Source organism: Pinus tabuliformis, chromosome 9 (genome assembly GCF_031772625.1).
Source record: "Pinus tabuliformis cultivar Carrire ecotype Pingquan chromosome 9, CPIR1, whole genome shotgun sequence".
Taxonomy (NCBI): Eukaryota; Viridiplantae; Streptophyta; class Pinopsida; order Pinales; family Pinaceae; genus Pinus; species Pinus tabuliformis.
Window position 1 is genome coordinate 1,928,387,228 of NC_142307.1, and position 144,179 is coordinate 1,928,531,406.

The 144,179-nt window shown below is 40.1% G+C and overlaps 1 protein-coding gene across 1 annotated transcript; it reads right to left on the minus strand.

Moving 5' to 3' along the window:
• Window positions 1–17,011: 17,011 nt before the first annotated feature.
• Window positions 17,012–95,372, minus strand: LOC149156667 (uncharacterized). Its single transcript, XM_089444829.1, has 3 exons — window positions 93,381–95,372; window positions 17,598–17,751; window positions 17,012–17,301 (listed from the first exon to the last, which is right to left on the minus strand). The coding sequence occupies exons 1-3, from the start codon at window positions 95,370–95,372 to the stop codon at window positions 17,012–17,014; spliced, it is 2,436 nt and encodes an 811-aa protein (XP_089300955.1).
• Window positions 95,373–144,179: the final 48,807 nt, after the last annotated feature.

Sequence of the window (144,179 nt, forward strand, 5' to 3'; positions counted from 1 at the left end):
AAAGTGACCACCCTTATTCATTCAAATAACATAAACATACTCAAAAACATGCATAATATATGAAAAATGGTGGATTGATCAAGGACAATTAGGCAAAATGAGCCCAATAAGTTACCCAATTCGGGGCTCATCATCACCCCCTGCTAAATGGGTTGCTCATCCTTTGAGCAACTAGTCTAGCTCATCATCCTTTATAGCTTTGACCGCCTCCCTCACGTCCCAGGCCTCCGCGGTGATATCTTCTTCCCGGTCGTGGAATCCTGCTTTCCTTTCCACTTCCTCCCACTGTCTATCTTCCTCCTCTTCCTTAACTCCTTCTAGAAATCCCAAAAGCAAAGGAGGACTGAATTTCAGGCCAATCCAATTGGCCTGCAGATTTTGCATCAACTGTTTGTAGAGAGGTACCCTTGCCAAGGCCTCCCTCATCCTGGTGGGAGAGTGGTATTCCCTTATCTTCAAGCTGTGAGGCAGTGTGTTCCACCGCCTTGTGTAGGCATGCAGGCAGTTTTCTCCCAACAGTCTCTCCATGTCCTCAAAGTGGGCAATAGCTTGAGCTTGTTGCTCAATGTATTCCAGGAAATCCTGAGGGCTGTTGGCCAAGTGTTGGTGAGCACTTATCACTGTTGAGGGGTCATCCGACTCTGCTCTGATCATTAGTGGCTCACTGAGTTCTCTGCCTATGATACTGTGGACCTCTGCTGCTCTCTTTTCCTCATGATTCATCCAAGAGGCCATGGCCATAAGTTGGACATCTCCTATCACAGTGTTGGGATCCCATGCATTCATGTTTGGAAGGGCTAAGTTGTGCAAGTAAAGCTCTGACAATTTGGCCCTGTCCTCTGATGAACTATTGCCACATAGAGCTGCAAATTGATGATAATTTTGGAATGGAGTGATGCCCCTTTGGGCCAAGGTGTTGATCTGAAACTATAACCACTGATCCTTAAGGTATAGGGCGTATGATTTGGCAGGCTGCCTACACTGCAGAGCTTCTATCGCCCAGCTGGCCATGTAGGCCAGTTGGGCCTCCTTTTCTTGTACCTGCTATTTCAGAGACTGTATCTCTTGGCCTGCTTGCAATTCCTTCTCCTATAGCTATCTATTCAATGTCTCAATTTCAGCCTGCAACCCATCTCTCTTCTGCTGTTCATCATGGGTTTCTTTGTCTATTGTGGGCTCCTCTTGTTGCTGTTGTTCTCCCAAGATGTGAGGTCTGTCTTCCTTTTTCTGTCCTTGTAACTGTAGCTGCTGTTTAAGCATCTCATTTTCTTCCTATAGCTTGACCCGCTGGCTGCTCTCCACATGCCGTACCATAGCCAATTCCCTTCTCGCCTCTTTGAGTTGCTCCTCCAGGGGACCTATATCTGCCACACCCTTGGACTTAGCGATCTTCATCCAAGTGTGGGTCCTCACTCTCTCTTCTTCTAGTGCAAGGAAAAGTGGCACTGTGAATTTTTGGGGAATGATCTTTCCAGCCTCTAAGAAGTTATAGTAGGAGCCCAAGCTGGGCTGGGGGCTAGGTTCAACAATTTTCTCCACCTTTTCTTCCTCCTATGGTGATTTAGCTGCCTCTCCTTCCATTTCTTCAGTCTCCTTTAGACTAGTCAGTGTTTCCTATAGAACAGTCTCAGCATCCTGTAGAGAGGCCTTTGTGTCCAACATTTTCATTCTTTCTCTCCAGGTGGATGTCTTCGGGCTTCCCCATTCATAAGTGATGGATTCCTTGGAGGGAGACCTCTCCTTTTGTGTAGCTGGGGTGTCTACAATCGTGATTGGCTCTTTTGATGGTGGCTGGGGTCTGTCAGTCTTTATCCTCATGCTCCTTCTTGCCTTAAAATACATGGAAGGCTCCCTCTTTCGCTTCCCTTCTTGCTTTGGAGATGTGCTTAGGGTGGCCAGCACAACTGCTGCCTCCCTGGCTAAAATCTCAGGCGATTTTTCTTTCTGTTTCGCTATTTCTAGACTTCCTGTAGGAAGTCATGTGCTGACTATTTTCTGGCTTCCTGTAGAAGCTGTTTTCACTGTTTTGGTTTGCTTAGCTGGGGGTGCCTTCCCTTTTAATTTTGCTGTGGTTGTCTTGGTTGTGTCCTCACTTTCTTGGACTTTTTCAGTCCTCTCTGCCCTGCTCTGCAATCGTTTCTCCCTTGGTGTTTGTGCCTGTGTTCCACCCACAGTTTTGGGCTTAGCAGCTTGGCCTTTCTCTTGTTTCTCTTCTTGTTCTTTCTGTGGTGGTCTGTCCTGGGTTTTCTTACCCTTGGCTTTCTCTTCTACCTCAATGTGCTCCCTTTCCTCACTACTGGATGAAGTGAGTTCCTCGGCCAGAATTCGAATATCATCATCCTTGGACATGTTGTGGAAAATCTCCCAGGAGAGAGGGACAGTGTAGGTCTGGAGGGCATCTTCCTCTAGAAGCTTGATAAGCCCATGATGGGCTAGCTGATCCAGTGTCCCTTCCTTCAATTTTGTGCCACACTCAATTAATGATTGTAGGAGGAAATAGGGGATGCTTAACTTTTGTTCTGGGGGTAAATCCATCCTATGTCTGAGTTCACTTAGCAACCGGAAGTGATAACCATAAAAAATACTGAACCGCCCCTCACAGGTAATGTATTTCATCATCTGAAGGCTGACCTCGCTCCAAAAAGGGTGTAGGCTGGCTCTCCGGACCCCATTCTTATCTTTTGAAAATTGTTCCTCTGGTAGGAAGAATTCTTTCTTGGCCTTTTGGCCCAATGCCCTCTCCTCTTTGCTCCAGGGTATCCCTAATGGCAGATCAGTAACCCGACTAATGAGTTGTGGGGTAAGCTTTAGGGTCAACCCTCTGAAATTCACAGTGGCCAGTGTCTTTGATTTAGGTTGCAGGGACATTAAGAATTCTTCTGTCACCTCATTGTCATGACCTTGAATTCTGTCACAAAAGGTCATCCAATTGGCATGGGTGAATAGGTTCACCACCTCGGGAGTTTCATGCAATTTTCTGGAATCCGAGGGTTCCTTCCTAATAAACCCTCCTGGCATGGTGAGAGTGCTCTGTTTCAATGCTTTGAGTAGAAAGGGACTGCTGTTTTATGGTTTCCTCTTTTGATCCTCAGGACAGGATTTCTCAGGTGTTTGTATTTCAACTTTGCACCAATTCCCTGGTTATAATGCTTTTGCTGCCCAAAACTCGACTGTCAAAAGGGAATTAGGCTCCCACAGACAGAGTGTAGAGCTTAATTTTCATCCCCAGCATGCATACAACCACATAAAATTCACATTCTTCATGCACAGGTTAGCCCTCACAGTGGTTTATCATTTCTAGAGGAGGAATTTCTTAACAGGAACTGTGGAGGAGAATTTGACGCAGAACCAACTGAAAAATTCCGTGTATCACACAGGCAAACTACTATTCTTGACCCACAGGCAAACTTGTCTCTAATTCTCCTACTCCAGATAGTTCAATTCACCACCTTTCGAAATATCATGCATGGGAATGGTGTTTTCGAGCCTACCTCTCTTCGAAACTCCAATTTCGACGCAGAAAGTCCAGGCTTCTCTGCTCTGAGAGGTTATGCCGTGTTTCATGTAGAGCTCCTTCTTGTAGAACGCTTTGCCGGCTTCTGGAGGATGTCACAGCGCTTCTAAACGAGCCTGGGACGCGGGAGGATTTTGAAACAGGCCGAGAAGCTCGGGCTAACAAACTGCGGAGGAGGAGGACGTGTACTTTGCTGAGAACGGTTGCAAGTGTAAATGACAGCGGTTAACGTGAGTTCTTCGGCTGAGCATTTTTGAATTACGGCGCAATTCATGGCGAGGGGGGTGAGGTGGCCAGGCCGATCTGTTAGCCAACGTCATGGCCATCATTCCTCTGCGTGTCTCTAACCGCCGTTACCTTCCCTCTGCCATTAACCGTTGCCCCCACTGCTAATCCCGCCGATTCTCCCCGACTGGACACTTCCCATGTGTCAGCTGCACGTCTCTTTGGTGAATTCGAACGTAACCGAGCTCGTTTTGATCCCATGAGGCCATTCGATTGACTGTGGGTGGCCAGTTGACTGGCCACCGAATTTGTTCAATCCTAACCATTTCACAGATATGCAGTTTTCGGAATATGGTCCATGCAATTTGACGAATAAGGTTAGACACTTACCTGTGTGGTCGTGGACGTGTTCTGCAGGCTTCGGGACTTGGAACGACGTCTTTGCTAGCTGCTGCTTCGTGCACAGGTGCTGGATTCCTTCTTTCATTGGTTGATGCTGTGTGCATGGCTTTGGGACCCGATCCTCTGGTTGTAAAGGTTGCATGCACAGGCTCTGTCTGATTTCAACTGTCGAGGAGGTGTTCACGTCCAAGCAGAATTTTTTCATGCCCCCGGTGTCGATTTCAGCTGCTACTGACTCCAGAGTATGTGCTCCAGACGGATCAACTGCTACAGGATTCCTGTAGGACATCCTGTAGCTACTTCTCCTCCTGGGATGCATGCTGAAACAAGCAAGGTTATATTCGTGGATGAAGGGTCTTGATGGAGCTTTGACAGGTAGAGTGTGCGAGCCTTCGTGTGCTTGATTTGTCACTTGGAAAAAAAAATTTCAATCTGAGGAGAACAAGACTCTTTGTATGACTGTGCAGGAATACATAACCAGATTGTTGCAATGGCGGTGGAAAAAGATGAAACCAGTGATGGATGGAAGAGAGGGGTGGCTGCAGGCCTAATCAACAAACTTCAAGCTTTAAATCCCTTTCCAAAATCAAATTTGGCCTGCCCGAAGGCTCTACATGATGTTTCCTGTAGAAATGCAGAACTTCCTGTAGAAAGCCCCAAAACTTCCTGTAGAAAGCTCAGAACTTCCTATAGGAGGTTGAATCTGGACCCGAATGTGTTCAAATCTTGGAAAAAGTGAGTGGCTATGGAGGGAGTGTCTGTAGGGATGCCTTGTAGCCTGGTATGGACCCATGTCCTCGTTTTGCACGACCTTCTTTATCTACACTGTATTCCCTGCAACCTGCAATAATTCCAGAGATTAGACCTGTTTCTTTTTCTCCTTCTCTTTTTTCTTTTTTCTTTTACTTTTTTTTTTTTTGAGAGATAGCAGGGGCACCCTCATGAGGTTTTCACCCCCACTATCTGCCCTGGGTGCCTCAGAGAGGTTTTCACCCAAGGATATTTTTTATTCCATTTCTTTATTTTTTGAGAGACAACTGGGGTGCCTCCATGAGGTTTTCACCCTCACTGTCTGCCCTGGGTGCCTCAGAGAGGTTTTCACCCAAGGATCTTTTTTTATTCCTTTTTTTTTTTTTTTGATGTTCAAGGTGTGGGCGGAATAGAGGCAGAACCCTGCTCCACTACCAGCACTAATTTTTCCAAAGTTTCAATGAACTCCTGTCTTGAAAGGGGTTTCTTGTAGATTTTCAATCGATGCCCATTGAAAAGCATGGGGATGGCTTATTCATCAATGGTCCTGATAAGGACTAAACCATTGTCATTGCATTTCTCCACTGTATATGGTCCTAACCATCTTGTCCTCAGCTTTCCTTTGAAATCCTTGTATCTTGAGTCATACAGCAGCGCCCAATCTCCCGGCTGGAATTGATTTTCATTAAGGTGACGGTCATGCCATCTCTTCCTCTAGAGTTGAACTACTTTTGAGTGGAGGAGGGCCTGCATTCGCTGTTCATCTAATCCATTCAGCTGCAGTAATCTTTCACGTTGAGCATGGCTAAGATATAAGTCCAGCTGACCTGCCATCCTCAATGTATTGTACTCGAACTATATGGACAACAAAGCTTTCTTCTTGTAGACCAGCTCATAAGGTGTGAAACCTATTGTAGTCTTCCAAGTGGTGTTGTAGGCCCAAGTGGCCTCAACCAGGCGATTTGCCCAATCCTTTCTGCTGCTTCTCACCACCTTAGTCAAAATCCCTTCCAATGCTCTATTAGTGACTTCCACCTGCCCATTTTCTTGTGGATGATATGGGATGGAAGTCCTGTGCTTGATCTTGTGATGAGCGAGCAAGTCTTCGATCAGGTTGGAGGTGAACTGGCTTCCTTGATCGGTGACTAACTCTCTTGGGTAGCCAAACTTGTAGAAGATATTTTCCCTTAAAAACTCAGCCACCTTTTCTTCTGTCGCTGCTTTGATTGCCTTTGTTTCTGCCCACTTTGTCAGATAGTCAGTGCACACAATGATGTAAGACCTTTGCTTTGAAGGAGGGTTGATAGGACCCACAAAATCCATGCCCCACTTCTCAAATGGCTCGAAGGTCACTTGAGGTTGGAGAGGCATTTCATCCCTTGGAGTTGGTTTCCCCATCCTCTGACATCGGTCACACTGGCTGATGTATCTTTTGACATCTTGGTGAAGAGTAGGCCAATAGTAGCTTGCCTGTAGAATTTTGAAGGCAGTCCTTTTGCTGCAAATTGGCCTCCACAAGGTCCGTCATGACAGGTTAGGAGGATGTCAAAGAATTCCTCCTCCCTAACACAACACCTCAAGATCTGATCTGGGCCAAGTTTGAACAGGTTGCCCCCGATCCAAGTGAATGGGGCACTCTTCCTTACAATTTTTCTCTTCTCCTTTGAGGATAGATGCGGAGGAAATTGTTCTGAGACCAAGTAATTTGCTATATCAACAAACCATGGAGAGAGTATTGAGATAGCAAACAGGTGTTCATCTGGCATCTAATCATCCACTGTCCCTTCTTCACCTGCAGGAAAATCCAATCTAGACAAGAAGTCAGCAACAACATTTTCTTTACCTGGCTTGTCGACAATAGTCAAATCAAATTGCTGCAACAAAAGTAACCATCTAAAGATACGAGCATTTACATCAGGCTTATTCATTAAATATCTAATCGTAGCATGATAAGTGTGTACAAATGTTTGATAACCAGTGATGTAGTGTCTGAACTTGTTTAGGGAATGGACTAAAGCCAGGAACTCTTTCTCGGTTACAGTATAGTTCATTTCTGCCTTGGACAGGTTTTTGCTGACGAAGTATATGGCATATGGCAGTTTCCCCTCAACTTGTCCTAAGGCTGCCCCTATGGCTTTGTTCGATGCATCAGTGTGGATGTGGAAAGGTAGGGCCCAGTTTGGACCTCTTAAGATCGGGGCGGACACCAGCTTATCTTTCAACTCATCCAGAGCCCCTTGACAGTCGTCAGTCCATTTAAACTCAACATATTTCCCTAAGAGGCCAAACAATGGTGAGGCTAGCTTACTGAAATCTTTAATGAATCTTCTATAATATCCTGCTAAGCCTAGGAAACTCCAAACATCTCTCACCTTTTGATGAGGTGGGACCTTATGGATGATAGCAATCTTGTTAGGATCCACCTGTAATCCTTGCCGAGAAATGGTATGACCTAACACGGTCCCTTCAGTCATTAGGAATTCACACTTTTTGGGACTGAGGGACAGGTCCATCTCAATGCACTTAGTTAGAACTTTTCCCAGATTAGTCAATGCTTCTTGGAAGTTGGACCCATAAGGAGTAAAGTCATCCATATAGATTTCTACCGAATCATGGACCAACTCAGAAAATATGCTCAATACTGCTCTCTGGAAAGTGGCAGGAGTGTTGCATAGCCCAAAGGGAAGGACTCGGTAGGCAAAGGTGCCCCATGGACAAGTGAAGGTGGTTTTATCTTGGTCCTCCGAGCTTATTTGGATCTGGTTATACCCGTTGAACCCATCTAGAAAAGAGAAGAACTTCTTCCCTGCCAGTCGATCCAACACTTGATCTATGAACGTCAAAGGGAAATGGTCTTTCTTGGTGGCCTTGTTAAGTTCTCGGTAATCTACACAGATTCTCCACTTCCCGTTCTTCTTGGGCATGAGCACTAGAGGTGAGACCCACTCACTATCGGAGATAGGGTAGATGAATCCTGCATCCAACAATTTTTTCAATTCTTCTTTGACAATGTCTTTAAGAGCTGGATTCATTCTCCTCTGAGGCTGCCTGACTGGTTTACAATCTTCTTTAATGTAAATGTGATAGGTATAGACCGAAGGGTGGACTCCTTTCATCTCCTTATAGCTCCAAGTGAAAGCATCCAGGTGATTGTTCAGTAAGCTACACAACTCCTTCTCCTGGGAGGGAGATAGGGAGGACCTGATCTTTAAAGTCCTTTCAGGGCCAAACTCCACATTCTTAGCTCTAGGAGAGGTCGGATCAGTCACACAGAGGTCCACTAAAGTGCTGACTTGGGTATCTTCCACCAATTCCTCTAAGGACAGTGCACTGGGAGGTGGATTTTGAATCAAAGTCTCAATCAAATCATCCTCGGTTTGAGGGCCTCCCTCAGTGGTTTCTACTGTGCACAATGGTGCAGAGTAGACCTCATCCTCATCTCCCTCTTCCAACTAGAGCGGTAAATCATGTTCTAGCAAAGGTTGGGCAGGAGGGTATAGGACTAGTTGCTTGGACATAGGCCCATTCTTGATGGTCATGCTTCCAGCTCGACAACTGATGTAAGCATCCGTAGTGGCTAACCACGACCTTCCCAAAATGAGGGGGTATCTGGTGAGCTTTGCCTTTGGCTGAAGGACCAAGAAGTCTGCAGGGTACTCCCAAGAGTCAACAGAGACCAAGACATCTTCCACAATCCCTTCGGGAGTCACGGTGGAGCGATCTGCTAACTGCAGGACTGTCGAGGTCTTCCTTAAGGAACTCTGAAGGTTGAATTTAAGCATGGTGTCCCTGGTCATCACATTAATGGTAGCCCCTAGATCAATCAAGGTATGGGGGATTATGGTGCCATTGATGTGGACATCAACTACAGGACTCCCAAGGTCCAAATACTTTGGATAGATGACTTGCCCCAACATTAGATCGGACAGTTGTCCTATGACATTGATAGTCGGGCATCTCTCTTTCGCCTACCCGGGTGCCTGAAACACTTCTCCTTGATCAATTTGTTGTATATTGGTACATCTTTTATGGCCAGGAGGAAGTGGTATTTTCACACACAACTGTTTAAGTTCTCCTAGAAGTTCAGTCTCCTCTGGGTTTGGTTGCGTGGTTACTGTTAGTCTCTCAGGGAAGGGTGGAATGGCTTTGGGTTCACTTTCCTGTTTCTCTTCCTCGTCCTCTGGTGGAGGAGGTTGGCGATCTGGAAGGGTCTTCCCAGATCGCAGGTTGATCTCCTGGATCTCCACAGCATAGGTAGGGCATGTTGTCTCCCCAGTGTATACCTGCTGGGCCTGTCGGTTGTTGGGGTTCGGGTTCGGTTGGGCAGGCATCTGGGGTTGTCTTGGGGGAGCAGGAGGTAATGGTTGTGGCTGAGCTGGTGGGGGAGGCAGAATGGCGGGAGGAGAGTTGTATTGGGGCCTCCACCCCGGTTGAGGTGCATTCCACTGAGGCTGTGGCTGGACATGTGAGTGAAACGAATGAGCAGTGGGTTGACTATGGTATTGAGGTGGATAAGACCACGGAGGAGGTGCGGACCAGGAAGGATGAGCAGGGGGACCCTAAGAAGGTATGTGAGTAGATTGGTTGGGGCTATAATAAGCTTGGGATGTCCCTTGCATCCCCTGCTGGTAAGGTCTGGGCCCATGCGGCCTCCTTTGGTTGAGGAAGTAGAGAGGTTCAGTGGTTGCCTCAGTCCCTTGGTACATGGCTTTAAATCCAGGTAAGGTTGGGCATTGGTTTGTGTGGTGGTTTTCCTCCCAAACGAAACATACCTCTACTGAGTGCAATGGACACTCGTTCTTAGGGTGCTTCCTTGTACATCTAGGACAAAAAATGGCCAAAGCCCTCTCAGCTTCCTCTTTCTTTTGTTGGATTCGGAAAGTATCAAGTTGCATGGCAATGGTCTGTCTCATCTCACTTTTGAGGTCTTCCATCTGATTGGAAAACTCATGCTTGGAGAAGGTGGTATTAGCTGAAAGTGGATTCCCCCTACCTCTTTGCTGGGCTACCCTAGAGTGGTTTCTAAACACAGTCTTTATGTCCTCATAAGGTAGTTGGTAGATGTCTCCTCCAGCTAGCATGTGAAGGGTATCTAGAAGGTCTTCAGGGACTCCTCGAAGTAGAACCAACTTCAGAGATTTAGGGTCAAGTGTGCACCTGGCCCGTTTATAACTTAGTTGGAACCTTTCCTCGTAGTCTTCTAAAGATTCGTCATTTCCCATGGTCATCGGGAAGATCTCTCCCTTTTTTTCCTTTGACCTACAGTAGTCCCGGTATTTGTTGTTAAAGGCTTGCTGCATCTGAGCCCAAGTGGTGATACTGTTTCTAGGTAACCCCATGAACCAGCGTAATGCTGCATCCTTGAGGGTAGAGGGAAAGAGTTTCAACTTTTGCTCGTCTTCTGCATAGTCATAAGTTCGACAAAGGACAGCAAACTCAAACAGGAAGGTATCAGGGTCTTCAGTGGTCAATCCATGGAAATGAGGTAAGGCTGAGGGACTTATGTTCTTCATCTTCATGTCCCCGTTGGTCTCTCGGATAGGGAAGGTACCTTCAATTCTCTCATCATCTTCTCTACCGTTTCTGTTTTCAGCCATGGTCTCAAAAGGAATGTTTTCTTGCTCTTCTTCTGTTATAGGATCTTCGTATATCTCAGGAGGTTCACCTATAGGTTCTTCTGGGTCACTGCCACCAAAGAAGAGAGAAGGGTGACTCAGTGAAGTGGTGGGGGTGTTGGGTAGGAATTTTCCAGTATTATCTCTGTTCCTACGAGGCATGAAAAGATTTTTGGTTGCTTTTGCTTTTTTTCTACTTGTACCTGCAAAACTGAAACAGATGGAATTGCAACTAAACGAAATCTATCTTGCGGAAATGAAAATGCGGAATTGAAATGAAAGCAGGAAAGGACTAATCTATTTTGCTGAAATCAAATTGCGAGAATGAAATGCTAGACTACACTTACATAATTGAAATTCTATTCTACGCTTGCAGAATTGAAATTGTGGAATTGAAAGGCTAATCTATGAAAGCAGGAAATGTCTAATTTACTTTTGCAGAAATGAAATTGCAGAATGGAACTGAAATAAACTACTTAGCAGAAGGTTAGAGTAGGAAAATAGAAGAAAAGCAGCAATCACAAATACTCTGACGCTTCTTCGACAACACTGCCAAAAAGAATGGTGGGCTCCAGTATTCCAACAAAAATGCTGCAACTCCTGGGACTCCCTTCTTTACTTTTATCAACCCGGTAGTTCGTAACAAACTTGGAAGTGACGGTGCTGTATGCACAAGTACTAGCTCTTGCCGCAGCTGTCACTTGGTCAGCTGGCACAAGTCCGCTAGGAGCTTAAGCCAAATTCTATGAGCTCTGAGAAGAAGATTTTTAACTGATGGATGAAAGCTAACTCAAAGAAGGCTGATCTACTTGCAGAAAGAAACTGGAAAGCTGAAAGGAAACGTAAACCCTAGCAAACCCTAATTTTACCAGCTAGCCCTACTGATGCAAGAAAGAGGATGCAAGCTACTGAAAGAGATGCCATTGACTTCTAGGAAGGTAAAATACATGTGTCTAAGCTACTTCTACAGTAACATCTGAAAAAAAACATCTTTTTGTATTTTTGAATAAGTTGCTAGAATTATCATGCATGCGATTTAACTGTTTTTGACTTTGCAGAGGTGGATTGGCGAGAGGAAATGCTTGGAGGAGGTCGGTAAGGTTCAGAGAGGGCCTAAGGGGTCCCTAACACCCTTCCAGAGAGTTTCACAGAGTTTGGCTATCAAGAAACCTCATTCATGAGCTTCTACAGGAAGTATACAAGGGTTCTACAGGATGTTCTGGAATTTCTACAGGATGTCTGTAATTTTCTACAGGATGCTCAGAAATGGGATTTTGGAGGATGTATTGAGAGAGAAAGATGAAGGAGTGAGTATGGAGGTAGGACAGGGTTGTGAGGAGGTCCAGGACTTGGTGGATGGAGCTGAGGAGAGATGAAGATGGCTGGATTTGTTCAAAGAGGAGTGAAGCAATGTTGCACAAAAATTAGGGTTATGTAAGAAAATGTGGAAAACGTGAGGCAAGAATCCGAGTTAGGGGATGGAGCAGATGGGATTGATGGAGTATGGGCAGATAGAGAAGTGGTACGGGTGCTCTGCAAGTTGTTTTTCCAACTGAACCAACGAAGACTTGTAAAATCAGAGACCTAGTCACTTTGACCTAATCTAATCTAGCTAACAGTAAAGAGAATGAACAGAAGTTTATTTGCATTGAAACCATGTATACTAACTATGCAACGAAGAAATCAAGAATCTGAACATGTAACCAACTTCTGCAAATAAAAATCGAACGCTAATGGTTGCATGGCGAAGCAAAGATAGTGTTTTTGGTGGTAGCAAGGTCACCTTGATCCCAGCTCTTGATCCCACTGAGGGAGAGGTGAAATCAGAGGTGCTTGATGGCCTTTTTCTGAAGCTTGTCCCTATTAATAACCTATCAACTCAATCTGAACATCAAAAATCTTTCTAATCATCAACAATGACCTAGATAAACAACAAGATTTTAATCTACTTAATAGAAATTATTTTGCAAAGACATAAAAAGCAAATAACAATACATAAGGAAGCCTTGGCACTTGGGTTGGGCCCAACTCCAAGAGCTACAGGCTCCTATAAAGAACTTAGAGCTGATGCCAAATAGAGCTGCCTTTCATTACCCAAAAATAATCATGTCACAAGAAAGTTATACAACAATAGCTACAAAAACGAGCTGAGATAATGATAGCACTATAGTGCAAAACCCAACAGTTCCAAAAGTAAACTATGAAGGCTGAGGCCTTTCTATTTATACACTACGAGGGGCCTAGTAGCCGTCCTTAATTCAAGGGACTCGGCTGTTCAAACTGCCAGTAAACAGTCACTCTTCCCAAAGCTGCTCGGCTGCCTTTAGGATTCATTTTGGTGGCCTGTTGAGCTCAGAGTTGAGGGTGGAGATTTCGAGGAAGGGCCATTTAATGCAAGAGACAACCTCCCTACGAATCCTCCCCTCAAGCTTGGCTGTCGCCTGGCTCATAATTGCTTGGCTTTGCTCCAAAATTTGTCCAAAATACCTGAAATAACCATGTATTAGCCTCCTTGGTAAGGTGACCACCCTTATTCATTCAAATAACATAAACATACTCAAAAACATGCATAATCTATGAAAAATGGTGGAATGATCAAGGACAATTAGGCAAAATGAGCCCAATAAGTTACCCAATTTGGGGCTCATCATCTACCTGCAGAAGGCTACAACCTTCTTAGCTCTTGTACTAGCCGATCCATTTAATAGTACGTAGGCTTCGACCTACTAAAGGCTCCAACCTTCACTCATTTTCTAGCTGCTCCTGGAAGGGAGCTACAACCCCTTGGCTCTTGTACTAGCCGATATGTTTACCAGTACGTAGGCACGACCTACTGAACTCTACTATCTTCTAGGGACCATGTTTCATACATTTTCATACTAGATCCATAAATACAAAACAATCACCACAATCATCAACTTATACCTGCATCATCAATCTCTGAATCACCCAATACTGAACCACTAAAACCAGAACACAGAACAGACAACAGAACTCTGCAACAATAACCAGATCCAACTGCAACTTCAAATATCATATCTCATAATGTATACGCTACTATGAAGAATCAAACCAGCGTACATACGTGCTTTTACCAAAGCCAACCCGCGTACAGATCTGCAAATACTTACTCATAACTTTGCAGCTGTTCCAGACATCAGTCATACCCAGATCATAATATTCATACAATAAAACATGCGTCAATAATTTAGATCTAGTCTATCCATGATCAAACCACATAATGATAATACATTCCAAGCCTTATGATCCTAATCCATCATCCATCATCAATAGCATAGGTGCATCCTTGATTTAGATCAAGCACAACATCACAAACCCATAACCAGCATACTAGATCTCACACTTCATCAGATATTCATCACTTGCACCCTTACTTCCTTGGCCTAATGATCTTCTCTTTATATAGGTTTAGGCATCTCTCAATACCATGGTCCAAAACCATGTTGAACCAATACCTTGGACCCAATACCTGGGGTCAACACTTCAGACCAAATACCATGGACCAAAACTTAGTTTTACGACATGTACACGCCTTTCATTCAGTGAACTTGCGTGTGTACGTATACGTGCCTTTTGTTCTTCTCACCCGCGTGTATATGCAATTTCATCAAGGTTAACCTGCATATATCTCTCTCTTGATCTGCTATACTACGATCTGTTCTCTGATTGAGTTACCATCACTTGTATCATACCTCTGAGTGAGTTGCCATCAAGGACAACACTTGTATCATAATGCCAACACAAATCTAGTCCCAATTTTTTTTTTTTCTTGGATTCCTCGTTAAGCGTGCTTAATTTGCTGATAGTCGCGCCGATCAGCGAGATATGCTGAGAAATAGTCGCGTTGACCTCCTTCTGGCGCTTGTTGTCAGTTAGGAAGTCACACCAATGCCTGTAAGTGAAGATTAGGGTTTGTCCCAAATCTTGACTAGTGTGTTTTTCTCTCATGATTTCGACCCCATAAGGTTTTTACACTGTTTTCTCCCTGACTAGAAAGTTGCTTTTCATTTGGTTTGTTTGCTTGTTGATATGTCATCTTTCCTTTTGATTTCTTGGGTCATTGGATGGTCAGTGGCACTAGGTCATCTAGATTGTCATCCATTCAGCTGATTGTGAACTTAGTGAGTCGAGTTGTTGGTGCATTTACTCATTGCATTTCATTTAAATCCTTCTATGACTTTGACCTCCATTACACAAGTTTGAAAAGTTTTCGTTTTCTTGTCTAAACGTTTCTATCCGACATGGATCACATTGCTTGTCTTGTTTTTGGTATAGTTGGTGTTTCATTAGTCTGAATGAGTTTCTCTTTTTGTGTTTTAATTTGCTTGAAGAGCTAATTGTCTCAAAAACTTTTTCATCGAAGTGTTGTATGCGAAAAATTCATTTCGTCGTTTCATGGAAAGTATGAAATTCTAGTTTGTTGCATTAGTATGCTATGGTAGTCAGCATCATTGAAGACTAGGATTGCATTGGCATTTGAAAAGAAAAAGAACTCTTTTTGCTTTTGGAAGGACTGTTAGAAATGTACTTTTCAGGAAATTAGGAATTGGAATGTATTTTTCATTAGTTTATTTTCTCGAAAAGTGAAGTAGTGAAAAATCATTTTTCTTTCAATTGCTTGGTTGTTTGCATTTGATTGTGTGTTTTCTACCCTCTCTAGTGTAGACAATTCATCGAATTAAAAGGGTCTTGTCTCATTTAGTTGCATTTAGGGTTTTTCGAGTCACATCGCTAAGGCTTGAAAATTGAGACATAACTCAAGATAAACTTTAAAATGAACTCAATTAACCTAAGGCGCACTTGAACTATAATGATCACATATAGAAGGTCTAGGCTAGAGACATGTTCCGGCATCTTTAAACCTAGTAGCTGTCGTTAGCTTCGACACTAAACAGAACTAATACGGATTTGTGCTCCCTGTATTGTCGAGTATATAATGGGAGACCCCTCTAGGCTGCAATCCTTTATCCATAGGAAGCCGAGTCAGCTGCCTTGCAAACATGATACACTGAACAAAACATTCAGGGAGATTGCTTGCCAGTATTTCTCGGTTCGTCGGGAGGCAATTTGCAGTTCATGGTTTCATGGTAATCCTTTTTACCTAGACCATCCAGAGTAGTCATTTGATATTTTTGACTCATTAAACTTAAAAGATCATTCGAGTGTTTGTCCTTTCAAGCTTGTTTCCAATTGAAAGTGATAGAGTCATCTTTGTTTCTTTCTTGACTCGTTAAACATGAAATAGCACCAGTCTATTTATGTGTCTTAATAAATTGATTGCCCATGATATTGTAACATCTTGTTAGTATTTATGGACCAAATCGTGAGTTCCCCTTAAAGAATTTTTTAAATCCTTGAAGTTTATCTCTCTCTTTTCCTATTAGCTAAGACAAGGTCATCGTGGTTGAACCATCTGGTTCACCTAGTTCCTCTTCCTCTCCTTCGTTTGAAAGATATCCTGAGGAGCCATTTCTTGAATTACCAGAGTAACTCGAGGACCAAGGTGTTGAAATTGGAATCATTCTAAGCATTCAACCTTTGTCATCACGTCCTCTACCTAGTTTAGATACTGGGTCACCTGCTGATTTTGGCCCGAAATTTCTGGACAATCCTGTTCAAACTCCTGAGAGTTCGTTGACCACTAACAGTCAGCTTGGACTAGTTATCTATCCTTCGAATCCTTTTTTTGACCCTATTGTGATATCACCGCAGCATCCGTATAGTCCGTACGATCAGCTGGGTGTTCCTTTGGAATTATCCCCTCGTACTTCTTCAGTCGTTCGTCGTCATTTGTTCCCAAATATGGAACCCGAAGGTGATGCTCCAGTCACCTCTCTAGATGAGTTATTAGTTTCTACTCCACACACTCTCGAGGAGGAAGATCATCCTTTTCTTCCTGAAGGTTTCCGTGATACAAGAAGCATTACCGTCAATGTGCATTGGGAATTTCCACCTAATTATGTATCCTTGGCACAATTGGTTTCAGGTACACCTAGTGCCTCATCACTTTACCATAACCTTGTTTGGGCATCCGGTGCCATGCCTACTAGAGGTCCATTCATTATGAACTAGACCTCCGAATAGGCTGTTACCTTAGTCCCGATACAACCCACCGTTCTGAACCCTCTTGTATCGTCCGTCCCTGTTACTCGTCTAGTCCAACTAGTGGTCTCTGTCAGTTCCTCAATCCCTCCGGTCAGTGGCCAAGCTGTGCCACCACCTGGGGGGCAGAATCTGAATGTTTCTATGGTGTCAGGCACCACCAATGTGAGTGGCTCACAGGCTCACATGCTTGGTATGAACCAACCTTCTTTTGGTGTTATTCAAAACCCTGTTGGTCCTGCTGGATCAAGCAATGTCCAGTACCAATAGGTTCAAAATCTCATTGGTCTATTTGGGTCAAGCAATGTTTAGTATCAATAGCCTTATGAGGCTCAGGTCCAATACCAAACTCCTTACGTTCCATATGGTTCTCAAGGAATGGTTAATCCAACTTATGCCCTTCAGTCTGGGCAGTACGTTTAACCTGGCTCATCCACTTTCTAGGGTGGCTATGGTCAGATTCAGTTCGGAAATTTTTTTGGCCCTGTTCAAATACCCTTGCAACATCAAAGACAACCTCTACAATAACAAGGACAACCTTTGTTATAGCAAGGGCAACCTTTGTTGCAGAAAGGACAACCTTTGTTGCGGTAAGGGATATCCGGGCAACAACAAGGGCAAATGATCTTGCAGCAAGGTCAATTGCAACAACCACAGGGGCAACCCTTGCAACTGTTGTAGCAAACCATGCAGTAGCAGATGCAATATGCTCCACAAACCTCCCAGCCTATATCCTCGCAGGGCCAACCTTTGCAGCCCCAGGGACATCTTTTGCAGCACCAAAACCAACTCGGGCAGTAGCAACCCTTATATACATATCAGCAGGGTCAACCTTTTTAAGGGCAAGGCCAGGGTCAAGTCTTGCAGCAGTGGGCCCAAATCCTAATGTCCTAGGTCAACAGGTCCAAAATCCTTTTGGCCAAGGGAAGCATGTACAAAATCCCTATGTCCAAGGGCAACAGGTGTACAATCCTTATGGCCAAGGGCAGCAGGTCCAAAATCCTCTTGTTCAGGGGAAACAGGTTTACCACCCGTATGTTCAGGGACAGCAGGTACAATACCCATATGTCCAAGGTCAACAGGCTCAACAACCTCTGAACCCATACATTGCTTATCAACAACCTATGCTTTCACAGTTCCAAGGCATTCAAGGTCAAAATCCTCTCTATGGCCAAGGTAACCCATAATGGGGGTAGAACCAAATGCCATATGGCCAAAATCCCCCGACGTCCAAAATCCTTACTAGTAGGGATGGGGTCCTCCGGTTGGACTTGCTTACCGACCTCCAATGCCTTTTAATACTCAATTTCCATTCTTGGCCACACTAGAGTTGCTAGATGTGTCTCGCCTTACGAATGATCCAATTCTTCATTTGCCATACTGGCCTCTAGTTCCATCCAAGATCCCGAGCAATTGTTTGAAATTCGATGGGAAAGCAAAAGAAGATCCTCAAGCCCACGTGATGACATATCACCTCTGGTGCTCTTCGAATTCTTACATTAATGATTCCATTCGTCTCCGTCTTTTCCAACAAACCCTCACAAGTGCTGCAGCCAAGTGGTACATCGAGCTTCCTCGAAGTACTTACCATGACTTTAACTCTTTAGCCATGGCTTTCCTCACGCATTTCCAACTGCCGGTTCACTATGAAACTAGCACCTATTTTCTCACATCGCTTAAGCAAGATACTATGACACACATTTCCGATCACATCCATGAATGGTGACATAGACGTCGCCTGATCAAATTCGAGATTGCTGATTAGTTGCTCACCGAATGGTTCACTAAGTCATTTGTGGCACCAATTGCTTGCGATATAGCTATGGGTGGGTGCATTACTGAAGAACAAGCCATTTCTTGTGCCCAATACTTAGATCTAGTTTATTCTCAGTTTGGCACTTTGTATGAGTTATTACTTGATGCTCTACGACCATCCTCCGATCCTATGACATCGAAGTCGTAGGCTACACCCCTTGTTGATGGAGTCATTAGTTAAGTGTCCTAGACCCCTACTAAATCTTCTTCCAAACAGAAGTTGGTCTCAAAAACTATTTCCAGTAGTTCTTCCTAGAATCCACTAGGCCCTGGTAAAACCTTAGAGGTCCACGCTGTCCTGTCTACCGCAGCGGACAAATCCTTGAAAAGTAAGAAGAAAGGCAAAGGCAAGGGTAAAGCTGATGCCCCAAAATAGGGTCCTCTTAAATCGTCTGCTGGTGAGTCTTCACAACGGAAACCTAAGTATCCCTGCCTCATTGGCAAGGAGGATCACTATACCAAGGATTATCCCTGACAATTCGAAGTTAGTCGTTTTCTCAAAGGGACCCCAGCTATCCTAAAAGAGCCATTTTCATCTCAACAGACCCAAATGGTAGACCAACCTCAATATTCTCCTTCCTCGGGATCTCAAGTGTTCATGATGAGTACGTCTATTAATGTGGCTACTAGATCATAAGATTTCCAAACTCCTACCCTGACAACTGGGAAAGAGAAAGAAGCCACCCCTTCTTCTTCTGCTCCGAGTTCTGGCCCTCTTCATATCGAGTGCCCTAACCCTGATTCCGTTGTATGGCCACCCTCTCGAGGTGTGCTAAGGAAATCCTCGTACGATCCCAACACTCGAGTCGCTTAGCACTATAATATTATTGAGGATTTGGCTCAGGCACCGTTAGCTATGTCGGCTCTCAAGGTGCTCCAAAACTGCACATTGCAGCGGAAATATTTGCTGTCGGCGATCAGGGGTATTGATCCCATCGATTCCAATTTGAAATGTTTTGATCTAGAGAACCATGTTCTGCGCCTGCCTCATCAGATTGCCTTTCTCATTTAGGTAATCATCAATGAGAAGACCATCCATAGGACTTTCATCGATGAAGGTGCTTCCACCTGCATCATGTCAATCGCATGCTGGAAGGCCATTGATTCTCCTTCTTTGAACCAATCCACAAACACTTTGGAAGCTTTCGATGGGCACACGACCCTTCAACGTCTTACCTAACCTTGCCATTACTTAGGAGGGAAAGATAGTACAAGTCGAGGTAGAGATTGTTGATGTTAATCTCAATTATAATCTTCTACTTGGCCGAAGCTCGACCCATGTCATGCATGTTGTAGCCTCCTCCCTATTCCGCGTGATTCGTTTTCCCCATCAAGGGAAGATTGTCACTGTTGACTAGCTGTCCTTCTTTGCCTATTCCTCCTCGGATGGTAATGTTCCATATGTCAAGCACACTGGTGCTCCCTATGAGAGTGTGGGGGTAGGTCTTTGTAAATGTTATGCCTTAATGGGATTTTTTCTACTCCCACCTCCTCATGTTGCCTATGTCAACATGATCTCGATCAAATTTGACCCTTGGGTCATACCTTCACAAGATCTTATTGATACCTGGGGTGAGGTTATGCCACTTAGTCCTGCCGAAATCAATTATGTGGAAATTGTTTCGGCCTTAAGTTCCGCATCCTCTGATTCTTCTGTTGCGAAGACCTCTCTCGATACGTATGCTCAATCCCCATGGCTTGGCGCTTAGGAAACTCTTGATCCCTTAGCCGAGACTTTTCTTGCTGATGAAGGTATCATGGAAGTAATGTCTCTCGAGGAACCACCTTTGACTGATGCTCATCATCGTTCCTCGTTCCTACCTTTCCCGACGGTCACGTCTACCAATCTCAAAGAGTTCTCCTCTTCGTTTCTTTCCCTCCTACTTCCGCTACCGATCATGACTCATGAAGTATGGTCGGAAGGAAATTTGGGTAATATTACCCAAACGATGCTGATTGATATTTCTCTCAAGCCTGGTATCGTTGAACATGTCCATATCGGGTTAACTTGTTCTTCAGATGAGATCAAGACCTATACTCGTCTATTTCAAGAATTTCGTGATGTGTTTGCGTGGTCCTATGAAGAAATGCCTGGCATTGGTCCTAGCATTGTTGTGCATGAAATACCAACTTATCCTCACGCGAAGCTCGTTCGCCAACGGCTTTGCCCAGTGCACCTTAGGAAGGTCGCCACTATCAAGGGTGAAGTTGAAAAACTTATCAAATTTGGATTCATCTATCCCATCCCTCTTACATATTGGGTGTCAAATATTATCTCGATGATGAGAAAACAAGGCACGATCAACATTTGCGTTGATTATTGTGATCTCAATCGTGCCTGTCCTAAGGATAACTACCCTACTCCCTTCAATGATCAGATCATTGACGAATGTGTTGGGAGTGAAAATTTTCCCTTTATGGATGGGTTTTCTGGTTACAACCAGATTAACATTGCACCAACTGATCAAGAAAATACAACTTGTATCTGTCCATGGGGTACGTTCGCGTACAAAATGCTCCCTTTCAGCCTAAAAAATGTTGGGGCTACATTTCAGTGGGCAATGTCCTATGCATTTCACGATATTCACAACATCGTCCAGCCTTACTTGGATGACCTTCTTGCTCATTCTCATAAGCGCCGAGATCACCCTGACCGTCTTCGGCAAATTTTTCTTCACTATAGATACTACAACATTCGGTTAAACCCACACAAATGTGTTTTCTGCATAGAATCCAGACGAATCCTTGGCTTTATCGTTTCCAAGGATAGTATTCACCTTGATCCTCTTAAAGTCGAGGCCAGTGTAAATTTATCCCCTCCATCTTCATTCCACCAACTCTAGAGCCTACAAGGAAAGGAAAATTTGCTCTTTCGTTTTATACCCAATTATGCTGGGCTAGCTACAGGATTTACCCAGTTGCTCAAACAAGGAACACCCTTTGCCTGGGATGAGGTTGCCCAAAAATATTTCGATGATCTCAAGGCTGTCCTCGTAAATGCTCCTTTGCTGCATCCCCCATGTTAGAGCCTAGATTTGTCTCAGGCTGAAAAGACAAGGTTCTAGGTCCACATCAAACCACGCTCAACCTTGCAGTTAGCCCTACGAGGACAGGAGAGGGCTCTCTCCGGGTCGATCTCGGCAAAAGGTAATCAATGGGGCTCGAGATGACTGAAATAAAAGCTAATTTTAGGCTAGGTATGAAGTATAAGGGATTTGATTTGAGTTTTTGAGAGTTTTGTGTTGGAAACAGGGAAAGGCAATTTGGGCTCGGGGATGAGGCACAGTTTCTGCAGAGTTCCGATTGGGGCAAGGAAGGCAATCATTTTGATGCTTTAAAGTGAGTGAAATGGATAGATCAGACTGGTGGGGAGCTAAGGAGAGCAAGAGAGTCTCAAGAATTCTCCTTAAATAGATGAAAACATGAAAATTTAAACAAATTCAAAGGTAGAGCATAACAGTTAATGGATTCCACCTTAATCACTCATTTGTTCAAATTCAGAAGAAAAGAGAGGAAAATGATACACATAACACTAATAAACTTACAATTACTTAGAGAAGAACACCATCAAACCATAAAGCCACATGGATCCCAAACAATGCTGCAAAACCCTGGTCTTTCCTTAGCCAAAAATGCAGAAGTGAATGTACAATAGAGTGCCAAACTTTTCCCAAGAGTCCAACCCTGAAAATGACTTAGAAATTACATGATATAGATTAGCCCAACCCATTCCCTTGCCTCTAGGGGTTGAGCTCATAATTCTAGGAGTTGTTTCAACCAATTCTAAACAAAGCACTAAAATCTAGGCAATCAAAACAACTTGCCTCTATAAGGTAGGAAACTGATTCATTCATTAAATTTTCACTTTTTGGTGAATGAATCCTCTAGAACAAGTAAATAAGTGCCAAAATTAAATCATGTTTATCCAATTACATCAAGATAGATCAAGAATTACATCACAAAGCAAAACTAGTGAAACTGGCCAAATTTCTGAGCTGGAAGGTGAAAAATTGGGCAAAAAACCTCTGTGCGCCGCGCCAATTTCTGTATGCGTCACACCACTTTGATGCTGATTTTTAGGCACTTGATAAAGTAAAAATTGAGCCCAAGTGTGCTTGTTGGAAATCCCTACCTGTCTACTTTCCAACCCAAGTGGAATTTCTGAATTTGGTGCCCATTTGCCCCTCCAAAACCTCAATCTCCCAAGACTACTTCATGTGTGTGAAATTAGGGGCATAGAAGTCATTTTTAGGGTGTTTTTGACCACCTGAGGACTCAAAACTTGCCCAAACTTCTTGGCCATGCACCAAAAGTTATGATTTTTCATGAAAAATCCAAAAATATAAAGTTTTTTTCATTTGGAGCCTCCTATCATAAGCGCGCGCCATGTGGCGCGGCGCACAGGGAGAAAAACCCTGTTTTTTGTACAAAAATACCAAAAATGCCCCAAATTTCTTGAAATTTGGGTTGGAGCTTCTTCATTAAGTGTTATGCTGGGCTAAAGAGGCTTCGACCAATATCTGAAGACGATTGAGCTCCCTTTGCCTCTTTTGCTTCCTTATTGCCTTCCTCAATTTGGCCTTCAAATTCCTGATTCGGGCCTTGCACACCTTGTTTCGTGCCATATAGTGGAAAGCCATGTGTCTCAGCAAAGCATGGTCCTTGTTGGCCTTGTCCAACAGCCTCTCTAAGTGCATGTTAACTCTCTCGAGATTGGCCTCCCGATCCTCATTAATCTCTTGCTCCAACGACGTGAGCTCAACTCTTCTCCTTTGTGCAGCTTGGCGATGCTCACGAATGTTTTGTAACTCCATGATTGCTTGCTGATCCTCAAGCTATTTGTTCCTCTACTCCAAGTACTTCATGGTCCACTTAGCCCTCTCCAAGTCAAGGGATAAGGCTTCGATCTCTGTTTGCTGCTCCTGGATGATCTCTCTAAGTTTGGCGCTTTGTGGACCTGTATCTGTATCATCATCATGAAGGAGAATGAAGTCGGTCTCTCGTTCACCTGATGGCCCCTCATCCTGCATTGGCCTCTTGCCTTTTTCCTGTACCTGTGGTGCTGATGTCGGAAATGAGGCCCCTTCCACCCCGGGTGGAGATAACACTCGTTTTGCTGCTGCAAACAAATGTCTGGTGCCTCTCTGATATGTGATGAATACCGGCACACTAGTGGTCTCATGACGCTCATACTGATGAGAAGGTCCACCTTCATGCTTAACCTCTGATAATCCTCGTGAAGCTCTGAAAAAGTCACAAGAGATGAAATCATCCCAAGTGATGCCCTGCAATCCAAGCTGATGAACCACCAAAATCTTAATAAGAGCAAAATGATAGACACTGTTAAGTTGCTGCTGAGGGGTTTTATGCTGCATAAAGGTGGTCATCCTCTCTATGTTCTGACAAATGAAATACGAAATTTTCATCATCCGTACCCTGGTGAAACTCATGAGCAACCTGATGTGATAAGCATAAAGACGAGAGAACCGTCCCTCACAGCTGAAATATTTCATGATCAATCTCATTAGTGGAGCATATTCATCTTTCATATATCGGAATGGGAACACTCTCTTGAGCTTCCTCAAGAAACTGGTTTTAATGTATGGCTCATAATGCTGCCGGTCAATCTTCTATTTCTTGTGCCATGGTTCAACAATTTTCGGTATACCGGTTGCTAATGAGACAGTTTCTAGTGTAAGCATGAAGGTGACACCGGCTAAGGTAGCTTGATCTCCATGTAAGTGTAGCACGAACATACGAGCTAGCTCATGATGAAATTGGACACTAGCCACCTTTTGACAAAACTCATAGCATGATTGATGCTGAAAACACTGCATAGCAAGAAGGCAGGCCTGCAATTCTGTAAGGGTGGTCAGTTCTTCCCTAACATGTCTGCCACCTTTATGAGGCCTCCGGGGTGCCTGTTCTTCCAAGGGTGAGTCACTTTGGGTTTCCACTTCATAGTCTGATGAATGCTCAGATGCCATGACTGCTATACAAAATACCTTGAAGAAAAGATGCTGATGTATATGAAATGTGCTTGGACTGCTCTTTATTGATGTATGAAACTGCTGTGTTGTAATGCAATATGGTTGGATTCTGCCACTAAGGGGAAAAAACATATGCAACCAGGGAATGTTAGGAAGGGGAAAACAGTAGGGGATTATGGAATATTGAAATAAATTTTATTAGGGAGAGGAGGGGGATTTTATGTATGGGAATAGTGTTTAGGGTTTGGGATTATTGTATAGGGTTGGGAAATTTTTATAAGGGCTAGGGTGTTGGGGTTTGAATGTAGGAAAGAAAATGTAGGATTGATGAGCTTAGTGGGGGGGGTAGGAAATGATGAAACAAGGGAGAAATGGGGAAGGAGGAGAATCCTTGGTGACAAATCAAACATTTAGGAACCCACAGCAAACTTCCTTTGAAGGCACTTTAGATGTAGGGTTTGGATCTTTGTTTCAACCTTTATCACCCATAAACCACCAACACTTATCACAAAATTTGATGCAACATCAAGAAGAACGCCCTACCTGGTAAATTCACGCAAGGAATGAGCAACTTGGAGAAGTTTCAAGCAATTTCGAGCTTTGGACTATATGCACCGTGCCAAGAACCCAGTGCGCTGCGCCCATTCAGAATAACACTGGGCAAAAACTCCCAGTGCGCCGCACGCTTCCAGTGCACTGTGCCACCCATTCTGTGCGCCGCGCCGGCTAGCTGCAAGCTATTTCGCCCCAAAACACACACTTGCTCATCCAATTCAGTTTGAAATGATTTTCTTTGACCTTGGCATGCAAAATGACATTGATCTTCATGGCAAAAGCTTATAAAGACATTGATTTGATTTTTGTTTCTTCAAAACCCATTTTTGTGATGTTTTGAAATTGGAACTTTTTCACAATTAATGCAACTCTGTCTTTTTGTTTCCTCCTTGATTTTTTGGTTGAAATGATATAATTCTTGGGAAATTTTTGCAGGAATAGTTGACATGGGATTTGGCAAAGGAGACCAGGGCTGCACCTGAAGAATTCAAGAACTGAAAATTTTGGAAAATTATTACAAAAAACGAAATGTCGACTTGTCTTCAAAATAGAGTTTTGAAGAAAAGTCATAATCCATCCATATGACGATAAAAATCTTTGAAATAACAACTTATCAAGAAACTCCCTCTGGCCTGCTGGCTTTATTAGACCTTGTTGAAGACCAAATTGACTAACCCTAGTCCTAATGACTAAAATGACTGTTATGATCTAGAAACTGAAACAGGATTGCAAATAACTTTTAAAACTTGATTTTGATGGATAGACCTGAGCCAGCAGTGCAAAGCATGAGGGGTAGTGAATGACAAAGTCCTTTCGTCAGATTTATGGCATGCTCCTAATGGAATGCAACTGATCGAGCGAGATGGGACACCTAAAAATGAAATGCAAAAATAGTTTTGATCTCTGACGGAGGGATGACCAAACCGACTCTAACACCCCAAATTATCATCCACATTACTTCCTTTACCTAGCTACAACCCCTAGCACCATTGCTATGGTCTTGGTCCAAGATGACGATGAAGGCAATGGGCATGTTATCTACTAACTTAGTCATAATCTCCTTGACACTTAAACGCGTTATGCCCATGTTGAGAAGTTGGCTTTGGCTGTCGTCTAGGCTGTTCAACACTTTCGACACTACATCCTCTTACACACTACTACTGTGATTTCTGAATGCAACCCCATGACCTACATCCTGAATTGTCAGTTGTTGGGAGGCAAGTATTCTAAATGGATTGTCATCCTGCAATACTTCGATTTAGTATTTACCACTGCCAAATATAAGAAGTCACTTGTTTTCGCCGAGTTGATTTGTTCCCTTCCTTCTACGTCTCTCCCTACTGGTGTAGATGAACAACTTCTGGATGGGACTATTTTCCTGATCAACACCCTTGATCCATGGTATGGTGATAACATCGTGTATCTCCATACGTCCATGTTTCGGTCCACATTGACAAAGGATTATCGCCAATAGATTCGACATCACTCCCAACCCTACCATATTATTGGCGATACTTTATACCGTGTCAGTGTCGATTCAGTTCTTCGCCAATGCCTTACTCTCGAGGAGGCTGAGAGAGTTCTCAATGATTGTCACTCCAAGGCATGTGGTGGTCATATGTCTGGCTATGCTACTACTCAAAAAATCCTTTGTGCTGGTTATTTCTAGCTGTACATTTTTAAGGATTGCATCCTTTTTGTTCGTAAATGCCATGAATGCCAAATTTAGCAACGGAAGATGTGCGCCCCACCCGCTCACCTACAACCCATCATTATGGTTGGTCCTTTTGCCAAATGGGGCATCGACTATATGGCATGTAACCCTCGTTCGGCCGAGGGGCATGGCTATATCGTCATTGATGTGGATTATTTCACCAAATGAGCCGAAGCGATGCCTACATACTCTACAGACGGTAAAATGACAGCTCAATTCCTTTTCAATCATGTTATTTCCAGGTTCAACATACCTCAAGCCATTGTCACAGACCATGGCTCCCATTTCAGAGATTACATGATGGCTGAGCTGACATCCGCATTGGGTTTGCACCACGATGGTTCAACCCCGTATTACCCTCAGGCCAATGGCCAAGTTGAAGTTGTGAACAAGGTTTTGGTTAGAATGCTTCAGCGTACTATTGGGATGCACAAGTCAAATTGGCATCTCATGCTCTTTTAATCTCTGTGGGCTTACTGAACCTCGACCAAAGACACAACTAGTTTCACACCATTCCAGCTCGTCTATGGTCTGGAAGCAACATTGCCGATTGAATGCGAGATTCCTTCACTCAAACTAGCTGTCGAACATTTCCCTGAAACATCACCTCAGGAGGAGAACCTCTTATATTTAGAACGACTAGATGAGACTCGTCGTCTCACTACTTTGGTTATTGAGGCACAAAAGAAATGAGTCAAGTCCCATTTCGATCAGCCGGTCTCCCCTTGCGCGTTCTCTAAGGGTGATTTGGTTTTACTATATGACCAAGCTAATGATAAGCTGGGTGTAGGAAAGTTTGAGCCCATGTGGCATGGGCCCTACATTGTGAAACATGTTTTTCAAAAAGGGGCCTATGAGCTTATTGATTATGAAGGCAATCCTCTGGACAAGCCTCGAAATGGGATTTACCTCAAGAAGTACTATGCATAGGTCATCTTGCATGGTTACGTGTGTACATTAGTGTGTCATTCATTTTTGTGCAGTGTAGTTTGGTGTATTAGTTTTCAAACAACTTTCCTGTTTACTATGTTTTCCTTGCTCTGCAGATGTCTGTGACTCCCCACATCAGTTTCGCTGATTGTGCTTGCCGTAGTACCTAGAACCTATCATCCACGGCGTAGGCTATTTATGACCCTCACGGTGAGTTGATTGATCTTCAAGGTATATGTTTAGGTCGCACAACTAACAACATTGCTAAATACAGCGTGGTCGTCAAATTGTTGTTAGAATCCATTTCTCTTAACATTCGAGGTTTGGTTGTTAACCTAGATTCACAACTTGTTGTCCTTCAACTCAATGGGAAATATTCCGTCAGAAACCCTCAGATATTGAGAATGTATCTCTATATTCGTCTATTGGAAAGGAATTTTGATTACATTACATATCATCATATTCCTAGATGCATGAATACATTGACAGATGCATTAGCTAATTATGTGTTGGATAGACAAGTATGAAACATGTGAAAAACCAAAAAAAATCATTTGTACCATAGTAAGCAAGAAAATATAGCATATATCTATATATATATATATATATATATATATATATATATATGGTGATAATGTTTGATACATCAAAACCCCAAAAAAATAATGTGTTTCCAAAATAACATCAGCGGCTCACAAGCCTCAAAAATGTAAATGCTGGACCTAAGAACTAATCAACATGGTGATTGTGGTAGCATGACACGGCTCGTGCAACACGAATCAGCAATCGGCGAATTTGATCCGATATTCCCACCGAGTGTCTCTGGTATTGGCAAGGAATGTCTCTCACCCAAGCATACTCTGGGAACCACGAGTCAACCCCTCAAGGTTCCTCGTGATCTCCTCCTTGTTGTCACTCCCCTCCTAATAAGGAGCGACGACATCAAACTGGTGGGCGATGTGCCTGGCTATTGGGGACATCCCCGTAGGATTCTCTAGTCCAACATTTGCATTAATGAAGAGAAATTTTATAAACACACACACACACACACACACAGATATATATAGATTGAAAAATAACAAAACAAAAAAATTGATTTTTTACCTTCATTGTCAAAATCGTCTCCATCTGGTATTGGCATGTTCGGATCTCCACGAAAGTCGGTGCCACTATATGTCTAGTCCTCCATGACGATCAGCTATCATTGTAGCCATAAAAAGAAGGTAGGCAAGTACGACATGTCCTGGCCCCCAATGATCCTGGGCATCAAACGACTCCAACGGACCATCTGTGGGTCGCGTGGCATAGGAGTATCTACCTTAGTCAACCGGTACTGGAACAATGACACCTGTTCCAAGAAAAAGGTCACTAGTATGGATCCGAAGCAAAATTGCTTTAGATTCCTCGCCTTAGCTTTGGTTAGTTGGTGTTTTATTTTGATCTTCATGGCTTCCTCCTAATTGAAGATCGTTGGTGCTGTGCAGTCAATGGCATATAGGAATTTCGACTTGTTAGTCTCATGCACTGCCTGGGACCCCACCACTCTGTTGACAGTCAACAATAGCACTCTCAGTGTCAGGTCTTAGACAGTGGCAAACTCAATCTTGCCACTCTTGGATTTGAGGGTTTCAGGACAATATTCAGCAAGAAACATGGATATGCTTGCCCCATTTGGCCGTGGCCCATATAAGTTGACTGGTTCCCCTTTCCAGAACCAGTCACTGATGACGAATATTTCTTGATTAATGTCCCAGAGACTAATTAGGTACTGAAGCAACTCAGGTTGGGCCCACATCCCTGGCATGAGAAAGAATTTGAGGAGCCCACAGTTCCTCAAAGCATTCAGGCAATTTGGATCATTCAGTGCTTGGGTGTCCACATCCTCATGCTCACGTTCTTTCCAATCTACCATTTTCGGCGATTCTTTCCTATAAAAACCATAGATTTAAGTTAATAATCATTTTTGACCCATAAATTTCAAATTCCAACGGTGGTTTTGAGGGGAAATTAGTTTTTTCCATATTCACGGTGCAGATGCACTTGTTTTAAAAACTGTTGAGCCGATGGTGCGATAGGCCATTTTAATTACCCTCGGTCGGCATGATTCCATGCCCGGAAGTTGCGCTGACCGAGGGCGAAAAATATTTTACAAATCCTCCCTCAAAAATCCCAAAAATGGTTAAAAAAAAGAATAAATGGCATGAAAATGAAGCTTAGGGCTTTGACTCTTACCTGTATTTGGCGGCTCAGCGAATGACCCCCAGGATCTCCTGCTATCTGCTCTAGAACAATTAGGGAAAAAGTGAGTAAAACTTCCTTCACAACAAGGTAAAATAGTAAATGGTAAAAAATATTTACTTTTCCTCCCTTTTATTCAATTTTTTATGAAATATTAGGTTTTGTAAATGTTTTGACCTGTTTTGCCTCAAGAATTGGATAATGCACTTTACCTTTTTGTGTAGCGACAGGTCATGGATGTTCGACGATGATGTCGAGTCATGTTTCAACTCTTTTCTCGACTTGTAAAAATCATATGAAAATATTGCCGAGTATTTTTCCCTTTTGACTCGTAAAAAAGAATAAAATGGAGGGTCTACTTTCAAGCTCTTTTCCGACCTTTTAAAAGCGAAAAGATAGTTGATCCCTTGTTGTTTTGAACTCGTTAACGGATGCGAAACATCATGCGCCTAGTATAAGTTTACCCCTTTTTCGGGTTGGGATGCACTATTTACAAAAAAGGTACTCCTTGACTGAAATGGTCAAGCGGTTCTCTCGAGTATCATTTTCTACCTTTTTGGGCTCAAGAGACACAAATGTACGAAAAGGGACCATGTGGAGTTTTCTTTTCCATGTCTTTTTCAAACTCTCTAAACATGAAAAAGATATCGAGTTACACCTTTGTCGGACTTGTTAAAATATCAAATGACATCAGATTCATCACGATGACGAATATGAGCTTCTCCTTCCTAGGGCTCATTAAACTTACTAAGTCAGATTTGTCCGAAGGATGAACTTACAGTGCAAGCATATGCTATCCCCTTCAAGTTTGGAATTAAAAAATAATCGGGGTACCTACTAGAAATGGTGGGGGGAAATTTGGAAATCTAATCAGTTGTGTTGACAACTCACTCTTGAACATGACACTCTCTGCTTTGTGTCGGGTTGGGATATCCTCCTTTGTATCATTGACCTTCCTGGGTTGGGCTATTCATTTTTTCCTTCCATTTGATCTCTGCCATGTCGTCATGACCACCGATCCTATGGATCCAAAAGCTTCCAAACTTCTAGTTGTGTCACCGATATGTTGAAGAGTTGTCCTTCTACAGTTACACTTACCTATGATTCTCTGTATCATCCAAAATCATATTGCATCCTTTTGTCTCATGTCGATGATGTGGGATACATTATGGCCCTCCTTCAAAATGGTCGCTTCATGTCGACTTCAACTCATTATCTGGGAAGTTGGACGAGAGACTCCCTTTCACTACCTTAGAGCTTGCATGCCCTAATGGCAAGTTCTTCGCACTCGACGACAAGTTCACCTCATTGGCTTTCGATCGAGCGATTTCACAGGTTTTCAACTTCAGTTCCTCTATTCACATTCCATGGATTGTGTTGATAATACCTTGAGGACCATTTTCATTATTGGTGGTTTCTCTCGCACTTGTTAACAATTTACATCATTGACTGGTAATCAAGTGACTTTCTAGCATGTTCGACGTCAAGACATCTATTCACATGTTAGACTTTGTACTTTGATCAGGTCGTGTTGGAGCGCAAGACCTTGGGATCAGATTACCAAAGTCTAGGTTGCAAAGTGGTGTGACATGATTATGTTTATATACATGTATCACTCAGACGGATGGCTATGACCATACCATGAGTTATCATATGTGATCCTTCTCATTTTTGGATGGCTTCGACCATAGCTTGGTTTCGATATGATCCCTTTTATAGGATGGCTACACCCATACCTGGATCCATTTACATGATCATTATATGGGTGGCTGTGTCCATACCATGATTCATGTATCATTTGACAGAGTTTTCAGTTATGTATATGTATCTGTACTTGCTTGCAGGTTTTCTGACGATAAACTCCGGTTCCTCGCACTGATTCATAAAGAATTTCATCCCTCACACTAGTTCGGCCTTCACGCTTTAGGGGGCATTTGTTACACAAAATTTTGTCACTGTCCCTGTACTCCCCATTCCTCGATCCTGGAGGATCTCTACAGTGAACCCTACATGGTCTCCCTTCATGAAGAAACTCCCATTGTGTCCCTCTTCATGAGCAGAACAATTCCCTTTTGCACCATTTCCCCAAAATCTTCTGTTTTCCCCAGTTTACAAGACTAGCGCTAATGATCCTTGTCCTCCTCGCACCGATATGCAGGGATTAACATTGTCCCTAGCACCGACCGGAGCTACTGATCTTTGTTCCAGTCACGCCGATCCTCTTATGGAATTTTTTTTAAATAAGGAGCTGAAGCTTTCAGCTCTAGAAGCTTCGTAATGGAAGTCTGGTAAATGGTTTGGCCAGTTGGGGTCGAGGATGTCAGTTTGGGCTCCTTTCCCCTATAAGGATGGAATTACCTCAAGAGATAAGACCTTCTCCCATGAGAAGAGGATCCATCTCCCATCCATTCATGCTATATAAACCCCCCTTTTTCCCAAGCACAAGCTAGTGTTAATATTGGTGTGCTAGTGCTAATTAAGTTTGGAGTAGACAATAAGCTATTCATAGTTGTAGCTATCTAGTTGTGTGAGGGAGAAGTGTGAATTTGGTTTAGTGTGAAGCCTAAAGGGAAGAGCCTTAAAACTATCACTGTTGACACCATCATGGAATGCTAACGGAAGTTTGTGGGAACCTAGTTTTGTCGGAGGAGAATGGCAACGTCAAGACAATGGTTGTAATCTCTTCTTGATTCAAAATATATGCAACTATCGATTGATTTCCTACATAATGTGTCATCTTACATGTTTATAGATTTATTTTTCTTGACTTGTTAAGTAGGTTGAATTACAATTTGTCTATTATCACAGTTTTTGTTTGCTGTTGTTTACTTGTTTTAGGTGTTTGAAGAAGGAAATGAGAGATAGTTGGAGCAAGCAAGCAAGGTCATCACCAACATAGATAAGCGTACTAAGAGGTACACCCTGTTAATTGGTTCTAACCTAAGGAAATCTTCCATAGAATGTATCGATTGTGGCTAGACCCATTATCGGGCTAGAGGAATTGTTTGTGTCCACACTCATAATTTTACTTCACCACAAACGTTCAACAAAGTCATTTGCTAGATTAAGTTGATGGGCATCAACCCAACCCAGGCCCAGATAAATGAACGAGGATTATCAACCATATGTTTCAATGTTTTCCTACTATTAGTGTTTAATAAATTTACTAGCTCAAGAGGCAATTATAACACCCTCATCCCACATCTACCCAAGTAACCAACCAACCGAGGTAAATATGTGACGAAAGGCCACTATAACGCGATTCAACCCCCTAGGTGAGCTTAAGGAAGTGGAATTGATGAAAACACACTACACAAAGCTTCCACATCAACAACAGAACTCCCAGGGGCCATCCTAACCACTCAGGTAACTAGCCCTTGAGACCAACTGAAGTTTTAGCCCATTAAATCCCTGGACGCTCCCTTGATATGGAGATGCATGCATCCAAGAGGCTCCACACACTCCCACAACATGGGTATGCATGTGTCTAGGGACGTTTCTCCGAAGACCAGTGCCTGTGACTCTGAGATTTGTGCCACTTTTTTAGGCCCAGAGCTTGGGTCATTGCCCATAAATCAATGAAACTTTCAAAAATAAAAGATAACAATGGAATAATGATACAAGTGAAATTTATTAAACAAGGACTTGACTGGACCCCTACTAGCCATCATAGGAATTTTGTCAAACATGTCACACATATGTAATCTATAGGTTTAAACAACAAATCTGAGCATAGGGGTGTCATACTTATCTAAGAATCGCTAAGAAGCATTGTTCCCTTATATCATTAGCTGCATTATCATCTATTAGGTCATATATACATTGTTCATTCATTTACAAATCAAAACATGAGGATAGCCATACATCATCACTGCCATAATACATTCTTATAACCAGCATAATAACAACAAAAATATCAAGGATACCTCAGCCATAGAATCCACATATAAAACAATACAATTACACATAAGATATCAAGGAAGGAACCTCTTATTAATGAATGCAAAAGCCAACTTGGGATGAGACTACCACATTCCACCCGACCATAGAATGGATGAGCTAATTCTTCCTTCAACCATTCACCCCCATTCCATATTCCAAGCATGAATGTGGGACTCAAACCAAAAGAACCAACCATGGCATCTCGAGGCTAAACCACCTCACCCTCATCAATAAAAACTAGGCTTTACTGCAATCCACACCAGATCAATAGGCCAACAAAATAAATATGTAGTAATAGGATTTACCATGATCTCCACCAGATCACTAGGCCAAAACAAGCATGAATGCCACTAGATTTCTCCACCTACAATGTGAGGAATTTTCTTGCCTCTTAGGCTTTACCGCAATCCACAATCTGATTCAGGGATCACTAGGCCCTAAAACGACACTCCACCCTCTAGGCTTTAGCGTATACTCCACCACTCACCGACAAGGATTCCTAGAACTAATTAAGGGCAACCACCTCTAGTATTTATTGTATATCCCACCATTAACTGGTCAAGTATTCCTAGGCTCACCCAGGCACACAATACCTGGATTTATCGCAACCCACAGTCCGATTCAGGGGTCATTAGGCCAGTTGCTTTACCGCAATCCACAGTCCGGTTCAGGGATCACTAGGCCATGTGTTCTTTCTTTCAGATATCCACCTCACTTAGTTTCAAATCCATTTGGAAATCCAGCTCAACCAAAACACGAGAACCCCATCACACCATGACTATCTGGAAATGGCAAGGTTAGGCTGAGAACACTATCACACCTGGAAAAACCTATGCCATAACAATAAAGAACCACATGCAATACCATGCATGCCAAATCTAGCAAAGCAAACACACATGAAAATCGATACCTGCAAAGAATCTTGCTGTAGCTGCTTGATCCAACTCTTCCTTGCTTGCTCCTTCCTTCCTCTTTCCTTCTTTGCCTTTCTTGATCCAATGCCAAAGTGCTCCAAGAAAAATCTAAGTGTCCAAGAGTGACAGAGAGAGAATAATGAGAGAGCTCCAAAAATGAACTCATAAAAAGGTACCAACCGATCCTCAAAAGCCTTTTTATCAATGAGGCATATATTTTCTTCATTTTCCATTATTTTCCTTCATTTTCCTCCTCACATGTAACATGTGACCTTTCACCTTCCTTTTTTCCTAATTTCCATTATTTTCATAAATAATTGTGCCAAAAATTTCATTTTTCCTTTCCAAATACGTTTCCATTACCTTTTGCAATTTCCTTAGCCATAATAAACCAATGAACACCCACTAGGATGTATTTCCCAACATTCATCTTGGAATAAGTGTCCCATCAACCGTGGTTATTATTTTTGCCTTTATTAACTTTTATTACATGGAATTTTCACTAGGGTTGTTACAAAACCCTCCCCCTTAGGGGACACTGTCCTCAGTGTTCAACCACACCTATACCTCAGCAAAACCGCTGAAAAGAAAACATGCTTCCCATAGAGCTTTATAACATATCTCGATGCAGTATTTACAATGATCAACCTACTGAAAACAAAACCAACATGACAACATAACACCATGACAACTATAATGACATGAAAACCATACCACTTACTGGAGCTTTATAATTTAACTCATGTAAGTATTTACATCCATATAGATATGTACATATACCTAAACATCACACCAAAACATATGCCAAACATCATGCCAAAACTACTTTTTCTCAACTGACAAACAATGAAGGATACATCTCCCATGTAGCTTCATCAGGTCCAAAGTGATTCCACTGCACTTTAACCTACTCGATTGCTCAGTTCTAGAGCATGAGCACTTTTCTTTGCAATATACATTGAGGCTCCACCTGGAATTCTCCATCTAGCTCCACTTGCAATAAAAACCAGTCAAGCACATGATCAACATATTTAACATACTTCTTAAGTAATGACACATCGAAAACATCATGGACTTTTACTGTTGGAGGAAGTGAAAGTTGATAGGCTACTGGCCCAGTCCTCTCAATAATCCTAAAAGGTCCACAAAAACATGGTGCTAGCTTGGGACATGATCCAATCTGCAAGGAAATCTTCTTTGGTTTGATGCACAAGTACACCTACTCCCCAACTTGGTACTCCTTGAATAACCTATTGCGATATTCATAACTCTTCTTCCTATCCCACGATGCTTTCAAATTCTTCTTGATTACCTGCATTTCTTGCTCCATGTTTGCAAGCATGTCTGGTCCAATCAACACCTTGTTAACTAGATCACTCCAACAGATGGGAGTATTACAACTCTGCCCATACAATGCTTCAAAAAGACTCATCTTCAAAGATTCCTGATACCCATTTTTGTAACCGAACTCTACCACTGGAAGATACTCTTCCCAGTTTCATTGTTGATGCATCACATACATCCTCAACATGTCCTCCAATACCCTATTAAGCATCTCAGTTTGTCCATCTATCTGGGATGATAAGCTGTTCTGAAGGCAAATTTTATGCCCAAACCTAAAAATAACTCCTTCCAAAACTTGGAAGTGAAATTTGCATCCATGTCTAACACAATCTTCTTTGGAACACTATGCAACCTAACCACATCTCGAATGAATACCTATGCTACATTGCTAGTTGAGAATGTAGACTTTATTAGAATGAAGTGTGCAACCTTTGTCAACCCGTCCACCACAACCATGATGAAATCATGCTATCTCATTGTCCTCGAAAAACCTATGATAAATTCCATGGAAATGGCCTTCCATTTCCATTCTGGAATCGCAATTGGCTGTAGCAGTCCACATGGATGCTTACACTTTGCCTTTACATGCTAACAATCTAAACACCTAGCCACAAACTCTGCTACATCTCTCTTCAAATTCAGCCAATAATATAATTTCTTCACTGCTGTCAGCATCTTCTGATAACTTGGGTGACTTGAATATGGTTTCGCATGAAACTCCCTCAAGATTACCTTCATGAGGTCACTGCTATCTGGCACATATATCCTATCTCTAAACGTGATCAATCCATCTTATGTGAGGCAATAGTCCACATCCTGTACACCTGTACATGTACCACTACCTATACCTATACCTATGCTCTATTGTAACCTATGCACAATCTCCATATACCTGTCATCTTGCTGACCTACTTGCAAGATCCTATCCCGTAGGTTTGTCCCATAGGAACTCATAACTACTATATGATTCACTTGTATCCACCTACTAAGAGAATCTGCGACCTTTTTCACCTTTCCTTTGATGTATCTGATCTCAAAATCAAACTCACTGATTTTGGCCAACCATCTAGCTTGCCTGGCGTTCATATTCGACTGGTCAAATAGATACCTCAATCCACTATGGTCACTCATCAACACAAACCTCCTTCCAAGAAGATAGTGACTCCACATCTTCAATGCATGTATGATTGCTGCTAGCTCAAGATCATGCATTAGATAGTTCTACTCATGCTCATTCAACTTCTGTGACTCATAACATACCACCTATCCATCCCGCATAAGGAATACACCAAGTCCTCTCTTGCAAGCATCTATACATACTACAAATTCTTTATCTGGATCTATAATCTTTAACACTAGTGCACACATCAACAACTGCTTGAGATGCTCAAAACTGGTCTCAAACTCCTTTGTCCATTCAAACTTCTTACCTTTCTGTTGGAGAGGTAAATCCCCTCTACGGATAGAGGCGATCCCTACTAGCCCAGCAGGGGTCTAGCAACAATCAATCAATGCTACTCTGCAAGCTCCTAATTGCAATTAAACAAAGTAGGTAAAAGACACCTACTTGGATTCCAACGCTCTTGTTTGACGAAGAGATGCCACACTCGCTCCTTTGCTCTGGCCGGTCACGATCCTCCACTATCCTCGTGGTTGGACACCTGCACATACAAAGAGAAGACAAACACACGCGTGAAATCTAATAAAAGCAACCATACATCAGTCAGAAAGGATGTAATTCACATTTAACCATTGCATAGACAAATTAGAATGGAACTATAACAGTAGTCATCTATTATTAATCAATAATAAGAGAAAGATACAACCATTGTTCTGACGCTGAGTCCTTCTCGAGAGGGTCCAGCCAGCAAGTCTCATAAGCATTCACCCAAGAAGTGGATCTCCCAAATCAAGTAACTCTCTCTCACACAAAGCTCTAAGACTTCATAACCTTTCTCTAGCTCTCTAGCAATCCACACTCTAGCACACCATACTATCTACTAGCAGCACACAAAACTATGAATTCCTTAGTGTCAAAGTCTATTCCCCCAAAGTGAGAACTAGCTGCTGATAGTAATGGTGGAAGAATATATAGGAGAAGGAGTCTCCATGGAGGGTGGAAGGATAAGCTCATCTCCAAGAAAGGTGGCCCATAAGACGAACAGACATGCCATAGAAGGGAGGGCGACACTCACAAGGCCAACAACCAGGTCTGGAGTCATCTGGAAGGTTGGCTGTTAGAACAAATTCGCCCAAACAGGATCAGCGCGGATTATAAAGGAACTGGCGCGCTGGCGTCGCGCCTCAATGACTAGGAAAGTCATGTCAGCGCGACCCAATACAAAGGCAAGATGCGCTGGCTCATGAAATTCGATCAGCGCGGAAAATAGGTGTACTTCCGCGCTGGCAGCGCATTTGGTCTGTTATGGAGCGCCCATCAGCGCGGTTATTTGGACAAAAGTCGCGCTGATAGCAAAAACTTTGGCAAAGTGGGTTATTTGGCCAGTTTAGAGAGCATGAGCATGATAAATTTGATTTCATGACACAGTAGGGATACTGACTGGATGACAGTGACAAATTGCTGTGTAACAGATGCCCCCTAAAGCATGAAGCCCGAGAGAGTGGGAGGGGTGAAATGCTTTACAAAACTGCCGAACTGGAACACCACCAGGAAGGACCTGCACGTATGTACAACTGATAGCTTGATTACATGTAGTCTAGGCATGGGCGCAGCCATCCAAAAGACATATGAAGAAAGGTCTGTGGTATGGACGTAGCCACCCAGCTGAAGAGACCATGATGATAACAAGGTATGGTCGCAGCCATCCTAAAAGACTCAAGTATGGTCGCAGCCATCCATCAACGAGTCATGTAATGATCATCCACAAATCGCAACCTGGACCATAACAGACAAGGATTCAGGGTCTTGCGCTCCATCTCGACCCAAATAAAGTACAAGTCCAGACATGCGAATACATGAGTTGAAGTCGAACATGTGTGGACATCGTCTGATTACCAGTCAATGATGAAAACTGTTAACAGACGCGAGAGGTACCACCAATAATGACAATGGCCCTCAAGGTACTAGAGGTACAATCCGTGGCGTGTGAATCAATGAGCTGGTGTCGAACACCCACGAAATCATTCGATCGGAGGCCAATGATGTAAACCTCGCGTCGAACACGAAGAACCTGCCATTGAGGCATGCAGGCTCTAAGGCACCTGAAGGGAGTCTCTAAGTCACCTTCCCGGATAATGGGCTGAAGTCGACAGGAAGGGACCTTGAGTGAAGGTGGGCCATAATGCTTCCCACATCATCGACGCGAGACAGAGGAAAAATGATTTGTGTGAGATAGCAGATGAGGTTGTATTATTGCAGAGGTCAACTTCTCTTGAACATATCGGCGGCACTGTAACGGATTTGGCAGTATTTGACATCAAATGAGCAGAGGTCATGGTGACAGGGCAATGAGCAGATGAGAGGTCAAAACAGGGTAACCCAAACCCATGGAGGCTAATGTGAAACGAGATGAGATATCCCCACCCAGACACGAATGCAGACTAGTTCCATGTTCAAGAGCGACATACTGCCGACACGACAATTATTACAGTTCCATTTTCCCCACCATTTCTGGTAGGTACCCCGGTTATTTTTGGATGACAAGCTTGACGGGGATAGCATATGCTTGAAGAGTGTCATTTCGACAATGTCCGATGTCATCAAGTGTTTAACGAGCCTGACAAAGGAAAAACTCGGCGTCTTTTCTTGTTTAGAGAGTCTGAAAAGACAGCGGAAAAGGAGACTCCAAGGGGGTCCTTTTTCGTACAGTTGTGTCTCTCGAGCCCGAAAAAGTATAAAACAATGCTCGAAAGAACCGCCCGACCATTATGATCGAGGAGTACTTTTCGTAAGTAGTGCCTTCGACCCGAAAAAGTAAAAAAGCGGTCGGAAGTACGTCGTTTTGGAGCCAATAACGAGTTCGAAACGACAAAAACCCGGCAATCTTTTTGAGTTTAAACGGTCGAAAAAGGAGCTTTAAAGGCGACCGCCTCTCTTTCCTTTTAACGAGCTGAGAGGGGGACTCGGCAATCTTTTCGTCTTTTAAACGGTCAGAAAAGAGCTGAAAGCAGACCTCCATTTTTATTCTCTTTAACGAGTCAAAAAGGGAAAAATACTCGGCAATCTTTTCATATTTTACGAGTCAGAAAAGAGCTTAAAGGCGACTCGTCCTAGAGGAACGAGTGGTATAAAAGGTAGCAACTGGTTCCGGCAATGGTGGAACTGCTCAAAACATGTAATGGTCAAGAGGCTGGCTAATAAAACCACTCATCGCTGCGGTTCCTCAGGAAAGGATAAACAACTAAGTGAGAGCATATGATCGGCCAAAGAGATGGTAGCAATGGAATGAAACAACCAAGGCTCATCTGGCAGAATTCAGCAGATAAAAATGGCAATCACGAGATGTAAATCGGGTATGGGTTCATTTTTACACAAGCTTGAACCATTGAGAACGTTGCTTGGATTCGGTTTCATGTTTACACAAGCTTGAAACGACAAACTATGCTTGTTATAAGTTCGCATGCCCCCAGCATAATGACGCAAATCGAGGTACATGCCCCCCAAGCTTCATTGCATTCCACAAAGTGGATGGAATGAAGGTTCACTTTCGAGATCTGGGAAAGACTCGACTGGGATTTTATGAGATCTTAATCAAAGACTCGATCTGAAAAGGGAGTTGTTTCATTTTTTAATGAGGTTGACACAGTAAAAGAACGATCCTCATAACCCTTGTTTCATGTTTTAACGAGCTTGACACAAGATCAGGAACTATGCTCGACCAGACCCAGTTTCATTTTTTAAGGAGCTTGACACCGGAAAAGAACTGTGCTCCATCCAGACTTCATCATAATGAACGGGAAGTGGAGGCCCCCAAGAAAGTGGCTCCGGAGGGAAGGCCGACATCTTGGAAATCAGGACCTAATGCCCCCAGGACACTATGCACGATGGTGTCATCACTGGGTACGGGCACGGGGTAGGTGGCCACATAGTTGATTTGCGGCGAGGCAGATGCAACTTGTGGATGAAAACCAGGAGGGAAGGACGAGTGCGCCGGAGGGGCTTGTGGACGAACGAACGATAATTGATCGAACGTCACGATTCTTCCATCGTGTGGAAAACAAACCACACGGAAAAGTGAAGAAACAAGGGCTCCCATGGCATACACATAATCACGACCAAGGAGAAGACTGAAGTCTAGAGAACCTTGGGTAACCGAGACGTCTATATAGACTGTCTTGCCTCCCAAAGTGATAGGAAACTGTGGAAGGATCCCTAATGGTTGACTCGTTCCTCCATCAAAAGCGGTGAGATTCGGAGCGACGGCTCCTAATTGCAATTAAACAAAGTAGGTAAAAGACACCTACTTGGATTCCAACGCTCTTGTTTGACGAAGAGATGCCACACTCGCTCCTTTGCTCTGGCCGGTCACGATCCTCCACTATCCTCGTGGTTGGACACCTGCACATACAAAGAGAAGACAAACACAAGCGTGAAATCTAATAAAAGCAACCATACATCAGTCAGAAAGGATGTAATTCACATTTAACCATTGCATAGACAAATGAGAATGGAACTATAACAGTAGTCATCTATTATTAATCAATAATCAGAGAAAGATACAACCATTGTTCTGACGCTGAGTCCTTCTCGAGAGGGTCCAGCCAGCAAGTCTCATAAGCATTCACCCAAGAAGTGGATCTCCCAAATCAAGTAACTCTCTCTCACACAAAGCTCTAAGACTTCATAACCTTTCTCTAGCTCTCTAGCAATCCACACTCTAGCACACCATACTATCTACTAGCAGCACACAAAACTATGAATTCCTTAGTGTCAAAGTCTATTCCCCCAAAGTGAGAACTAGCTGCTGATAGTAATGGTGGAAGAATATATAGGAGAAGGAGTCTCCATGGAGGGTGGAAGGATAAGCTCATCTCCAAGAAAGGTGGCCCATAAGACGAACAGACATGCCATAGAAGGGAGGGCGACACTCACAAGGCCAACAACCAGGTCTGGAGTCATCTGGAAGGTTGGCTGTTGGAACAAATTCGCCCAAACAGGATCAGCGCGGATTATAAGGCAACTGGCGCGCTGGCGTCGCGCCTCAATGACTAGGAAAGTCATGTCAGCGCGACCCAATACAAAGGCAAGACGCGCTGGCTCATGAAATTCGATCAGCGCGGAAAACAGGTGTACTTCCGCGCTGGCAGCGCATTTGGTCTGTTATGGAGCGCCCATCAGCGCGGTTATTTGGACAAAAGTCGCGCTGATAGCAAAAACTTTGGCAAAGTGGGTTATTTGGCCAGTTTAGAGAGCATGAGCATGATAAATTTGATTTCATGACACAGTAGGGATACTGACTGGATGACAGTGACAAATTGCTGTGTAACACTTTCCTCTGCAATTATGCAATAGGATAAGAAGGATGTGAGAAGTTCCTGATGAACCTCTTGTAATAACTTGCCAATCCCATGAAGGATCTCACGTCATCCACATTTCTAGGAGCTTCCCACTCCATGATAGCTCTTACCTTTTATGGATCCACTACTATACCCTCCTTGGAGACAACATGTCCCAAGTAATGTACCTTAGCCTGAAAGAAACTGCACTTGCTGAGCTTACCATACAACTAATGCTCTCTTAGAAATCTCAACACTACTTCCAAATGCTCGACACGCTCTTCCCCATTTTTAGAATATACCAATATGTCATCAATTAACACAATAACAAACTTATCCAAATAGGCATGCAACACACTATTCATCAAGAATATAAAAGTAGCTGGAGCATTAGTCAAACTGAATGGAACTAAAACAAACTCATAATGCCCATACTTGGTCCTGAAAGTTGTCTTGTACATGTCCTCCTCTTTAATGTGTACTTGATGATATCCAAATCTCATATCAATCTTAGAGAACACTGCCGCTCCATTTAGCTGATCAAACAAGTCATCAATCCTCGTCAACGGATACCTGTTCTTGATGGTAACTTTATTCAATTGCCTGTCGTCAATGCACAATCTGAGAGTACCATCCTTCTTCTTATGAAGTAGGAAAGTGTTCCCTTGCGGACAGAGGCAACCCCTCTAGCCCTAGAGTGGGTCTAGTCACAACAAAGACAAAACAACAATTGATTCCCTTAAATAGTCATCGTTGGATGCCAACCTCAAACTGGTGGTTTATGAAGTTCCATTGCATTGCTCCAACTTCCGTTTCCTTCTCCTCAATGAGCAATCAACCTAAAACACCACAAGAAAAAAACAGAGTACATAACCAAGAATAACAATGATATATTTACTTATAAAGTCAAGAAATCATAAGCTATCAAGTAAACTGTACACAAGATATAGAAAATCATCATTGATTGTATTAAAATGAATCAAGAGCAAAGCTTACAACCAAGTCTTGACATCACAAGCCTTCTCGGAGGGTCCAACCAATATGTTTCTTCAAGCATTCACTCTCAAGAATAGGTCTCCCAAAGAGATGGTATCTCTCTCTCACTCATAAGCTCTAATACAAGGTTAAGGCATTCCACAACCTCTCATCAAACTATTAGCAATCCCACATTTGTCACACTCACACCAAAGCTATCTATAAAATCAAAAGAACTAGCCAGCACTGCCCAACTAAAGAACTAGCAGATCATAGCAATGGTGAGTGATTTTATAGGAGAAGGAGTCTCCATGAAATGAGGGAGAGGAAGCTTATCCTCAAGGGAGGTTGCACAAGAGATGGAACCACCATCCCAGAGGAGGAAGGGTGACCTAAACTGACCCAACAACCAGCTCTAGAGACATCCAGAAGGTTGATTGTTTGAACAAATTCACCAAATTTGGATTGTCGCTAGTCATGAACTAAGTCTCAGTGACAGCATCACAAGGAGGTAATGCATTCAGAACCATCGTCGCAACAAATATCTTGAGGACTCGTGTTGGGCCCTAAAATTCGATCGTCACAGGAAACAGGTGTACACCTACGACGATGTCGCGATGAGACTGTCCAAGACAAGGGATCGTCGCGTATATTAATGGTTTACTCATGACGAGGCAGAAACTTAAGGAAAAAGGGTCAGTCTTCAACATCAGAGAGTAATGTTTAATCTTCTTGCATGAGTTGGAAGATATGAACATGTTTATTTGATACATGACACAGTAGAAGGACTGAGATGAGGAAAGTGACAAATTCTTGTGTAACAGATGCCCCCTAAAGCATGAAGCCCGAGAGAGTGGGAGGGGTGAAATGCTTTACAAAACCATGAACGAACTGGAACACCACCTTGAAGAACCTACAAGCGCAAGTACAATTGATATCTCTGATAGTGAAATACATGTAGTCTAGGCATGGGCGCAGCCATCCAAAAGACATATGAAACTTGGTCTGTGGTATGGATGCAGCCACCCAACTGATAAGACCATATAGAATGATAAAGGCATGGTCGTAGCCATCCATGAAGACTTAGGTATGGTCGCAGCCATCCAATCAAAGAGTCATGTATGTAATCACGAACCAATCCACGTAGCCCGAACATATGTAAGCTTAGTCCGGGGTCTTGAAAACCTAACCGATCTTAGTACAAATTCTAGCATGCGAACAAATGTGCTGAAGTTGAGAATGATAGAAAGTCACTTGATTACCGTTCAAAAACCGTTAACAAGCATGAGAGAAACCATCAATAATACCAATGGTTCTCAAGGTACTACCAGTACAATCCACTAAGTGTGAAAAATGGGCTGAAGTCGAACACTCGTGGAATCACCCAATCGAAGACCAATGATGAAAATCTGTTGTCAAGCGCGAAGAACTTGCCATTGAGGCATGCAAGCTCCAAGGTACCGAAAAGGATCTCTAGATCAATATCCTGGATAATGAGCTGGTGTCGACAGGAGACGATTTGTTGCAGGAGGGCCATAATGTTTCCCTCATCAACGACACGAGATAAGGAACAAGTGGTAGATGGTGAAACAGAGCATGAGAGGAGGAGGTAAGGGTGTGAATTGCCGAAGGATTATACTCTTGAACATATCGGCGACACGACTTCGGAATGTGGCAGCATTTTGGTACCAAGGGATTGGAGGTTTGACGGAAATAACATGGATCAGATGGAATGAGGCAAAATGGCAACCCAAAACCCCGGAAGGCCAATGACGATGTGAGGATATCCCAACCCGACGAGAAGCAAAAGTGTCAATGTTCAAGAGTGACTAGCTGCCGTAGGTAACCAATGATGACTTCCAAATTTTCCCCCACCATTGCTAGCGAGTACCCCAATTATTTTTGAAAAACAAGATTGAAGGGGATAGCATATGCTTGTGATATAATTTCGACCTTCGGACGAATCCAACCTAGTAATAGTTTAACGAGCCCTAGGGAGGAGAAGCTCGAGTCTCGTCATGGTGATGAGTCCAATATCGTTAGGGTTTAACGAGTCCGATATAGGGAAAACTCGGAGTCTTTTTCATGTTTAGAGAGTTTGAAAAAGACATGGAAAGGAAAACTCTAGGGGGGTCCCTTTTCATAAATTTGTGTCCCTCGAGCTTGAAAAAGTATAAAATAATACTCGAGAGAACCTCTTGACCATTACGATCAAGGAGTAATTTTCGTAATTAGTGGTCTCGATCCGAAAAAGTAAAAAAGCGATTGAAGACACGTCATTTCATAACCAGTATCGAACTCGAAAAGACAAAATTCCGATGATCTTTTCATGTTTATACAGCTAGAAAAGAGCTGAAAGTGGATCACCTTTTATTCCACTTAACAAGTTAAAAGGGAAAAACTCGGCAATCTTTTCGTCTTTTGTAAGTCAGAAAAGGGCTGAAAGAAGACTTTTAGAAAATATGGACCAAGCATATATGACTCATTAAATGTACTTGCTGTCCCTGGTTCTGCACAAAAGAAACCACATCATAAGACCCATTCAAAACAAATGCATTATATACATGGAAATTAGGTTAAAAACTCAAAACCCTAAAAAACTTAAAATAAATGGCGAAACCCTAAACCCTATAGTGCAAAACCTTAAAATTTTGGAAAAATCACTATAAAAAGGGTCCATGGTAATTCATTTTTTACATTTACACTTTGAGTTTTTACCTTTGGTGATTTTGAGTGCAAACCTGCGCGAAGTTCAGAGCTTGATTCTAGCATCAGTGATCGACCATCTTACCTGGGACTCCCACCAGGTAAGTTAACCATATTTTGCACTACATTTCCATTGCTTTCACGGTCAATTTCATGTTTCATACGTGGTTTTCAGTAGATTTTTTGTTTCAAATCCGTTTCTTGGTCGTCGCGGAAACCTAGCACGAGTTAGTGATGACCAAGTATGCTAACACACACCACCATCGGGGTCGTCGCTAGAGACAAGTGTACTGTCGTGACGATCGAGGAAAAAATGAACTCTGATTTTGAGCCATCGCTACTGTTTGAAAAACAGTTGCGATGACACTGTAAAGATTGAATTTTTTATAAATTACGCATTTAAGCTCACGGAAAAGATTCTAATTATTTTTTCCTTCAATGCAGAGCAATAATGGCATTCGTATGGCAAGAGAGAACCCATGATGACAATGATGAATAGTCATTTAACAACCCCAAGTGCAGAAGAGCCCTACAAGATTGTGGATTATTGAAATTTTTCCTTACACCACACCTTCGGGTGCAACCAAACTTGCTCAAGCCGCTGATCCGCTCTTGGAACCTGACAGAGGGGAAGTTCGTCATCCATGGTAAAGACATTGATTTTGACGTGACGAACATATATTTCTTGACTGGTTTGTCTCGTCGTGATGAGAGACCAATCATGGAGGGTGTACGGGCTTCCGATGAGACTCTTGATATGCTGATAGCACAGGTGTGCCCAGGGGCACGCAAATCATCCACTAGCGGGAAACTACAGATCCCAACAGTGGGGGATTTGACCCTTCGCTCAGTACTATTTATGGTTACGAGAGTCGTGGGCTCTCAAGCACAGCATGAGGCAACAAAGACCCATCTACGGTTGGCCCTTGATTGCCTCACTCCGACCATGTACAACTGGGTTGACGCAGTGTCCGTTAACATGAAGAGGCAACTTACTAAGTGCCAACGAGGGGAGACCAAACAATTTGGATATGGATCCATTCTGATACCACTCATGCTGGAGTGGGTGCCATCACTTTAGCTATAGGATATGGACCTGTATGTGCTTGGACCGTGAGAGACTCGCATCACCTGATGGGCACATGTGATGCCATGAGGAGGTGGTGGTCGGCCAGTATCATGGGGAGTACTATTTTGGGAGTGTTTGGATCGTCAGAATATTGTCATCGAGGATTGGCTGTATGCAGGCACAGATTTCCGAGGAGATCCTGACATGCTGCTCCCACCTGGCGAGTAGTGGGATGAGGGAGGTAAAACACTTGGTCAAACACCACACTATTTATGTGTTTTGTTTTTTATGATGTTTTTGGATTTTCACATGCATATGTCTTAATTGTTGTTTCTATGTTACTTGCAGATGTGGGACCAGAGAGACCCATGGGACTGGCTCCTGAGGCATGGAGGGAGGGCAATAGAGAGCTGGCTCTGGTTCGCCCGGGCAGTAATGCAGAGGAGGAGATTGCCTGTAACCTTGAGGGCTTGACTGATGGGATCCCAAATTATAGGGGGATCGAGGAGGTCCCAGTGGAGTATCAGAGACATATTGTCAGCATGACACCTAGGATACACAGGCTCTTGAGATGAGTAGCACAGGCGGTGGTCTGCTATAGGGAGCAGAACCCACCACTGTAGACACCTAGGCTTTATTTTCTGCTATTTTTGAGAGACAAGTGTCTAAATGTATTGTGAACACAGACTCAATTTTTGACATACACACTTATTTTTGAGCGCCTCAGTGCGCCACACGATATATATATTTATATATGCCATCTATGGTTTATGATTTCTGTTTGTTATGTATAAGAGCTTGTCTATGATTTATGATTGTGCAAATGTCCACCAATATGTTTTTCAATATATCAGTTAATATTCATAACACTTGCATCAAAGACAAAGAACACAATAAACAAGAAATCATCTAACGCACCAAACCATAAGAGGTCTAATAGCGCAAGGGTTCATTTTTACGCAAGCTTGAACCATGGAGAACTATGCTTCAATAAAATAAACATGCCCTCGACATATAATCGATCGAGGTACATGCCCCCCAAGCTTTATTGCATTCAATAAGATGGATGTAAGAAAGCTTGAAAAGACGAGATCCAAAAAGGCTCGAGAGGGAAAAATTGTTTCATTGTTTTAATGAGGTTGAAGGGAAAAATTGTTTCATTGTTTTAACGAGGTTGAAACAAGATCAAACCATCCTCGAACACCTGGAGTCGCCAACTTGTGAAGTAGGAAAGTGTTCCCTCTGCGGACAGAGGAAACCCCTATAGCCCTAGAGTAGGTCTAGTCACAGCAAAGAAAAAACAACAATTGATTCCCTTAAATAGTCATCGTTGGAGGCCTACCTCAAACTGGTGGTTGATGAAGTTCCGTTGCATTGCTCTAGCTTCTGTTTCTTTCTCCTCAATGAGTAATCAACTTGAAACACCACAAGAAAACAACAGAGCACGTAACCGAGAACAACAATGATATATTTACTTATAAAGTCAAGAAATCATAAGCTATCAAGTAAATTGTACAAAAGATATAGGAAATCATCATTGATTGTATTAAAATGAATCAAGAGCAAAGCTTACAACCAAGTCTTGACGTCGCAAGCCTTCTCGAAGGGTCCAGCCAGTATGTTTCTTCAAGCATTCACTCTCAAGAATAGGTCTCCCAAATAGATGGTATCTCTCTCTCACTCATAAGCTCTAATACAAGGTTAAGGCATTCCACAACCTCTCATCAAACTATTAGCAATCCCACATTTTTCACACTCACACCAAATCTATCTACAAACTCAAAAGAACTAGCCAGCACTGCCCAACTAAAGAACTAGCAGATCATAGCAATGGTGAGTGATTTTATAGGAGAAGGAGTCTCCATGAAATGAGGGAGAGGGAGCTTATCCTCAAGGGATTTTGCACAAGAGACGGAACCACCATCCCAAAGCAGGAAGGGCGACCCAAATTGACCCAACAACCAGCTCTAGAGACATCTAGAAGGCCGAATGTTTGAACAAATTCGCCAAATCTGGATTGTCGCTAGTCATGAACTAAATCTCAAAGACAGAATAGCAAGGAGGCAATGCATTCAGACCCATTGTCGCAACAAATATCTTGACGAATCGTGCCGGGCCCTAAAATTTGACTGTAGCGGGAAACAGGTGTACACCTGCGACGGTGTTGCAATGAGACTGTCCAAGACAAGGGATCGTCACGCATATTAATGGTTTACTCGCGATGAGTTAGAAACTTAGGGAAAAAGGGTCAGTCTCCAACATTAGAGAGCAATGTTTAATATTCTTGCATGAGTTGGAAGATATGAACATGTTTATTTGATACATGACACAGCAGAGGGAATGAGATGAGGACAGTGACAAATTATTGTGTAACACTTCTTCACAAACAATATCGGTGTGCCCCAAGGTGATACACTTCGCCTAATGTATCCTTTGTCAAGCATCTCTTTCATATGCAACTTTAAATCTACCAACTCAGGTGTGCTCATCTTGTAAGGTGATTTTGATGCCGGAGCTACCCTTGGCACCGAATCAATAGAAAAGTCTATTTACCTCTGAGGTGGAAACTTTGAAATATTTGTGGGAAACACATCCTAAAACTTCTATAGAATTGGGTACCTACTCAAAACCTCTGTATCCTCAACTTCTTTACCTTTTTCACTAGAAATATTCATTGCAAATAACACACACCCTTTCTTGTGACTATGCTTGGCCTGCATAGTTGTCACCATCCTAATTGATGTGGATTTCTTCTTTCCCTGCAAGACTCTTGATTCTCCATTGTCATCCAAGCAATTAATTGATTTTTCATAACAATCCACCTTGGTCCTGTGAAGGTATATCCAGTCCATACCCAATAGAATACTCTATGATCCCAACATCAATATGTTCAAGTGCGTTACTGTAGACATGCCATTCAACTCAAATGCACAATCTTTTACTCAATGACGCACTCTTTTCTTTACACCTATAGCCAATTGCACTAACCAATATTCTGCATGCACTTCTTTATCCAAACCAAAATTATCCACCAAGTTAGGACTAACATAACTATAATTAGATCTAGGGTCAATCAAAATAGAAAAAAATTGATCACAAATCTTACCGTCCATCTCAATGATAGATGCTTGATGGTATGTTTGTCTGTTGTCCAGTGCTGCATAGATACGATGAATGCTCTGTCCAATATCCCCAACAGTATGCACCTCTTGTGCACTATATATCTGAGGCCTACCACCATGAATCTGTGGACAATCTCTCTTAAGGTGTTCCTTACTCCAAGTCCAACACTCCAAACATCAAGTACCATCATCTCTATGCTGCTGCTGTGATTCATGTCAGTGTCTATCTACATTGAACTTCTTTTTTGGTGCCACATTTTCTTTCTCTTCTGCATTCTGAGGCCTTGTTCTTTTTGGCTACCATTTACCCTTAACTTTACCATTATCTGATATTCATTCTTACACTTTGATTGCTCGTAGCAATGCTTCAATTTCCCAATAACTTCCTCAAGTGATTGAGGCTCATCATACTCAAACCGATCTCTAAATGCTAATGGAAAACCATTGGAAAATCGTTGAATTTTAGCCTTCTCATATTTAAGATATGGTACATACCTCAATAGCTCCAAGAACTTAGTCATGTACTCTTCATCTGTCATTGATCCCATCTTTAGCTTGTTGGGTTGTGTTATATTCTTTCCACGACTAACCTATGTCGTGAACCGGAGGGTTAGAGGGGGGGTGGCAGCCCCCCCTGTTCGGGGGGTTTGAGGGGGGCGGGTAGCCCCCATCTACAGGGTCTAGTGTAGCGCCTTGGGAAAAATATTTTTGGACCCTATATTAGGTTGGGTGAACCTACCTATGGTTTTTGGTCCATGGTATTGGATGCTTCGACATGTATAAATATGTATTGTAACATTGAAAGGAACATAATGAAAAATCAAGTTGGTAGTCCCGGTTTTGGGATCTAGGAGAAAATCTCTGTGTATATGTGTTTTATGTGTTATGTTCTCTCATTGTTTATTTTCCGTGCTTTAGAATTCGTATGCAGGTAATTTCTGTACGAGGTTAAAACCTACATTTGGTATCAAAGCGGTTTTTACTTCAAGGGGATGCCTTTGTTGCTGAGGGGTTTCACTCAAGCCTGTGGTAGACCCTATTTAGTGGGAGATATGTGAGATCGATTTTGGTGGTGAAAGAAGATGGCGAGTAGTGGAAAGATAGAGATTGAGAAATTTAATGGTCAGAGTTTTGAGTTGTGGAAACTCAAGTTGGAGGATTTGTTGGTGGATAAATATCAGTGGATCGCGGTAGATCCGGGTACTAAACCAACGGGAGTGTCCGATGAAGAATGGAAGAAGTTGGATCGGAAGGCAAAGAGCACAATATGATTGTGTGTCTTAGATTCAGTATTGTTGAATGTATCAGGGGAAGCTACGGTGAAGGCTTTGTGGGACAAGTTAGGGACTTTGTACCAATCTAAGTCTCTGGTGAATAAACTATTCCTGTGGAAAAAGCTGTATAACCTGAGGATGAAAGATGGAGACTCGGTGATAGAGCATCTGAATGCATTTAATACTGTGGTTAGCCAGTTAGCATCTGTTGATATTAAAATTTCAGATGAAGATAAGTGCATCAGTTTGTTGTGTTCTCTACCAGAATCGTGGGATAGTTTGGTTATTGCAATAGGTAGCAGTGGAACTGCCTTACAGTTTGATGAAATAATCTCATCCTTGCTAATGGAGGAGATGAGACGGAAAAATATGGAGAGCCTGAATGATGATGCCTTGTTTGTACGAGGACGGTCCTTGAACAGAAACAAAAGTAAGTCATCGAGTGGGAGATCTAAATCTAGAGGGAGATCTAAATCTCCAGGAAAACCTGTAAAGGTGGTGTGCTGGAAATGCGGAAAGGAAGGGCACTACAAAAGGGACTGTAAATCTAAAGCTCCTGACAAAGGAAAGGGATCTGATGATGCTTCTTCTGCAGAGGCAAAAACCACCTCAGATGAAGGTGGGGATGTGTACTTGGCTTCTTCAAGTACACATGTAGATCATGAGGCATGGTTGATTGACTCAGGTGCATCCTTTCACTTCACTCCCCATAGAGAGTGGTTTTGCGAGTATGATAAATACGATGGTGGTGATGTCTTCTTAGGGGATGATAGGAAGGCTAGAATCATTGGTCGCGGAAAGTAAAGGTTAAGTTGCAAGGTGGAAGGGTTAGAACACTTCCGGGTGTTCTACATATTCCTGCATTAGCCAGAAATTTGATTTTTGTAAGCAAGTTGGATGATGCAGGAGTAAAAACAGTGTTCGAGAAGGATACCTGCAAGATGGTTTGAGGAGCACTAGTATTGAAGTGGGGAGTTTGGACTGGAACTCTGTACAAGTTGCAAGGTAGCATTGTTGTTGATGGGTGCAACAGTTCTGTGGTTCCTGAAAGTGGAGTAGAAAATCTAGTGGTCTCTGGAGAGAAGACCATGTTGTGGCATCAAAGGCTTGGAGATATTGGAGAGAAGGGCCTTCGAATACTTCATGGTAAAGGTATGGTAGAAGGTATGAGTAATAGCTCTTTGGATTTGGATTTCTATGAAAATTGTGTATATGGGAAGCAGAATAGGGTGAGCTTCCCCTCTAGTGGTAAGAGGGAGAAACAGATATTGGAGCTTGTGCACAGTGATGTGTTTAGACTTATGAAGGTTCCATCACTGGGTAAGTCTATGTACTATGTATCATTTATAGATGACTTCTCAAGGAATACATGGATATATTTCCTTAAGAAGAAATCTGAAGTCTTTGACAGGTTTAAAGAATTTAAGGCTCTGGTGGAAAACCAGACAGAGAAGAAGACAAAGGTGCTGAGGATAGATAACGGAGGAGAGTTTTGCAGTAAGGAATTTGAAGAATTCTGTAAGAAGTGTGGTATAGCACAACAGAAGACTATTCCATATACATCTCAGCAAAATGGAGCTGTAGAAAGAATGAACAAGACATTGATGGAAAGGGCAAGAAGCATGCTCAGTGGTGCTGGGTTAGGATAGGAATTCTAGGTAGAGGCAGTGGAGAGAGCATGTTACCTAGTCAATAGATCACCTTCATCAGCGTTGGAGGATAAGACTCCATAGTAGGTATGGGTTGGTAAGAATCCCTCTCTTTCACATCTAAGGATATTTGGATGTGATGCATATGTACATGTTCCAATGGAGAAACGAACCAAGTTGGATAGTAAATCTGGAAAGTGCATCTTTATTGGGTATAAGGATGGTTTAAAGGGTTATAAGATTTTGAACCTAGCAAAAAGGAATATTGTGTACAGCTGAGGTGTGGTGTTTAGAGAGGTGAAAGATGTTATTAAACATGAAGTCCAACCAAAGGAACTTGAGAAGATAGAGTTTGAACTAAAGGAGGAAGAATCAGAATCTATAGCAGAGGAGGAATCAGAATATGAAGAGCCACAAATCCGGGTGTAAGAAGATCAGTTCAAGAAAGAAGGCAGCTAGAAAGGTATAGTCCATCTACTTTCTATTCAAATTTTACTTTATCTATTACTAATGATGATCCCAGAACTGTGAAGGAAGCAGTAGATTCAGAGGATGGAAAACTCTGGAAAGAGGCCATGGTTGATGAAATGGCATCTTTGCACAAAAATGAGGCTTGGGATTTGGTGGAGTTTCCAGCTGGAAGAAAACCCATTGGTAGCAAATGGGTGTTTAAGAAGAAGACAAATGCAGAAGGAAAGGTGGAGAAATACAAAGCTCGGTTGGTAGAAAAAGGTTATTCCCAGGTGCTAGGAATTGATTTTGGTGATATTTTTTCTCTTGTTGCCAAGCTAACTTCTATTAGATTACTTTTATCTGTTGCTGCTGCTTTGATTTTGAGGTAGAACAGATGGATGTGAAGACAACATTTCTTCATGGGGATCTATAAGAGGAGATCTACATGAAGTAACCTGAAGGTTTTGTGGTGAAGGGTAAGAAAGAACTGGTATGCAAGTTAAAGAAGTCTCTGTATGGGTTAAAACAGTCACCAAGGATGTGGTATTAGAAATTTGATACATTTATACGGGGACTTGGCTTCACCAGAAGCAAAGCAAATCACTATGTATTTTAAATTAATTGGTGACCGTGTTATTTATCTGGTCTTGTATGTGGATGATATGTTGCTGGTTGGAAATGACAAAGAAATTATCAAGGATTTGAAGACCCAATTGTCCTCCAAATTCGACATGAAAGATCTTGGTGCTGCAAACTATATTTTGGGCATGGAAATTAAAAGATATCGGGCACATAGGAAGCTCTGGTTAAACCAGAGGAAGTATGTCAAGACAATACTGCAAAGGTTTAATATGCAAGATAGTAAACTGGTGAAGGTTCCTATTCCTATAGGTGTAAAGTTATGTGTTGAACAGTGTCCGAAGACAGAAGAAGAGGAAGAGGATATGTTCCATGTTCCATATTCAAGTGCAGTCGGTAGCCTGATGTATGCAATGGTCTATACTAGACTAGACATTGCACATGCAGTGGGAGTATTGAGCAAGTTTATGTCAAAACCAGGGAAGAAGGAGCATTGGACAACAGTGAAGCGGGTTTTCAGGTATTTGCGTGGCACTAGTGATTATGGTTTGTGCTACCAAGGAAGACCAGGACCAGACAGAGTTTTGGATATCCATGGCTTTGTTGATGTAGAATGGGCTAGAGATTTGGATAAGAGAATATCTACAAGTGGGTATGTGTTTAACCTATTTGGAGGTGCAGTCAGTTGGATGAGTAAGAAACAATATGTAGTGGCACTATCAACTACAGAGGCAGAATACATGGCAGCCACTCATGCAAGCAAGGAAGTAGTTTTGTTGCAGAGATTGTGTTCAAGTATGGGGTTAGTACAGGGAGCTATAAGGATAGACTGTGACAGCCAAAGTGAAATTTTCTTGGCAAAGAACCCTGCTAACCATTCAAAGACAAAGCACATTGATGTTCAGTATCACTTTGTGAGGGATATGATAGAAGACAAAAAGGTGTTGCTGGTAAAGGTGGACACTTTGAAGAATATTGTAGATGCATTGACAAAATCTATGAGCTCTGAGAAGTTCTCCTAGTGTAGAGAAACAATGGGCATTTCAAGGTCGGAAAAATGACTAAGCTCTCTTGTGGCCCCCTGTGGAAAGAAAACAACAAGTGGGAGAATGTTGGGTTGTGTTATATTCTTTCCACAATTAACCTACGTAGTGAACCGGGGGGTTAGAGGGGAGGAAGATCCCCCACTTCGTTGTGTTGTTTGCGTAGTGAGGGGGTCATAGGGGGGTCAAAAACCCCCCTTGTCCAGGGGGTTTGAGGGGGGTCGGTAGCGCCCCGGGAAATTTTTTTTTGGACCCTATATTAGGTTGGGCGAACCTACCTATGGTTTTCGGTCCATGGTTTGGACGCAATGGTTTTTAGTGCATGTTATTGGATGCTTCGACATGTATAAATATGTATTGTAACATTGAAAGGAACATAATGAAAAATTAAGCTGGTAGTCTCGGTTTTGGGATCCAGGGGAAAATCTCTATGTATGCTCTCGCATTGTTTATTTTCTGTGTTTTAGAATTCATATGTAGGTAATTTCTGTACAGGGTTAAAACCTACATAGCTCATAGAATTAGTTGGCCTTACTATCGTAGTACCTTTTTGACAAGTAATTCTTCCTGAAAATCCTCTTAAACTCATGCCAACTCAAGTACTCTGTGCTGATGTCTCTGACCCACTTCATATCTTCCTACCAGATGTCTGCTTTACTTTTGAGGCCGAAGATAGAAACTTTGGCTTTCATGTTTTTTGTGTACTCATGCAACTCACTTGTTCATCCCAAGTATCCAAGCCTCTACATCTTCTGGTTTCTTTAATTCTCCATCAAATGTAGGTGGCTTCACTTTCTTAAACTCATATGGAAAGTATCACCTACCACTCCTCCTATCGGGGTGATAAAGATGATGATCACGATGCCTATCAAAACCAGAACTAGAATAATGTCTATATCCATCACCTCTCCTATTAACAGTATCCAACAATCTTCCATTTCTAATCATGTCATCTCTATCCGGCCTGTGACCACCATTAGATCTACTTCCATATGCCCCATTAGTTATGTCCTCTTGCCCATGGCTGATCTGAAGTGACCCTTGTTGCTGCAATTCTAACAAACTCTAAAGGAGTATTTCATTAACCTCTATTTGTTTCTCTTGTTCTTGCATGATTTTTTTTACTGTTTGCCTTACAACTCCTTATTTCTTCCTTCAAGATTCTCAATGTGTTTTGTAAGTCATAAAATTTCCCAACACCACGCTTCTCATCTGATTCATAGGGATAATATTTGTAGTCTACCATCTTGCAAGTCATTTTCTGATCTCTTTCCTCCAAGGCATACTATGTCAGCTAAACCAAACCACAATAAACCAACATAAATTAGCATAATTCAGGGAGGATATCTCATCTGCAAGATCAACCAGTCAACGTAATGCATGTATAACATAATCATAACAACATATATACATATAATACATAAGAATATAACCATAATTCTATCTAGAGTCTGGTCATCAATGCATGACCATATCAACTACACATACCATCACCTCATGCATGACAAAAACAACCATACCAATGTACACTAACAATACACAAGAATAAACAACATGTAATCAATCATACACTCATGGTGACACACTTCACAACAAAAACATCCTCTTTCACATGGATAAATCACTACAACCATGACCAACACCATGCATATGCAACAAACATATAGACTACAAGGATGATTAACCTACATGCAACCGACATGAATGCATGACCAAATCACACTGCCCATCCAGTCCAAGGGGTGAACTATGCTCTGATACCACTCTATAACACCCCCATCACACATCTACCCAAGTAATCAGCCAACTGGGGTAAATATGCAACAAGAGGCCACTATAATGGGATTCAACCTCATAGGTGACCTTAAGGAAATGGAATCAATGGAAAAACACCACACAGACCTTCAACATATGAAACATAACTCCCATGAGCCATCCCAACCACTCAGGTAACTAGCCCCTCAGACCAACTAAAGTTTTAGACCATTAAACCACCATACACTCCCTTGATATGGACATGCATGCATCGAGGAGGCTCCTGATGCTCCCATAACATGGATATGCATGCATCTGGGGACTTTTATCCTTAGAGGTGTGCCTGTGACTCTGAGATTTGTGCCACTTTTTCAGACACAGAGCCTAGGTCATTGCCCATAACTCAATGACAATTTCAGAACTGAAAGATAACAAAAAAATAATGATACAAATGCAATTTCTTGAACAAGGACTTGATTGGACCCTACTATCCATGACAGGAATTTCATCAAACATGTCACACATATGTAATAAATGGGTTTAAACAAAAGATATGAGCCTAGGGGTCTCATACTTATCTGAGAATCACTAAGAAACATTGTTCCTTTATATCATTAGCTGCATTATCATCTATTAGGTCATATATACATTGTTCATTCATTTAGAAATCAAAACATGAGGATAGCCATACATCATCACCATCATAATACATGCTTATAACTAGCATAATAACAACAAAAATATTAAGAATACCTCAACCATAGAATCCATATATAAACCAATACAATTACACATAAGATACCAATGAAGGAACCTCTTCGTAATGAACGCAAAAGCCAACCCGGGATGGGACTACCACGTTCCACCAGACCATAGAATGACTGAGATAATTCTCTCTTCAGCCATTAACCCTTGTGCCATATTCCAAGCATGAATGTGGGACTCAAACCAAAAGAACCAACCAGGGCATCCTGAGGCTAAACTACCTCACCCTCATTAATAAAAATTAGGCTTTACTGCGATCCACACCAGATCAATAGGCAAACAAAATGAACATGTAGTAATAAGATTTACCATGATATCCACCAGATCACTAGGCCAAAACAAGCATGGATGCCACTGGATTTCTCCACCTACACCATGAGGAATTTTCTTGTCTCCTAGTCTCTCAAGATTTATCACAATCCACAGTCCAATTTAGGGATCACTAGGCCCTAAAATGACACTCACCCTCTAGGCTTTATTGTATACTCCACCATTCACCGATAAGGATTCCTAGACCTAATTCAGGGAAACCACCTCTATGCTTTACTGTATATCCCGCCATTAACCAGTTGAGGATTCCTAGGCTCACTAAGGCACACAATACCTGTCTTTATCGCAATCCAAAGTCTGGTTTAGGGGTCACTAGGCTAGTGGATTTACCGCAATCCACAGTCTGTTGGAATTATGGTACATGTGTTGTCCTTGATGGAACTCTCTCACCAGTGATCTGAAAATCACTTGTGAGTGATCTCAATTAATTAATGCAGGTATTACAGACTCATGTGCTGGTGTGTGTGTCTATTATCTTATGCAACAGATCGATAATATTGCAAAATAAATAGACACTGGAAAACAGTAAGAGAAACACAACAAGCAAATGCAAAAACACAACAAATTAATAAGGAGTTCACCCAATCCTCCTGGGCTACGTCTCCTGGTCCAGCTTTTAGTGGTGGCATTTTTTATTGTGTCTTTAAGCAGAGTTTTTACAATGAGGTGCTCAATGTGAGTCTCCTGTAGTAGATGATGCTTAGTAGGGTGGTACTTGGATTCCCCAAGCCACTAGAGTACACAGACTCCCCCTTACCAAGTCTCGACCTCAACCGGTCTTAATGGGATGAGTCCAATCTGGTACTCAGTTCCCGACCGATATCCTCGCAGGGATTGTTCGAACCTCTCAAGCCTTCTCGGTTCTGTCTGATCAATGTTTCCTTAGCTCTGCAGGTCAGCTCGACTTCTGTCCTCTACTTCTTGCTTCACTCTCTATTTTGTCTCTTCTGTCCTTTGTCTATTCTCTGTTTGTTCATGACTTAAATCCAATCTGTCCCGTAATTGTTTGCTTCCTCTTCCATCTCTTCGGATCCCCTGCAGTTGTTCACTTGGAATTCCCTGCTTCTTTGTCATCACCACTGTGTAATGTTTCATAGGAGGTAGCCACTTGTCATCTCGCGAACTGAGCACCAGCTCTTCCTTGAATAGTTCGTTATTTCGGTTACTTTGTGAAATGATTCATCCACCAACTCAGTGGTCAAATTGGACTTCAAAATTTTATGCTCCATAGTTTATTTCTCCCTCCAAATCCGGTCTCCCATCGGGTGCAATCTCTGCCGTTAGATCTAGGGCCTCTAGATCCTACGGTTATCACTTTTATTGCATAGTTGACTTGCTCGAACATTAGCCCACGATGAGAGTGGTTTTCTCTCTCATCCACTGGACACACGTCACTCGGTGTATGGAATCGCTTGGTCCTCTGACAAATCCGCTTACCGCTTGAAATGCGTCCAATATTCCGCTGGTTTTGGAGTGTGGGACCTGCCTTCTGTTTTAGCGCTTTTCCCATGGTTTTCCTATTTCCCTTGTGACTGAGTGTTCGGGGCTTTTCCTTCTCGAGGGGTTTTGCCCAGTGATGTTCGATTAATCACGCATTAGAAACAGCCTCTGTTTCTGGGTTTGAGCCTTCCAACTGCCATTTTTGTGCCATGCACGGTCCCCATGGGCCAATGGTCAGCGTGCTTTGACCGAAGGTCCTCGTTGCTCCATGCTCGCTACAATTTTCCATTATACAAAGGTTATTTCTGATAGCTCGTTGTCTACAAGATTTTGAAGTCTATCATGATTTGTAACAGTGATAGTACTCTCATAATTTTCATGGATCCAATTCGGATCATGGCCTTCCCACTGAAAAAGCTTTTGGACCACCAAAAGTTGGTTTTCAAGCATCGACTAAGTGAAGATACAACCTTCTCACCTGTCCAATCTCTATCCATTTTGCATTGCTTGGCTTTGAACCCCTGAGCCCAATTCTGAGGTACTCAACATCTCCCCTGCGCGTCGTTCTCACCTTCCTGTCCAAAACTATGTCTTCCTGCAACTCATTAAAATATTCAGGTAGCAGGTCATCAATAGAAGGCAATTGACTCTGCTCTTCGGGATCCTCAATTAATGAAGGTTCAAACAATCTCAAGCTATCTGTATTTACGACTGAGTAGATGTGCATGTAAGCTAGTAGATTAAGGTGAAAAGCATTCTCACCAATTTTCTGAAGTATCTTGAAAGGTCCATACCTGATAGGCTTTAGCTTTTTACCTTCTCCTTGCATCCTGTCCTTGTTGATATACAGCCAAATTTGATCACCAACTTGGAAACTATGCTCCATTCGATACTTGTCATGCTTTGCCTTGTATTTGGCCTAGCTCTTTTCTAGCTGTTCCTGTACTACTTGATGGATCTCTTGGATTTGTTCAATAAACCTAGTTGCCCAGTCCACATCACTGTGTCCCTCAACTATTGTGTCCTTACCAAAGACAAAATCCAAAGGGGACCTTGGTGTGAAACCAAAATAGGTCTCGAAAGGAGATCTCTATGTAGAAGAATGTTTGGCTCGGTTGTAAGAATGTTGCACATAACACAAATGTTCATCCCAAAGCTTAGGATGTTTGCTGCAATATCCTCTGAGTAACTGGATTACTGTCCTGTTAACTACTTCTGTCTGGCCATCTGTTTGTGGATGGAAAGCTGTGCTTTTCTTGAGTTTGGTGTCCATCAGTTCCCCCAGACTTGACCAAGACTTTCCCACAAATCGGGTGTCTCAATCAAATATAATGGAAGTGGGTAATCCAAAATGAACCCATACATGTTGAAAGAACAATTTTGCAGTTTTTTCAGCTGTAATCTGTTTATTACAAGGTATCAAAATACACATTTTTTTGAACCTATCCACAACAACATATAGATAATCATGACCTTTCCTAGATTTAGGCAGTCCTCCAACAAAGTCCATGGAAACACTTTCCCAAGGATGAGAAGGAACTAGTAATGGAGTGTACAAGCCTAGTTTTCTATTGTTGGGCTTGCTTTTAGCACACATAGTACACCCTCTTACATATCTAGAAACTGTCTCGTTCATTTTTGGCCAATAACAAAATCTTTGCAGCTATGCAACTATTTTACTTACCCCAAAGTGACTTGATATTAGAGAAGTGTGTGCTTCTCGAATTATCTTTACTCTTTCAGTTTGTGGAATGCATAACTTCCCACAATGATATAAGAGTCGGTCCTTTACATGATAATCCAATTCTTCTATTCATTTGCCTTGACTTAAAGTTGCATATACATCTTTAAAGTCTATATCTTGAGCATATTGTTCAATGTAGCTCTCATGTAACACATAATTATGCTTAAGTATAGTAGATGCATTTATAATGGGTCTAGATAACATATCTGCAACTTTATTGTGTATGCCCTTTTTATATCTGATGACTAAATGAAACTGTTGTGGAAAACCCATCTATCTATATTGTCTTGATTGCTGCAACTTAGTTTGGGAGTGTAGATATTGGAGTGGTTGATGATCAGTATGTATTACTGTCTCTTTGCCCATCAAGTAATGTTTCCACTTTTTCACACTCTGTACTAATGCATACAATTCTTTATCATATGTAGGATAGTTAAATACTGCAGAATTAAATGTCTCAGAATGATAACATATGGGTTCACCGTGCTGTATCAACACTGCTCCCATGGCATAATCACTGGCATCTATTGGATCTCAAATGGTCTTTGAAGGTTAGGCAGCGCTAGTACTAGTGCTGTACTGATCTTTTCTTTCAAGGTGTCGAAGGCTTTCTGCTGTTTTCCTCCCCACTGAAACACCTTGTTCAATCCTGTTAAAGCATGTAAGGGAGCTATAATTAAGGAAAAGTTAGAAATGAACTTTCTCCAATATTGTGCTGCTCCTATGAAGCTCCTAACTTCTGTAGTATATTTGGGTTTAGGCTAGTTTACAATGACTGCCACCTTAGAGGGGTCTATCTTCAATTCACCACCCCCGACTATATGTCCCAAATAATTCAAAGATGTTTTTCCAAATTCACATTTTGAGAGTTAACATAAAGTTTTTCTCTTTTCAAAACATCTAGTGTTTGCTTAACATACTTTAAATGTTCTTCCCATGTTTTTCTAAATATCAGAATGTCATATAGATATACAATAACAAAATCATCAAGAAAAGGTCTGAGTACATCATTCATTATTCTCATGAAAGTAGCAGGAGCATTAGTTAAGCCAAAAGGCATAACCAGCCACTCATACAATCCCTGCTTTGTTTTGAAAGTAGTTTTCCATGCATCTTTTTTTGCAACTCTAACCTGATGATATCCACTATGTAAGTCTAACTTGGAAAAATAAACAGCTTCTTTCAATTGATCTAATAGATCATCTATGCACGGAAGGGGATAACAATTTTTGATTGTTATCTTATTCAGTTCTCGATAATCAATGCACATTCTCCACGAGCCATCTTTTTTTCTCACCAAAATGATTGGAGATCCACATGGTGATGTGCTAGGTCTGATGAACCCCTTCTCGAGCAACTCCTACACCTGCTTCTTGATTTTTGCATCCTCTAAAGTGGACAACCTGTACATTCCAATGTTAGGTAATGGAGCATCTTGCTGCAAATTAATTTCATGCACTATTTCCTTTTTGGGTGGTAGACCTTTAGGTTCTTGAAACAAGATATCATACTCTGAAACAACTTTTTCTAATTCAACTTGTTGTTTAGCATCATAGCCCTCAAATACATTGGTTTTATCAGGTTTCTTTTCCTTTACAAGCATTAGTAAAAATTGTTTGCATGAATTTATCATTCGTTTCATCTGCCCTGAGTTTATGAGAGTGTAATTATTCTTGAGCTTATGAGCTCTTACAAAGTATTCGATTCCATCTTTAACGAGTAGATACTTGTTCTCAGCTCTATAGAAAATAGCTTTTCTATCATACAAGTAAGGACTTCCTAAAACAATTCCACATATATCCAAAGGAATTATGTCTAACTCAACCTCATCTACAAATGCTGACCCAAAAGAAAACTTGAGTTTGCATTGTCTAGTCACTTGTAGTTGTGCTTTATCATTTAACCATCCTAATGGGTATGGTTTCTTGTGAGGTGTGGTCAGTAATCCCAACTTCTTTACAATTGCTTCAGAAATTAAATTTACTTGTGAGCCACTATCAAACAAAGTATCAATCTTTTGATGTTTGGAAATAACTCGAATATGGAAAAGCTCATGTCTTTTTCTCTCATTTTCTTCATTAATAGTAGATTGTGCAGAATTACTAGTAGATGCTTAAGAATTCTTACCTTTTATACCTGTGGCTACAATGGTTGTTTCATCTCTTGAGTCTGACCCCAAATCTTTCTGAATAGCTGCAGCAGTCTTCTTCTTCTTACCCTCGAACTTCTTAGGTCTCAGCTCTGCATGCAGAATCCAACAGTGCTCATCATCATGCCCATCCTTCTTATAGTGAGTGCATGAAGACTTGCTTTTCTGTGCAATATTGGCCTTCCTTACTTTCCATTTCTATTTTCTTTTCTCCTTATTCTTGCTTGCAGTGGGTTGGGATGATCCCCGAACTTCTGGGTTTCCATTCTTTCCTCTAGCTTCTAGATGCGTAGCTTGAATAGATACCTCATCTATACTAGTGGGATTAAACATGAGGATAGTGTGCATCATGTAGCTGTGTAGACCACTGATGTGCTTCAACAGAGTCTCAAGTGAGTCTAATGAGATTCATAGAATCAAAGCTCTCTTCCTAAATTCTTGGGTGTAACCTTGTACACTTTTCCCTTTCAATTGTCGAAGAGTTTGCCAGCTCATCATGGCTTGTTGCATGTAGGCCAGTGGATAGAACTACTTTTTGATTGCAGAAACAAATTCAATCCAGACAGAAATAGTCTTACCATGTCTCTTCATGTCAGTGCTTCCAAGGCACAGGCTGGCCAGTTGAATCTTGCTCTTATCTGAATCAATACTTTGCACTCCACAATAAACATCAATTTGTCTAATCCAATTGTCTAGCCTTTCTGCATTCAACTCTCCATCATATATTGGTAAATCAAATTTAACATCTAGTTTAATCAAAGATGCCTTATTTTTATGTTTAGGGCTATTAGGAGGTGTGAGAAAGCTTTCTTCTTTCCCTTTTCCTTTTGAGTGGTGATGGAGGAGAGACTCTTCTTCTCCTTTATCTTGTTTGGAGCCTGATGAATCTTCATCCTTGCGTTTTCTAAAATCCTTATACATTTCCTCTACCATGGACCTTATGGCTAGGAAACTATCTATAAATTGAGGGTCTGGCCCCACAGAACCTTCCTCTGACATTGTCTTCTAGGGATAGACTCTTCCAATTTCAAGATTAGTTTTGACCAACTCTCCTTCTCCTAATTTGAGCTTTGATCTTGTTAGCATTCAACAACTAAATCCAGCACAAGCTTGTCTAACCTTAACAACCTATAGCTCTGATACCACTTGATCTGAAAATCACTTGTGAGTGATCTCAGTTAATTAATGCAAGTATTACAGACTCATGTGCTGGTGTGTGTCTATTATCTTAGGCAACGGATCGATAAGATTGCAAAATAAACAGACACTGGAAAATAGTAAGAGAAACATAGCAAGCAAATGCAAAAACACAAAAAATTAATAAGGAGTTCACCCAATCCTCCTGGGCTACATCTCCTGGTCCAGCTTTCAGTGGTGGCCTTCTTTTATTGTGTCTTTAAGCAAAGTTTTTACAATGAGGAGCTCAATGTGAGTCTCCTGTAGCAGATGATGCTTAGTAGGGTGGTACTTGGATTCCCCAAGCCACTAGAGTACACAGACTCCCCCTTACCAAGTCTCGACCTCAACTGGTCTTAATGGGATGAGTCCAATCTGGTACTCAGTTCTCGACCGATATCCTCACAGGGATTGCTCCAACCTCTCAAGCCTTCTCAGTTCTGTTTGCTCGATGCTGCCTTAGCTCTGCAGATTAGCTAAACTTCTGCCTCTGTCTATTCTCTGTCTGTTCATGGCTTAAAGCCAATCCGCCCCTTGACTATTCACTTCCTCTTCCGTCTCTTCAAATTGCCTGCTGTTGTCTGCTTGGAATTCCCTGCTTCTATGTCATCGCCACTGTGTAACGTTTCACAGGAGGTATCCACTTGTCTTCTCGCGAACTGAGCACCAGCTCTTCCTCAAACGGTTCGTTATTTCGGTTACTTTGTGAAATGATTCATCCGCCAGCTCAGCGGTCAAATCGGACTTCAAACTTTTATGATCCGTAGTTTATTTCTCCCTCCAAATCCGGTCTCCCATCAGGTGCAATCTCCGTCGTTAGATCTGGGGCCTCCAGATCCTATGGTTATTGCTTTTATCGCATGGTTGACTTGCTCGAACGTTAGCCCGCAATGAGAGTGGTTTTCTCTCTCATCCATCAGACATGCATCACTCGGTTTTTGGAATCGGTTGGTCCTCTAAAAAATATGCTTATCACCTGAAATGCCTCTGATATTCTGCTGGTTTTGGAGCGCGAGACTTGCCTTCTGTTTTAGCACTTTTCCCATGGTTTTCCGACTTCCCTTGTGACTGAGCGCTTGGGGCTTTTCCTTCTTGAGGGGTTTTTCGTAACGATGCGGCGCTAATCGCGCATCAGAAACAGCCTCTATTTCTAGGTTTGAGGCTCCCAACTGCCATTTTTGTGCCGTGCACGGTCCCCATGGGCCAACGGTCAGCGCGCTTTGACCGAAGGTCCTCGTTGCTCCGTGCTGGCTTTAATTTTCCATTATACAAAGGTTATTTATGATATCTCATTATCTATAAGATTTTGAAGTCTGTCATGCTTTGAAATAGTCACAGAACTCTCATAATTTTCATGGATCCAATTCGGATCAATAGGTCAGCTCAGATTTGATAAAAGGAAACTCACAATGTAACATGTCAATTCATAGGCAACATGGCATTGGTACAGAAGAATAGGAAGTTGGAACAAAGGTCTACTGATCAAAATCAAGAAGTTGAAGGAAAAGGATGTTTTTAGATAGTTTAAGATGTATACGCAGGTTCACCTTGTCAAAGCGGCGTATACACGCAGGTTCACAGAACAAAAAGAGCGTATACATATGCACGCACTTTCACAAGAGGAAAAGCACGTATGGGTTGGAAAATCAAGGAAATTCAAGAGTAAAGAATACCAAGGGTCAATACCATGGTATTAGCCCACAATATTGAGTAGAGTAATGACTATTTGATCCCATCCAAGAATACCACAGGTTCTAAGTGTTGTTTTGGTTCGAGGTATTGAGAAAGGCCAAAAACTATATAAGGAGTAGAAGATCAAAGGGCCAAGTGTGTAAGTGAAAGGGTTTCTCAAGAATACTTCTATCATGTTGCAGGGGCTATGATCATGATATGATCTGAAATATTTTGTGCACCTTGGATACAATGTTGGATCAAGATCATGAGACCTGAAATGACTTATCATTGTATGATCTGATATTGGTTGGGCTAGATCTGATTACTTATGCATGTTTTATTCTTTAAATGTCAAGATCTGGGTATGTTTGAAGTTTGGAATAGCAACGAAGTTGTAAGTTAATATTTGCATATCTATACACTGGTTCACCTTGGTAAAGGCGCATTACATGCAAGTTCAACTCTTCCAAGTAGCATATGCAAAAGAAAAGCCCGTTGTTGAGAAATAATTGATCTATCTTATCAGTGTTGTTGTTTCACTACTGTCTATGAATGAAGTCTTCTTAGATATGAAAGTAAAACTAAATGCATAAGGAGTTTGTGTCTGATTGATTAAGTGAGAAGGGTTATCTTTGTTGCTGAATGTCTAGATCTCTGTAAATTGACAGTAGATGTTCAAAATATTGCTTGTTGGTACATATTTGATTCAGAAGTTTTTATGATTTAGTAGTTTGCAGGTATACATGGGTTTTATTATAGGAAGTAGCATATACACGGAGGTTGGGTTCATTAAAGTAGTGTATACATTATGATGTATGATTTTTGAGGTTGCTGCTGGTTCTAAATGATGATGCAGGTTTTTGGGTTCATCACAGTGTTTTGGTGACAGTGATCTGGTTGTTCAGATTGACTGATTGTTGGTTGATGCAGATAGAGTTTTAGCTTCAAAGTTTCTGATGGGTCCAGTGTGAAAAATTGAAGAAAGGAGGCCTTCATGTTGTGTTATCTTGTACCAGGAGCAACTAGTCTAAAAATTTATGAAACATGGTCCCTCGAGGAAGAGAGAAGGTCCAGCCTTCTGTAGGCTGGCGCCTATGTACTAGTAAACATATCGGTTAGTACAAGAGCTAGGGGGTTGTAGCTCCCTTCCAGTAGAAGCTAGAGAATGAGAGAAGGTTGTAGCCTTCTGCAGGTGAGTGCCTACGTACTGGTATGAGTCTGCACCAGTACAACATTGTAAACAAATTTTCTTTATATTAAAAAGAAGAGAGAGATGACAACGACAGGTGGTTTTTCTCCCACATTGGGTTTCCACCTTAAATCTTGGTGGCCATGTGTGTTGGTTATGTGTGGTGGCTTCTTATGTTATTTCTGCACATAGTTACTGTATAATAAAGTATTGATGCACTGATTAAATATCAACACATGATGAATTAACTAAATCATAAGTTCTCTGGGTATACGCTAGTTTCCTTAATCATAGTTGCGTGCACACGCAGGTTCACTTCATTGAAGTAGCGTATATAAATCTGATTGAGAAATGAAAAGTTATTTAATTGAAAATACTAATTCAGCCACCCTCTTGGTATTATTTCCAACAATTGGTATCAGAGCTGGTACTTTAGAAGAAGCTTGATTGCTTGAAGGGAGATATTGCAAGATTAATAATCACAAAGGCATGGGATCCATCAGACCACCAATATTCAATGGGAACAACTTGGTGTACTGGAAAATAAGAACCAAAGCCTATCTTTAGTCGCTTGGAGCCGATGTTTGGGAAATTGTAGAAGGAGGATACCAATTTCCAGCAGGAATACCTACAGATATAACAGGTAAAAAGTTATACGAAACTAATGCCAAAGCTGTGAATACTTTATTGGGAAGTCTATCAGAATCAGAATTCGTCAAAGTCATGCAGCTCAAGACAGCCAAAGAGATATGGGACAAAATCGTTTAGAGCTATGAAGGAGATTCCCAGGTAAAACATGCTAAGCTCCAAACTCTCGGAATTCAGTATCAAACTCTTAAGATGCATAGTGATGAAAGTATTTCTAGTTACTTTTTACTTGTAGATGAGATTGTTAACTGTATGAAGAATCTGGGTGAAGAGATAAATGAGGCTACTTTAGTAGAGAAAATTTTGAGATATTTGTCTTCTAAATTTGAGTCAAAAGTATCCACCATAGAAGAAAAGCAGGGTATTCAATCTATTATTGTTGTTCAACTTCATGGAATTATAACTGTCTTTGAAATGAGAAAAGGAGGTCCATCAGATATGAGAGAAACCGCCTGCAAAGCTTCAGCAAAGGGAAAATAAAAGGAAGAGCACAATGAATCAGGATATATTTCAGAAGAAGAAGATGAGGTAAACTTTGTCAAGAAGCTTCAACGGGGTTCTGGAAGATTAGGAGGTAAGCTACCATTCAAATAATTTGCTTGTGGTAGAGTTGGCCATTATGCTGCAAAATGTCCTCATAAAGATAATGATGAAAAAGAAAAGAAATTTGCAAAAGGCAATATAAAACAGGTTGTTAAGAGAAGAAGTTACTATACCCATGAAGATAGTGATGGATTATATAATAGTGATGAAGATGAAACTGAACAAGATTATAAAATACTCATGGATTATGATAATGATGATTTTTTGGATGCCTTAGAAAAGGAAGATTTTCTTGAAGAAATCACTAAACTAAAAATATGTTTGGAAGAAAAGAATATGATCATAGACACGTTGACACATCAACTCACTGAAAGAGAAAAGCACAATGAAAAACTAGAATGTGAAGTTGTCAGTTCAAGAAAAGAACTTGAGAAGACAAAATCTCTTAATCTTAGATTTGCTAAAGGATCATAAAATTTAAATGAAATCATCAAGGTTCAACGTTCTGCTCCTATAAATATCAGTCTTGGATATACTAAAGAATCATCCCAATCACAAAATCCGTTAGCCTCCACCAGAAGCTATCTTGATGTAGCAAAGACCAGTGAACAATATTTCAATCATCAGAAAAAGCCTCAACACACTCATTAGGTAAATCATGCTCAATTTACTCCAAGGATGAACATCAATAGAAGCATCAACCAAAAGGTAAACAATACCAAAAGATTATATGATCACAAAAACTTCTTTAATGGACAATGCTTTTCATGCCATAACTTTGGGCATAAGGCTGCTCAATGTGTTTCTTACAAAACTATCATGACTAGAGAAGAACGAAATCAAAGGAGCGTAACAGGAATCAAGAAAAGTTCTTATAATATCTTTTCTCCTCTTGAAGATGAAATTGAATGTTCGTTTTGTAATAACTTTGGTCATGAAGAATCTGAATGCAGAAGAAAATTTCAGCCAACACTTCAAAAGGATCGAACATCATCAAATTCCAAAGTATGGAGAAAGAAGGAATTTTAATCAGAAAGATGTGGCATAGCTCTGTTTACAGAAGGACAAGAAAATCAGTGGTACATTGATAGCGGATGCTCGAAACACATGACAGGTGATAAAGATAAACTTCATTCATATAATTCTTTAGAAAAGGAAAAGAATGTCTCCTTTAGAAATGACACACCAACTATCATTAAAGGTAAAGGTTTTGTTTGTTTCAAAGAAAAGGTTAAAGCTGGAAATGTCATGTATGTTGATGGTTTAAAACATAACTTGTTGAGTGTCAGTCAAATGTGTGATCAAGGAAATGAAGTTGTGTTTCGATCAAACAGATGTGTGGTTCGTGAGCTTGATACAGGAAAGATCGTAATCAAAGGTACAAGAACTCCAAGCAATCTATACATACTGAAAGGAGGAAAAAAACAATGCTATCTAAGAAAAACAAATGAAAACTGGTTATGGCATAGAAGATTGGGGCATCTAAGATTTTCTCAAATAAGAAAAGCATGCAGGCTCAAGGCGGTCCATGATCTTCCAGATATTAGCATCCTAGAAAATACCATATGCAAACCATGTCAAGTTGGTAAGAAAACCAGAGTTCATTTCAGTGAAAAAGAAGGATCAGCAAGTAAGCCTCTTGAACTCATCCATACTGATTTGTGTGGACCAACAAGGAAAAAGTCACCTCGTGGAGAAGAATAATTTATTTTATTCATTGATGATTTTTCTAGAATGTGTTGGATAGGTCTACTAAAGCATAAAGATGAAGCATTTGAAAAGTTTAAAGCCTTCAAAGCTTTAGTTGAAAATGAATCAGATCGAAAAATAAAATGTCTCATATCTGATCGAGGGGGAGAATTCATATCAGATGAATTTTTTGATTTTTGTGAACAACATGGAATAAAAAGGTAGTTCTCTATTGCCATAACTCCTCAAAAAAATGGCATAGTGGAAAGAATGAACAAAACAGTTCAACAAATGGCTTGAGCTATGCTTGATGAATCTGGAACTCCTGCCACCTTCTGGGGTGAAGCTGCATTTACTACCATGACTATTCTCAACAAAGCTAATGTTCGGGTAAATAGCGATCAAACTCCATATGAACTTTGGTATTGTAAGCCTCCTATTGTAAAACATTTTAGAGTTTTGGAAGAAAATGTTTCATCAAGAAGACTGATGAAAAACTTGGTAAGTTTGAAACCAGAGTAGACGAAGGAATTTTTCTTGGTTATTCGTCTAGAAGTAAATGATACAAATGTTATAATAAAATACTTCAGAAAATTGTTGAATGAATTGATGTAATAATTGATGAAGCGTGCATAAATTAGGAACAGATGAAATCAACAAAGGAATATGACAATGAGGATGATGATGAATGCTTTCCCATATAAAATCAAAATGATATAGATGAAGAAACCAATGAAGCATCAAAAGAAGATACAACAGACAGGGAAAAGACTCCATCCACGTATGTTTAAAAGAATCATCCAGAATCTCAAATTCTAGGAGAAAAAGGGTCTAGAGTACAGATAAGAAGAACTCTTACAGGAACCTCAAGTTATCTATCATTACTATCCTCCATAGAACCACATAATGTAAATGAAGCTAGCAAAGATGAATGTTGGGTTAAGGCCATGGATGAAGAACTTGACCAAATTGAAAAGAATGATACTTGGGAATTAGTTCCTAGACCTCATGATAAAAATGTTATAGGAACAAAATGAATATTTAAGAATAAGTTGAATGAAAATGGAGAGGTTATTAGAAACAAAGAAAGACTTGTTTGTAAAGAGTATGCTCAACAAGAAGGTATAAACTTTGAAGAAACTTTTGCACCTGTTACCAAACTTGAAGCCATAAGAATGTTTCTTGCTCTTTCAAGTTTTTGAAAATTCAAAGTATATCAAATGGATGTAAAATCAGCTTTTCTTAATGGAGATTTAGAAGAAGAAGTTTATATTGAGCAACTAGAAGGATTCATTCTAGGAAATGATTCAAAAATTGTATGCAAGCTCAAAAAGGCTCTATATGATCTGAAACAAGCTCCAAGGGCTTGGTATTATTGTCTTGACAAATAGCTACAACGACAAGGTTTCACAAAAGGTTATGCAGAAAACAACTTATATACAGAGATTGAAAATGATAAAATGCTAATTATTGTTATTTATGTTGATGATATCATCTTTGGTAGTAATGAAGAATCTATGAGTCATAAGTTTGCTTCAGTTATGCAACAAGAATTTGAAATGTCCTTACTTGGTGAACTAACTTATTTTCTTGGTCTACAAGTTCAGCAAACAAAAGATGGTATTTTTCTTTCACAAACTAAATATCTCAAGCAAATTTTGAAGATGTACGGAATGGAAGATTCTAAACTAGTATGTACTCCAATGGTAACAGGATGCAAACTTAGTTCTAACGATGAATTGCCTACAGAGAATCAACCAACATAAAAATCTATGATTGGAAGTCTGCTCTATCTAACATGTACCAGACCTGATATCATGCATGCAGTAGGAATTGTTGGAAGGTTCCAAGAAAATCCAAAGGAATCACATCTTCAGGCAGTAAAAATAATATTCAAATATCTTCAAGGAACTCAAGACTTTGTTCTATGGTATCCTAAAGATATAGATCTTACTCTTCATGCATATACAAAAGTAGATTGGGCAGGAAATGTTGATGATCGAAAAAGAACTAGTGGAGGTGCATTCTATATGGGATCACGGTTAGTGTCTTGGTTCAACAAGAAACAAAGTTCGATTGCCTTATCTACGAATGAAGCAGAATATGTGGCTGCTACATCTTGCTGCACACAACTACTCTGGAGGATGAAAACATTGCAAGATATTCAAATCACATTTTCTCCACTCATCCCCATTTTATGTGATAATAAAAGTGCCATCAGTATTTCGAAAAATCCTGTTATGCACTCCAAGACCAAGCACATACCCATTAAGTACCATTTTCTGCAAGAACAAGTTCTTGAACAAAAGGTTAAATTGGAGTATGTTCCCTCCAAAGAACATGTTGCTGATATATTTACCAAACCACTTCCTAGAGAAACATTTGAATATCTCAGAAAAAAGTTGGGAGTAGTTTCTGCATCATCCTGCTGTTAAATCTAGTTTTTCAGAAGAAGGTTCCTATACACAGGTTTCATGAAGGATAATCGTGTATATACATGAGTTTTTGTGGCTGAAGGAGTGTATATGTTTCTTTGATAGAAAAACAGTGGGTCAGACTCTGACATGAGTGCTCAGTTTGATATTGATGATTGCTTTCTGCTGATATGCTTTGTTCATTGATTTTTATTTAACTGATGAAGATGCCTTGATGAATGGTTTGTTGACAATGCAAAGGTAGCACAGGTTTAGGGGGAGCATTAGCCTTCACAAACATTTTGCATTATTAGCATTATGGTTGCTGATTTCAGCTATGGTTTCAGATATTCATTTTTTTTGTAAATATCTAGGGTGTAATATGTCACCTTTTGTCATAGTTTATTTTCGAATGAGTCCTAGTGGACATATGATGTAATTTGTATCCCCATTATGAATGGGAAGGATGATGTAATAATTTTTATATTTCATCCATGTATAAACAAGTTGATGTATCCCCACTTGGTTGGGTGATTGATGTATGTATGAGTCATTGGTGATAGGAAGGTCATACTCACATAGTTTAGTTATAGAGTCATGTTATTCTTTTGAAAAATATCTTTGCAAAATCTGCATGTACTTAGGGGGAGAATGGATAGCATAGTGTATCTTAAAGGGAGAATATCTTGGTCCGCCCTTTGCCCTTAATGTCAAAGGGGGATAGTATTTTGGTGTTGATTGCTATCTCTAACAATGTCTACAACTTGCAGTAATCAACACCAATATGGTTGCCATCAAGTGTAAAGGGGGAGATTGTTAGCATTATGGTACAAGTGTTGTCCTTGATGGCAAATCTCTCACAGGTCAGCTCAGACTTGATAAAAGGAAACTCACAGTGTAACAAGTCAATTCAGAGGCAACAAGGCATTGGTACAGAAGAACAGGAAGTTGGAACAAAGGTTTACTGATAAGAATCAAGAAGTTGAAGGAAAATGATGTTTTCAGATAGTTTAAGTTGTATATGCAGGTTCACCTTGTCAAAGCGGCATACACACACAAGTTCATAGAACAAAAAGAGGGTATACATATGCACACACTTTCACAAGAGGAAAATCATGTATGGGTTGGAAAATAGAATACCAAGGGTCAATACCATGGTATTAGCCCACAATATTGAGTGGAGTAATGACTATTTGATCCCGTCCAAGAATACCACAGGTTATAAGTGTTGTTTTGGTCTGAGGTATTGAGAAATGCCAAAAACTATATAAGGAGGAGAAGATCAAAGGTCCAAGTGTGCAAGTGAAAGGGTTTCTTAGGAATACTTCTATCTGAAGTATATTTTATGTTGTAGGGACTATGATTATGATATGATTTGAAATATTTTGTGCACCTTGGATACAATGTTGGATTAGGATCATGAGACCTAAAATGAATTATCATTGTATGATATGATATTGGTTGGTCTAGAGCTGATTGCTTATGCATGTTTTATTCTTTAAATGTCATGGTATGGGTATGTCTGAAGTCTGGAATAACAACAAAGTTGTAATTTAATATTTGTAGATCTATACGCTGGTTCATCTTGGTATACACATAGGTTCGACTCTTCCAAGTAGCGTATGAATAAGAAAATCCCGTTGTTCAAAAATGACTGATATATCTTATTAGTGCTGCTGTTTCATTGATGTTTGTCAATGAAGTCTTCTTAGATCTGAAAGTAAATTTGAATGCATAAGGAGTTTGTGTCTGATTGATTGATTGATTAAGTGAGAAGGGTTATCTTTGCTGCTGACTATTTGGATATCTGTAAATTGGCAGTAGATGTTCAGGATATTACTAGTTGGCACATATTTGATTCAGAAGTTTTGATGATTCAATAGTTTGGAGGTATACGTAGGTTTTATTACAGGAAGTAGTGTATACATGCAGGTTGGGTTCAGTAAAGTATCATATACATTTTGATGTATGATTTTTGAGGTTGCAGCTGGTTCTGAATGATGATGTAGGTTTTTGGGTTCAGCACAGTGTTCTGGCGACAGTGATCTGACTATTCATATTAACTGATTGTTGGTTGATGCAGATAGAGTTTGAGCTTCAAAGTTTTTGATGGGTCTAGTGTGAAAATTTTATGAAACAAGGCCTTCATATTGTGTTGTCTTGTACCAGGAGTAGCCAGTTTGAAAATTTATGAAACATGGTCCTTGGAGGAAGAGAGAAGGTTGCAGCCTTCTGTAGGCTGGTGCCTATTTACTAGTAAACATATTGGCTAGTACAAGAGCTAGGGGGTTGTAGCTCCCTTCCAATAGAAGCTAGTTGAGAAAAAGAGAAGGTTGTAGCCTTCTACAGGTGGGTGCCTGCGTACTGATATGAGTCTGTACCAATATAATATTGTAAACAAATTTTCTTTATATTAAAAAGAAGACAGAGACGACAACAATAGGTGGTTTTTATCCCGCATTGGGTTTCCACCTTAAATCTTAGTGTCTTATGTGTGATAGTTTCTTATGTTATTTCTGCACATAGTTATTGTATAATAAAGTACTGATGCACTGGTTAAAGATCAATACATGATGAATTAACTAAATGATAAGTTCTCTGGGTATACGATGGTTTCCTTAATCATAGTTGCGTGCACATGCATTTTCACTTCAATGAAGTAGCGTATATAAATCTGATTGCAAAATGAAAAGTTATTGAATTGAAAATACTGATTCACCCCCCCTACCAGTATTATTTCCAACAAAGTCTGGTTCATGGATCACTAGGCCATGTGTTCTTTATTTCGTAGATCCACCTCACTTTGCTTCGAATCCATTCAACAATCCAACTCAACCAAAACATGAGAACCCCATCACACCATGGCTATCCAGAAATGGAAAGGATAGGATGAAAACACTGTCACACCTGGAAAAACCCACACTATAACAACAATGAACCACATGTAATACCATTGCCAAATACAACAAAGAAAAAACGCATGCAAATTGATACTTGTAAAGAATCTTGTTGTGGTTGCTTGATCCAACTCTTCCTTGCTTGCTCCTTTCTTCCTCTTGCCTTCTTTTCCTCTCTTGATCCAACGCCAAAGTGCTCCAAGAAAACTCTAAGTGTCCAAGAATGAGAGAGATCCAAAAATGAACTGACAAAAAGGTACCAACTAATCCTCAAAATACTTTTTATTAATGAGGTCTCCTAATTTCCATTATTTTCATAAATAATTGTGCCAAAATGCCATTTTTTCTTCCCAAGGCCTTTTCCATTGCCTTTGCCAATTTCCTTAGCCACAATAAACCAATGTACAACCACTAGGATGTCTTTCCCAACATGCAACTCTTAACCCAATTTATGAAAGGAACTTCAAATCCTTGATGCATGAGGAGTAGTTTGATATAAATCTAGATAACTTTATCATATGCTTTAGAGAGGTCAATTTTTATCACTAATCCTTTAATTTTCCTAGTTTTTAAGCCTTGGAGCCCTTCCTTAGCAACCCCAATTGCTTCATGGGTATTCCAACCTTCCAAGAATGCAAACTATTCCTATGATGCATTTTTGGAAAGAATAAACTTTAGCCATTTGCTATGACTTTTGCTATTACTTTATATATGCATTTGCTGGCTTCAGGGTCTTAGAACCAGGTTTAGAGTTAGTCCACGCTAACCAAAAAAACCCTATATTACGACCCTTTTGACAACAATCCACGTAGCACAGAGCACAATCTCACTCGAGGCAATATTGGGGATGCTAGAACCAGGTTTCTGCATCTAGAGGGGATATGTAGTGTGGTTGTAGGGTTTCTTTTAGTTTAGGGCTTACTTAGACCTTCATAAACCGTTAAGCTTATTGTTGTAGTCATAGATTGTTTTCCTACTTAACGGACTTGCGAGCTGTGAGTAACTAGTCTAACATGCATTATTTAATATATAAAATAGTATTTGAACCTTCACGATGTAATTATAGAAGAAATATACAAAAGAGAACCCTAATCATGCAAAAATATAGAAATTATACGAACATATAAAAATACACAGATCTGTTCCAAATTCTTCTTTATTATCTCAAATCTTCACTATTACATTCTTTCTGACCCCGCACACGCAGCTGTAAGGGCATGTGCACATAGCTACAGACTTACCAAGGTCTCCGCACACACAGTTGCAAGAGCCTTTCCCTTCGTCTGAATATAGAAAGATATCACAATTACAGACTCAAAATCATATCATAACATCACATAACATGCATTTCTTTGACATACTAAGGAAACCCTTTATATATCCTTTTACCTTACAATACCATGGTCTGTAAACCATGGGAGGAACTTAAAACGTTCAAATTAATCCCATCCCTTTATAAAATAAGGGGATTTGACCCGCCCTAACACCCCTTTGACTCCTATAACTATGCATGAATTGCGCTCCGCTCCTCAAAATACGGAGACTTTACATGACTTAGACAAAAATTGGACCTAGGGGACCCCTACCCAATAGGCCCCCAAGACAAATATGTGACTCGTCCTCGAGTCACTCAACCGGTACATCCTGAACCTTTTCTTTAAGGCTGCTGTATGCAAACTTCAATGGATGAAGTGTCTCTATGCACTACGCTGCAGCTTGTCGAACTTCCTCTACGAGCTTCTCTATCATCAACCCTTCTTTTGCTAGACTAATCATTCTCTGTGTTTGCTATATGCTCTTCAATTTTCTCTCCAATGTCTGCGAGAGATGACTAACCTCAGCTTGCAGGTTTTAACCCTGTACAGAAATTACCTGCATACGAATTCTAAAACACAGAAAATAAACAATGCGAGAGTATAACACATATAACACATATACACAAAGATTTTCCCCTGGATCCCAAAACTGGGACTACCAGCTTTATTTTTCATTATATTCCTTTCAATGTTACAATACATATTTATACATGCCGAAGCATCCAATACCATGGACCGAAAACCATCGCATCCAAAACCATGGACCGAAAACCATAGGTAGGTTCGCCCAACCTAATATAGGGTCCAAAAAAAAATTTCCCAAGTTGCTGCCCTGGACCCCGTAGAGGGGGGATACCTGCCTCCCTCAAACCCTCTAGACAGGGGGGGCTGTCGCCCCCCCTGTGACCCCCCCACTACACAATCAACGCAATGAAGGGGGGGCTCCACCCCCCCTTTAAACCGTCGGTTCACTACGTAGGTTAGTCATGGAAAGAATATAACACAACCCAACATTCTACCACTTGTTGTTTTCTTTCCATAGGGGGCCACAGGAGAGCTTAGTCATTTCTCCAGCCCTGAAATGCCCATTGTTTCTCTACACCAGGAGAACTTCTCAGAGCTCATAGATTTTGTCAATGCATCTACAGTATTCTTCAAAGTGTCCACCTTTACCAGCAACACCTTTTTGTCTTCTATCATATCCCTCACAAAGTGATACTGAACATCAATGTGCTTTGTCTTTGAATGGTAAGCAGGGTTCTTTGCCAAGAAAATTACACTTTGGTTGTCACAGTCTATCCTTATAGCTCCTTGTACTAACCCTATATTTGAACACAATCTCTGCAACCAAACTGCTTCCTTGCTTGCATGAGTGGCTGCCATGTATTCTGCCTCTGTAGTTGATAGTGCCACTACAGATTGTTTCTTACTCATCTAATTGATTGCACCTCCAAATAGGTTAAACACATACCCACTTGTAGATATTCTCTGATCTAGATCTCCAGCCCAGTCTGCATCAACAAAGCCATGAATATCCAACACTCTATCCAATCCTGGTCTTCCTTGGTAGCACAAACCATAATCACTAGTGCCACGCAAATACCTAAAAACCCGCTTCACTGCTGTCTAGTCCTATTTCCCTGGTTTGACATAAACCTGCTCAATACTCCCACTGCATGTGCAATGTTTGGTCTAGCATAGACCATTGCATACATCAGGCTACCAACTGCACTTGCATATGGAACACGGGACATATCCTCTTCCTCTTCTTGTGTCTTGGGACACTGTTCAGCAGATAACTTTACACCTACAGGAGTAGGAACCTTCACTGGTTTACAATCCTGCATATTAAACCTCTGCAGTATTTTCTCGACATACTTCCTTTGATTTAACCAGAGCTTCCTCTTTGCCCGATCTCTTTTAATTTCCATTCCCAAAATATAGTTTGCAGCACCAAGATCTTTCATGTCAAATTTGGAGGACAATTGGGTCTTCAAATCTTGGATAATTTCTTTCTCATTTCCAACTAGCAACATATCATCCACATATAAGACCAGATAAATAACACGGTCACCGATTAATTTAAAATACACACAGTGATCTGCTTTGCCTCTGGTGAAGCCAAGTCCCCGTATAAATGTATTGAATTTCTGATACCACATCCTTGGTGACTGTTTTAACCCATACAGAGACTTCTTTAACTTGCATTCCAGTTCTTTCTTACCCTTCACTGCAAAGCCTTCAGGTTGCTTCATGTAGATCTCCTCTTCCAGATCCCCATGAAGAAATGCTATCTTCACATCCATCTGTTCTACCTCAAAATCAAAAGTAGCAACAACAGATAAAAGTAATCTAAAAAAAGTTACCTTGGCAACAGAAGAAAAAATATCACCAAAATCAATTCCCGACACCTGGGGATAACCTTTTGCTACCAACTGAGATTTTTATTTCTCCACCTTTCCTTCTGCATTTGTCTTCTTCTTGAATACCCATTTGCTGCCAATGGGTTTCCTTCCAGCCGACAACTCCACCAGTTCCCAAGACTCATTTTTTGTGCAAAGATGCCATTTCATCAACCATGGCCTCTTTCCATAGTTTTCCATCCTCTGAGTCCACTGCTTCCTTCACAGTTCTAGGATCATCATCAGTAAGAGACAAAGCAAAATTTGAACAGAAAGAAGATGGACTATACCTTTTTGGCGGCCTTCTTTCTTGAACTGATCTTCTCACACCCGGAGTTTGTGGCTATTCATCTTCTGATTCCTCCTCTGCTGTAGAGTCTGACTTTTCCTCCTTTAGCTCAAACTCTATCTTCTCAGGTTCCTTTGGTTGGACTTCATGTTTAATAACATCTTTTACCTCTTTGATCACCACATCTCGGCTGTACACAACCTTCCTTGTTACTGGGTTCCAAAGTTTATAATCCTTTAAACCATCCTTATACCCAATAAAGATGCACTTTTCAGATTTGCTATCCAACTTGGTCCATTTATCCTTTGGAACATCCAAATACCCTCAGATGTGAAAGAGAGGGTTTCTTACCAGTCCATACCTCTTGTGGAGTCTTATCTTCCAACGTTGATGAAGGTGACCTGTTGACTAGGTAACATGCAATATCCACTGCCTCCGCCTAGAATTCCTGTCCTAACCCGGCACCACTGAGCATGCTTCTTGCCCTTTCCATCAACGTCTTATTCATTCTTTCTGCAACTCCATTTTGCTGAGGTGTATATGGAGTAGTCTTCTGCCGTGCTATACCACACTTCTTACATAATTCTTCAAATTCCTTGCTACAAAACTCTCCACCATTATCTGTCCCCACCACCTTTATCTTATTCTCTGTCTAATTTTCCACGAGAGCCTTAAATTCTTTAAACCTGTCAAAGGCTTCAGATTTCTTCTTAAGAAAACATATCCATGTATTCCTTGAGAAGTCATCTATAAATGATACATGGTACACAGACTTACCTAGTGATGGAACCTTCACAGTTCCAAACACATCACTGTGCACAAGCTCTAATATCTATTTCGCCCTCTTACTACCAGAGGGGAAACTCACCTGATTCTGCTTCCCATGTACACAATTTTCACAGAAATCAAAATCCAGAGAGCTATTACTCATACCTTCTACCATACCTTTACCATGAAGTATTTGAAGGCCCTTCTCTCCAATATGTCCAAGCCTTTGATGGAACAGCATGGTCTTCTCTCCAGAGACCACTAAATCTTTTGCTCCACTTTCAGGAACCACAGAACTATTGCACCCATCAATAAGAGTGCTACCTTGTAGCTTGTATAGAGTTCTAATCTGAACTCCTTGCATCAATACCAGTGCTCCTTGAACCATGTTGTAGGTATCCTTCTCGAACACTGTTTTTACACCTGCATCATCCAACTTGCTTATAGAAATTATATTTCTAGCCAATGAAGGAATATGTAGAACACCCGGAAGTGTTCTAACCCTTCCACCTTGCAAATTCAACTTTACTTTTCTGCGATGAACAATTCTATCCTTCCTATCATCCCCTAAGAGGACATCACCACCATCGTATTTATCATACTCGGAGAACCACTCTCTATGGGGAGTGAAGTGAAAGGATGCACCTGAGTCAATCAACCATGCCTCATGATCTACATGTGTACTTGAAGAAGCCAAGTACACATCCCCACCTTCATCTGAGGCGTTTTTTGCCTCTACAGAAGGAGCATCATCAGATCCCTTTCCTTTATCAGGAGCTTTAGATTTGCAGTCCCTTTTGTAGTGCCCTTCCTTTCCGCATTTCTAGCACACCACCTTTACAGGTTTTCTTGGAGATTTAGATCTCCCTCTAGATTTAGATCTCCCACTCGATGAATTATTTTTGTTTCTGTTCTGGGACCATCCTCGTACAAACAAGGCATCACCATTCTGGCTCTCCATATTTTTTCGTCTCATCTCCTCCGTCAGCAAGGATGAGACTATTTCATCAAAATGTAAGGCAGTTGCATTGCCACCTATTGCAATAACCAGACTGTCCCACGAATCTGGTAGAGAACACAACAAACTAATGCACTTATCTTCATCTAAAATTTTAATATCAACAGATGCTAACTGTCTTACCACGGTATTAAATGCGTTTAGATGCTCTGTCACCGAGTCTCCATCTTTCATCCTCAGGTTATACAGTTTTTTCCACAAGAACAGTTTTTTCACCAGAGACTTAGATTAGTACAAAGTCCCTAACTTGTCCCACAAAGCATTCGTCGTAGCTTCCCTTGATACATTCATCAATACTGAATCTGAGACACACAATTGTATTGTGCTCTTTGCCTTCTGACCCAACTTCTTCCATTCTTCTTTGGACACTCCCGTTGGTTTAGTACCCAGATCTACCGTGATCCACTGATCTTTATCCACCAACATATCCTCCATCTTGAGTTTCCACAACTCAAAACTCTGACCATTAAATTTCTTGATCTCTATCTTTCCACTGCTCGCCATCTTCTTTCACCACCATAATCGATCTCGCAGATCTCCCACTGAACAGGGTCTACCACAGGCCCAAGAAAAACCCCTCAGCAACAAAGGCGTCCCCTTGAAGCCAAAACAACTCTGGTACCAATTGTAGGTTTCAACCCCGTACAAAAATTACCTGCATACGAATTCTAAAACACAGAAATAAACAATGCAAGAGCATAACACATAAAACACATATACACAGAGATTTTCCCCTGGATCCCAAAACTGGGACTACCAGCTTGATTTTTCATTATATTCCTTTCAATGTTGCAATACATATTTATGCATGCCGAAGCATCCAATACCATGGACCGAAAACCATAGGTAGGTTCGCCCAACCTAATATAGGGTCCAAAAAAAATTTTCTCGGGGCGCTGCCCCAGACCCCATAGAGGGGGGCTACCCACCCCCCTCAAACCACCCTGCGATACCCCCACTACACAATCGACGCAACGAAGGGGGGGCTCTACCCCCCCTCTAACCCCTCGGTTCACTACGTAGGTTAGTCATGGAAAGAATATAACACAATTCGACACATCTACCCAAGGTTGCACCCTCATGGAGATTATCTGTGCCTTCTGACACAACTCATCAATTTTTCCTTTTAGAAGCATTCCCTCCTGAAGACGGGAAAACCGTTGCATAGGTGCTAAGATTCGCGCTGTTGATTTGAGCTCATCGAACTACAATTATTTGTCTTAGAGTTCTGCCTTGATCTTCTACACATGTGGGTCCTCCTGTAGCAAGGCCCATATATCCGTTGTATCCTAAAAAATCTGACCACATTCCTTGACTGAAGTGGCTATTTTTTCCATGTTAGATTTTATTACAACCTCGCGCTACTCTTGAACTTCAGGTGGTGTGGTAGGCTGCAGCTTCATCTAGAGTTCTTTAATTTGCATTTGCAGCTCAAATCTAACTTTGTCCACCTCTGCCTTTGATTCCTTAACCACTATTGCAAGATTTTGAAGCTTCTCTTCTGAGGTTGCCTTTGTCTGGATCTGGAGCTCTAGAAGCTCACTACAAGCTCTAGTAATAGCCTCTTCTAGCTATTGTCTGCATGCAGCTGCCTCATCACGATCCTGTATTGCTTGATTATTCTTGTCGAACATTAGTTGGTTGTTTCTTTTTTCTTATTTTATGACCAACAGAGCACATTGTTCCCGTATCTTCAGTTCGTCAGAGACTCCCTGATGTAACTCATGCAATGTATGAATGGGGAGTGTCACAAGGTTGAGACTCAAATTTTTCCAGTGCTGTGCGTGCTCCTGGTCATCGGTTGTCTCAAAATGTAGAGAGCCCCCTAGTAGCTACATAGCCTGGAGCTCGGATGTGAATTCTGTAGTGGTACTAAATTTTTCCACGCTCGCTTGACCCACGCTCACCTGAGTCACGCTCGCTTGACCCATGCTTTCCTGAGTCATGCTCATTTGAACTGCGCTCACCTAAACTTCTAGCTTCTTGAGGCCATGTTGGAACTCTGTCAACACTACTTTGTACTAGTCTTCAATGTTCCCCATATGTCCTCCATCAAAACTCGGGTTGTGTTTCCTATCTCATCGATGTCCCCCTTAGTGAGGACCATCGACTCTGCGCAAGCGGGTCTGTTTGACTTCTACTTCTTTTGCGCACCTCCAACACTTTAATTCTTCTTCCTTTTCACTATAAATAGGGAATCAAAGTCCTCTGTGTCCACAAAAGGGTCTTCACCACCTTGATCAACCTCTTTGGTGGCTGGTTCCTCCTTTTCAACTCCACACTCATTTTCCTATGTGGTGTTCTTCTCAATTTTAATTGTGACCTTTTGAGGCACCTTCTTTTTATCTGTCGTTGCCGCTGGATTTTCAGTTTGTGCACCTTTAGTGGCTTGCTTACCTGCTCTGGATCTTCTTTATTTAGAGTGTGCCAATTACTAGACCACTTGCTTATTATTAGCAGGATGTCCTCCTCAGTAACTAAGTAGGGCAGCTCATACCATACCTCCTCCAAATATTTCTTCACACGGATATATACATGGTGAAAATATGCTTTAAAGTCGACAATGCTACAATATTCTTGAAACAAAACTGGTGATAGTCATGTCTTCTAGCTAATCAATGTACGCAGATCCATCTCAAATAAGATCCAGAACAATTTTTTCTCTGTAACCCGGGTTGGTTCCTTAGACACCCATGGCAAGGCATACTTCGCAGCCTTGCACACACTAGGGTCTATAGTGGGGAACTATGACTCTTCGGCGTTCTCCTTACTGTCAGTGTGATTAAGAGTAATAACCACACATAGTTGAAATTTCTTCCTATATTCTTACACTTCTCAACAATCATCAAAAAATTCCTGGCATTAATACCCTGCCCCGTTAAAATGGATTAGGTTTGCTGCACTACGTAGTGAAAGAGACAACTAGGGCTAGCACCTCATTTGCCCAACACTTTCTCATTATCTTACCAGCCAAAATGTGTGTGGAAAAACACACAGCCGAATTGCTAAGAGAGATAATGGCATATCCCCGAGATTTGTTAACCAAACTGAAGTCGTTCTTCATCTGATCAACCATATTTTTCTACTGAGACTTCTCAACAAATGCGTCGGTGGGGTTTGCTCCTTGGTGAGGCAATGCAGTGATCCTTCTAATTAACATATCATTAATGGGGATCTTCGTCCTGAGCCACAGACACCCATCATGCACTAATGCCAACAACTAGTGCACACAAATTGTATTTATGTTATTGTGCCCAAAGTGCGTAATATACAACATATTCAACAACCTAGCTCACTGAATTCATGTTGCCCATGGCAGTGGTTTGACCCTTGTGGCTCCATATTCTTCATAGTAAACTGACTTCAGATAATTTTTGGGCTCGAACTGGGCATATTTTCTCTGGTTGTTAAGATCCCAGTCCTCCATGTGTAGTTGTGGTACCCTGGTCAACAAGTGGCCCTCAATCGACACTTCCTCTAGTAACAGGGTTGTAAAGACCTTAAATTTTATAGCATCTGGGTCCCTAGTCACCTTTGAGGTTGGCTTCTGTGATGACATATAGGTTGGAAACTTGGAGATCGGTTCCACCTTGTTTGCATTGATATCCTCTATTCCACCGGCCACTTCTTCTTCATCCAAATCTTGGGGCTTCATAGGTTGCTTTAGCTTATCCATTCTCTCCTAGGTCTATTGTTCTGTGAGGATTTTCTCAGTGATTTCCTAACTAGAGGATTTTGTGGCTTCTTCTGCTTCTTGGTTGTTGCTGCTGTGGCATTAGGCTTTTCCTCAGCAATCTTGGTGTAGTGGCATGCACTGGTGGTGTAGCAGTCATAATGGATCCTAGCCCTCGTCTAAGAACCTCTTGCTCAATATCCTCCCAATTCCAACCAAACATGCAGCAGAATGTTCGGCTCACACTTAGGTGAAAAATTACACTTTGAATTCTCAACAAGAAAAGTGTCCAAATGTGGAGTGGGGTGCCATATTTATAACCTTTTTCAAATTCAAACTCCTCGATCTCCTTCAGATCCTCCTCATAAATGTGAATTTAGCGGAAGATTTTCCCAAATATGCTCCTTAAATGCATTCCCCCCGCTCCTTTTAATGGTAATTTCTTTGTCAACTCAACTGTAGCAACCTCGATAGTCATATTCTGGGCGAAATATGTCAGACCCTTCCCTGTAGCACAGTTACCCCTTCTTCGTCGTAACTTCCTCCATCTATGCCATCATCCTGAATACTACGCAACCCTCTCTCTTCGAAAAATTCCTTCTTTGGAAGATTACTTTATAGTCTCGTGCTTCCGTCCAACTGCCTGTAGCACTAAGAATTTGTTTCATCCATATAGTCATTGCGTAGTCCCAGGGATAAAATCGTCCCTGTAGATTTTCAATCTATTACCATTTACTCGTCCAACAAATAATTCTCCATTCAATTTTGTGAGGTGAACTACACCACCATATGAGATATCCCTGATAACGTATGGTCCTAGCTAATGGATCCCAACCTGGGTCTAAGCCCCTGAAGCCAAAAAATGGTAGCTCGAAAACGGAACCATTTTTTGGCTTCAGGGGCTTCGACCTAGATTCAAAATTAATCTTCACTAACCAACAAAACCCTATACTACCAACCCTTTCGAAAACGATCTGCGTAGCGCAGACCGCAATCTGACCCAAGGCAATATTGGGGGATGCTAGAACCAGGGTTCTGCACCTAGATGGGCTATGTAGTGTGGCTGTAGGGTTTCTTCCAGTTTAGGGCTTAATCTAACCTTCATGAATCGTTAACCTTATTGTTACAGTCATAGAGTGTTTTCCTACTTAACAGACTTGCGAGCTACACGTAACTAGTCTAACATGCATTATTCATCATATAAAACAATATTTGAACCTTCACGATGCAATTACAGAAGAAATATACAAAATAGAACCCTAATCATGCAGAAATACAGAAACTATGCGAACATATAAAAATACACAAATCTATTCCAAATTCTTCTTTATTATCTCAAATTTTCACTGATACAATCTTTCTGACCCTGCGCATGCAGCTACAGGGGCCTGCACACACAACTGCAGACTTACCAAGGTCTCCGCGTACACAGCTGTAGGAGCCTTCCCCTTCGCCCAAACATAAAAAAATATCACAATTACAGATTGAAAATTATATCATAACATCACATAACATGAATTTCTTTGACTTATTAAGGCAACCCTTTATATATAATTTTTCGTTACAATACCATGGTTCGCAAACCATGGGAAAAACTTAAAACATTCAAATTGATCCCATACCTTTACAAAATAAGGGGCTTTGACCCACCGCAATGCCCCTTTAACTCCTAGAACTTTGCGTGAATCGCTCTCCACTCCTCAAAATGCGGAGACTTTACATGACTTAGACAAAACTTGGACCTAGGGGACCCCTATCCAACAACAGTTGCATAATGATATAGGCCTGGAGTCATCAAAGGATTGTGGGGCATTCGATTTGGTTATCAGGGAAATAAAGGTAGAGTTAAAAGAATCTAACATCTTCCTAGATTGTCGAGAGTCCTTAACCACCCTTAAGATATCTTCCCCAAGAATATCATAAATCCCTAGAAAAAATTCTATTGACCAACCATCAGGGCCAAGACTTTTATCCTTCTAAACATTATGAAGAATATTTTGGAATTGACATTTGTCACATATTCCATAAAACTTTGGTTGTTTTCAATGCATGAGGACTGAGGAAAAGACTGGGCCAAAAGGATTACTTCAACAATGGAAACCTCTTGGGGGGCCTTATATATAGGGTTAGTAAAATGATTTTTTCCCATCATAGTAAGCTCCTCGAATGATGAAGATTTACCCCCATTTGAGTCATCTAAAGCCCATATAGTGTTATGAACTCTGCATCCCTTTGCAAAATTCGGAGAAAACTTCATGTTTTTGTCACCACTCTTTATCCATATGCCCGTACCTTTTTACATACACATCTACTCCTTTTCTACCATAATTCTCCTTTTGATAGGCTCTAAATGAATGATCCTCTATTTAGATTCCTCATACAAATAACCCCCCCCCCCCAATCAGGAGCTTCCATAAGCCCCAACTCTTCTTATAACGCTTCAATCTCTTCCTCCTCCCTCTATATTTTAAGGGTGGACCACTGCATCATATTTTTTTAACCCTTTTTGAGATTTTCAGCAAAATGAACTGCCACAGGCACATCCCCAATATAATTATAAGGAATCTAATTTTTAGAGACCATATTATGAAAATATACATGTTTTAACCATGATTTCATTTGAAAGGGATTCCTAGTTTGTTGAAAACCCCTTTTAGTTCAGGAAATATGGGGTCATGATCAAATTATCCACCCACTCCAATCCATTGTCAAAACATAGGGGTCCTTTCTAGAAGAGGCTCTACAAATAGGAATTGATCTATCCACCTAGAAACTACTGCTTCCCCATATCTCTTATTTCTCCAAGTAGGATTATACTTAATTAGATCCACATCACACAGTTTATGCTCCTCTAGGAGGTGATTGAAATAGTCAGAAAGGGAGTCCACATGAGCATGAGGACCCCAAATTTCAGAATCTTTGAGTGAAAAGTTCATATCCCCACTAACCACTAAATGATCAACTTTCATAAAATATCTAGCCATTAACAAACCCTAGAATTCCATCCTTTCTTGGCATGGCCCATAAATGTTGATCACCTTAAGGTCTTTCCTTATCAAACAAAAAATATATTGGCTCCTAGAACCATATAAGTTCCCCAAGTGGCTATAATCTTAATTTATTTTTGGTTAAAACCAACATCCAACCCCCTTGATTTACCTTTTGCATCAGAAGGCACAAAAATCAATCCCGGAAGCAAAGAATCCCAATCTCCAACAACCTTATCCCCATCTCCTAAAGTTTCTTGTAAGAAAATAATATCTAAATGTTCATAATTGATAAGTCTCCTAAAAGCCAATGTTTTGGATAGAATAGCTAGGTCTCGATAGTTTTAAGAAAGAAAAATCATTTGGGAAACTACCCAAGGGCTTGCGTTATCTAAGCGCCCCAATAATATACCTCTGCTTGCCAACCACAACATCCATATTAGCCTTTATTTTTCCCCTTCAAATGAGAGATTTTCTTCCTTGCAAGTGTCTTCTTGGCTTGATTGGGGAAGAAGGGCTAAGGCCTCCCATGCAAGAGTTGGAATCCCCTTTTAAATTTTAGACCAAATATTATATCAAGTGATAGATTTAGAAGGAATCTCAATAGCCATGGAAGAGATAGATTTCAAAGAGGGGAAACAAGGGAGGGTGTGGGGGAAAGGACAAGAAACAAGAGCCAACTTGAGTAATGAAAGAGTAACATATGATAAATACTGAGAATGTGAGAGATAACCCAAATACATATCTAGTGAGATAAATGAGATAACTAGACATATAAAATGGAGATAAAGAGAACCATACCTAGAGGGGAGATTCTTGGCCTTCGAGAGTATCATGCTGCCCTGATTTTGCTGACACACCACCCAATACCTCTAGGCCCCCATCCATCGAATGCGGCTATGTAGTATTATTTTGTTTCACCTAGGAACGGATTTCCTCCGCTTGACAACCTTTCTCTTCTCGCTTTGCCCCACTATTATCCTTTGAATGCAAACCCATCATCCCTTTCTTGCTTGAAAAAGGAAGTGAGTAGTCCTTCATGATGTGTTTGTGTCTGTGACATCTACGACACATGAAGGGTATTATTTTGTAGTCAAAAATTTGTCTCTAAGTGAAACCCTGATAACTTAGATCCAATTATGAAAATAATCCTTCTCATGAATCCAAGTTTACCAATACCCTTGCCATGTTCATCTTCCCACTTGTTTCATAAGACATGTAGGCCTCCACAAATGAACCTAATTTATTCCCAATAATCTTGAAGACATCCATTGAACAAAGCTGTGATGAGAACCCAAGGAGTCTTACCCACATTAGGGCACTATCTAGTTTCACATGATTGACGTCAAATAATGGGTTCCGCCATTTCATCATCACTGAAGAAGAATCTATGCTCCATGTTTTTCCAAGGATCCAACTGGCCACATTCGCTAAATTGAATTTGAACATGAACCAACCACAAGAAAAGGTACTTACCTTAGGAGATTCATTCAACACTTTTCCCCATTCCTTTTCAATCTAATCGCATAAGAACTCCACTAAAAATAACTTACCTCTAGCCTAACTCACCACCACCTTTTCCAACTTCTCCATAACTTAACCTAGCTAAGCATCGTCCCTAAGCACCAAGTTTTGGTCATCACATTTGATTTTTTCACACTTTCCTTTCTTTCTTTTTTCCTAGGATGATAATGGCATTCTGAAATCTCCTGAGCCCTTAGGGTTTCCACCTATTGTTCATACCAATATCCAATACCTTGAGGCCTACTATTTTCCCCTTCAGGAATAGAGAGGAGATTATTTGCCCCCCCCAATAAATTCCCCCCCAAGCCCTTGGGAATGATTGATTAACAAATCTTTCCCCAACCTTTACTCCAATCTGTTATCAAACCCTCCACTAAAATTTTCGTCAAGAGGACCTACCACCTAAGAAAAGATAATGCCTTCCAATTCCATCCCATTCCATACTAATAAATACTTTAAACAACATACCAAGACTGCTCAACACATAATGTTGGAGCTGAGGCACTAACTCCCAACAATCTTTGGGACCCAAATATTGACGACAAACTCTGATCTTGTTTGGAAGAGAAACTAAGAGAGGTGACAAAAAGGCCATAAGACACTACTGTCTCTTGAAGCTAAAATTCTACATTATCTCCCAAGTCCAAAGAGCTAGTTGTGCCCCATGCTTCCACCTCATGTGTCTGAAGTGGCATCTTCGACCAAATAGGGTCAAAATCATTGGGTTCAAATGAATAGTCCACCATTTCCTCTATCCTACCAATACCCTCAACTAGAGAGCAAGTGTTTTAACCACTAACATACAAATAAACAACTTGCAGACAAGAGCTAGTCGTTGCTTGTAGCTCATTAACAATTACTTTTGAAAGACTCTAACATTCCCCCATCACAACGGAAGAAATCCTCATTGCAGATCCCACTGGTAAAATGGACCTTAATTGATAGATAATATTTATATTATATATATTTCACATTTCTTTATTTAGAAATATTTTTATTTTTAATTATATGTTTATTGATTAAAATTTATTAAGTTTTTATATCTTTATTAATTATGTTTTGAAATATTATGGTTACGTATATGAGTAATTATTATTTAAATTTATTTTAATGTGATATGTATATCATGATTTTTAGCTAGAAAAAAATGTATCCATTTATACACTCAAATATACATTTTAAACAACTTAAATTCATGATATCATAAAAAATTGCATCCCTCCTGAAAAATTCAAAAACTTTAAATATTTACACTCATTTACATATATTATTATTATTATTATTATCCAGTTTTAAGGTCACAACCAAGCCAGATACCGAATTGATGAGTGAGACCCCTTCTTTGTGGGGCAAAAGACCTAACCCACCTCACTGCAACGATTTGACTGCTAAGTGTACGAAGGCATACATACTCTATCCCCCTCCAGTTTTGAACCTGTGGCCTCTTAGGAGGAAACACATGCTCTTAACCATTAATACCACTCCTCCCCCATACTACTACTATAACCCCTAATTGAACCATGTGGCCCCATACTACCACTATAACCTCTAAATTAACTACTCCGCAACACATGACCACGGATAAAACATAAATCTCATAACACTTCATTCTCACAACCATCATTAATTGAAGTGGGCCTAAAAAAATTACTATAAATTAACTTATTAAAATTATTCATTTATCTCCATGGATAAAAATAAATAACATAAAATATGAATAACAATTAAAAGTCATTTTCCGTGTGTGAAAAGAAAAGAGATAAAATTTAAAATATATATATTTTATTTTATCTTATTCATTTTATAATTTAAAAATAAAATTGATTTTTGGATTATGCAACTTGTCAAAAGATTGCAATTTACTTTGTTTGGGTCAATTCAGCTTATAATTGGCTTTCTAAATTGTCGGGGAAGAAATATATGAGTATCCAAGGCAACCTACATCATTCCAAAATATTTTAAAATATTTTAATATGAGTTTCCAAGGCAACCTCATATTTTAAAATATTCCTTTCCTTGTACTTTTCTATAAAGCATGGAAAGATTGAGAAAGACTCGAGTAAATAAAGAAATGGAATATTATAGAGAGGAAATAAAACTTTTCGAGCGTTGAAAGCAACACGAGGAAAAATGGTAATTATCTTTCAGGGTGGCATGGTTAAAATATAAAGGTAATATTATAAAGAGGAAATAAAACTTTTTCGAGCGTTGAAAGCAACACGAGGAAAAATGGTAATTATCTTTCAGGGTGGCATGGTTAAAATATAAAGGTAATATTATAATATGTTTTTTCTTTTCACTAAAACATGAGGCATTACTTTTTTTGTTTTGTTAATTATTTAAATAAAATGGAACCATATCATAGTGATTATTTCCTCATATTTTAAAATATTCCTTGTACTTTTCTATAAAGCAGGGAAAGATTGAGAAGAGTAAATAAAGAAATGGAACATTATAAAGAGGAAATAAAACTTTTTGAGCCTTGAAAGTAACGTGAGAAAAAATGGTAATTATCTTTTTGGGTGGCATGGTTAAAATATAAAGTTAATATTATAATATGTTTTTTTTTTTTCCATTAAAACATGCGGCATTATCTTTTTTGTTTTGTTTTTTATTTAAATAAAATGACAACTTAATATAGAATTCATATAATTAGTTTAAGTAAATAATTTTTGATTTACTATGTTTCAAGAGATTAAATTTTTTGAGATGAAAATATCTTTTAAAGTAAAAAAAATTTTTAATCTTTTTCGGAATTTAAGTAGATCTAGAATTAAGATGAATTTATATTAGTATAATATATATACTTGACATTGAAATAATTTTTTTATAACATTACATTTAGTTATTTTTATTATTAATATTTTCTAAAAATCTAACAACTATAAGCCCAAAACTTTTCACATAACATTACTAAGTAAAAATAAATAAAATTGTTTACTGCACCCTCACTATTTATTAATAAATTTTATTAATATATGGTGCAGATTATGTACTACGGACAATGGTCAAATTACTACGCATGTCATTACTAAAATCTTCAACATTTAAATGCAAGATTTGTGTACTGTGGTATTGGACTACGGGATGTCATTCCAATTTATGTATCAATAATAACCCGATTCCAGGGTTGGAAGCATGGTAGGTAAACATTCAAAGTTTAATTATCCCCAACCATTTTTTCAGAAAGAAAATCAGAATAGTATTATATTAAGAAGATATAATAATCGATTACATGACAGCATTCAGGACTTTAAATGTAGGAAATACCAGGAGCCTGGATCAAGCTGAAAACTGGGACATAGTCGAAGATATGCAGAACAATATCATATGCATAGACCTCGTAAATAAAAAACAAGAACAGGTTGTCTTCCAAGAAAGGAAAGGATCAGCATAGATCAGAGCCATCATTGAGTAGGCTGGAGAATAGCTGTAATGTGCACCAATGTGGAGGAGATAGGAGTCATGGAGTCCTGAAAAATACAGGCATTCCTCCACTTCCAAAGGCACCAACATGTGGCGATAAATAAGGAACGCCATTCAGGGCGTTGGGTACTCCACCACTTAAAAGCCTCATGAACAGAAGAGAATACCTGAAGAGAAAAACCATGAGATGAAGAGAGCTCATGCCAGATAAGAGCTGATGCAGGGCACTGGAAAAACATGTGGAGATTGGATTCAGACGCTTGTCCACACATTACACATCTGCTAGGTCCAGACCATCCTTTCCTTCGGAGGACCTCCCATGTGAGGTTCCGGTTGAAGAAGACCAGCCAGGAGAATAAAATTGCCTTGAGCGGGCAAGCTGCTTTCCAGAAAATAAAAGGGAAGATTGGAGTGGGCTGAGCCAGAAGATTTGATGAGGCGACTTCATATAAGTCCTTGACACAAACTGGAAGAGATGAATTCTGCTTAGACCATGACAATACATCAGAGGAACCTGTCTGCTTGATTCCGATGTCGGTGAAATACTTAGTTGCCAGCTCCCAAGACTGTCGCAGCTGATGAGGCAGACCAAGTGCATCGGCGTCCTTCCAGATTGGCAAGGAGGAAGACCACGACGATATCAGTTTATCCCAAGTGAACAGACCCCGGGAGTGAAAAACAGCAAGCAAATCTGGGGTGAGCTTTTCTTCCAGGCCGAGTACAGTGGGATCAATACCAATGAGGATGTTGGAGCCAGTAGAGAAGTGCCATCGGAGAAAGGCAAAAAAGAGGTCCTTTATCTTTCTAAATCCAAGCCAAATAGCGGAGCCTTTTTTTGTGCCAAGGGACTTTTCCCTGAACCAGTAAACTATGGGCCGACCCTTTAAATATTTCTGATTAATAATATCACTCCATATACTGTTACCGAGGACACCTCTGTGGAGAGAGTTGCAGAGAAGGGCCTTGCCGAATGACCGCTGATGCAAGAGACCCCATCCGCCTGCCCTCTTCGGCCTGGAAATTAGATCCATGTTTGCCAGGTGAATTTTTGAAAAATGAGAACGCCCACCCCATAAAAAATTTGCTGATAAGGAGACCATTTTCCGGACTATAGCAGTGGGCAAGAAGAAGAGGTGCGCCCAGTAGATCGCAAGCTGGGAGAGAACAGATTGGAGCAGGATGAATCTGCCGCCGAGGGATAAAAAGCGCAGCTCCCATCTTGAGATTTTCTTGTAAAACCTGTCGATCAGCCAGTCCCAATCCTGGATGCTGTACGCATTAGGCTTGAGAAAGAAGCCCAGGTATTTGAAGCCTCCTTTAATTGTTGCCAATTGGACACCAAAGAGATCAGCAATCCATTGCGCCATCATCACATTTGAGTCGTTATGATATAGTGTGGATTTGGCTCTGTTAATGATTAATCCCACTGCAGATTGAAATTTCTGAAAGATACCTGAAATACATAACCAACTGGATTTGCAAAGCAGAGCAAATATTAGTATGTCATCGACAAACAAATTATGGGAAAGAAAGATATTCTTGCAGATCTTAATCGGGGCACATCGATGCTCGGCCACTGCATGGTTGATCTGCGAACTGAGGGTGTTCATGACTAAAATGAAGAGAAGAGGGGAGAGAGGACATCCTTGACGGAGTCCTCTTTCAGCTTGAAAGGGAGGTGAGGGGGATCCATTTATGATGACGGAGTATTGAACGTTCTCAACGCAGGCCATCACCCAATTGATGCCTTGAGTCTTCAGACCGATTTTTGCTAGAAGAATGCGGAGGAACCCCCAGTCCACACAGTCGAACGCCTTCTCCAGATCAACCTTGAAAACAGCTGCATCAATATTTTTTGTTAAGACAGAGAACAAGCATTCTTGGGCCGAGGCGACGGCATCTAGAATATTTCTGTGTTTTAAGAATGCATATTGATCCCTGGTGATGAAAGAGTTGAGGACCGGCTTCATTCTCTCGGCAATGATCTTTGAAATAACTTTGAAGAGGATATTGCACAATGCAATTGGCCTGAAGTCTGCAAAAGAATCAGACTGTTCCTTTTTAGGAATTAGCGCTATAAAGGTTGCTGTGAGAGCACTGTTGATATTCCCCGACATACGGGTTGCGTCGACCATCCCCAGCAGATCATCTTTGAACATGTCGTAGAAGTGTGAGAAGAATTCTATTGGCCATCCGTCTGGCCCAGGACTTTTGTCCTTTTGAAACTTCTTAATGACTTCATGGATTTCCTCTTCCGTGATGGCCTTGAAGAATTCTGTGTTGGCAGCTTCATCGAACATGACAGGAACCCGGTCGATCATCCAAAGAACATCATTAATCTCGCTAGATCTTCTCCTGTATTGCTTCTGGAAAAATTTTGTAGCCTCCCTCTCAATTGCTTGTTGTGAATAAACAAAGCCTCCGGATTCGTCCTCGATCTTCCATATCGAGTTCCTGTGCCTGCGAGCATTAGCGAAATTATGGAAAAATCTGGTATTATGATCACCCTCATTGAGCCAGAGAGCTCGGCTTTTGAGTCGCCAAGATGATTCTTCATTAAGCAGCAAAGCCTGTTTCATTTTTTCCAAAGAATTAAGATGAATTTTTTGGTCGAAAGGCATAGAGTCGAATGGAACCGAGCCAGATATAATTGATATCTCCGTCATTATATCATTAAGCGCCTTTTTATCAGACCTCTTCTTTTTGATAATCCATTCTTTTGCAGATTCTCTCAGCGAGTGCATTTTATCACGAAAGGTAGAGAAAGATGTTCTCTCGACCTGCTTTAATTCAATCCATTTTTGTTTTATGAGGGCATTGAACGATTCGTCCTTTAGATAGGTCCTGTTAAACTTGAACGAGTACCCCAGTTTGTGATCCAGGATCCTCCATTCAAGGAAGATGGGTCGGTGGTCTGACGTATAGTCATTTCCAGTGCTTGCCGTCGGCATACCCCATTGATCAATTATGCTGGCGTTAATGATAAACCGGTCGAGGCGTTTGGCTATGAATCCCGGTCCAGACCTGCAATTATTCCACGTAGGAGCCAACCTTTTAGGAATTACATCAATCAAGTTCCTTTTGAGGAATTCCGAACGAAGTCTGTCAGCGAAGGGATCGGACTTCCTGCAGTTGCCCCAGCGTTCGTTTGAATTCAATGCTATATTAAGATCCCCTGCAATCAAAAGAGATTCGATGTCAAGGATTTCAGATGCAAACAGAGACTCCCAAAAGGATGATTTGTTCCTGTAAGGCGCGTAGATGTTCAAAATATTTAAGATCTTTGGATGACCCCTGACCAGAGCAGAGATAAGGATGCCTGCACAGCATTTGTAGGCCTTGGCTTGGACTCTGGATGGATCCCACATGACTGCCAATCCTCCCGACAATCCAACAGCATCGGAAGCAACGATATGCCATGATGGAAACATCCTTCGGAAGAAGGCTATGGAAGTCTGACTAGAGTGCATGGTTTCTTGAATAAAAATGATATGAGAGTGGGCGGATAAGAAAATCTGTTTGAGTGCCAGAAATTTAGGAGCGGCGCCCAAGCCCCTGATATTTAGAGAAGAGAGAAAGGTCATTTGGAAGGTTGGCCAGCCATACATGCTCTAAGAGGCTGAGACGAAGGAGACTCAGAGATTGGAACTTCAACGAGAGAGAGGTTGGATACGCCGAAGTCAGAAACAGTAGTCCTACCTCTAAAATGTCGGGAATCCCCTTTCTTTTTTTTCCTGACAGTGATGTTCTTAGCTGAGTTTGGGCTAATGGAGGGGAAGGAGGGCTTATGTATAGTTAGGGGTTCAAGGATCGGCGGATTCCTGTGAAGGAGGAAGTCGATATCGCTGTCTGGTCTGTTTGTAGGCGATGCATGCGGGGAGTTTACAGGTGTGGGCGTGGGCATAGGTTCCTTGCCTTTGGGTTGATGAGCGGGAGGCGTGACTGTAGGAGGGGTTGAAGAATTGAGGATAATGGGGCAGGACCCCACCATAAAGTCGCCCTTATCCATGGGGGAAGGGGAGGGAACCGGGCTGTCATCAAAAGGCTCAGGGATGGACGGACGATTCAATATCGGAGAGGGCGGATCATGGGACAAGGCCTGGGCAGAGGATTTATTCTGGGAGGGCACTTGATTGAGAAAACCTTCTGTGTCTTCCGCCTGAGATTCCACAACAGTGACACTGCCTTTCCTGAGAGAAGAACGTTTAGTTTTCCTTCTATAGTGGTGCCTGCAATTATTAATAAGATGACCTGTGCGGTGACATAGAGAACACCGGAAGGGAATTCCCCAATAGTCTAATCTTTGGCAAATTGTAGAGCCTTCCCAAGTGATCTCAATTTGCTCCGGGTAACCCCCTTTGTAGGGCTTTTCTATCAGAACCCAAGCGATCCTCTTATCTTTCTCTCCTCTGACCCATGGATCAACGTAAACAGATTTCCCGACTGAATTACCTATCGCCATAAGAGTCTCCACAGACCATAATTCCAGCGGTAAATTAGGGAGTTTGACCCAGATCATGCAATTTGATGGAGTATTTTTGAGAGGGTCAAAGCCCATATACCATCGAGATAGAAACAAGAAGCTCCTGCCTACAACCCATGGCTTATTGAGGATCATTTCTAGATCGGATGTCTTTTGAAAGTGAAAGGAAAACCAGTCTTTCATCAGTCTAGAAATGATTGGGGTGTAACCAATCAGAGGGAGCCATTTAGAAGACAACCATGTTCTCATCTCGTCCTCAGCCATCTCTGGGAAATGCCATTTTCCAATGAGAGCGAGCTTCTGGAGGCTGTCAATGCGAGCAGACAATGTTGCACCAGAAACAGAAACCGCTTGAGGGGGAGGAATAGTTTTGACCGGATTCCATGATTGCTTTGAGCGGTTCCCCTTTTCTTGTTCACTGCTGCCTGATGGGGGAATGGGGCCATTTCTGGGCTGAAGCAACATCTCGTCCACCGTGGCATGCCAGGTCGGATTAATGACCGCCGATTCACGTGCCATCTCCGCCTCAATGGCAGCCGAGAAAAGTGCCCTCGTGGACGGAGAGTCACCATCAACCGACATAATTGAGACGGATGGGCTGATGGAAATAAGTCAGGCAAACGGTACTAGCAGCTACAGATGAACCTGGATAGAAAGATCACTGGATGGAATAATCTATAGGAAAAAGTACCGCCCAGAGGGTTCCAATAGATTTAGTCAGAGCAGCAAGATTTAGAATTAATGATATTCTGGATGAGAGTACCCCGAGCCCCAAGAAGGAAACTATAAGGACACGATTCTAGGATCAGCTTGAAATAAATGGATGACAGGGGAGAGGCAATATAACCGTCAATATGTCATTTTGCCTGGAGACGAGAACCTTCAATGCAGAGAAGGACAGCAGAATTACACTCCTTGAAGTAAAAGCAACATTAAGTGGACTGAAATCCAATTTGAAAAAAAGACCGGCAACAATCCGGCAGAGAATTCCGGTAGGAAGGCCTACCGCCAAACTCTGTGAGCCAAAGGGATTCGAACAGGGGATGGATGGCAGCGGACAGAGCTGAAATCTATGGGATGGATCACTATGTTTCTCTAGTCCTGTGACTATGAAGGCTTAAACAGTAAGCCTAAACAGAAGCCTTAAAGCTTATGCTTCCATCTGACTGTTGCAATCGAAACAGCAACAAAAGATATGGATGACACACCACCATTTGCCAATGCGGAAGCGGATATCTGAGCAAGGACTGTAGACGTAGAAAGATGCTCGAATTCTATTGAGAAAAGACTTCAGCATGTTATTGAGCATTCGACGTTCTGCCTGTGTAGCATCAGACTTATCCGGGAAAGTAACATGCCCAGCATCTATTCACATTACTATTTTAATGAAAAAACAGAGGAGAGAAAGCGATACTATTGAACGAGAGCGCGGTTGACGGAGCCGATTCTCGTTGAACAGGTGTCTGAAACTATTACTCTCCTCCAATCCCTGCATTACGCAGTTTTTCTAATGCCTCGTTGGCTGCTGCTCCATGCTCCATGCTGTGGATTCACCTACAGCTCTAGGGAAGTCCTAGTTGCTACGTTGAGAAAAGCATTGATAAAGTTTACATTCCTCACTGGAGCGAATCGCTTGGTAGTGAATCAGTGCAGATTTTTCTAGATTTTCTTCAATCTTCGGTGTTGTCATAAGAGGTACAGGATGACACCTGCTCAAATATCCATCATTCAATCATAGGGGTTTTGATGAACAGTCCAGATTGTTTCCAAGCAGTTAATGGTAACTACCCTGTCCTCAGTCCCGCAGCCACATTCTCTCCTCTACTCCTTATAGATTTCCTCTGCAACTCCTCCTTTGGCAGACCAATATACCTGGTAAATGATTCAACCCTAACCTCTCTAGTTTTTTGATACCATTATACTCGTTGTGTTTCCTGATTGGGGATTCCTCGGTGCTACAGGTTTCTCATCTATGGCAGTCACCGACTACAGGGTGAACTCGACTCCACCGTCTTCTTCATAGGTGAGCTGGAGACTTCGTTGTTTTGGTTTCCTTTCATTGTAAGGTCTAATTAGAGAGTTAAGGGTCTGATTTTGTCTGTCTCCAGGGCGTGAAGGCTTGTTTGAAGCACATCTCACCTACAAGTTTTCAACTTGTTTCTAACCCCATTTTTTTTAAAACGAGAATTCCCTTACGGTTTAACATAGATTTCTACAATTTCACTTTGTTTGTATGGAAGGCATGGAAGGGTCCGACCTCTTGCTTTCCTTCAAATTTTTCTCTTATGACTATGCCTAAGATATTGGATTACCACTTGTTCTAGGTTTTTACCCATAAATCCTTTTTCTTGTCCAAGGTTTCTTCTTAGGTTATGGCCTAGGTTATGAGCCCAACCTGCTAATTGATAATTTCACTGGTCAAATAGTTTGGTCTATCGACTAGCATTGTGGATTTATTTTCTTAAAGAACTATGATGACATTTATGCAAGCTCAACTCGGTTTCCATATTTTGTAATTAAGGGTTTGTTTCATAATTAAGGGAATTCTCATTTTTGGATGTTTATACAAGATTTCTAGCTCTATAATTTATTTAATGATTCCTCCTTGTTGGGATTCCTCTAATGAAAAGTTCTTGGATCATAGAAATTTGTAACTACTGGAGGAAATATTTTCCAGTTAGCCATGAATTATGTATTGCATGTCTATACTGATCATTTCTATCTGGGTGAATGAATGACTGTCAGTCTTTTGTTAATTAATTTTTTTTCGTGTTTTGTCATGCTTGAACTTAGTTCACTTACTAACTATGGTAAAGCGTTTAATTGATGCATGATTCTTTATGTTCATCATTTTTAATAAACCATGGTTAATTTACTCTAGTCCTAGAGGCCGAAAGTTATGCTAGGCCCAATTTATGGATTGCTTTCCTTAGTTTTATTTTCCTTCCAATATTATCAGATTTAAGAGGAAGGGACTATTCCCTGTGGGCTCATGAATTGCATGGGAGAACTAATCCTCTCTGGTTTCACCGCTACCTATGCTATAGTAATTGCCAGAACCCTACATGATATGCACAAGATTGATTTTTTTATATCTACTTCCTAGAACAGATTTCAATACAACACCTGTTGGTAAGAGTCGAGGAAACTATACTATTCATTGGCCTCTTTTCTATCTATTTCACATAGACTTATCTAGTTCTCATCTAGAAATACCAAATATCAGTTAATTAAATAATTCTATCTTCCATTCAAGGTTTTATAGTGTCCTTCTTAGTCAAGTACTCGTTTTTTTCCTATACTGATCAGCACTAACCTATGTCTGATTCAAATCTTTTCATTTCTGATATGCATTATAAGAACATATATACCAAATGTAAGAAAATGGTTCTTACTAAAGACAACAATACCTTCTGTACCGTTATTCATTACTCAAAATCATAACTCATGTTAGGTTCAATTTAAACTAAACATGAACAACTATTTACTTAAAATAATGATGCTTCGTACACCAGCCATCACTACACATAGGAAGAACATATAACCGATTTAAATTAAATAGAAATACTTATCCGTCTTCAGTAAACTATGTTAGAAAATTAGAACCAAGATGGGACTTTGTTAACCTCCTAACATATGAGACTGTAAATTACATCTAGGTCTCCCCCCGAGCCTCTTAAGTTCTCAAACCTAGTCATGACAACAACTTTTATGAACCTCAGGACTCCAAGTCCAATTCAAAAATATTTCTTAAGAGTTTCAACTGACAGCCACCAGCTCAAGAAGACCCCTCTGTAGTATTACTGCTGCATTCTGACAATGTCCTATCAAAAACATATTCTCTCTTTTTTTCCCTTTTCCCTCAGTTACACATCTATTTTTCCAACAAAAAGATTTCCTTTTGATCTTTCCAGGAAAATAAAGGAGTAACTGTCTAACCTCTTTGGAAACTTAATATTTTCTTTAGATTCTTTCTTTGGTCCTTTTATCTGACCAAGCATAACTGTCTTTTTTTTCTTTAACACACAGTAAAATAATAATTAATGCATTTTTACTTGTAAGTTCATTTAACACAGTAAAAGAAAAATTAAATAAAAACTATTTACATGGCTAGGGGTGTCACATCCCCCCCCCTTAAACAAAACATCGTCCTCAGTGTTTATTTGTGCCCTCGGAACATGTCAGTGTATGATTCCCGCATCCAGCCTTCATCCTCCCAGGTGGCCTCTTCTAGGCTAAAGTGCTTCAACTGCACTTTAACCTGGGTAAAAACTTGCTTTCATAGCATTGTTTCTCTCCAATCGAGAATATGTAGAGGCTCTACCATGAATTCTCCGTCCGATTCTACCCATCCACAAATCATAATTGTTATTACTTATAAATTTTTCTAAACATTTGCATGGAATCAAAAGAATTTATTTACTAACTCTTTACCTGAACTTCTTGTCAGTTAATAATATGTTTAGGGTCATACACATATCTCTTTAACAAGGAGATGTGAAACACATTATGGACTCACATATAACTAGGTAATGCAAGTTGGTATGAAACTAGTCAGATTTGTTATAAGACTTGGAAGGGTCCACAATATTGAGGGGACAATTTTGCGCATCCTTTCCATTATAGGACACTCTTATTTGGCTTTACTCGAGCATATAAATGATCCCCCACTAGGAATTCTCTATAAGTCCTTTTCTTATCTGTTACACAACATTTTGTCACTACCCCTGTACTCCCCGTTCCATGATCCTGGAGGACCTCTACAGTGAACCCTACATGCTTTCCCTTCATGAAGAAACTTGCATTGTGTCCCTCTTCATGAGCAAAACAATTCCATTTTGCATCATTTCCCACAAATCTTCTGTTTTCCCCAGTTTACAAGATCGACGCTAATGACCCTTGTTCTCCTTGGGCTGATATTCGGGGATTAGAATTGTCCCTAGAGACGACCAGAGCAACTGAGCCTTGTTTCAGTCGTGCCGATTCTCTTTTGGAATTTTTTTTAAGTAAGGAGCCGAAGCTTCTAGCTCTAGAAGCTTCGTAACAGAAGCCTGGCAAATGGTTGGGCCAGATGGAGTTGAGGATGTCAGTTTGGGCTCTTTCCCCTATAAGGATGGAACTACCTCAAGAGATAAGACCTCCTCCCATGAGAAGAGGAACCATCTCCCATCCATTCATGCTATATAAACCTCCATTTTTCCCAAGCACAACCTAGTGTTAATGTTGGTGTGCTAGTGCTAATTAAGTTTGGAGTAAATGACAAGCTATTCATAGTTGTAGCTCTCTAGTTGTGTGAGGGAGATGCGTGAATTTGGTTTAGTGTGAAGTATAAAGGGAAGAGCCTTAAAACTATCATTATTGAGGCCATCATGGAATGCTAACGGAAGTGTATGGGAACTTGGTTTTGTCGGAGGAGAACAACAACGTCAAGACAATTATTGTAATCTCTTCATGATTTAATATATATGAAACTATAGATTGATTTCCTACATAATGTGTCATCTCACATGTTTATGGCTTAATGCTTCTTGACTTGTTAAGTAGGTTGAATTACAATTTCTCTATCATCATAGTTGTTGTTTGTTGTTGTTTACTTGTTTTAGGTGTTCGAAGAAGGAAACGGGAGATAACTGGAGCAAGCAAGCAAGGTCATAACCAAACGTGATAAGCGTACTAAGAGGTAGGCCCTTTTAATTGGTTCTAAGCTAAGGAAATCTTCCATAGAATGTCTTGTTAGTGGCTAGACCTGCTTTCGGCTAGGGGAATTGTTTGTGTCCACATTTAGAATTTCTCTTCACCACATTATCAGCATACGCTTTCTACCTATCTTGAGAAACTTTTAGATTTTGTCGAATTCTCTTTATAGTGACCTCCATTTCTACTAACATATCAGGTCCCAACATTATTTATCTCTAGTGCTATTCCAATTAATAGGGGTCCTGTACCTTCTTCCATAAAGGACTTGAAAAGGGCTCTTTTTCAAGGATTCGTGATAACTGTTTTTGTAGGTGAATTACACCAAGTGAAGGTACTCTTCCCATTCACTTGGTTGTTGCATGAAAAACATTCTTAGCATATCCTCCAAAACTTGATTTACTCTTTTTGTTTTCGCATTAGTTTGTCGATGATAGGCTGTTTTGAATTGAGCTTGAGTACCCAAACTGTTAAAGAGAGTTTTCCAAAATTCTCACGTGAACTTTATATCTCTGTGAGAGATCACAACTTTTGGCAATTCATGTAACCTAAAGATTTCCTTCCTAAATATGTTTGCAATTTGCACAATTCTGTAGGTGGATTGGATAGGAATAAAATGGGCCACTTTCCTTAACTTATCCACTACTACCATCACTGAGTCATTATGTCTCTTAGTTTTTGGTAAACTAGTTATAAAGTCCAAGGCAATTACTTCCCATTTCCATTCTAATATGGGTAGTGGATGAAGCAATCTGGCTGGGTGTTGATCCTCTACTTTGACTTGCTGGCACTCTAGGCATTAGGCCAAATACTTTGTAATGTCCTTTCCCATATCGAGCCATAAATAGTTTTTTCTAATAGTAGTAAATAACTTATGATAACCAGGTGGGATGCATACAATCTCTTATGAAACTTGTCTAATATGAATTGTCTAATATTTTTCTGATTGAGAACATAAATCCTTGCCTTAAAAATTAACAAATTATCTTCATTGAAGCCATAATCAGTTTGTTGTCCAGAATTGTTTTCTTGTTTGGTTTGCTGCCATAAAAATAGGGATTATGGGTCCTTATTCGCTGCTTTTTTAATCAAATCAATAAAATTAAAATTCACTTGAATATATGAAATCTCATATATATGATGTGATTTTCGACGTAATGCATCAACAACATGATTTTCTTTCCCTTTTAAACGATTGATATCAAAATGAATTCACTTAGGAATGTTGTCCACCTTGTTTGCCGAGCATTAAGGCTAGGTTTCTTAAAGAAGCTCGTTAAACTACTATGGTTCGTCATTAAAACAAATTTCTTTCCTAGCAAGTAGCATCTCCATAACTTTAGGGTATGCACTACCGAAAACACTTCCAAGGCGTAAGAAAAGTATCTCTGTTAGTTCTCCTTTATTTTCCGAGATTCATATGCAATTACCTTTCCTTCCTACATTAATACTCCTCTTACTCCCTCTTGACATGCGTCAGTATAAACAATGAATTCCTTTTCAGGGTCTGCAATCTTTAGCACTGGAGTTGTGGTTAATAAATGTTTTAATGTTTCAAAACTATGCTGGCAATCAATAATCCACTAAAAATATTTTCCTCTCTTCTACAAGGAGGTTATAGGATAAGCTATTCTAGAAAATCCTTCAATAAAAATGGATAATATCTAGCCAAACCCATAAAATATTGGATGAACACAACATAAGTAGGTACATGCCACTCCATAATAGTTTTGATATTCTTTGGATCAAATTCTATTCCTTTTCCAGAAATTATATGACCCAGCTATTGTATCTGGTCTTTGTAAAAGTCAGATTTTCTGTATTTAGCATATCGTTGGTATTCTCGTAATGTTTGCAACACTATTTGTAGATCTTATTTATGTTCTTATAGATTCTTTGAGTATATCATGATATCATCAATAAAAAATAGGACAAACTTGTTAAGGTAGGAGTGGAACACCTTATTCATGAGACTCATGAAGGTTGTCGGGGAATTGGTAAGGCCAAAGGGTAGGACCACAAATTCATAATAGTTGTACTGAGTTCTAAAGGTTGTTTTAGAAATATCTTCCTCCCTCACCCTAATCTGGTGGTATCCTGATCGCAAGTCTATCTTGGAAAATACAGTATCCCCTTTGACTTGGTCAAATAAATTATCTATTTTGGACAAAGGATACTTATTCTTAATAGTCAACTTGTTTAACTATCTATAATAAATACATAATCTCAGTGTACCATATTTTTTCCTGACAAACAAGACAGGGGCTCCCCACGGGGACACACTCAAGTGAATATAACCCTTATCAAGCAATTCTTGCAATTGCATCTTTAACCTAGTTAATCCCAGGATGCTCATTCGGTAGGGAGTTTTTGAAAGTGGAGCAGCTCTTGGGACTAATTATATGGTAAAAGCTATGTCCTTCTTAGGGGATAGTCCAAGAATTTCTTTTGGAAATACATCAGCGTAGTCCTAAATTATAAGGAAACTTTGTAAGGATGTTGATTTATTTTTTGAATTTGTATAACCCACTTGAACTGCATATATCTAACATCCTTTTCTAACACACTTTACTAATTGGGAGGAAGTAATCGGTCGTATTTTTATGGGTTTTCTTACCCCTTGAATTTATTGTCTGATACCTTCTTTATTAAGATAGTTAATAGTTTTATCTTTATAGTTCACTATTGATAATTGTCTTTCTAATGAATCCATTCTGATCAAGATATCATATGACCCCAGAGGTAACAAATTCAAATCTACATTTATTAACTGACCAACTATTTCAATAAGATATTCATTTACTTTACCTGTCACCCTCCATTTTTCCCTAGTGGCCAACTGCACCAACCGAGAGTTTTTAAACTTTTAGGTTTGTAAGTGACATGCTTCAACAATTTTAGGACTGATATAACTTAAATTAGCTCTTGGATCTATCAAAATGGACATAGCATAGTTATGTATCTTACCTTCAAACTCAATCATGGTAAGCTGGTATTCAACTTGATGATCGTCCAATGCTGCGTTAATTTTAGGTACACTCCTAGCCACTACACCAACTGTGGAGGCCTCTTGAACATTGGCAACAGGTTCCATTCTGAGGTGATAAGGGAAGTTTTTGTAGTAATGGGGTTCTCCACATCCCCAACACTACAAAGGAGGTTTTGCAACTAGTTAAATTCTGGTTTATTCGAAGCCTCTACTTGCTTAGACTCATTATGGGCTTTGAATTTCTGTTGATTTTTTCCAGGAAATTTACTGCGTTGATTTCTCTGCAAATTTATGATATTACCACTTTTCATACCCTTCATGTTCTAACTATTTTTCTGTAATTTATTACTAACCCAACTCTTGCTCCCCTCTCCCTTCTATTTCATCTGTTGATAACAGATCCATGCTTTCATAATGGCTTCGTCCATGGTTTTGGGATTTTCAAATTCCAGGCGTTCCTTCATGAATGCTGGTAGACTACTCATAAAACGTTGTACCTTATTCTTTCCCTCTCGAATATATGGTACATACCACCATAGGAAGGTAAATTTGGTCACAAACTCATCCATAGAGAGTTGTCCTAGCTGAAGGTCATGGAATTCCTTCGCCTTATCATCGTAAAATCTACCAGGTAAATATTTTTATTTAAAGTATTTTTGGAACTCTCCCCATGTCACTTCTTACTCATCGACATTATGAACAACCTTAACTTCTTCCCACCATAACGTAGTTCTCCCTTGCAACTGATAAATTTCTAATCGTGCCTTCAAGTTGTCATCTTATTCATAGATTTGAAAGTATTTGTTGATATTAATCAACCATGCCTCAACTACCTCTTCTATTTCTCCATCAAAAGTTGGGGGTTTAATTTTCTTGAACTCCCCTTTTAACGCAGTCTTTTGTTTTTTATTCTTTCAATGATTTAAAACATCGTCAGATTCTTCCTCATTACCACCCTTATCCCCTTCCATCCATTGAGTGTAACTTCCTTTCGATGCATTTTCTCCTCTCTGCCTTTGATCCTCGCCCCTACCTTCATTATTTGAGTTGGGTGTAGAGTTTTAGTGATTCTGATGATCATAAAGAATTTTTAATATTTTCTCCTGATCTCACATTAATCTTTCATTATCTGATCGTAGACTAGCCATTTTTGCTCTTAATTGTTGAACCCATTTCTATGGGGTTTTGGTTACCCCCTTCTAGTTGAACCCGCATTTCTGTGTTAACCCCTGAGATATGTATGGACCCAGAGTTGGTAGATTTCCTTATTGGCTGAGTGCTTCCTGCACCATGCCTCATTAAGCTTCCCCTTTCTCTGTGTGGTCACAACATACACATTTTGTTAATTGGTTGCCCAAATAAGCCCCAGTATTATAACCTAGAGTCTTTGATACCACTTGTAACAACTATAAGCCCAAAAATTTTCACCTAACATTACTAAGTAAAAATAAATAAAATTGTTTACTGCACCCTCACTATTTATTAATGCATTTTATTAATATATGGTGCAGATTATGTACTATGGACAATGGTCAAATTACTACACATGTCATTACTAAATTCCTCAACATTTAAATGCAATATTTGTGTATTGTGGTATTGGACTACCAGATGCCATTCCAATTTATGTAATAATAATAACCCAACTCCAAGGTTGGAGGCATGACAGGTAAAAATTCATAGTTTAATTATCCCCAACCATATAACAATTTTTTCTACGGTTTCTTCAATTTTCAGTGTTTTCATAAGAGTATAGGATGAAATTTGCTAAGATCTATGTAGTTCAATCTTAGGGATTTTGATGAACGATCTAGGTTGTTCCCAAGTATTTAAGGGTAACCTCCCTATCCTCAGTCCTGCAGCCGTATTCTCTCCTATACTCCTTATGTATTTCGCTCTGCAACTCCTCCTCTAGCACACCAATATACCTGGTAAATGATTCAACCCTAACCTCTCTAGTTTTTGTTTATACCGTTATAGTTGTTGGGTTCCTTGATTGGGGATTCCTCGGTGCTATAGGGGTTTCAACTATGGCAGTCACAGAATGCAGCGTGAACTCAACTCCATTGTCTTCTTCATATGTGAGCCAAAGACTTTTCTGTTCTAGCTTCCTTTCATTGTAAGTTCTAATTGGAGAGTTAAGGGTCTGATTTTGTCTATCTCCAGGGCGTCAAGGCTTGCTTGAAGCACTTATAACCTACAGGTTTTCGACTTGTCTCTAACCCCCCTTTTTTTTAAAAGAAGAGTTCCCTTATGATTTTGCATAGATTTCTACAATTTTACTTTGTTTGTATGGCAGGTATGGAAGGATTCGACCTCCTGTTTTCCTTCAATTGTTTCTCTTAAGTCTATGCCTCTAATACTTGATTATCACTTGTTCCAGGTTTTTACCCAGAAACCATTTTTCTTGTCCAAGGTTTCTTCTTAGTTTATGGCCTAAGTTCTGAGCTTGACCTACTAATTGATACTTTAGCTGGTTAAATAGTTTGGTTCGTCCACCAGGATTATGGATTTATTTTCTGAAAGAGCTATGATGAAATTTATGCGAGCTTAACTCGATTTCCATATTTTGTAATTAAGGGTTTGTTTCATAATTAAGGGAATTCATGTTTTTGGACGTTTATATAGGATTTGTAGCTCTGTAATTTATTTAATGATTCCACCTTGTTGGGATTCCTCTAATGAAGAGTTTGTGGATCATAGAAATTTGTAACTACAGGAGGAAATATTTTTTCAGCTAGCCATGAATTATGTATTGCATGTCTATACTTATCATTGCTATCTGGGTGAATGAATGACTGTCAGTCTTCTGTTAATTAAATTTTTTTCTTGTTATGTCATGCTTAAACCATTTGTTCTGTCATGCTTGAACCCAGTTTGCTTACTAACTCTGGTAAAGGGTTTAATCGATGCATTGTTGTTTATATTCAACATTTTTAAGAATTTGTGGTTAATTTAATTTAGGCCCAGAGGCCGAAAGTTATGCTAGGCCCAAGTTTATGAATTTCTTTCCTTAGTTTTATTTTCCTTCCAGTATTATTAGATTTAAGTGGAAGGGGTTGTTCCCTGCAGGCTCACGACTTGCATGAGAGAACTAACCCTCTCCTTTGGTTTCACCACTACCTACTCCGTAGTAATTTATAGAACCCTACATGATATGCACAAGATTAATTTTTTTATGTCTACTTCCTAGAACATATTTCAATACAACACCTATTAGTAAGAGTTGAGCCAACTATAGTATTCATTGGCCTCTTTTCTGTCTATTTCACACAGACTTATCTAGTTCTTGTCTGGAAATACCAAATATCAATCATGTAAATAATTCTATCTTCCAATCAAGGTTTTATAGTCTCCTGCTCAGTCAAGAACTCACTTTTCTTCATGTACTAATCAACACTAACCTCTGTCTAATTCAAATTTTTTAATTTCTGATATGCTTTATAAGAACATATATACCAAATATATGAAAATGGTTCTTACTAAAGAGAAAAATACCTTATGTACTAGTATTCATTACTCATAGGAATAACTCATGTTAGGTTCAAGTTAAACTAACAATGAACATCTCTTTACTTAAAAGAATGATGCTTTGTATACTAGCCATCACTACATATAGGAAGAACATATAAGAGATTCAAATTAAATAGCAATACTTATCTGTGTTTAGTAAACTTTTTATAGACATTTTTGGTCACTGCAACCCCAATCAGACATGTCCATAAACCAAGGGCTCCTAAGTCCCTAAAAGTGTTGTTCCATACCCTAAAAGAACAAGGTCAGCTGATTACATCATCTCCCAGAAGTTCTCCATGAAAAACTGCTCAGAACTGGACCATTTCACCTGCTCCATTGTCAAAGTGCGATTCATCCCACCTAATGCACATGGGAGGTGCGATGCATGTTGAAAAGCCCTTCTATGGGGTGCGATGGGCGAGAGTGGAAAAATGGCAGAGGCAGTATGCGAGGTGGATGATCAGGGAATCTTCCAGAAACTTCTCCTGTGACACTTGCCTCTCTGAATTCACCCAGGGATGAGTAAGAGATCATCAATCTCCAAGTGGAATCAAGAACTATTAGAGAGAGGACACTAATCAGAATCCCAGAAGCTGACTCACCTCCCTGCAATCATCTATATATGGATCCCTCATCCCAGAGATCCGGAGACTGGAATTTTGTATCTTGTAAGGAAGTGCTGTTGGTTTCTTATTGGAATATCATAGTGTTGGGTGATCTAAGCTTTTCATGAGGTGAAAGCAGGCCTTTCATGCTGGAGGATGACGCTGGGTCAGAACAATTGGTTGTAATCCTCTTTGATATTCTTGATTATTAATAAAGCTATTCAAGTTTTCCTCCACATTCTTGTATGTTTGATGATATATGCATTTGTGTGGTCAATATACATCTGGTCCTATATTGTTTATGATTGTAGATCTCTGTTCTTCGATAGTATTATGCTGCTTTGATCCCATAGGTGCTCTTTGAAGCTGGGTAGACGAAGGAGAAGTGGCAAGGATTTGTCAGAAAGGAGAGGAATCAAGCAAGGAACCATGCGCAAGACTGAGGTTGGTGTCCTTCATTCCACTCTTATCTACTTCTCATAAAGGAAAATGAAAGTGGTTTTAGTTTGTTTGCTTCTAAGATAGCTACCAGTCTTAGTGGGACTAGCAGATCCGAGTGGACACTAGATTTCCCGATAAAAAAATGGCGATTCAACTGGGGAGCGAATAGATTGTTTGTTTGTCTATATTTGTTTGTTTTATAAACTTACAGACAGAGCCTGAAGTCAAGCTAGCTAGCCTTCGAACTGCATTTTCTATGCAAGTGCAAAGTAGATCAATGCTGCTTCAGTCTATCTCCGGGTTTTTTTTATAAACTAAACAATCGATTTACAAACTTTATAATTGCCCTAGTGGTGGCTCTAGTAACCTCATTAGATCAGCCCCTGTGATTTCTATTTGCTGTACATCATTTGCTCGGCCTAAATCCCTGAACTGAGCTGCAAACTGTGACTAAGAGCCAAGTAAAGTCTCGTCCTAGTACCATCGCACCCTCTCTCAAGGAAATCTGGATGCATCGCACTTCCCATGTGCAGTAGGTGGGATGCATCCCTATTTCCCTGTGTTACAGGTGCGATGATCATAAAAGGCTAATTTTGCCTCCAGGTCTTGGTTTTTCTTCACTCTTTTTAGCTCTATTATGGAGTTTTGATGTTTGTGATCAGTATACCACTGTGGAAACCCCCTTCCTTTCCATCATTCTGCCTCCGTTGTGCAAAGACCTGTGAATGTTTTTATGTATTTTCCGCCATTTTCAGTTCTCTTTTACAAAGTAGTAGCATAGTCGAACTGTCGTCTTTTGATTTGAATGTGTTGCAAGTGTCGTTTTCAGTCAAAGAAAAGAATTCTATTGTTATTGATGGTCGATTATATAGTTACTCTTGTATTTGATTTGAATTAGTAGTTTTTCAAGTGTCGAAAGCAGTTTTCAATTCAAAATAGTAAAGTGTCGTAATTATCTTCCTTTCATTTTGAAGAGAAATTTGTTAGTACTGTCGCTTTGAAAAGATAGTTCAGATTTGTACTTAGCATTCTTCTTGTCATTCACACATTAATAAAGCTGAAAACAAATACATGCATGTGCATTTGCATTTAGACTGCTTGTTGGTTTGATTTAGGACAGTGCATCTAGTGTGTGCTCTCTGCTCTATGTTGAATGAATATCGTCTCTCTTTCTTTAGTAGCTAGGATTTTCATTGCAAAAAGAAGATTAAACGATTGTTTATCATCTTAGATTGCATTTTAGGAATTGTACATCTACATCACGCGGGAACCTGAAAGGAAAATTTCCTATGAAAGATCAACTGTAAAATAAATTTAATGAACCTAAAAACACTTTGGAACCTAATGCACAACATCTAGAGTCTAGGCTAGAGACGTATTTCGGCGTCGTAAAGCCTGGTAATTGTCGCTTTCACTGTTGGTTGGGTGATTCCTCCTCTTTGAGACGACAAGTGCTAGTACGGACTTGTTCTCCCACGTACCGTCGAGTATATATTGGGAGACCTCAATAGGCTATATCCTTTATCCATAGGAAACCGTGTCTACCGCCCTATCGATCGCAATGCACTAAACATAGCATTCGGGAAGATTGACTACTGTACCGTAAAAAGTATTCTGCAGTTTTGCGATTGGTTTGGTAATCCCTCTGTCTAGATTTCCAGAGTAGTCTCTTTCATTCCTTTTTAGACTCCTTAAAGGAAAAGGTCCATCTGAGCACTTCTCACTTCAGGCTCATTAAAAATCGAAGGTGACTAGAGTCATCTTTTGTTTTGTCTTGACTCTTAAAAATTAAAAAAAAAGTTGTGTCAAAGCATCTAAAATTCATTTAATTTGGAAACATTTTCCCCTTTATTTTTAGTTGATCGAGTAATCCACAATCGTGGAAGAAATTCAATTGAAACCCCGTCGTTTGCAGAGACTTACGAGTCAATCGTCTTTGTCCCCAGAATCGAAACTATTCCGGAAAAATCGAACTCATTTAACCGGCTCAAAGTCCCCTGTCGGGTTGGAACAAGTGTTCCAACACCCTCGGAGACTCCAGTTACTCCAAAAATTTCTGGTACCCCTGCCTTTACAGAAGAAGTTCCGCAGCCATAAGAGGAAAGTAGAACTGATCCTAGTGTGAAGGTAAACACTTCTATACCTAAATCGGCTACATCCATAGCTGATTCGGGAGGTGTTGTTCCCCAAACATCAGTCGCTGCAGAATCTATACCTTCTTCAGCACCGGAAATATTTTACGGACCTGACGGTCTACCTCTTCCACCTGGTTTGATTTCCATAGAAGAGATCATAGAAGATTCACCATCTAGTACTCCATCGCAATTAGGAGTAGGGGTCACTCTATATCCTTCTTCATCAGAAATTAGTCTACAGTTATCGGAAGTTCCTGTAGAATCGCTAGGAAACCTTTTGGATAGACTAGATATGTCTAAACAACCGTCGACATCTAGGACTGTGTCATCTGACATAGTAGCGACAGAACTTCTTGCTGCTACTCCAACAATGTTCACTAGCATACCGTCTGTCACGACTAGATCTCAATCACTAGATGGGGTCCATCCATGGGCTATTTTGACGGTATGGTCTGTTCCCATTTGTTCGTCCGGAATAATATCTGGAATCTCTTATGTTGAGTCTTAGCAAATTGATCCTTCGCAATGTTAATTTGGGCAGTCCGGTCTTCAAAGGCAAATAATTCCCTTAAGCACCGGATTACCGCCGTATGGGGGGCAATATGCCCTTTCATTGTCTCCTCCAGGAGGTCAAACATACGAGAGTTCACAACAGAATTCAGGTTATGCTGGAATTACATCCAGTGGTTGGATGCCTATACTGCCTCAACAACCAAGAGTTGTATACTCAATGCAACAAAGTATGCCTATGTCAAATATTCCCACTACACCAGCTATTGTGACGGTGTCGCAAGTACAAGCGTTACCTGTTGTATGCCAACCTCAAGTCTCTCAGGTCGCAATCCAACAGCCCCTTGTCCCTGCGACACCACCACAATCATCGGTTAGTGGCTCCTTAACTGGAGTGACCTAGGCTCAAACGGGTACCATTACCCCTCATCTCGGTCAAACAGCCAGTATTGGGCAACAGCACATGGTCTCACAACCATGGCTGGTGCAATATCAACAACCACAATTCCAACAAGTTTACCAAGGATCTGAGCACCAAGTCTTTGCAAGTAATGGGCAGCCCTATATTCAAAACAGGGAACATCAACCATTTCATAATGGTTATGCCCATCAACCTTATCAAAGTTATTAGCATCAAATGCACTATGCTAGTATGCAAAGACCCACTGCTCAGGCAATCCCATCTTATCCTGGGTACGCTTTGCCAAACCTTAATCAACAGTTGCCCTTCGTGGCAACTTTAGAGTTACCAGATCTAAACCGGCTAATGAACGATCAAATCGCTTACGCCCCTTGGTGGCCAGCGATTCCTTACAAACTTTCGTAAGATATTCCTAAATTTAATGGAAATTCGGGTGAAGACCCGCCGAATCATGTGATGACCTTTCACTTGTGGTGTTCATCTAACACTCTAAATGACGATTCGATCAGGCTTCGCCTTTTTTAGCGAACGTTAACTGGTTCGGCAGCAAAATGGTATATCAAATTGCCTAGAGCTTTGTTTGATAACTTCAACGCCCTAGCCACAACCTTTTTAACCCATTTTCAGTTACCCATAAGGTACGAAACGGGAACAGAGCTTCTTACCAATTTCAAGCAAACGACGACCACTCACATATCCGATCATATTTATGAGTGGCGACGTCGTCGTAGAATGGTAAAAACATATGTTCATGATCAGCTGTTGGCTGAATGGTTTATTAAGTCATTGTTACCTTCTATTACAGAAGATGTGGCAAAGGGAGGAGTTGTCACTGAAGAGCAAGTAATTTCTCGTGCGCAATATCTAGACTTGATCTATACTCAGTCTGGCACGCTCTACGATAAAATCCCTGATGCTCCTAGACCGGAATTTTCCGTTCCTCCATCTCCTAAATCAAACAAAGACTCTCATGTCGGGGACGATGTGATAGGAACAACCAGCACGAAAACCGTAAAGGCTAAGTCAAAAAAGGCTCGTACGGTTTTAGGTCAAAATGCAAATGAAGAACTTCTCGCCTTGGAAGTAAATGTCATGTCGACTGACAAAGGCAAAGAAACCAAGCAACCAGGAGGCAAGAAGAAAAAGAAAGGGAAGAAGAAAAAACAGGAGGAGTCGTCCCCTAAAAAATCTTCTGCAAACCCTTCTGGAGATAGGAAACCAAAAATTCCATGCCTAATATGTGATGAGGATCATTGGACAAGAGAGTGTCCATATAAAGCTGAGCATAGAAAATTCTTCACGAATTCAAAAACCTCAGCAGTATTGACTGATCTATTTCCAAATCTAGGAAAAAATTTGGTTGCTAGTGACAATGCTTCCCCGTCCCAAGTGTTAATGTTGTCGGTTTCAAAGCAGCAAAACGATGCTTTGATATCGACAAGGAATAAATATTATGGGAATCCACAACTGTCGGACAACAAGGCCAATGATCAACCCAGTAGTTCGATAACAACTTCGACCGAAGTTGTGCCACCCATCATTCCTGAACTAATGATAAAGCTGCCAAAGGGAGTAGTACATAAATCAACATTTAATCCTCATTCCAGAGTAGCACATCATTATAATATAGTGGAAGATTTGGCCCAATCACCATCCGCTATGTTGACACTTGAGGTACTGCAAAATTGCCCCTCCCAAAAGCAGGCTTTATTATCAGCAATAGGTGGGATTGACCCAACAGATTCCAATCTTGTGTCGTTTAATCACAAAGGATATGACCCTCAGTTACCAGCTCAACTAGCTTTCCTCATTCAAGTGAAAGCCCTCAACAAAACTGTTCATCGAACAATTATTGATGAGGGGGCATCTACATGTATTATGTCGATGAGTTGCTGGAAAACTTTAGGATCTCCACCCTTGTCGCGATCTTCGACAACATTAAAAGCATTTGATGGATGAACATACACCCCATATGGGATTTTAAGTGACTTGCAAGTCAAACTGGGGGGCAAAACAGTAGAAATAGATGTTGAAGTAATTGACAGAAACCTTGATTACAACATACTACTGGGAAGGCCTTGGATATATGCTATGGCAGTCGTTGTGTCGACCTATTTCAGGAAGATTGCACTTCCCTTTCAAGGAGGAATTACAATCGTCGACCAACAGAAATTTCTCCCCAATAGTTCACAAGTTACGGGAAGCATTCTGATGATCCACGAAAGCCCTCAATCGCTTCAAAATATCGGAGTAGGACTACTAAAAGACCCTATATTAATGGGGCCTTTTTCCCTACCGCCTCCAATAAATCTAGTGGAAGTGGAAATGGTGGGAACCTACAATATGATATCTTCTATTCAAAATATCTCTGAAAATGATATTAACATGGATCATCTGCAGGTATTGCCTCCAAGCCCAATAGAAATCTTGTAGCAATCAATGTTTCTAGCATGGGAGGAAAACCCAAATCAACGCTCGTCAAGCGTTTGGATAGATAGGTCTAAGGAATATGGTACCCCTTCAGATCCTTGGTCGCAAGTACATTATACAGACGAAGGAATTGTTCAGTCAATGATGATTGACGGGGCACCATGGGAAGATTACCACCATCATTCCCATCTTCTGGATTACAAAGAAGATACTCCTAGTGACCTTCATCATCCATCAGTTTTTGATTTTCTATCAAATACTGTAAACACGGTGGATTCCGAGCGAAACTTGTCCAATATTGAAGAGACTATTGCTGTAAATATCTCGACCAAAACAGATGTTGTAGAGAATATTCATGTCGGCAAATCTTGTTCTCCTTCAGAACTGGAAATATATAACGCTCTTTTTCGCGAATTCAGAGATGTCTTTGATTGGTCGTATGATGAAACGCCAGGCATTGACTCGAGCATAGTTGAACACGAAATTAAGATGTATCCAGATGTCAAACCGGTACGACAACGGCTATGGCAGGTGCACCCCAAGAAAGCCGCTGCCCCCCAAGAAAGCCGCTGCCATCAAGGTAGGAGTTGAAAAACTTCTCCATGCTGGTTTTATTTACCCAATTCCTCTAACCGATTAGGTATCAAATATTGTTCCTGTAATGAAAAAACAAGGAACGATTAGAGTGTGTGTCGATTATAGGGATGTAAATCAAGCTTGTCCAAAAGACAACTACCCTACACCCTTCATTGACCAGATAATTGATGAATGCACCGGATGTGAAATCTTCTCATTTATGGATGGATTTTCCGGGTATAATGAAATAAATATCCGCCCACAGGACCAGTCAAAGACCGCATTTATTTGTCCGTGGGGCACATTTGCATATCGAAAGCTACCCTTTGGTTTAAAGAACGCAGGGGAAACATTTCAGAGGGCAATGAATTATGACATCAAAAACATCATTCAACCACATCTCGACGATATTCCAGCTCATTCATGAAAACAGACCGATCATCCGCAACATTTGAGAGCGATATTTCTACGTTGCTAACACTACAAGATACGACTCAATCCACACAAATGTGTATTCTGTGTCAGTTCTGGTCGTTTACTTGGCTTTGTGGTCTCAAAGAACGGGATTTGTCTCGACCCATGTAAGGTTTAGGCAATCATTAATTTTCCTCCGCCTTCAAATTTGCTTCAGATTCAGAAACTCCAAGGGAAAGCAAACTTTCTGCGAAGGTTCATTCCAAATTACGCCGAAATTGATAAAGGTTATACTCTTCTATTGAAAAAAGAAGTACCCTTCGTGTGGGATCAGGTCACGCAAGCTTCCTTTGATGCTTTAAAAGAATCCCTAATAAAAGCATCATTAATGTATGCTCCTGATTATCAAAAAGACTTTAACCTGTATCTTGCTGCAGCGGATACAACCATCGCAATGGTTTTAGTTCAAGAAGACAATGGAATTGAACATCCTATATATTATTTAAGTAGAAACTTAAATGATACAGAAAGGAAGTACTCCTACGTTGAAAAGCTAGCTCTCGTAGCTGTTCAAGCGATACAGAGATTTCGACACTATATCCTCTTTCGAAAAACTACCTTTCTGTCAGATTGCAACCCCATGACGTATATATTGTCACGACAGTTGCTGGGGGGAAAATATTCAAAATGGATAGCAATTCTACAAGATTTTTATCTGGAATTTATAAAATCAAAATCAAAGAAATCCCTGGTTTTCGCGGAGTTACTATGCGATCTCCCATCGTCATCCAACGAGGTCACATAAGAAGAAGCAATCGTGGACGAATCTTTGTTTTTGATATCTTCAAGCAATCCATGGTATGGAGACATAATAATCTATCTCCAAACCCAAACATATAGGTCTAATACCTCCCACTTGGAACAACGATGCATTCGATACCAAGCAAAAGACTACATGATCGTTGGTGATACACTTTACCGTCGTGGTGTCGATACAATTCTGAGGAGGTGCCTCACCCACAAGGAGGCCGAAAAAGTCTTGAATGATTTCCATTCAGGCGTGTGTGGGGGGCATCAATCTGGTTACGCTACGATGCACAAGATTTTACGAGCAGGATACTTCTAGCCAACAATGTTTAAAGATTACATAATCGCAGTTAGAAGTTGCCATGCATGTCAAATCTTTGATCGAAAAACTAGAATACCACCCGCACCGTTGCAACCAGTAGTTGCTGTTGGACCATTTGCCAAATGGGGCATATATTTCATGACATGTAACCCCACCTCGGCCGGGGGGCATGGGTATATCATAGTCGCAGTAGACTATTTTACCAAATGGGCCGAGGCGATGCCTACATTAAGCAACAGCAGCGAAACGACTGCCCTCTTCTTTTTTAATCATGTAGTCTCCAGATTCGGCGTTCCACAGGCCATAGTCATAGATCATGGACCGTATTTTCACAATCACATGATGGTTGAGTTGGCTGCCAAGTTAGGGCTATCCCACGACAGCTCTACTCCGTATTATCCGCAGGCTAATGGACAAGTTGAGGCAATCAACAAGGTCCTGAAGCAGATGCTGCAAAGGATGATTGGAGTCCACAAAAGGAGTTGGCACCTGATCCTGTATTCAGCCTTGTGGGCATACTGGACATTAGTGAGGAATGCAACTGGGTTTACACCCTTTCAATTGGTGTATGGCCTGGAAGCAATCTTACCAATTCAGTGTGAAATCTCGTCCCTCAAACTCGCAGTTGACCTTCTCCCCGGAACTTCTAAAGAAGAGGCTCATTTATTGGAACTAATCCAATTGGATGAAACCCATCGTGATGCCGCTTTGGCTAACGAAGCCCATAAGAAACGAGTCAAGGCACAGTTTGACAAGAATGTCAAACCCCGTGTCTTCTCAGAAGGTGACCTGGTCTTACTTTACGATCAGGAATCCAACAAATTGGGAGCAGGTAAGTTCAAATCCTTATGGATGGGCCCCTATATTGTTAAACGTGTATTAGCAAAAGGAGACTACGAGTTAGTAGATTATGATGGGATTCCACTGGCGCAACCTTGCAATGGGTTGTACCTTGTTATGAAACCAGCTCACAAAAAGATAGAAAAGAGAGATCCACGACTTAGAATTCAGCCTCTTCGAGGGGGCAACCTCCTTTACATTACATAAATGAACAATTCTTGGATGATACAAATGACAAAACCTCCTTTCTATATATAGGAGTCTAAGGAGTCACCATGTAATCCAGCCGACCTAACAATAATAATATAAAGCCACAAAAATAACAATAGAGGGATTCTATGGGGCACAGAAATAACAATATGGGGGTAATAGGGGCACAACAATATAAATAAGGGGTATAACTACAATAGTAATGGGGTAATCACTAGTATTATAGGGACCCAACATGCCCCTCTCCTTCAAAAAAGTGTTGTCCTCAACGCTTGAGTAGTTCTGGATACTTCTGCATAAAATTCTCATCCTCCCATGTGGAATCTTCAGCGGATAAGTTCTTCCACTTGATAAGATACTCTGAAATTGATCGATTTCGTAGCTGTCGAGTTCTTGTTTCTGTGACTGCTTCTGGTTCCAATATAATTTTTCCTTCCTCATCAAGTTCTGGCAATATTGTTTGAATTGGAAGCTTGTCACCTATAACCTTCTTTAAACATGAAACATGGAAAACTGGGTGCAATCGAGAAGCTGCAGGAAGCTCCAATTTGTATGCCATAGTACCAATCTTTTGCAACACCTTGTACGGACCATAATACTTTGGTGATAATTTATTATCCTTCTTAGCTTGCTTTAGGGACATTTGCTTATATGGTTGTAGCCGTAGGAATACCCAATCACCTACATCAAAACTTCTTTCACTGCGATGTTGATCTGCCTGTTGTTTCATTCTATTTTGTGCCAACACGAGGTTATCCTTTAAGAGTTGGAGGACTTGTTGTTGATGTTCGATGTGATGTTCCACTGCCTGAACCTTAGAATTTTCTCTTAAATATGATGTGATGGATGGTGGTTGATACCCATAAAGTGCCATAAATGGGGTCATTTTTGTTGCTGTATGGAAGGAAGTGTTATACCACCATTCAGCCAGAGGCAACCATTTGACCCATTGTGTCTGTTTATCAGATACAAAGCAACGAAGATATCCTTCCAAACATTTGTTTACTATCTCAGTTTGCCCATCAGATTGAGGATGATAAGATGAGCTATGAGCTAACTGAGTACCAAGACAAGAAAATAATTCTGTCCAAAAATTTCCAGTGAAAATGGGATCTCTGTCACTTACAATAATCTTTGGGTTTCCATGTAGCTTTTGAACTGTTTCCATAAATGCAGTAGAAACTGTACTGGCTTTAAATGGATGTGATAATGCACAAAAGTGTGCATACTTGGTAAGTCTGTCAACTACCACCATGATGACACTCTTTCCCTCAGACTTGGGTAAACCTGTGATAAAATCCATTGAAACCTCCTCCCAACGTTGGCTTGGAATGGATAAAGGTTGTAATAGACCCGGTGTCTTAATTGTTTCAACTTTATTTTGCTGGCAAACCAAACATTCTGCCACAAACTTTTGAATATCTGATTTAAGGCCATCCCAAAAAAATTCCTTCTTAACCCTGTGGTAAGTTTTTAAAAATCCTGAGTGCCCTCCTAAGGGAGAAGTGTGCAATTCCATAAGAATCTTTTGTTTTAGCTGGGAATTCTTACAGAGGTATAAGCGATCTTTGTACCATAACGAATCATTTTTCCAGCTAAATGTATCAGAAGTACTGGAATCTTGTTGTAGCTTTCGAATAAGTGCCCACACTTCTTCGTCATTCTTCCATTCCTCCCTTGCTTCGTTTATCCAATCTGGTTGGATAATAGAAATGGCACACAACAATGCTTCCACATCCTCATCCTTTCTTGAGAGTGCATCTGCCACCACATTTTGCTTCCCTTTTTTGTAGATGATTTCAAAGTCATAACCCAACATCTTTGTGACCCACTTTTGTTGCTCTTCAGAGGATAATCTTTGTTCTAAAAAGTATTTAAGGCTATCATGATCCGTTTTTACCTTGAAGTGTCTTCCCATTAGGTAGGGTCGCCATTTCTTAAGTGCATGGAGTATTGCCAACATTTCCTTCTCATAAATAGCTTTGCTTAAAAACTTTCCCTTGATTGGACGACTTTCAAAAGCAATGGGTCTTTCATCTTGCATTAGAACAGCACCAATTCCATTTCCTGAAGCATCACATTCCACAATAAAGGTTTTTGTGAAGTCCGGTGTAGCTAAGACCGGTGCTTGGCACATTGCCTCTTTAAGATGTTCAAAGGCCTTTGTTGCTTCCGGAGTCCATGAAAATGAATCTTTCTTCAATAATGTTGTTAGAGGTGCTGCTATTCTCCCATAATTCTTAACAAACTTGCGATAATACCCTGTCAACCCAAGAAATCCTCGCAGATGCTTTATGGATGTGGGGATTTTCCATTCCTTAATGGCTTTAATTTTGCTAGGGTCTACCTTAACTCCTTCATGAGATACAATATGACCCAAATATTCCACCTCCTGGACTCCAAAGAAACATTTGGATCTTTTTGCATATAATTGTTTCTCCTCCAATAGTTGTAGCACCCTGTCAACATGTTCAACATGATCCTTCCAAGACTTGCTGTAGATTAGTATATCATCAAAAAATACTAACACAAATTTTCTAAGGAATGGTTTGAAAATTGAATTCATCAAACCTTGAAATGTTGAAGGTGCATTGGTAAGGCCAAAAGGCATGACCAAAAATTCATAATGACCCTCATGAGTTCTAAATGCCGTTTTTGGAATGTCTTCAATCTTCATTCTGATTTGATGATATCCCGAACGAAGATCCAACTTGGTGAAGTAAATTGATCCATGCAATTCATCCAGTAATTCATCAATAACAGGAATGGGGAACTTATCTTTAATAGTGAGCTTGTTGAGCTCCCTATAATCTGGACACATGCGCCATGATCCATCCTTCTTGTGCACCAATACTACTGGAGCTGAGAAAGAACTTTGACTCGGTTGAATTATACCAGCCTCTAGCATTTCTGCAACCATACGTTCAATTTCACTTTTTTGGACATAGGGATATCTGTACGGCCTGATGTTTGGAGGAACACTTCCTGGAATCAGATGAATAGCATGATCATGATCACGCATAGGTGGGAGACCTTTGGGAGTCTCAAATACCTTGGAATGATTGTCCAAGACTTTTTGGAGATCTGGAGAAATAGATGATTCCAATGTGGAAACATCTAGCGAACATAATTGTGCAATTACACCTCTTTGCTCCTTTTTTAGAAGCTTTGTCATACCATTAGAGCTGATTATCTTTCCTGGTTTCCCTGCAATACCCCTTAATTCAACTTCCTTTCCTTCCGAAGAAAATTTGATGAAAAGTTCTTGAAAATTAAAAGCTATTGTACCCAAGGATTGTAGCCATTGGACTCCTAGTACAACATCAGCACCTCCCATTGGAATGGAAAGCATTGGGCTAGTCAATACATATTCTCCCATGGATAGCTTGATATTATGGCACTTTCCAGAGCAATTTATTGTTCCTCCATTTGCAATCATCACTTGACACTCTGGTGCTGGATATAGGAAGCAATTCAATTCTTTTGCTACCCTACAATGAATAAAATTGTGGGTGCTTCCTGAATCAATCAACACTATTACCTTTTTTTCTTGATTTGTCCTTCTATCTTGATGGTTTGAGGAGTGGTAATTCCCGCCAATGCATTACAAGATATGGTCGGATTTATTTGTTCTTCATCTAGGCTTTGTTCCTGGAATATATCCTCTTCTTTTGACCTTTCTTGCTCCTTTTCTTCTTCCTCTTCACAATCTATGTAGAATAATTTCTTCTCAGCACACTTATGACCTTTTGTGTATTTGCTATCACAATTGTAACAAAGCCCTTTTGCTCTTTTTTCTTCCAATTGTTGTGGTGTCAACCTTGTAGGTTGTGGAAGACTATGGGCAACAACACTTCCGTCTTTATAGTTGTGAACGGTATGCTTCCTAGTTGCCATAATTTTGCTTTCCATTTTTCTTGCTAACCTGAATGCCTTCTCTAATGAATCAGGTTCCCAAAGGCGCACATCATGTTGGATATTATCCTTTAAAGACCCTATGAACACATCAATCCTATGCTCCTCTGGAATATCTTTTACCCTTATGTTCAATTTTTGGAACTCCTCAATGTGCTCCATTATTGAACCCTTTTGTTTGAGACTTATCAATTGGCTAAAAAAAGTGTTGCTTTTTGTATCCTCATAATGTGCTATCAATTCTTCCGTAAAAATTGCCCAAGTGATAAATTGTTTACGAGAACAAAGCCATTGATACCATACAAACTGATTTGGTTCCAAATATAAAGTTGCCATACGTACCTTTTGTGTGTTTTGCACATTATTGAGATCGAAGAATTGCTCCATCTGTAATATCCATGTGGCGGGATCCTTGCCATCAAACTTCCTCATATCGATTTTTGGAACATGGTGAGTCTTCGATCCAACATTAGAGTCTATGGAATCATGATTAACATTTCTTTTGTTCTCATCATGAGTTTCCTTTACTACCTTTTCACCATTAGTGACCCTTTCTTGTAGCAACTTCTTCAATTCATCCATCTTATCATCCATGCCATCAATTTTAGCGTCCATGCCATCCATCTTAGCTTCCATGCCATCCATCTTAGCTTCCATGCCCTTTATCTTAGATTCCACGCCATTTACCTTAGATTCCACGCCATTTATCTTATATTCCACGCCACTTATCTTAGCTTCTGTTAGCTTTTGTGAGCGTGACATTTGTTGCACTTGTTCTTGTAATTTTGATATATCATGTAGCATTTCTTCCTCTTCTTCATGAGTCATGCTAGAGCTTTCAGGTTCCTTACTAGGTGTTTGCATTTTCTTTCCTCGGGGCATCAGTTACCGATAATAATGCTTTACTATTCCCTTTGAATTCCGTTAAACCAAGCTTACACAAAAATTTAAAAAAAAAAAAAACTACACACCTTTTTTCACTTTATAGAAGCCTGATATTGAATCTGATGTATCTCTGTAATTTCGGATCATCCAGTTCTGAAATTGCTATCTGTAGTAGCCTTCTGCGTCCTCTTTCCAATGCCACAAGTCTGAGCCAAATTGGATTCTCCAAGGAAGAGTTATGTGAAATCTCCCACAGTGACTAGCTTTTAGACTGGTTCAGTAGAGCGAACTTGTATGACGTTCCACGAGTCACTGTTTCAACCTTTGAATCTGAAACTCACCCAAAAGAAACTACAGTCCGTCCTCTTTCTGTACCTTTTTACGAAATTTCAATCTGATCCTCAGAGAGAGAGTTATGACGATTTTCCCCAGGTCACCTGTTTTGAATGTAATTCAGGAGTCTGCAAAAAGGCCAAATTCCTCAGATCATATCTCCGAGAATATCACGCTAAAAGCTCTGAAATTCGGACCCAAAGTTCAGAGCCAATTCTTCTCAAATGGGTTTTTTTTGCAACTTCTGAAACGTTACAGAAAAAAAGTTATAGCGAAAATGCCACGATGACCTATTTGGAGCAGCGAAACCCTAGAATCCAAAGCTCTGATACCAAATGTTATGAAACCAGCTCACAAAAAGATAGAAAAGAGAGATCCACGACTTAGAATTCAGCCTCTTCGAGGGGGCAACCTCCTTTACATTACATAAATGAACAATTCATGGATGATAAAAATGACAAAACCTCCTTTCTATATATAGGAGTCTAAGGAGTCACCATGTAATCCAGCCGACCTAACAATAATAATATAAAGCCACAAAAATAACAATAGAGGGATTCTATGGGGCACAGAAATAACAATATGGGGGTAATAGGGGCACAACAATATAAATAAGGGGTATAACTACAATAGTAATGGGGTAATCACTAGTATTATAGGGACCCAACATACCTTAAGCGTTACTATGCTTGACTCAAGATAGTAACCCCTATGCTTTTGTTACATTTTTGTTTTCGATAAGGGTAATTGTTTTGGTTAAGGGATCCGTTTTTACATTTGTTGCAGATTTCAAACCTATTGGAATCATTTTTTGGATATGCCAATGGAGCGAGTCGTAGTTCGCGGAACCTATCTTCTGCGGCCTAGGCCATTTTCGATCCAAGCGGCGAGTTAGTAAGTTTCAGAGGGGTATGTATCGGTCGGTCAACGAACAATATTGCTGAATACAACACATTGATAGAACTCCTCTCTGATGCCATTACGCGTGGCATACACCGTCTAGTCGTCAGGCTAGACTCACAACTTGTCATCCTACAACTCACTGGTATCTACTCCGTATGGAATCCAGCTATCTATTGCATGTTCCTAAGGGTCAATATTTTGGAAAGGTAGTTTGATTCTATTCAATATCAGCATATTTCCAGAAACTTAAACACATTAACAGTCTCATTGGCAAATTATGTGCTAGATAGACATTTGCAAAATTTATAAAAGAAGCATTTCATCAAATATTTGCATCAAGATCACATAACTCAACCAAAATAAAGCTCCGAAAATCAAAAATATATATATATATATATATATATATATATAAAACTATTTATGGTTCATACATAATGTTCTGTAACCAGGAAAAAATCAGTCAAATGACCCAAAACGCAAAATGCTAGGGGGCACCCTAGTCTAATGATGTTGGTGATAAGAAGTCACCACCTGCGCAATCATGCGTAAAAGCCTAGTCCATCGACTCGGCACACCAATAGTATGTCGCTGCAACCTTAGGGGCAGCTCATCGGTCCTCACGTCCAGAATACCAGGAGTGAGGCCCTCGACCTGATCCTGCAATGCTGAAAGAGTCTCGGCCACATCAAGGTCGCGGAGGATAGCTCTCCCCATAGCCTCTCCTGCTGGAGCGGCAGCTGGTACTCTCAGACGTACTACTGGCCGAATTGGTCCAACATCTACATGAGCAGATGAGTTTTGATTAGTCCTGATAGAAGAAAGCACGAGAACATTATAAAAAGAAACGATGAACAGAGATATGGTCAGAGAATTTACCGATAACACCCCACTGCTCACCAGCCGGCAGCACCAAATCCGGGTCACCCCGAAAATCCATACCAGCATATGGATACTCAGAAAAAACCATCTCCTGATGGTTGAACCACTCAAAAAAGGTATTAGAAAAGGAAACCTGGGACTGACCAGCATGTCGGGCCATAAGGTCGACCCATCTCTGCATCCGTGGCTCAGTCGGTAGAGGTAAGCCAAGTGAGATGTACTGCGGCTGCATCAGTGGGATCTTTTCCAAGGTGAAAGCGGTCAAAATAGAACCATAGCCGAAGTTCTTCAATTTTCCATTTTTTACCTTGGTCAGTTGCTCTTTCATCACAGGGAGTACCGCGTCACACTAGTTGAACACCTTTGGTTCAAGGCATTCCAAGGCGTACTGCATATAGGACCTGTTAGCTACGTGAGGAGCCGCACTACCAGCCAGTCTAGTAAAAGTGAACAGAATGGTCCTCAAGGATCGGTCATTGACATCTCAGATGTTGATCTTGCCATCCCTACTCAGCTGAGATCCCTCTTTGCAAAACCGGTGAATATAATCTCTCACGAATTCGCCCCCACGGGCGGAACCTGATAGTGAAAGAGGGGCACCACGCCTTGATAAACCAGTCAAAAAATAGATGTCCACGAGAGTCAAGGGGATAGATTTGCCTTTGATCTGAAACACCTAGTTGGTAGGATCCCATGCATCGAGAAAATATTGCAACAAGTTGATTTGTTGCCTCATGCTAGAAATACAGAAAAACTTGAACAGGCCACAGTTCCGCAGTGCAGTTACCGTAACCGGATCATGTAGGGCAAGCATGTCCTCATCTTCATGCTCGCAGTCTCGCCATGTAACCACCATTTTGCTCCGATAAATCTTTGCAAAGCAAGCAAGAGAAGAGTCAGGATCCTAATTTGGCAAAAAACAGGCAAAAATTCCATGAGAAAACAGTGTAAAGACTTCCCTTCTCGCGCCCATCACACCCCCAGCAGTGTACTGGGTGGGATGCATCCTGACTAGCCAATGGCCAAGCCAGGATGCATTGTACCTTTCGATGTAGAAAGGGTGCAATGGAGCTAGGGTGAATTTTTCAAACCCTAGAGGCTCAGAAAAACAAGGAAACATGCATAAAATTCAAAAAGGAAGGAATGCAACTGAAGAGCTCAGGTTTAGCTCCTACCTGGTCCAGACGGCGCCAAGAATCATCCACAGAATCTCCCAAAATCAGCTGGTGAAAATCAAGGGGGAAAAGCACCTCCAGAGCTCCAACAAACCAAATTTCAAATGAAATGGTAAAATGAGGGGTAAAAAACCACTTTTAAATTACTTTTCACGTAATTCGAGTAAAATATTAGTGTTTTAACTCATTTTTGAAACATATATTGTCCATTTCTAATCGGTTTGATGAAGCAATTGAACAGGCGGTACAACCTTTGGAGGAACAAAGTGATTAACGGTGAAATTAAATCAATGACCATTATCACGAGCAGTTTTTATGTGGAGTTCAAGCTCGTTAAAAATTAAACATAAGCAATGAGCAAATGTTCCCCCAAAGTTTAAGCTCATTAAAAAATGAACCAATTTCCGGTAAATAACCATTGTGAATGCATTATCATCAGCTTTTGAGCCTTGGTCGTGTTCTCTTCATCACCTCCACTCTGTTTCAGCTGATCATTCACCTCCATTTGATTGTTTACCCCTTTTGAGGAACAGTTGCGAAGAGTGATCCTGTTATCCATCCTTGTGACACTGCCGTGACTGGAAAATTCCAAACCTTACCTCGAATTAGTTGCTACCTGAAATTATCACTTGTTCCTCAAAAACAAGTCTCCTTTAAGCTCTTTTCACCTAACTCGTAAAATATGAAAATATTGCCGAGCGATTGGCCTCTCCAGCTCGTTAAATTGACCAGAAGTGCTATCCCTCTTCTAGATTTTAATCTTTTTGGACCTAAGGGATTATTACACAAAAATATCGAGCGCTTGTCTGGTTCGGCTCATTAAAATTACCGAAAATTCATCCCTTTCGTATTATTTTATACTTTTTCGAAATTAAGGGATTACATGACGAAAAAGGATTATTGGAGTTTCCTTTACGTCCCTTTTTAGACTCTCTAAAATTGAAAAGGACCGAGTTATCTTTGTCGTTAAACTCGTTAAAACTGAATAGCGACGAACTTGTCCATACAGACAAGAACGAGTTTCACTATCGCTAGGCTCGTTAAAATATAGTGACGGATTTGCCCAAAGGGAAAATTATAGAACAAGCATATGTTATCCTCCTCAAGCTTGACAAAAATAAAGAGGTACTGGTCAGCAATGACTGGGGAAAAATTGGGAAGAAAACTTGAAGAAACTTTAATGGTAGCAAGTCGCTCTTGAACATGACACTTTCACTCCGCATCTGAGTCGGGTTGGGTTGTTCAGTTCACTGGTCATATCACCATTGGTCCATCACACCATACAGATTTGGGGTTAACGCTACCAATCCATCATGTCAGTGTCGCCGGTATGTTCAAGAGAAGTCACTCAGAGAATTCACCTGTGTCTCATTCGCTGCAATACATTCACGCTCCATTCTTTCATGACCGCCACCCTGAACCCTGTATCATCAGACCGTTTTCACCTCCAAAATCATTTACTCCGTTCCGTGTCGTAGATGTGGGATTCATTAAGGCCCTCCTACGGCGAGTCACTTCTTGTCGACATCAGCTCATTATCCAAGAAGTCGACTTAGGAACAACCCCTTCAGTACTTTGAAGCTTGCATGCCTCAATGGCAAGTTTCTCACTTCCGGCGACAGGTTTACATCAATGGCCTTCGATTGAAAGATTTTGCGCGGTGTTCGATGCCAAGTTCCTTATTCACACCACGTGAATTTTACTGTAGTACCTTGAGGGTCATCATCATTATCGGTGATTCCTCTCGTGCCTGTTAACAACTTACATCATTGGCTGGTAATCAGGTGATGTCTTTCCATGTTCGACTCTAGAACATATTTCACATGGATTGACTTGTAATCCGAGTGAAGATTGAACGAGTTTGAAGACCCCAGATCCAGTTTCATCCATCCGAGATGCGATATATTCAGGAAAATAAAGACATCAAATGTACATTGCTACTGCATAGATGATCATCCAAATCAAAGGATGATGACTCTATTAGAATCATCAGTCTCCCGCACAGACGATTGTCTATCTTATGTACATGAAAATGAATTTATAAAGCTGAGCATGGGAATGCCCGTCTCAGCTAGATCATGAAAAATATTGTGAAGATAATGTATTTTATTGTATCTTATTACAGGTTGCCTTCCAGCTCAAAAAAACTTCAGATCCTCATGATAAAGCATTTCACCCAACATCAAAAGATTAACGACCTCATGCTTTAGGGGGCAATTGTTATAGACATTTTTGGGTACTGAAACCCCAATCAGACATGTCCATAAACCAAGGGCTCCTAATTCCCTAAAAGTGTTGTTCCATACCCTAAAAGAACAAGGTCAGCTGATTACATCATCTCCCAGAAGTTCTCCATGAAAAACTGCTCAGAACTAGTCAAAACTGGACCATCTCACCTGCTCCATGGTCAAAGTGAGATGCATCCCACCTAATGCACATGAGAGATGCGATGCATACTGAAAATCCCTTCTATGGGGTGCAATGGGCGAGAGTGGACAAATGGCAGAGGCAATATGCAAGGTGGATGATCATGGAATCTTCCAGAAACTTCTCCTGTGACACTTGCCTCTCTGAATTCGCCCAGGGATGAGTAAGAGATCATCAATCTCCAAGTGGAATCAAGAACTATCAGAGAGAGGACACTAATCAGAATCCCAGAAGCTGACTCACCCCCTGCAATCATATATATATGGATCCCTCATCCCAGAGATCCAGAGGCTGGAATTTTGTATCTTGTAAGGAAGTGCTGTTGGTTTCTTGTTGGAATATCATAGTGTTGGGTGATCTAAGCTTTTCATGAGGTGAAAGAAGGGCTTTCACACTGGAGGATGACGCTGGGTCAAAACAATTGGTTGTAATCCTCTTTGCTATTCTTGATTATTAATAAAGCTATTCAAGTTTTCCTCCACATTCTTGTATGTTTGATGATATATGCATTTGTGTGGTCAATATACATTTGGTCCTATATTGTTTATGATTGTAGATCTCTATTCTTTGATAGTATTATGCTGCTTTGATCCCACAGGTGCTCTTTGAAGTTGGGTAGACGAAGGAGAAGCGGAAAGGATCTGTCAGAAAGGAGAGGAATCAAGCAAGGAACCAAGCGCAAGGCTAAGGTTGGTGTCCTTCATTCCACTCTTATCTACTTCTCATAAAAGAAAACGAAAGTGGTTTTAGTTTGTTTGTTTCTAAGATAGCTACCAGTCTTAGTGGGACTAGCAGATTCGAGTGGACACTAGCTTCTTTTCACGCAAGGAATGTCTCATCAATCTCTAGTCCATCCACCTGATGAGCACGAATGATTCAGGAGGACATGACTGAAACCGAGGGGGCATGCACCCTGATCTATTTCGGTAGGAAAACCTTGGGTATAGGGTAGGTTTCCGCGGAGGATATATGACTAGTCTGACACACCCGTCCATTTAGGAAAATGGGATTAGACTGGAATAGGATTCCATCGTCAAAGTTATGTGAGTGGAGGCGACTGCGCCACTCGCCTTTGTCTATTTCGATAGACATCGCCAAGGAAGCATTTTGTCTGCGACGCGGATGGAGAGCTTTCATATGGTAACCTGGGAATTTTTCACTATACCTGGGGGCATGCAAACCTCTCGTAAGCAAGCGAGAAACGACCAACTAACGTTAACTCTATGATTCTGCTGACTTCAACCGCCTAGGTCGGGTGAGTGGTCGAATCGACCATCCATCTTCACAGGGGCCACCATGGCACCGGCAAAGTAAAGGAAAAAGTTTCCTACCTAACCTTGGTAATGATCTTGGTAGTTATGTAGAGGGGTGTAGTTGGTCATTCCTAGCTTGCATGCGAAAGGATCTGGGGCAAAGCTTTGTAAGGTGCAAGCTCCATAAAAAATGGCATCTTAGATGAGACATCCTTACTATACGACTCGCACGAGTAGTTTTTATGTGGGGTTCAAGCTCGTTAAAAATTAAACATAAGCAATGAGCAAAAATTCCCCCAGAGTTTAAGCTCATTAAAAAATGAACCAATTTCTGGTAAATAACCATTATGAATGAATTATCATTTGCTTTTGAGCCTTGGTCGTGTTCTCTTCATCACCTCCACTTTGTTTTAGCCGATCATTCACCTCCATTTGATTGTTTACCCCTTTTGAGGAACAACTGCGAAGAGTGATCCTGTTAGCCATCCTTGTGACACTGCCATGACTGGAAAATTCCAAACCTTACCTGGATTTAGTTGCTACCTGAAATTATCACTTGTTCCTCAAAAACGAGTCTCCTTTAAGCTCTTTTCACCTGACTCATAAAATATGAAAAGATTGCTACGCGATTGGCCTCTCCAGCTCGTTAAAGTGACCAGAAGTGCTATTCCTCTTCTAGATTTTAATGTTTTTGGACCTGAGGGATTATTACACAAAAAGATTGAGCGCTTGTCTTGTTTGGCTCATTAAAATTACCGAAAATTCATCCCTTTCGTATTATTTTATACTTTTTCAGACTTAAGGGATTACATGACGAAAAAGGATTATTGGAGTTTCCTTTACATCCCTTTTCAGACTCTCTAAAATTGAAAAGGATCGAGTTATCTTTGTCGTTAAACTCGTTAAAACCGAATAGCGACAAAATTGTCCATATAGACAAGAACGAGTTTCACTGTCGCTAGGCTCGTTAAAATATAGCGACGGGTTTTCCCGAAGGGAAAATTATAGAACAAGCATATGTTATCCTCCTGAAGCTTGACAAAAATAAAGAGGTACTAGTCAGCAATGACTGGGGAAAAATTGGGAAGAAAACTTGAAGAAACTTTATTGGTAGTAAGTCGCTCTTGAACATGACACTTTCACTCCGCATTCGAGTCGGGTTGGGTTTTTCCATTCACTGGTCATATCACCATTGGTCCATCACACCATCCACATTTGGGGTTAACGCTACCAATCCATCATGTCAGTGTCGTAGGTATGTTCAAGAGAAGTCGCTCAGAGAATTCACCAGTGTCTCATCCGCTGCAATACATTCACGCTCCATTCTTTCATGACCGCCACCCTGAACTCTGTATCATCAGACCCTTTTCACCTCCAAAATCATTTACTCCGTTCCTGTCGTAGATGTGGGATTCATTAAGGCCCTCCTACGGTGAGTCACTTCTTGTCGACATCAGCTCATTATCCAAGAAGTTAACTTAGGAACAACCCCTTCAGTACTTTGAAGCTTGCATGCCTCAATGGCAAGTTTCTCACTTCCGACAACAGGTTTACATCGATGGCCTTCGACCGAAAGATTTTGCGCAGTGTTCGACACCAAGTCCCTTATTCACACCACGCGAATTGTACTGTAGTACCTTGAGGGTCATCATCATTATTGGTGATTCCTCTCACGCCTGTTAACAACTTACATCATTGGCTGGTAATTAGGCGATGTCTTTCCATGTTTGACTCCAGAACATCTTTCACATGGATCGACTTGTACTTCGAGTGAAGATTGAACGAGTTTGAAGACCGCGGATCTAGTTTCATCCATCCGGGCTGTGATATATTCAGGAAAATAAAGACATCAAATGTACATTGCTGCTGCACAGATGATCATCCAAATCAAAGGATGATGACTCTATTAGAATCATCAGTCTCCCACACAGACGGTTGTCTGTCTTATGTACATGAAAATGAATTTATAAAGCTGAACATGGGAATGCCCGCCTCAGCTAGATCATGAAAAATATTATGAAGATAATGTATTGTATTGTATCTTATTACAGGTTGCCTTCCAACTCGAAAAAACTTTAGATCCTCATGATAAAGCATTTCACCCAACATCAAAAGATTAATGACCTCATGCTTTAGGAGGCAACTGTTATAGACATTTTTGGGCACTGTAACCCCAATCAGACATGTCCATAAACCAAGGGCTCCTAAGTCCTTAAAAGTGTTGTTCCATACCTTAAAATAACAAGGTCAGCTGATTACATCATCTCCCAGAAGTTCTCCATGAAAAACTGCTCAGAACTGGTCAAAACTGGACCATCTCACCTCCTCCATGGTCAAAGTGCGATGCATCCCACCTAATGCACATGGGAGGTGCGATGCATACTAAAAATCCCTTCTATGGGGTGTGATGGGTGAGAGTGGACAAATGGCAGAGGCAGTATGCGAGGTGGATGATCATGGAATCTTCCAGAAACTTCTCCTGTGACACTTGCCTCTCTGAATTCGCCCAGGGATGAGTAAGAGATCATCAATCTCCAAGTGGAATCAAGAACTACCAGAGAGAGGACACTAATCAGAATCCTAGAAGCTGACTCACCCCCCTGCAATCATCTATATATGGATCCCTCATCCCAGAGATCCAGAGGCTGGAATTTTGTATCTTGTAAGGAAGTGCTGTTGGTTTCTTGTTGGAATATCATAGTGTTGGGTGATCTATACTTTTCATGAGGTGAAAGAAGGGCTTTCATGCTGGAGGATGACGCTGGGTCAGAAAAATTGGTTGTAATCCTCTCTGCTATTCTTTATTATTAATAAAGCTATTCAAGTTTTCCTCCACATTCTTGTATGTTTGATGATATATGCATTTGTGTGGTCAATATACATCTGGTCTTATATTGTTTATGATTGTAGATCTGTGTTCTTCGATAGTATTATGCTGCTTTGATCCCACAGGTGCTCTTTGAAGCTGGGTAGACGAAGGAGAAGCAGAAAGGATCTGTCAAAAAGGAGAGGAATCAAGCAAGGAACCAAGCGCAAGACTGAGGTTGGTGTCCTTCATTCCACTCTTACCTACTTCTCATAAAGGAAAACGAAAGTGGTTTTAGTTTGTTTGTTTCTAAGATAGCTACCAGTCTTAGTGGGACTAGCAGATCTTAGTGGACACTAGATTTCCCGATAACAAAACTTTATCAGAGAACTAGAACCAAGATGGGACTCTATTAACCTCCCAACCTATGAGACTGACAATTACGTCTAGGGTTCACTCTGACCCTCTTAAGTTCCGAAATCCAGTCATGACAACAACTTTTCTGAACCTCAGGACTCCAAGTCCAGTTCAAAAATATTTCTTAGGATTTTCCACTAAGAGCCACGAGCTCAAGAAGACCCCTTCATAATATCACTGTTGCATTCTAATAATGTCTTGTCACAAACATATTTTCTATTTTTTTCCTTTTTCCCTTAGTTACACATCCCTTTTTTCCAACCAAAAGATTTATGTTTGATCTTTCTGGGAAGAGAAAGGAGTAACTTTGTAACGACTTTAGAAACTTAAACTTTTCTTTAGAGTCTTTCCCTTATCCTTTTATCTGACCAAGCATAATTGTCTTTTTTTCTTTAACACACAGTAAACTAATAATCAATGAATTTTTACTTGTAAGTTCATTTAAAGTAAAAGAAAAAGTAAATAACAACTATTTACATGGCTAGGGGTGTCACAAAATATTATAGCTAAAATTCTTATTAAGCATTGAAAAAATTACAAATATCCCTCATACATTGAATGAGAAAGTAGCTATTAATGGAATAAGAATTCCTTTAGTCTTTCTCTCTCTATATATGTTTCATGTTAAAATATTTTACTCAACTTGGGTATTGAAATATTTTATTTATAAAGTACAATAAACTTTTCTTTGTTATTGATATTTTTAAAATCTTATATATAAACTCTATATTAGAAATAAAATAAATTACACATCTCTCTCTCTCTCTCTCTCTCTCTCTCTATATATATATATATATATATAATTTTTAATTTACTTTACTTTTTACTTTTTGTGTATAAAGTAGATATAAAATTATGTTATTTAATATGGAAATTTAAATATTTTACAAAATATTTTTTATTATTAATATATTTTTGTTTTAAATATCACATGTAAACTAAATGTAGAATGAATTACACATCATGTAATATTAATAATACTATTTCCTGTCATCTCCATATTAAGTATTGAAGAAATTACATTTCTTCATTGTAGTAAAAAGTAAATTAATTGTTTTTACTCATCTCCATATTAAGTAGTGAAGAAATTACATCTCTTCTTCATACTAAAAGGTATTTTTTTTATACTTTATATCTCTATGTAATGTGATGTAAAATTGGTGCAAATTGAAGTATTTTAAATATGGCCAACATTAATTTATTTTATTATTATTATTATTTTTAATTTGTTAATTTAAATTATTATTTTAATATTTTTAAATGTAACGTCACGTGACAACATCTCTCCCATATTTGGATGTAGAGTGCCTTTGGGCAAAAATAGTTTAAAATAACTTGAATTACTAAATTTAATAAATTTTAAAATAATAAAAATGGTAGGTGTGGTGTGTTATTTTGAGTTCCAAAGATACAAGGATCTCACATACTTATGGAGTTTGGGAAAAGTTTCAAATAACTATGTAGAAGCATACAATGCGTATTAAGGAATTAAGTAGACAAATGCATTGAATTTTCAATAGTTAACAATTACAGTGACTCCTCTATGATCATTAGAAATATTCATTATCAAACTCGTCCGATCAATTGAAAAACATATTTAGGAGAATTAGTTTGGCTCTCAAACACCTTTGGGAAATCAAAGTAATACATGTCCTTTGTCAAAAGAACAAAAAAGTTGAACTATAGGCAAATCAGACTATATACCACCTAGTTGGAGCTTTGTTAACTTGTGGTCATGGTTATTTTTCACTCATCTGCTGACCATGGTTGAGCCTAACTGTAGGATGACTCAAATTAAGACACATCGAATGGGTCCAAACATGTGGATTTATTGAAATTTAATCAAAATACCATTTCATATTTGTAGCTCCACCTCTTCTTACCATAATCCTCCACTCCATTGCTTAATGAAATCACATGATCTCACATTTAGTTTGGAATTTCGAATCACCATAGTGGGATGATGACAAGGAGGATCAACATGGCATGCTTGAGGCCCTGTTCATTGAATATAGTGGGATAAATTTTTTTTATTAGTATTTTTCCTAGAGTCTACAGTGCCTTGGATGCTTCTACTCACTCCTAGGCTTACAACCCCCATCTTGGATAGAGATCATCCTTCCCTTATCTTTTGTTATTTTTTGCTTCATCCATGAGCCTGCCTTACTCTCGTTCTTCTTATTATAATTATCGAGAGATCACATTGAAAAGTTAGTTTTCAATTATCAAGATGGCTTAGACATGTATGAATAATAAAATAATTCACATTCCCAGAATAAGGAGTTTGAAGAAATGTATCAAGAAATACAACATCTACAAATTCAACCAACGCAACTATCTTTGAGTTGGAGTACTACACTAAAGATTTTGAACTCCTATGGGCAAAAAATGAAATAAATGGTGAATGAAATTCTCACCCTAAGATCCCAACTTGAAGATTTAAAGCTTTTAATGCAATAGGAACAATCCCAAGACTTCTCAAGAATCTCAACCAAACCCCAATTTTGGATTTGAAAATCTCTCCTTAGCAAAAACATTTTCCAAGTCAGGTTACTAATTCTCCCAATTAGAATGCATGCACATTAAAGTTTTTAAAATTTTGAAAGTCTTAATATCTTATATATACTACAAAACAAAAGAAGGAAGAACCATTTATCTATCAAATATAGATATTTAATCCCTCCATAAAACAAAGCTTATGAGTAGTTGCACCTTGAAAACATATTTATGATTATATCTAGATATATATATATATATATCTATATATATATATATATATATATATATATATATATATATATATATATATATATATATATATATAAGGAATTGTACTACTTTTTATAACAAAAACGTTACAATTCCGTAGATGCTGATGACATTCCCTTAACCTAAATCAATCAAATGCATGTATATATCAACTTGATATTGCACATACAAAACCATAAACATATCTTGAAATATAGCATATATATACTCTGTGTAGTCATCCATAAATCTGTAGAAATTCTCAAATTCTCTACAAATCTCGCTTTGAGACCTATGTACAAAATATTCCTGTAGGTTAACCCGATAATGCAATATAAATCAAAGCAGAATACTATAACCTACTTCTACTATCAATTTGTGGAAGCTTAAAGATTGGGCAAGATCGAGCTGAACACATATAACCAAAAGAAGAAGAAGAATCAATGCAAAATACACATGAAAATACTTTGGGGAAAGCCTCAGCCAAAAACCCACTATCTGTATTATCATACAAGGTGGAAATACATAGGAATCATACAAAGCCTTAGCTCTCATAGCTAGCCATCTCTCAGTACAATCCCCACAGATGCTCACAGGAGATCTTGGCTTCTCACAAGCCTTCTCCTCTGCCCTCCAAGCTCCTATTTCCTTGTGTTGTTCCTCTGGGATGATTTCCTCAAATCGAGTGGAAAAGTGATCTCACACACTGATCTCACACCCTGTCAGAATTGCACAATCCTCAAGGAAATGATCCCTTTGCATGCATGAGTTTTCTTTATAGGAAAACACATGCAACTGATAGTATAATGTCCTTGAAATTTAACTTAACTGGGTCTTTCTCAGAATAGACATGCATGAGTTTCTGATGAGGGAATCTTCAGTTAACTGGAGTACACTAGTTGAGTGCATGCATGCATCAACTGACTGTTAACTCTCTATTAGTTCCTCAAACAGTTTGGAACTAATTTAACTAGACTTAACACAGTGAACTGAGTTAACTAATTACAACTCAAATATAACTCAATCTTATCTCCTTAATTTAAGGGATAACTCTTGCATGACTTCAAAAAGACTTCTAACTTGAATTTCTCCAACTAATTAAGTCAAAATAACTTAATTAATTATTTTCAAGTAGCTGTTAAGACCAAATTCAATTTTAATTCACAATTTAATTCAAGGACAAATTAAATTGGAATTTATGGATTCTATTTTTATCATTTCTTGTTTCTATTTTCAACAAAATCATTTTGAAAACACGATCCGAGGGAAGGTTTATTGCTTAAAATCTTAAACTATCCACATGAAATATCCCAAAGTGTGACTGCAATCTATGATATCCATCCTAGGTGGCAACTGATAAGAAAATGATAGCTAATGTCCATCCATCCCAAATACGAAGCTATCATGCAACACCACTTGTTACACTGGGTTATTAGAAAAACCATCAAGCAATCAAACACATAAAGTTCGAGATACAACCGAGAGAACCACGAGGATATATATATATATATATATATATATATATATATATATATATATATATATATATATATATATATATATATATATATATATATATATATATATATATATTATATTTATATAGATATGGGCAGTTATTTCTAGGGCCATCCTTCCTTGTCTTGTTTTATTTCCCAGTGGACTTCAACCTTCAACCAATGCCAATCCTTTTTTTGAAATGAGATCATCTTCTTGGTTCGTTTCCTTGTAGACTTGTGAGAATGAGATTTGCGATAAATTTCTAACTCTATTTGTGACATTTTGAAACACAAGAAGAAGGGTGTAGGCAATTTGTGGGATGCTAAAGGTTTTTTAGTAGAGAGCCCAAAGGACTAAATAGTTACATACCAACCTTAGTTATGAATTTATTTGTTCCTCATATATATATAAAGGATTTAAACATTAATTATATGTATTATTATGATTTTTTTATTTTTATTTTTTTAAACTCCATTTATTATTCTTAAATCATAAAAAATATTTTAAAAATTCCTTACAATATTCTTTATAATTTAGGATGCCACATGTTAATGTGACCCTCACACTTTCTTGCTATTTTTATGAAGTAACTAAGTGATGGACAAAGTTATGATAAAAGGAATATGTTACTGCTAAATAATTTAGGATATATATATATATATATATATATATATATATATTCCAGAGGAAAAATCATAATTTTCATTACTTAAACTGGAAAAACATATTATACAGATGCACCAATATTGTGCATTCAAAAAACTATATAGGTCCCCCAAAAAAGCAAAAAATATTAGTAGCCTATCAACCACCCTTGTACATGCATAAGGGATTATCAAGATCCCCTCACAATGTTGAAAAACCAAAACTCAGACCTGATTTACAAGTATGTCTAGATTTCTATTTACATAAATATGAAAATATACACAGTCCATCATAATATCCATATATCAACACAAACAAAAAATAGATAAAAGTGTATATTCATATCATGGATGCTCCTATTGCAAAACCTCTATAATGGGCCTATGAAGTATTCATAAGATGTGTTCCCTATCCATTCTGTGATCTTCCACATACTCATAGCCTGTTGAATGTCTGCTTTAAAAATGGTATCAACCACTGATTTTCTTTCCTTGTAGATATGATGACATGAAATTATGTCAAAATCATGTTTAAGTTAAAATATTTCTTCTAAGATAGGAGCCAATGTGTGTAGGTGACATCTCTGAACATTGTTGAACCAACTAATGCTAATCATAGAATCACAAAATATTTGAATATGCCAGATATTTTTCTCAATAAAAAATAGGAGAAGGATATTAAGGTTAAGAATTTCAACGTAGTTATTTGATATTCTACCCTATCCATTCATAAGTGTTTAAAGTTGTATTATAATTCCACTAGAGATTTGTAAATTTGTCATGTAAATTTAAATGATGTATAAAAAATTAACTGATGTACATACATCCACCCCTAAGCCCAAATGGAGGTATGGGTATCATCAACCACCTAATTTAATGTAATTTTTCCTCACTCATTTAGCAGAAGGATCATTTCCCAGGGTAGCCGATAATGCTCCCCACAACCAACCCAGGGGTTAATGCCTATTTTTACCTTTTTCCCATTTACAACCTTCTAGGTCAGAACCTCCTCAATTACATAAAAGGAAGATATTAAAAATTTTTAGACCACTGATATTTTAGTCCTCTTCTTGTCAGCTTGACGAACCTCTTCTTATTAGCTTGATGAACCATTTTTCTAAAGAGAAGGGGAAGATATATTTTTTGTAAACCACAACCTTCTAAAAACTATCCGTTGAAATCAACCTCTAATCAACCTTCGTTGCCAATGCCTTAGAGAAGGATGAAATGCTTTTAATCCATATCCAACCTAGATCTCAGGTAGAGAGTCTTGTCCCATTTTACCTAGGACAAGATATATCCTTCTTTGGATCCAAGCCATAAGAAATGAGAACATATTTTTCGACTTGAGTTTAAGGCTCCTTCAGGGATCTAGGATAATGACTTCTATAAAATAGGAATCACCTAAAGAACGTATTTTATAAGTACCAATCTAACATCTCTAGAAAGCCACTTGTAACTCCAAACTTTCAGCCTTCTCTCAATCTTTGTAATGAGCCAATTCTTGTCAGTGTTTTTATAATAATTTGGTTTCAAATGGAAGCCCAAAAATTATAATCCATTATTAAAGTTCTATGAGTGGAAAGGAAAAAAATTCTAAACATTCATAGACTCATCCATAGAGAGGCTCAGAGGAGAACTAATTGATTTAACAACGTTTATTTTCATACCAATAGCCTTCTGAAACAATGTCAATGCATTTTTAATGGCAACAATTTCAGTTCTAGAACCATCACAAAATAGTAAAATATCATCAACAAACAATAAATGTGTAATGGTCAAATATTTAGCCACCCATGCACCTTTTAAGTCCCCCCTTCTTTGTGCATCTGATAATAACCTACACATACCTTCTACAACCAAACGAAACAAAAGAGAGACAAGGGGGCATCCCTATTGGAGGCCTCGTTGGGCATGAAAGAAATCCAAGGCAACTCCATTTATTAGGACAATGAAGGACACTGATGTAATACAACTCATCACCTAATTTATGAAGGGGACTTCAAAGCCCAAATGTGGGAGCAGATGGAGGTAAACCCAAATGACTCTATCATATACTTTGGAGAGGTCAGTTTTGAGAACCAAACCTTTAATTTTATGGGAATTTAAACTATGGAGCCCTTCATGCACAACCTCGATTGCTTCATGTATCTGCCTTCCCTCCAGAAATATAAACTTTTCCTTAGATAAATTATTAGATAGAATCAACTTCAGCCTATTTTCTATGATTTTTGTGATTACCTTGTATATACAATTTCATAATGAAATAGGTCAGAAGTCATAAAAATACTTAAGGGATTTGTATTTAGGGATGAGTGTAATAAACATCGAATTAAAAAAATATAGCATCTGACCTAAGGAATAAGAGTTCTTCACCACTCTTAACATGTCTGCCCCCATAATATTATACAACTTGTTGGTTCCTATCCCCCAGAACTCCATTACTTGTTGCTTCTTATCCCCCTTTACCCCATTACCCCTAGGATTTATGGTCAACCTAAAATTCACAAGTAGGGTATCCCCCTTAGAGCTATAGTCAGCAGTATAGGAAGTCCCACCCATGCCCTTTCCAAATTCCTTGCCAAAAAACTTTGTCCCTTTTCTGGCCATTCTACCTCCTTCATTAAAGACTCCTCTGATTTCATTCAACAAATCAAGAACCTTAAGCTTTATGAGAATGACATAATGGTTAGCTTTGATGTCATTCCCTAAAGCCATTGATCTCATTTTCAAGCTCGTAGATCCTGAAACCCTCAACCTTATCAAATTTTTTCTTACCACAACCTTTTTCACCTTTGACAAGTTTTGTTATGAGAAAAATAGAGGGCACAAACATGAGTTCATCCCATTCCCCGGTTTTAGCTAGTATTTTTATGGAGCACTTTGAAGCCATGACCCTTGAGACCTTCCACCTTAAACCTAAATGTTGGAAGAAGTTTTTTGATGCCACCTTTATTATTTGGTCCCATAGTATTCTTGCACTCCACAATCTCCTATCCCATCTCAATAACATCTACCCCCGCATCTAGTTCACTATGGAGCTTGAAGATGAACCATTCCCTTCCCTTTGTAGATGTCCTTGTACCACACCTATAAGATGGTTCCCTCACTCACCAAGTTTATCAAAAGAAGAATCATATCGATAGGTACCTACATGGTAACTCCCACCACCATCCTCCTAAAAAATATGCCATTCTTAAAACCCTTGTCACCTATCATTTGAATCTCCTCCTCCCAATCCTTTCCCAAGGAAAAATCCCATCTCTCCACAACTCTTAAATCTAATGGTTACTCCACTTACCAGATCAGCAAGGCCTTCCACTCTATTTTCCATCCCCATCCTAATACCTTCCTAGCTCCTCTCCCTTAGCTGAAGTAACCCTTCATGATATTCAAGGGGTCACTGACCATTTATCCAAAATCCTCTCTAAAAATAATATCAAAACCTTCTTCAATCCCCAGAAAACCCTCAACCAACTCTTTAGATCCGCCAAGGATAAAAATGACCCTATGTTAGGTCCCAGAGTCTATAAGATCCCCTTTTCCTATGGAAAATCTTACATAGGACAAACCAGTAGATCCTTTAAAGCTCAGATGAAAAAGCATATGGTTGACACCTTCCATGACTGCATTGCAAAATCTGCCATTGCTGAGCACTCCCATAATACCAAGCACCTTATTTGTTTTGACAAAACCAAAATCTTAACTTCTGCCCTATTCCATTCCAACCGGGTCATTAGGGAAGTCCTTGAAATTGAAAACATCCTAATGACTTTAATGAGGATGATGGATACCAGTTAAGACATTCCTGAAAACCCACCATTTATTTCTTTTCATCTAAAACCCTTCCCTCTAATTTAAATTCTAACCCTTCCTAATCCATTCTCCCCCCTGCCCTCTTTTTATCCTTCATGTTCTTATCCCTTTCTTGCTTCCCGACCCTCCATTTCTTTTATATATTTTCTCTTTTGTAGTATTATTCCTCCCACCCCTTTCCCTTCCTTATAGGTTTCTTCTTATGATAAATTTTCTCTCTTTCTATTTCTCTTTTCATTGTCATTTCTTTTCCTCATTGTAATATTGATCAATTTTAGCGAATTTTCTAATTAATTTTCCTTTCTCTAATTTAAACTATCTTTGATATAATTAATAAAATAATAGTATTTATTAATATTAATAATATACCATTTCTTAACCATTTCAAATGTTTGACCTTTTTTACTATTGACCACTTCCAAATCAAATTTTAAAAATTTTAAATGTCTTAATTTTTATTCATTTTTATATTTCTCTTTTCTTCTAATAATATTAATATAAATAATAAACTTATTGATAATTCTAATAATAATATTAAATGATAAAACCAATAATGATATAAATGAAATGATATTTTAACGTCGACGAGACTAAAAATAGTCCATGGGACCAATAGTTCCCTGCTTTTCGTCTTTTGCCTTTCAATCCTTTTCTTATTCAAATTGACGATGAGCTGGCCCAACAATCCCCTCACTGAAAAGACAATGCCAAGAAACCAATGCTAACATATTCCCATAACTTTCTCTGATGTCTTTAAACACATCACCTTCCAAAATGAAATGTTTTTCTGATTCCACTGCTCCAGACATGCAAAATTTACACACCCATTCTTCCCAATCTTCTTTAGGCCTTTTCCACTATCCCATTTCACA

Bases quoted from the DNA above. Each gene is read 5' to 3' on its own strand.
- LOC149156667 (XM_089444829.1), bottom strand. From the start codon at position 95,372: ATGTTCAAAGATGATCTGCTGGGGATGGTCGACGCAACCCGTATGTCG. The intron at 17,752-93,380 runs GTATTCTCTTCT...GTGAAAGCATAG, and splicing joins CTCATGGTTTTTCTCTTCAG to GTTGTTGATAAGCAATGTAT. The intron at 17,302-17,597 runs GTACACCTGTTG...TTGCTACAACAG, and splicing joins TGCCCTTGGCCATAAGGATT to TTGCAAGGGTTGCCCCTGTG.